The 144,179-nt window shown below is 38.0% G+C and overlaps 7 protein-coding genes across 10 annotated transcripts in view; 3 read left to right on the top strand and 4 right to left on the bottom strand.

Moving 5' to 3' along the window:
• Positions 1-2,137, top strand: part of npat (nuclear protein, ataxia-telangiectasia locus) — a 12,528-nt gene extending 10,391 nt beyond the window's left edge. For all 3 annotated transcript variants that reach the window (XM_067450608.1, XM_067450609.1, XM_067450607.1), the window contains one exon: positions 1,504-2,137. In XM_067450608.1, the coding sequence (XP_067306709.1) occupies positions 1,504-1,584 (81 nt within the window). In that variant the 3' untranslated portion in view covers positions 1,585-2,137. The remainder of the gene's footprint in view (positions 1-1,503) is intronic.
• A 958-nt stretch (positions 2,138-3,095) lies between these two features.
• On the bottom strand, positions 3,096-15,605 carry mmp20a (matrix metallopeptidase 20a (enamelysin)). The gene is made up of 11 exons (XM_067451735.1): positions 15,566-15,605; positions 14,256-14,485; positions 11,473-11,621; positions 11,255-11,386; positions 10,373-10,491; positions 5,280-5,346; positions 5,093-5,204; positions 4,843-4,985; positions 4,445-4,601; positions 3,327-3,430; positions 3,096-3,251 (listed from the first exon to the last, which is right to left on the bottom strand). The coding sequence occupies exons 2-11, from the start codon at positions 14,426-14,428 to the stop codon at positions 3,133-3,135; spliced, it is 1,275 nt and encodes a 424-aa protein (XP_067307836.1). The 5' UTR covers positions 14,429-14,485; positions 15,566-15,605; the 3' UTR covers positions 3,096-3,132.
• Positions 15,606-16,114: 509 nt separating this feature from the next.
• Positions 16,115-19,757, bottom strand: mmp20b (matrix metallopeptidase 20b (enamelysin)). Its single transcript, XM_067451734.1, has 10 exons — positions 19,589-19,757; positions 18,925-19,163; positions 18,699-18,847; positions 18,478-18,603; positions 18,177-18,335; positions 17,882-18,053; positions 16,988-17,121; positions 16,730-16,886; positions 16,546-16,649; positions 16,115-16,467 (listed from the first exon to the last, which is right to left on the bottom strand). Exons 1-10 carry the CDS (start codon positions 19,718-19,720, stop codon positions 16,367-16,369), a joined length of 1,473 nt encoding a protein of 490 aa, XP_067307835.1. The 5' UTR covers positions 19,721-19,757; the 3' UTR covers positions 16,115-16,366.
• A 5,755-nt stretch (positions 19,758-25,512) lies between these two features.
• Positions 25,513-30,911, bottom strand: tp53i13 (tumor protein p53 inducible protein 13). Its single transcript, XM_067450606.1, has 9 exons — positions 30,356-30,911; positions 30,050-30,121; positions 29,903-29,938; positions 29,675-29,733; positions 28,473-28,551; positions 28,247-28,375; positions 27,024-27,230; positions 26,254-26,899; positions 25,513-26,161 (listed from the first exon to the last, which is right to left on the bottom strand). The coding sequence occupies exons 1-9, from the start codon at positions 30,446-30,448 to the stop codon at positions 26,058-26,060; spliced, it is 1,425 nt and encodes a 474-aa protein (XP_067306707.1). The 5' UTR covers positions 30,449-30,911; the 3' UTR covers positions 25,513-26,057.
• A 6,473-nt stretch (positions 30,912-37,384) lies between these two features.
• taok1a (TAO kinase 1a) lies at positions 37,385-65,501 on the bottom strand. Its single transcript, XM_067450605.1, has 20 exons — positions 65,071-65,501; positions 49,602-49,846; positions 49,408-49,479; positions 45,907-46,008; positions 45,724-45,769; positions 45,464-45,560; positions 44,792-44,905; positions 44,411-44,502; positions 44,244-44,337; positions 44,075-44,156; positions 43,056-43,223; positions 42,719-42,937; positions 41,933-42,064; positions 41,542-41,778; positions 41,320-41,448; positions 41,043-41,246; positions 40,672-40,911; positions 39,152-39,364; positions 38,874-39,056; positions 37,385-38,275 (listed from the first exon to the last, which is right to left on the bottom strand). Exons 2-20 carry the CDS (start codon positions 49,731-49,733, stop codon positions 37,757-37,759), a joined length of 3,075 nt encoding a protein of 1,024 aa, XP_067306706.1. The 5' UTR covers positions 49,734-49,846; positions 65,071-65,501; the 3' UTR covers positions 37,385-37,756.
• A 2,939-nt stretch (positions 65,502-68,440) lies between these two features.
• Positions 68,441-85,152, top strand: tsr1 (TSR1 ribosome maturation factor). The gene is made up of 15 exons (XM_067450603.1): positions 68,441-68,616; positions 69,023-69,126; positions 69,214-69,442; positions 69,854-69,988; positions 70,103-70,551; positions 72,020-72,170; positions 72,842-73,029; positions 79,177-79,397; positions 80,815-80,974; positions 81,115-81,225; positions 81,393-81,525; positions 83,079-83,195; positions 83,289-83,429; positions 83,551-83,625; positions 84,547-85,152. Exons 1-15 carry the CDS (start codon positions 68,499-68,501, stop codon positions 84,723-84,725), a joined length of 2,511 nt encoding a protein of 836 aa, XP_067306704.1. The 5' UTR covers positions 68,441-68,498; the 3' UTR covers positions 84,726-85,152.
• A 12,128-nt stretch (positions 85,153-97,280) lies between these two features.
• hic1 (hypermethylated in cancer 1) lies at positions 97,281-111,167 on the top strand. 2 transcript variants are annotated; one of them, XM_067450602.1, is made up of 2 exons: positions 97,281-97,476; positions 104,962-111,167. In XM_067450602.1, exon 2 carries the CDS (start codon positions 104,979-104,981, stop codon positions 107,178-107,180), a length of 2,202 nt encoding a protein of 733 aa, XP_067306703.1. In that variant the 5' UTR covers positions 97,281-97,476; positions 104,962-104,978; the 3' UTR covers positions 107,181-111,167. The 2 variants fall into 2 exon arrangements, with proteins under 2 accessions (XP_067306703.1, XP_067306702.1); XM_067450601.1 differs by lacking the exon at positions 97,281-97,476 and adding an exon at positions 99,451-99,650.
• The last annotated feature ends 33,012 nt before the right edge of the window (positions 111,168-144,179 follow it).

The following is a 144,179-nucleotide window of genomic DNA, read 5'->3' as shown; positions in this document are numbered from 1 at the left end:
GTCTGAAATTGTCATCGTAGGTGCATGTCTACTGTGAGAGACATAATCTAAATAAATAAAAAATCCAGAAATCACAATGTATGATTTTTTTAACTATTTATTTGTATGATACAGCTGCAAATAAGTATTTGAACACCTGAGAAAATAAATGTTAATATTTGGTACAGTAGCCTTTGTTTGCAATTACAAAGGTCAAAAATTTCCTTTAGTTTTTCACCAGGTTTGCGCACACTGCAGGAGGGATTTTGGCCCTTGATATGCTTCTTACAGAACCATTCCTTGGTTATCCTGGCTGTGCTTCGGGTCATTGTCATGTTGGAAGACCCAGACTCAAACCATCTTTAATGCTCTAACTGAGGGAAGGAGGTTGTTCCCCAAAATCTAGCAATGCATGGCACAGGTCATCCTCTCCTTAATACAGTGCAGTTACCCTGTCCCATGTGCAGAAAAACACCCCCAAAGCAGAATGCTACCACCCCCATGCTTCACAGTAGGGATGGCGTTCTTGGGATGGTACTCATCATTCTTCTTCCTCCAAACACGTTTAATGGAATTATGACCAAAAAGTTCTATTTTGGTCTCATCTGATCACATGACGTTCTCACATGACTCCTCTGGATCATCCAAATGGTCATTGGCAAACTTAAGACGGGCCTGGACATGTGCTGTTTTAAGCAGGGGAACCTTCTGTGCCATGCGTGGTTTCATACCATGACGTCTTAGTGTATTACCAGCAGTAACCTTGGAAACGGTGGTCCCAGCTCTTTTCAGGTCATAACCAGCTCCTCCCATGTGGTTTTGGGCTGATTTCTCACCTTTCTTATGATCATTGAGATCCCACAAGGTGAAATCTTGCATGGAGCCCCAGTCTGAGGGAGATTGACAGTTATGTGTAGCTTCTTCCATTTTCTAATGATTGCTCCAACAGTGAACCATTTTTCACCAAGCTGCTTGGCAATTTCCCGTCGCCCTTTCCAGCCTTGTGGAGGTGTTCAATTTAGTCTCTATTGTCTTTGGACTGCTCTTTGGTCTTGGTCTCCAAAATAAATGGAGTGGAGGTGGACATTTTAAAGGCAGACTAACAGGTCTTTGAGGGTCAGAATTCTGGCTGATAGATAGCTGTTCAAATACTTATTTGCAGCTGTATCATACAAATAAATAGTTTAAAAAAATCATATATTGTGATTTCTGTATTTTTTTTTTTTTTTAGATTATGTCTCTCACTGTGGACATGCACCTACAATGACAATTTCAGTGTGTGTGTGTGTGTGAGTGTGTGTGTTTCATTTATATACCTATACCTTTGAGCCATCTGCATTCTGTGTAGAAACCAATAGGCAATAGACAGTACATCAGCTCATTGTATTCCAGCCAGTCAGAGAAGTCTGACTCATTTCTATCTAATTATCTACCTTTAGCATGCGTCATCTGTTATGCTGACATTTTTCGTCTGAATCCAAATCTGAATCTGAATCTGAATCCGAATTCCTTTTTCTTTTTCAGAAACAGAAGAAGCAGCTGGACTCCTTTCCTGATGACTTGGATGTAGACAAATTCCTGTCATCCCTGCACTATGATGAGTAACAAAGCCGAGGACAAGCCATGCTGTTTGCCAGCATTTCAGGGACTTAACAAGCCATGTGTGCTACTGAGAGCGATACAATAGTGTGATCTATTCAGCAGAGTTACCAATTCTAAATAGCTGCTTTCTGTTTTACATCCAGAATGTGAGAGATTGTACAGATATATCATATTAACTCATTTGCATACTTTAAAGATGTCGGTATGCAGGCCCTGACTAATTCAGCACTCTTCAAAACAAAAAAGGAAATAATTTAAGGCAAAACTGTAATTACTGACTATGTATGTGAAAGAGTGTCAGTTCAGTTGTTTTGTTGTAGCAGCTGTTATTTAGTTAATTGTTTTTTGTTGTTGTTTTTTTTACTTTTACTTTAACTGGACCTTTTCCATCAGCTGCACCATGTGATTACATTTCTATGAGCATGATTTCCTTTGTACATCCTCTAGGTGGTATACTTTCGTTACAGTATTGAGAGGGAAGTTAAATGTTATTATTCTGTCCTTTAGATGGTTTATTATTTTATGATGTATTTTAATAAATCACTATTTTATTGAATATGGCATGTCTATTCATTGATTTCTATGTGCTGTTCTGTCCCAACTGCAGCATGTTTATTTGGAGCAGTCTTGACCTCATTGTACACCATTTTTCATTATAATCAAATCAATGATTTCTTAAGAATCATGGGACACTGAATACTTGAGTACATGCAACCTGAATAAGTTACATTTTAAATTGTAGTATTTGACTATTTTTGGTCATAAAAACATTAGAAAGCATACATGATCTAAAATGTTACACAACATGTTTTGGTGAGCCATGAAAATGCATTTATATGAGAAATGTATTGTGGCTTGTATGTAAAATGCGGTCACTAAGAATGAAGTAAGGGCAAGCAAGGTCCTGTTAGAGCTGCAGGCTACAGTAACTCTTTTCCCCAGCTGTTTAACATTCTCCGTACTCATATATGGTCTGAGGCTGTTATTTTGAGAGCTAATCCAAACTATTTAGCTCAACAAGCCATATCAGTTTATATCAGAGACGCCATATCTCAGTCTTTTTAGTGTTTTCTCACGACTTCCAGGCTAGGACTGTATTTTTGTTGTTTGTGGGCCTATGCTTTTTTTGAAGTGTCAAATGTAAAATTTTAATTTAAACTAAAAATTAAACAACATAATACCTCAGACACACCCACAAACCAATGACACAAGTCAAATGAAAATATGATTTTGCTTATATTCTCACATAAACTGAATTTTACTACAATAATAATGATGTTTTATGTTAAAATTTATTTTAAAAGAACTCTGTGTGTGCATTTAATTTAAAAGTAATATAGTCAATTATATATATGTAAGGATTGTTTTGAAAGATACATATATAAAGAAAATATATAATTCAAGAACATTTATTCATTCACTGACAATTCTGACCACATGTCATGATGAAATAACTCTTGATATTGTACAACTAAATGATTTAACATTTGATGTATGAGGCACAGTAGTCCGTCAAACATTCCCTTCCTTTACTTGTGATCATTTGTTTTTCTATTCATTTTTCAACTCTTTGCAGCCAAGCCAAGCATTAGTGTTCATTATGTGCAGCAAATGTCTTTTCTGATGGCTGAAGATAAATGACTTTGATCTGCAGAGGATGTGAATATGGCCTGTTGAGAAAAACATGTATATAATTCCAAGGGAAAATGTTTTACAGAGCAAACTGATGTAAAACAGTCCATTACCACTGAGTTCAAAAGCTGCATCCACTTTCCCAACAATGCTTGGCCAATCCAAATGAATTTTCCTTGGAAATCCAGGATCCATCACACTTTTTTTCTCATCATAACTACAAAACAAGGTTTTGTTCTCTTAAAACTTCACAATTTAAAGTGTCACCCCGAAGATTAGTAGGCAGTGTTGGGGGTTACTCATTACAAGTAACTTTGGTTACGTAATCAGATTACCTTTTCAAGTAATGCATTACTTTTAAAATGTACAACAAAATATTGGCAGCACAGCTGAAAGGTTTGTTTGAGCTGCGCTTTTTGAGCTATGTTTTACAACTGTGCATGCATGAATTGGCATTTCCTTCAGATTATTAGATTATTTCACTGTTGGTGTAAAAGGGTCCTTACAATTGCTTAAAAAGGGTCTTTACATCTGCTACAAAAAAAAAAAAAAATTTGTTATGAAAAAAAAAAAGCCCAGTCCAGGTGAAAAAAGAAACACAAAAGAAATGTAACGGATTACTTAAAAGTAACTAAGTAAAGCACTTAGTTAATTTTTAAGGGAGTAACGCAATTGTGTAATGCATTACTTTCCAAAGTAACTTTCCAAACACTGTTAGTAGGTAATTAGGGATAATCCAAAGCTAGCTATGCATTACGTTAGAAATAATTAAAGCTGCAGTCCGTAACTTTTGCGCTCTTGCGGTTAATAAACAGAACTGCATGTGTCTTGTGGAAGAACATTGCAGCCGAAGCTACTTCTCTCTGTTTATGTCTATGGCGGATCACTCAGGGACTGTGCTCCTCCGCAGTGGTACCTACCAGTCTGGCCTGAAATAGTCCCAATATAAATACTTATTATAAGTGCACCATAATGATTCAGGGTAAGACAAAAACACGGTTTGGAAAATGGATTCATGTTGTACATTCTCATTATATAATTTTTGTAAATCTTGAACACAAAAAAAGTTATGGACAGCAGCTTTAATGATAGGCTGTTAAATTATTAGAAAAGTATGCACCATACACACACTTCTATAAATGTCTAAAATGAGAGATATCTGATTTAGCTCTTTACGATTCCCCAATCAACTGATCATTACATCATGACATTTGAAGAAAAAAAAATGTACCTGAAATAGTAGTCTCCTGTGAAAAAGTAGGTCTTTCCGCTTTCACTGACATGAACAGCAGCGTCTATTTGTTTTACTATTTCTGGAAATCCAAACTCATAGATGGAGCCATAATAGCTCTTTGACACCAGTTTCTGAACCACCCAATATTTAGGACCTAATAAACAGAAGAATAAAAGAAATACAGTTCAAAAGATTGGAGTCAGTAAGATAGTTTTTAATGATTTTAAAAGAAGTATCTTATGCTCACTGCGTTTGGTTATTTAAAAATACAGTACAGACTAATTTTGTGCTATTTCATTACAATTTGAATAACAGTTTTCTATTTTATATATATATATATATATATATATATATATATATATATATATATATATATATATATATATTTTTTTTACCTGTGAACACATAAACCACTCGTTTTGAAGGAATGTCATAGGCTGCATCTACAGGCGAGGTGATGCTTGGTAGAAAAACCCTCTGAGGACCTTCTCTTAGTCTGTTCCAGTATGTCTTCCAGTTTGTTCTCATCCACATGTAACTAGAGACATGTACAAGACCACAATTCAAAAACGTTCATTGAACCTTTTTTTAAAATGAACATTTATCATTCAAATATTAATTTCTCTGAAGGATCAAATGCTTCACCTGTTTTTAAAGAACATGATTTCTTTTCCGAATATTGTCACTGCATCAACAGAAAAGTTTGGGTCACACTTATTGGGGATTTCAATTGTCCTCTGTGGTTTTGTTTTCTTTCCTTTTTAAAAAAGAAACACAAACAAATGACATCATTTCGTTCAATTTACCAACAAAATTTGGTAACGTGACTCACCATACAGAGCCTGAATGCCCAGTGTGTCGTCTCTTGGTAGTTCGTATGTTGCACAGGGTTCGTACACCTTTTCAAAGGTCAAATTCAAGCACTTTTCAAGCACTTTCAAGGTCAATTTTAAAGATTTTTCCAGCACCTAACACCGCTGTAAATTACATACCAATACATTGTCAAAATTATTATTTCGTACACTTTATCATCACATTAAAAAGATAATAATACTATAAACAGCCAAAATCGTGTTTCGTAAAGCAGCAGGATCAGATATTTAACCAAATCACAAGTTTTATTTCTTTTAAATGTATCACTGTCTAAGTAGACTGTGCTTACTATCTAACCTGCCTTTGGGGTAATTGTAAAAACAATTAGCCTAAACAAAATCACTCGACGGGTTCACTTAACTTTCAATTCATTTATTGAACATTTTAAAAATGAAAACATTCGTCTTTGAGGTAGACAGTCAATCACATGTACCTCATTGACCTTTTCTATTTTTAATTAATTTCTTTTTTGTGTGTGTATGTCTATTAAAAGTCTAGGCAATCAAGTATTTCTTCTGAAGAGATCACTTTATATGATAAAGCTTAAAGGCACAATATGTAATGTTTCAGCATTAAAAATGGAAAAGATCACTATATCTATGTTATATATTTTTTAAAGTTGTGTGTTTACATTATCCCGACAGTTCCAATTAACTTCTAAATCCAGAGAAATTAATATTTTAATTCGAAGACACGGACCGTGTCTTTATTTCCGTTATGTCGCCTGTCTTTCACGTCATATCCACGTTTGCGTCTTGCTTCCTGCGGAACTCGGCGGAACCGCCAAACTCAAAGAGGAACACTGACAGTATAAGGGGAACACCCGTATAAAAAAGTCTGTATGATAATGGATCGTGACTACTCTTTGCCTGTACGTTTTGCCAGCTCAAAGCGCAAACGTACGGGTGAGAAAAAATGACCCGAGAAGATTTTGGGACAGTAGAAGAAGCAAGAGACGTGTAAACCTTGGAGAAGCCTTTGAAAGATGGCGAAATCTTCGTGACAAGCTCGGACTGCAGAGAGATATGCTGATCTCGCTTTCGTTTTAATAAACAGGTAATTTAAGTAACCATTCAGCTAACATCATAATCATATAATCATAACATGCTGTATGTTTGCATATTGCATAGTGATCTTGACCACATTGAGACGCGTTTAGCTGAATACGTATACATTTTGTATTGTATCGGCTTTTCAAACAGGCGGATTCTGTGTTTTTGGAGACTGAAACAGAGACTTTTTAAAACTGATTCAAAAGTATATTTCTATCCGTATATTTGGTGACACGATGATGTCATGTGTAAAACGCAGATGGACTAGCTATTATTGGTTTTATATGTAACGTTAGCTGGAGAAAGTAACGTTAGCTTCATAAGGTAATATGCCACTATCTTGGTCAATTAATATAAGGTGACCGTCACTTTTATCATATGTTAATACTTGCTACATATAATATCGATTTAATAATGATCTACTTATTCATATATCTCTGAGTTCCAAAATAAATGTTTATTAGAATGATTGATGAACGTGGGGAGCGACACAGCGCGTGTTCCAATGAACAACGTATTGCTGGTGCTGGTTCTCTCAATTACTATGTTTTATGTTGGTAATGATAAACTAAATTGAAATTTCTTTCCTTATTGAAGAGTTGATATACAGAATGTTCGACAATCGCGGATGCCATGTCAACATATCTATAATTTGAGTAACTCAAATTATGATGCACGGTTAATATGTCAACATAGCCTACCAACTTATAGGTATGTTGACACAGCGACCGCCCGCACAACATTCTGTCTCACACATTAGCTAACGCTACTGATAAGTTTGTTAAGTAACGGTAGCTCGCTGCTATTTCATTAGATTGACATTATATAAAGTGAAAAGCCGTAACTAAACTTAACAATAATAGAGATGTAATATAACAATCAATTACCTTGTCAGTGAACATGTTTTCTGCTGGAAATGCCAGATTCCCTGGTTGACAGTGGCAATAATGACAACAACTCCCATGAGCCCACGTACTTTCCCGACGTCATTAAAGTACGTCTGTTGTTATTATTTTGAATGAGTGACCCCTAGTGGCCAAAAGTTGCATACTGCACGTTTAAGCTTTTTTTTCATAATCATTGATCAATTACCATTACAATTATCTCACAAATATGCTTACAGTGCGTGGTCTACAATGGGGTAATTGTGTTGCAGTAGCTTACATACAGCACAAGAAAGCTTGACTTCAAATGGTAAAAAGAAGAGAAAACAGTAATAAAATAAGAACAAATAAGCAAAAACAATAGCACAAATAAATCAGGTAGGCCTAGGTCTAACTGTATTCAGGTGAGATACTGAATAAAAAAAAAAAAAACAAGTTATTAAATTTAAAATAACATTGGATTTTTATTGTAAAAATTAAATACATATCAATCTGTTAAAGTTACACAAGATAATCAGTAAAGAGCAGCAGGTGATCTTTTGTCTTTTTGTAGTTTGAATAACTGCTGCCCCTTTAAGACCTGACGCGAGTGTGGAATCAAAACACTGTTCCTGCTACTCATTCTTCTGAACCGTTTACGGCTGTATTTACGTTAATACACACCCAGATGAACAGTGTAACATTTTTGTGTGTATTTGACCATTAATTAGCTGGGAAAAGGAGCTATTTTTTATTTTATTTACTTGTATGTTAGAGGTCGGCTTTATAACGGTATGTGCCCACTTCAGATATGAGTGCAAAATCTGCAGGAATTTGTAGAATTATGTGTCTAATCCCGTGCGAAATTCAGACTGATCGAAAAATATATCAATATTTTTGACAGCACTAAGTTACTTGCAGGGGCGTAGCCATCTTTTCAGAAGTGAGGGGGACAGAAATTTTTTTTTTTTTTGGACCAATATAATTTATCGCATCTCTTGCTTTTAATTGGGCAAGATATCAAATACACTGCTGAACAATAACCACTAATTAATATCTATAATATTATTCTCCTATTTTTTGTGCCAATTTTATAATTGGTTTATATACTAGCCTACAAACACTTGTGCATTAACACTCCATAGATTTTATGCAATGTAAAAAAATATATATATATATATATATATATATATATATATATATATATATATATATATATATATATATATATATATATATATACTAATGTAAACCATGCTGTTCTCTGTGTGAATATATAGTAAAGTGTGATTTATTCCTGTGATCAAAGCTGAATTTATCATCATTACTCCAGTCTTCAGTGTCTCATGACCCTTCACTAATCATTCTCATATGAGGATTTGATGATCAACACACATTTATGATTATTATCAGTTGTGCTGCTCATGGTGATGCTTAATTTTTGTGGAAACCATCTAAACATTTGTGGTAAAATTAAAAAAAGAGATAAATTAATACTTTTGTTGATCAGACATGCATTAAATTGATCACAAGTGATATTTTTAATATTACAAAAGATAATAATTTATTTAATGAATGCAAATAAATGCTATCCTTTGAACTTTCTATTCATTAAAGAATCCTGAAAAATAACATGTAGGCTATCATGGTTTCCACAACATTTTTAAGCAGCACAACTGTTTTCAACACAGATAATAATCATAAATGTTTCTTGATTATAAAATCCTCATATGAGAATAATTAGCGAAGGATCATGTGACACTGAAGACTGGAGTAATGATAAATTCAGCTTTGATCACAGGAATAAATTACTATATATTCACATAGGAAAAAAAGCTGTTTTAATTTGTAATAATATTTCAAAATATTAGTGTTTGAACTATTTTTGATTACATAAATGCAGCCTTGGTGAGCAGAAGATACTAAACATTAAAAGCTGCATTATTCATATGATAGCCTATACTTTATTGTCATCAATAGCCTACATTGAGATGGCTTGAAAAACACACATAAAGCATGTATATTGTCGCAATCGTCTGATTGCCGTCGTCACGTTTCATCATCATAACGATTGTTTTCCTTCAGCTGCAGCTCCAGCGTGACTGGATATTACGAATCCACTTTTGGACTTTCCATGAGAGAGAGCGCCCTCATATTTAGATGCGAATAAAATGACAGGTCATGCATAGATTATTTTTTGTCTCTGAATTTAAAGCTTGATGTATTCACATTGGTTTCTATGTAAATACATTTGACTGTAACCTCAAGAAGCGCGCAATCAACCGAGATTAGAGAGAGCTGTTTTTAGCGTCCCTGTTAACTTGCCCGCCCCCGCGCAGGTAACGCCGGTTCGGATCCCGCTCGGTGCGGGTCGACTAGCATCGGTGAGACCCAGTAAAAGTGCGGGGGACGAAAATACATTTTATTAAAAGTGAGGGGGACACGTCCCCCGCGTAATCTACGCCCATGGTTACTTGTATGATCATCTGACACTATTTTTATGCACTGAGCTAATGTTTGTAGGTTTTAATTTGTGGGTATGTTCACTGCCTATTCCACAAATGAACATGCCATAACGGACATGCTAATCTTACATTATCACATTATACATATACTCTGTCACTAATGCGAATTCCTAGCTAGCAGTTAATAGCGCAAGTTAAACAAATAGGCGCTAATGTGTAGGCTACAGTAAACTACTTTAGTTAGCTTACTTGAAAGTCTATGACTTAGCCTACCTTTCATGTGACTCGAAAGAGCAGACTCGCCCATATAGTGAAAAGCTGCATGTATTTTTGCAAACTTTACAGGAGGCACTTCGTGGGGTTTGTGTCCGTTTGATCCAAAATTCGTATTTAGCATCATTCAGCCAACGTTCATTGAAACGACAACATGGGGGCGGAGTCACACGGAAATAGACGGGCAGATCGCGAGCACAGCAGGTTTCAGCTCTCCAACATTTTATTTCTACATTTAATAAACAAACTATTTATTCAGATAGGTATTTGTTGTAAAAGAAATAGTTACAATTTCAAGCATTTTTAAGCACTTTATCCAAAATTCAAGCACTTTTCAAACCTTGAAAACACAACATCAAAATTCAAGCACTTTCAAGGATTTCAAGCACCCGTACGAACCCTGGTTGCAGCATTGATGAATTTGTACTTTGGATACATAAGAGCTGTCGGGTCCCTTGAATGAGACAGACCCAAAGAGTGACCGAGCTCGTGCGCTGCCACCGTGAACAGATTGTATCCTGGAGTGCCATCCACATCAACACAATGAATGATTATTAATTAATTAAGTTTTATAATATTTTTTGTTGTTGTTTTTGTTGTTATTATTATATTTTAAATCAGCCTGTCTGTATGTATGTATATATATATATATATTTTTTTACCATGTATTGATAATATTAATTACACTTATTATAGTCTGAATTTTGTATTTATTGAAAACAATACATTATTATTATTTGTATGTTAAATAATAAATATAATAATAATAATTATACTAATAATTATTATTATTATTAAAAATAATAAATAATACTTAATAAATAATAAAAATATGTAATACATTAATAACTAATTACTATAACCATCATTATTACTATTATTAAATTAAATAAAAATCAGCCTGCATTTTTATTTATTTATTTATAATTTATAACAACAGCAACAACAACAACAACAACAATAATAATAATTATATATAAATACTTAGTTGTCACTATTATCACTATTAAATCAAATAAAAATCAGCCTGTTTTATGTATTATTATTAATGTATAACAATAATAATAAATTTACAACTAAAATAATACTAATATTTACTATTATTAATACTACTACTACTACTACTACTACTAATAATAATAATAATTATTATTATTGTTAAATGTATCATCATTCTGAAATCACCCATGGTGTTGCACTGCTATTGCAACTCTTTACAAATACCCCTATAGCCAATTCAACAGTTGCTTTATGAATGATTCAATGTTTACCGTGCTGTACCTGGTCTGCCTTGTCCCGCCGTCCATATTTCATCATCGTCAAAGTGAACATCTCCTCCAGTGCCCTCTCCAGGCTCAAAAGCATGAGCTAGCACCCCTCCAGGCCCATCAAAAGGGAAGAAATCTCCATGACCTTGATGAATGAAATTGTAGTTTTCAGAAGTTTTTTTTTTTAAGTATAAATGTAAGGGAAATACATTAAATTAGCTTAAAATGTACCTTTAGAGAGAAATGAGAAGGTAATGTCTGCCTTGCCATGATTTACTTGGACAAACTTCAGAGGAGCGGCATCGCTCCATGTTTTTAGAGCCAAACGCAAGGAGTTCTCCACCTCTTCTCGATTAAGGTCCGGGGTATATCTTGCAATCCTGCAGGATTCACATGAGCCACATTTTTACAAAAGACATGCTGCAACCTGAGAGACTTACCAGGAGGAATAACAAACAAAGATTAAAGCTGCGAGCAGCGATGATGGGCCCAAGCCGGTGGCACCGCCACCCCGGTGGCATCAGCTTAACTGTGCACAGCAGGCCAATAGGCATTTAATATGGGGAAAAATAAATAAAGGGACTATGTCAAAGTCATTTGAATTCACCTCATTAACTGCAGCAACTGGTGCTGCTATGACCAGGAACCACAACACTCACATCTCTGAGATCAATTACATTTTATTCATTAATTTTATGTCAGATGATGTCAAATGTCAATTTCAAAATGAGTGCAGAATACTGTCCAAATGCTGAAGTTGTATTATCCTTACACTTCTCTTAAAAATAAATTAAGCCAAATCACAGAGACCGCAACAATGATTTTAATATCAGTGTCAGGTAAGAGTAATATGCGTGTATATAATTTATGGAAGTTTATTATAAACAGCCACTTTTATAAGATCATGGGAAATTTAATTTTTTCATCCATTTGAATTCTATCAATAAATAATTAGTTTAAAGAGGTGTCATACGTGATCTTTGCAAACACAGCACATGACCTTCTTTAAAGCCCATGTTATAGAAAACAATTAAAATTATTAGGATATAATAGGTCACTTTCAATTATGTGCAAATGTATTTTTTGCAGCTCAAAATTTTGTAAGTTCAGAAGACCAGTATTTAATTAAATATATAATATATGTTTTAGTTTTTTACTTATTTTTCACAATAAAGTGATAGATATTTGTGATAGCCTATGATATGAAAGGGTTAAATTATGAAAAAACAAGAGACAAGGTGACACACACACACACACAGAGTGAGAGAGACCCCCTCCAGACACACACACACTCACACACACACACAGAGTGATCCTGAGAAAGAGGGGGGGGGGGGGGGGATAATGTTTTTTTTATATTTATATTTTTTATTAATAATTATTTGTATTACCACAATTATTTAACTAATTATATAAAACAATATTGTCAATGCCCTACAAATAAACTGGTTTTATACATTTATTTTTTTATTCAAACCCAGAATAATATGTTTAATCCTTTAATGCAGGCCAAAGCACAGCATTGAGAGGTAATCTTTTTAGCATGCACACTAACACACACACACACACACACACACACACACACACACACACACACACACACACACACACACACACACACACACACACACACACACACACACACACACACACACACACACACACACACACACACAAACTCATGTCTGGTTCACTATCTTTTTGGGGACGTAATGGTTTTTATGCTGTATAAACCATATATTCTGTCCTCCTACACTGCTCCTACCCTAAACCTACCCATCACACAACTTTCTGCATTTTTACATTTTCAAAAGAACTCATTCTGTTTGATTTATAAGCTTCTGTACCCATTGGGACCTCAGTTTAGATCCCTACAGTGACACGAGTCCTCATGAGTCTGTGTGCATTCAGGTTTAAGTCCCCAACAGGCTAGAAAAACACACACACACAGAGGCAAGTTGTTTTTTGCTTGAAAACTTATACAATATTGCCCTCTACTGGTCATTTAAGGGAGAGTGTCAAAAACACCTAAAAAGATAATTAGACTTTGACACGTTGCCATGACAACAGTATTTCAAGAATCAGGAATCCATTCATATGTCTATATCTGCCATGTTTTGACATTATAATGATGAAGTTTGAACTAAATCGGGTGAAAATAAGATAGGGATTTAAAGCAATTTTGAAAGTGACACACTTCCTGCTGCCAGTTGGTGGCGCTATAACTTTGACTCACAAAAGTCATATCCATGTGATCAGCCTCTTACAACGAACACACAGCTGAAGTTTCATCAAAATTAATTAATGTATACAAAAGTTATAACACACTTCCTGTTTGCCTTTTCTCGCCATAAATTCATCTCTTCGCTACGGCCAAACCGTTTGAGATATCAGAAAGTTGCTCGCAATTTGGCATCCTCAGTGTCTTGACTTCATGCTGACCGAGTTTGGTGCTGATTGGGTGACTCGTCTAGGAGGAGTATCGCAAATTCCAGAGCATGCGTTTTCAAACAAGCCATAATAGCTAACTTCCTGTTGGGCTGACACATAACTTAGAGCACGAAAGTTGTTTGGCCCGATGAGCTCTATATGTGTACCGAGTTTCATACATGTGCGTGCAAGTGTGTTTGATTTATAGACCATGTTTTCAGACCCCACTTTAGGGGGCGCTGTCGAGCCCCCCTGCCACGCCCGGGTACCAGCCTCAGCCCGGCCCTGATGGCCGCAGATTCCGATGTGTGTGCAAAGTTTCAAGAGTTTTCGAGCATGATAAGGGCCCCGAAAGTGCCCGAATAGTCGAAAAAGCTAAATTGTCCTTAGAAGAACAATAGGGCTCTGTGCCCTTTCAGGGCTTGGGCCCTAAAAATCATGAGACTTTTCTTAGCCAATTAGAAGAACCTATTCAAAACCAAGACAAGCTTGGTGTAATCCATTTTTTTTTAAGGAATACTTATTTAAATTTGGAGGATAACACTGTAAATTCACAAAACAAGTATGAGGTAAGTGTGCCGGACCTGTAAGTGATGGTGTTACTCTTCCATTTTGGCCGTCCAGGATACAAGCTGAAGTTCTCCACATCAGGTACCCCACATCTCGCCTCTTTCATCACATGCACAGTTTTCTCATCCAGAAGACCACTTTCCTTCAGGTCAAAGAAATGTTGCATTGCTCTGATCTTCTTCTTCATGAGCTCTTCAAGTCTTTTACTGCGCTTCTTCAGGTGATAGAACTGCTGCAGATATTCCTGTCGATCAGAAAATAGGCTTTAGTCTATACTTCGATGGACCCCCCCCCCCCCCCCCCCACACACACACACACACTATTTACATTACAATTAACAGATAATTATTAACTTAAAAAAGGTTAGTTCACCCAAAAATTAAAATTCTGTCATTAATTACTCTCCCTCTTGTCGTTCCAGAAACGTAAGACCTCCGTTCATCTTCAAAACAAAAATGAAGATATTTTTGTTGAAATCCGATGGCTCAGAATGGCCTCCATTGGCAACAATGACATTTTCTCTCTCTCAAGACACATAAAGGTAAAGACGTTGTTAAAATCTCACTATAGTGGTTCAATAATTTTATGAAGTGACAAGAATAGTTTTGAGTACAAAAACAACAACTTAGTGATGGGCCGATTTCAAAACACTTCTTCCTGAAGCTTCGGAGCTTAATGAATCAGCTTATGGATTCATGATTCGAATCGCGTGTCAAACCATGGTCAAACCGCCAGACTGCTGAAATCACGTGACTTTTGGCGATCCAAACAGCTGATTTTGCGCGGAAAAATTTCCGTGGTGTCATAAAATTATTGTAGAACCACTGCAGTGAGATGGACTTTGTAATGACGTCTTTAGTGCCTTTTATGCCAATATTATGGGTCTTGAGTTGAGAGAAGAAATGACATTGGTGTCAAAAGAGGCCTTGATTTCAACTAAAATATCTTAATTTGTTTTCCGAAGATGAACGAAGGTCTTACGGGTCTGGAACAGCATGAGGGTGAGTAATTAATGACAGAATTTTCATTTTTGGGTGAACTAACCTTTTAATAATTATTAAAATAAATAAAAAGGTAATAATGATTTATTACGATTTTTTTTTTACTAGGGTGAATTTACTGTAACATAACATTGTTATAATTACTGATATTATTATGAAGTATTCACTGAAGGAATTTTATACATTTTGTAACATGATCACCAAATGTATTTTTGAAACAGTAGTAAAATGACCCAAACACTCATGTAATCTGTCTAATAGGAATCAAAAATGCTCAGTGAAGTAAAATATGTTGATATAGAAAGACATAATGCCTGACAAACCTCCGCATGTTGGATGTCCTCTGGGCTGGGGCTCTGAAGAGTCACGCGTGAGGTCCTTACAATGTCTGTACTATTCACCATACAACACACCAACATCCAAGGCCACAACCAGCTCATTTTGTCCATGGCACACTCATGTTCTCGATTTTATGTCTGTGTCTTACACAACTTAAGCATACCTTAAGATAGTTAGTGATCACGTGGAACCTGGGCCCTCAAACAAGAATTCACTGTCAGGCATTTAGTGGCTTTTGTCATCAACAAAATGAGGTCACGTCTAGCTTGTTATCAGAAGTCTTAGTGGGGTTTACGGAAGAGTGAAGAGGATTAGGATTGTGTCATGATTTGTAGAAAATTATTTGATATACTGTTCATTTTGTATATTCTTAAATGTACGTTTTGCATAAAAAGCAAGTACAAGTACTTTATTAAAATCATAAAAACATGCCTATTAGTGTGATTTAGGTTAAATACTTTGGTTTACCTCAAGCATGTAAGTGTAGAACAGCTTTTCTTTAGAAGTAATGATGCAGTCATAAATTTTATTTTTATTATCATTTTGTCAGATGAAAAATACACCACACTCTATTATACCACACTCTGACATATTTAAAATGTTCTAAAGACATTAAACTAGATGCATTATCACATGAAATACAATGCTTATACAATTTAATACAACATAATTAATACCATCTTTACAGGTGAAGTGTCTCTGAGCCAGTTTAGCTGCACTAAACAGGGAAAAGAAGGAATTCTTATTTTTTATTAAAACTATTATTAGTCTCTAATGAATGTGCATTAACATCCAAGCCAGGAAGTTGTTTTATCTGCTCCAATCATTTCCTTTTGTTTGACGTCATATTTGTACACATCTGAGCCAACAAAGAAATGAAGAGAACCTGAAAAAAGTATAGTGATGGATAAAAGTTATACGACAGAAAATACATGTTAGATCAATCAATCAATCTAATACCCACCATCTTTAAAAACTGCTGCACTTATGGGTCCTTTTATTTCTGGGAAATCATCAGAAATGTTACGTGGGCTTGAGTCATTCATAGTCTTGTTGTGTTCATTATACCTTTGAGAAAAACATTTTCACTGTCATTCGTGTTAAAGCTCACATTAGTGATACATTGCTGTTGTATCTCTATAGTTTACCTCCAGTACTGATGTTGGGTGAAGAATAGGGTGTGTACAGATTTGTGAATGTGGACTGCAGCATCTATCTGCTGTACCCATGAAGGGAACCCCAGACTGAGGATGTTTTTCGCTCTGCCTTTTACTTGGGATCCTTTCACGGCCCAGAAAGTTGTACCTGTGTTGAAGGTAGTACTGAGAATTTATGTTGTTTAACATCTTGAAGGCAATACAGAGATGCACAATACAGAGATGCACAATGTCAAGCAATGTCTGTACCATTGAACAGATATGCTGTCGACCGCTGTGGGACCCAATAAGCAGCGTCGATCTGACAATCAATTTTTGGCATGAAATTGCTGATGGGGCCTTCCTTTATATCATTTTGGTTATTGTGTTTGATCCACAAGTACCTAAAATAGTATAAAGAGTTATATTTAATAACCCTATTTAATAAATACCTGTACATGTGATATAAGCAAGTAAATATTCCAAAGAATTTATTCAAGAGCATAAGAACCTTTATATATATATTTTTAAAATGCATCATGCCATCCAAAAATCTTAAGATGTTAGGTGGAGATTGTGAACACTGTGAGAAGTTTAAAAGTCACATATGTGAAATAAAGTTACAATTGTCAGATATAAAGTGACAATTGCCAAAAAATACAAACAACTGTGAGATATAAAGTCATAATTGTGAAATAATATATTCAATCACAATGGTAAGAAATACTTGCAATTGTGAGAAATAGTCACAATTATGAGAAATATAGTCACAATTATGATATATTAAGATAAATAAAGTTGCAATTGTGAAATAGTCACAGATTTAAGAAACAAACACTTAAAGTTGTGAGAAATAGTCACAATTATGAGAAAAAGTCACAATAGAAAAAAATGGCATTTACAAGAAAACCTTAGAACTGTGAGATAGTTGTAATTATAAGAAATAAAGTCGCAATTATAAGAAATAGTCGCAACTGTGAGAAATAAAGACACAATTGCGAGATGTAGTCAGAATTGTAAGGAATACTTGATCTTCACAATCAGTCACAACTTAATTTCATAATTGTTACTTTATTTTTAATTTTATTTATCTCTTTTTTTTTCTTTTTTCTTTTTTTCCCAAATGGATTTTAAGCAGTAGCCAGCATTATGTGATCAACCTACTTGTCCCTGAAGAAGAAAATGGCCTCTCCTACAGTAGTCACGGCATCAAAAGTCAGATCGGGATTACATGTGTCCTTGAATGACACAGGGAAATATGAACCACTGTACCAGGGGTTACTGGGATTGATCCAGCTAAATCTTGAAGATGGAAAGGGCCTTTTGTCCCTTGGCCCTTTTGGGCAGAAAAAAACAGACATATGATCTCTCATATAAATGTGAAAACTGAACAGATCCTCTGTTCCCACAATAATAAAATTTCACAGTTACAGACTTTCAAACATGATTTATGGTTTACCATATAGAGTGTTGATGTTTATGATATCTTCACTGGAGAGCAGATTGTGTGTTTTCCTATGTTTATAAGTTGGATACATCACTGATTCTGGGATTTGTGAGTGTTTTAAACCAAGTGCATGACCAAACTCATGTGTAGCTACTACATATAGGTTAAATCCTGAAGGAAAAAAAGGACAGAAACAAATTAACCATTTTCTTTTTAATGCCAAGGGTAGCCCTATATAATTTGAGTATGTCTATAAAAAGATTAAATAAATAAATAAATACATTAATTAATTAATTAATAAAATGTACATTACCTTTGAACCCAGCTGTCCATGCTTCAGCCTCATCAAAATGAACGTCTCCGCCAATGCCTTCCCCTGGGCCAAAAGCATGGGCCAGTGTTCCGTCTGGACCATCAAATGGGAAGGAGTCGCCATGCTCTAGGTGTTCATTGCAGAATAAATTACATGGCACATGAATAACGCCGAACATCGTCTTCAAATGTAAATATGCATGTAAGTGGATGCTAACTTACCGTTTCCAATGAACTCCACCATGATGTCTGCCTGGTGAGAATATGACCGTAAGAAAGTGAGAGGGCTGACCTTTTCCCATGCATCCAGAGCCGAGGCAATCAGAGCGTCCACTGTATTCACAGGTAAGTCACTGGTGTACCTCCCGACACTGTAAGATTGTACCACTTACATTGCTATACATGGTGGGCAATCAAAATGGAGAGCATATTCAAGATAGCTATTTACCCATAAGTGATGACGTTTTTCTTCCATCTGTTTCCACGTCTGTGACTGTAATCCTCCACATCTGAGACGCCACACCGTGGAGTCCTCATGACAGCGAGGGTTTCTGGGTTCATGGTTCCGGTCCTATTCAGCCCAAAAAAGCTCTGCATATCCTTCAGTTTGGAAGAGAAAGAGGGACGACTCCTCCTCCGGCGGCCCGCAGGATCCGCTTGAAAACTGTAAAAGTGCTGCAGGTATTTCTGCAAGAAAATGCGCAGGAACCACTACAGTGAGTAGCCTATCAACTATTGTATTTTCCCTCTCCCTTTTTATGTTTAATCCACTTCATAGCGTTTGTTTTTAACTTCTGTATGCTTTAAGGTTCAGTTGCAGTATTGGTTTTTCACCAATAGTTTTACTCAAATATCATTCACATTAGATACAAAAAAAAACATGATGAACTTGTATTTCGCTCATATATGTAACGAATGAACAGAAAGCAACTAAAGTATTGAAGTATTCAACAGCCACTAATGAAACATTTCAATGGAAAATAACCACCAATAAAGACACAATATGTCTACTAGAATTGTGGATTGTTCCACTGGAGTTCATTAAGAACAAATAAAATATTAGTACAGTACTAACCCAGCTGTGGGTGCAAAGGTGCAAATGAAGGACTTACTGTTGCCAGGGACAGGTCATTCTGAGCAAGTCTCGTTGGAAGTACCGATCCATCATCTTCAAGTGGTAAAGGTGCTAGGTGATACTTACCAAAAATGCCAAAGGCACAAACCAGACAGAGTAAAACCTGCATCTCTCCTCTGAAGACCACAGAGGCTTCTGAAAATGGCCAGTCCAAAAAGACATTGCAAGTCTTAGCTGATGGGAATGCCTTTTTAACGTATTATTATGACTCAGACAGTGCCAAGACCAGGAAAACCTCAAGCTTAGGGAGTGGTTTGCTCTGGTCACAAGAAAAGAGGGATCCTGTGTAAGATGCGTGAAATTATCAAAAGCATTTACCTCAAACAATTCCTATAGATTTCACATGGGATTGTCTGAGTGGTATCCACCATATTTCCTGCAGTATTCATGGCCAATGAAATGTCTCTTCCATTATCTGCTTCTGGAAAATAGAATAAAAAATAATAATAATTAAAAAAAAAAACCTCTGGAAAATGTTTTTCCCCTCCCCAGAAATAGCACATAAATAGTTTTGTACAGTGGGGTGTTACTTGCAGTATATCTGGTGATCTGCACCATTTGTACATGAATGCACTGTAATTTCCTTTCCTTGCTTTTCCTTCTTGAGAATCTCGCAGAATACTATGTAAGTAGTTGAGTAAATATAATCATTTAAATGTTCTTCTGTTCTTTTTTAAAAGCCAATACAACAGTTTATGCATAAAAACTTTTGATACAATCTTTACAATTTTAAAGATGAAAGTTTTATCTTTTTACACTAATATTTGCTCTTTAACAAAGTGAAACTTTGCTTAGTTATTATACTGTTCATTATTATTATACTTTGCTTAATTACTATACTGTTCATTATTATTATACTTTGCTTAAGTATTATACTGTTCATTGAAACAATGTTCTTGAAATACATCACTGGAATTTGAATGCTTTAGCTTTGAGACCAATCAGAGAGTTAGTATTCAATTTATAGTATTCAATTACTGCGTTTCCAGGCTTATAAAAAGTTATAGTTAAAATTAAATTCCCATATGCAGAAAATGAATGGGATCCTGACTATTGCACTCTATCAAACTGCTCTTCCCTAAAATTGGTGACATTACTTTTATGCTTCTGGCATTTCACCATGAATTCGCTAACTCATTTCATAAAAACACAACTGTTGCCCATTTTTCTATTGCCATTTTAAATATGTTTTTGGCAAGTATCCATAAGCAGAATAATACAGCCAGATATTATGGCAAAATAAATATTTGCCATAAGAACCAGCTGACTATATATTATTTCTTACATATATGCAAGTATTAGTAATGCTTCCATAGCCTTGCAGCCTTTATTTTTCCATTTTCCTTTTAATTTCTATTTCATTTGTTTTAGGAAAATAAAGAAACGCATCTCGTGACATTCTCAGTGTTGGATTCAAGCAAAGCAGACATTGCATAAAACCATCTATAAATGTTTTTTGGTGCTAAAATGGGTAACCTGAATGAGTAGGATGACAGTATTTAAAGAAACGTGTAATTTTAAGTTATAGTCCATGAAATGCCAGCAAAAGAATGTTTGCAGCAGATGTAATTGAGGGATTACTGCCTTTCTGCCATAAAATGCTTAAGAGGCTAATTGTAAAATTGTTTGTGGTGAGGAGAATAAATAAAATAAAATTCCTTCCATGTACAACTGGGCTCGATTTGTGTCATGTGCAGTAAAATGTAAGCGGACTCCAGACAACCCAGGGACTGGAAAACATTGTTCTTTCTCACGTTCATCAAACATAAAGGCAAAAAAAGGGAAAAGAAAGACACATCCTGAAACATGCAACAGCATTTCCCTTTTTGGACACACTGAGCCTCACATGCCTGCCAAGAGCCTTTCCAGGGTGCCTTAAAGCAAGAAGGAAATAGCACATTTAATTTCAATAAGCATCATATTTGAAAAGATCTAACATTATCATTTAGAGAGGGAAATGCAACCTCTTTAGTTTAAGCAAAACATACAGTAAATATACCATCAACAGCTCGCCTAATATGTCTGTGGCGTCTCATTTTCTGCAATGGTTTCACAATACATAGCCGTGAGCAAGTAATCCACAGATTGCATTGCATTCCTTATTTTGCTTTCAGATGACTTCCATTGCACAACTCACAACCACTCACACTCGCAAAAGAGGCAATCATATATGGTTAATTCTTTTGAACAGTAAGAAATTGCATTGTTTTAGGCCCCATAAAGATCTAATATATGAGGGGTGAGGTGGACATACGATGAGTATGTATGGTAAAGATTATAAGTATTTTCAAATGAATGTGATGAATATCATGCAGGATATTGTTCACTTAGGTCCAATATTAGTCAACCACATATGTCATCATAGGATAATGTATTGGCAATGTTATTTTGGAGCTGTTATTTTTGTTTGCTGTTTTTAATAGATAAGTCCCTTCCACATAGTGACTGGATAAGCAAGATTTTGCAAGACTATATCCACATGATGGCCTGGACAATGCCTTTATCCTTCAGTAGGACAACATTGCAATCTCGAATAATGTGACTTCACTGTGTGAAAAAATACCCTCAAAATTATAAACGCAAAACTTTTGCTCCCATTTTTCATAAGCTGAACTCAAAGATCTAAGACTTTTTCTTTGTACACAAAAAGCCTATTTCTCTCAAATATTGTTCATAAATCTGTCTAAATCTGTGTTAGTGAGCACTTCTCCTTTGCCGAGATAATCCATCCACCTCACAGGTGTGGCATATCAAGATGCTGATTAGACAGCATGATTATTGTATCTGGTGTGACCACCATTTGTCTCAATAGTGCAACACATTTCCTTTGCATAGAGTTGATAGGGTTGTTGATTGTGACTTGTGGAATGTTGGTCCACTCCTCTACAATGGCTGTGTGAAGTTGCTGGATATTGGCAGGAACTGGAAACGCTGTCGTATACGCCAACCCAGAGCATCCCAAACATGTTTAATAGGTGACCTGTCCGGTGAGTATGCTGGCCATGCAAGAACTGGGATGTTTTCAGCTTCCAGGAATTGTGTACAAATCCGTGCATTATGCTGCAACATGAGGTGATGGTCGTGGATAAATAGCACAACAATGAGCCTCAGGATCTCGTCACGCCATCTTTGCATTCAAAATGCCATCAATAAAATGCACCCGTGTTTTTTGTCTATAATATACGCCTAGCCATACCATAACCCCACTGCTGCCATGGGCCACTCAATCCACAATGTTGACATCAGCAAACCACTTACCCACACAACACCATAGACGCTGTAGTCCATCTGCCCTGTACAGTGAAAACCAGGATTCATCTGTGAAGAGAACACCTCTCCAAAGAGCCAGATGCCATCAAATGTGAGCATTTGCCCACTCATGTTGGTTACGATGACGGACTGCAGTCGGGTCGGGACCCCAATGAGAATGACGAGCATGAAGCAGATGAGCTTCCCTTAGACGGTTTCTGACAACATGTGCAGAAATTATTTGGTTATGCAAACCGATTGTTGCAGCATCTGTCCGGTTGGCTGTTCTCGGATGATCTTTGAGGTGAAGAGGCTGGAAGTGGAGGTCCTGGGCTGGTGTGGTTACAGGTGGTCTGCAGTTATGAGGCCGGTTGGATCTACTGCCAAATTCTCTGAAATGCCCTTGGAGACAGCTTATAGTAGAGAAATTAACATTAAATTCACGAGCAACAGCTCTGGTGGACAATCCTGCAGATTGCATGCCCTCAAAACCTGTAACATCTGTGGCATTGTGCTGTGATAAAACAGCACACCTTAGAGTGGCCTTTTATTGTGGCCAGCCTAAGGCACACTTGTGCAATAATCATGCTGTCTAATCAGCATCTTGATGTGCCACAACTGTAAGGTGGATGGATTATCTTGGCAAAGGAGAAGTGCTCACTAACACAGATTTGTGAACAATATTTGAGAGAAATAGGTATTTTGTGTACAAAGAAAAAGTCTAAGATCTTTGAGTTCAGCTCATGAAAAATCGGGACAAAAACAAAAGTGTTGCGTTTATAATTTTGCTCAGTGTAATTAAAATATCATATTAGATAATGCTATCACATATTCTTTTATATAAATAACATTTATTTATTTATATAAACGTGCCCTAGAAATAAAAAAAAACATGACTGGTGTGCATCTTGAAACAAAACAATTGACATATTTTAAGATAGGCCAGTGCAAGATGTTTGAGCTAAAACAGCTCAAACATGTATTTTAGTCAAGGACTAGGTATCTGTTTCTTCAGTAGAACTTTAACTTTTTAAGAATTTAAGAATTAAGAAATTTAACTTCAACTGTTGCAGTCGGTCAGTCATAATGCATGTGAATGGGTAACAATTCTATGAGAGTAAAAAAAAAAAAACATGCTTGCCTTAGACAACATGCACAAAAACCGACACATTGATGTCTTAAGACACGAACCGATCGGTTTCTGTGAGAAACCAAACAGTGTTGATGTTCTTTTATTTACCTCATATCCAAACGAATCTCATCTAGTATTCCCATCCATTATTACTTTCGTCTGGTTAGGTCAAACTGGCGCGGTCATAGTTATACAGCTCTGGGAAAAAGTAAGAGACCACTTTATATTGATTTCTTAAAATTTCTGGATTTTTTTTCAGAATTGACCTATATATATAGAATCCTCATTAGTGCCTGTGCGGATCGGCAGAATGAGGAATCTACATAATATATATCTATGATCACCCCAGTTTGACCTTACCAGACGGATGGATGGAAATACTAGATGAGATTCGTCTGGATATGAGGTAATAAAATAGCATAAATACTGTTCGGTTTCTCACAGAAACTGATTGGTTCGTGTCTTAAGACATCAATGTGTCGTCACGAGCAGCAGGGTTTTTGTGCATGTTGTCTAAGCATGTGTGTTTTTTTTACTCTCATAGAGTTGTTACACATTCATATGCATTATGACTGGCAGACTGCAACGGTTGGAATTAAAAAAATCTTAATTTGTGTTTTACTGAAGAAACAAAGATACTATACATTTTGGATGCACTGGGGGTATACAGATAAACATCCCATTTTATTTTTGGGTGAACTATCCCTTTAAGTCAAGTCTTAAGCGTTGTCTGTAAAAAACAGGCGTTAAACTATTCATTGAGTGCCAGTGGAACTGGAGAGGTCTCTACTGCCATCTCCTTGTGTGAAGTAATGTGACACAAAAACCACAGGCATTCTCACCAACAGACAGGGCTACAGAGTAAAAAAACACATCATGTCTTCATCCAAACATATCACAAGAGGCTTCTAACCCAGTTAAAGGGATAGATCACCCAAAAATGTCACTTTTTGGTCATTGTTTATTCACCCCCTGGTTGCAAAGCTGTATACGTTTCTTCTGTGGAACATAAAAGAAGCATTTTTGAGAAATCTCTTGGTCTTTTGGAATGGAAAATGGTCACCAAAACTGTTTGGTTACCAACATTCTTAAAAATGTCTTCCTTTGTGTTCCACAGAAAGAAAGTCAGTCATACAGGTTTGAAACAACATGAGGGTGAGTAAATGATAACAGCATTTTAAAAACATCCCATTAAGACAAACTCTACAAGCAATATCCAAGCAGGAAAAGAATGCTTTAATGTAACCAAAATAGTGTATTGTGAACAATTCATCCATCCATGCATGCATTTCTTTCTTTTTTTACCTCATAATTTTTAATCAGAATGTCATAACTGGACCTTTGGGGGGAAACATCATACATATTTACTTACTTAAGCTGGACAATGTTAAAACTTAAGCCAAAACTCAAGCCAAAACAATCTGCTGCATTAAATTACTATGATCACTGTAAAGCTGCTTTGAAACAATCTGTATTGTAAAAAGTGCTATATAAATTAATGAGACTTGACTTCTCTCTGGTGATGTATGCAGGACTTCTCCAATCTTTTATTTTGCTTAAACCCTGCAAGCTTGTGTTCATCTGCCTCTACTTTTGAGTTCAACGTCCACACCTCAAAATCCAATCAAGCGATGGATAGAACAAGGTCTCTCTTACATTTTTGTTTTTTGATAGTCCGTTACACTCTCTTATCTGTACCTTAATTTCTTCGCACCTTTAAATGAACAAATATGCTATCAACACTAATAGATATCACTATACTCATGATATACAATGTGGAAAAAATATTTCTTTACTAAAAGAATTTACTAATCAAATTACAGAAATAAAGTGATAAACCTTTATCACTTAATTGTGTCACTATATGAAATACCAGAGAAATTGTCTTTTAGAAGTGTGGTCTTGAATGTGTAAACGGACAAGTTCTCTTGAGCTTCAAAACTGATTTCTGAACAAAAATTATTCATATTTACTCTATGAGTACAACATGATGAGTACTACAAGTACCTTCCAGTAGAGTGCAAATAGTGTGTGTAAGATTACTAGTGTTCACTAATCCTCTCAGTTAGTCAGAGTTCTCCTCATTGCTGGAGTGCAGCAGTGCACATTCCTGTCTCCTGCTTCTCCTCTTCCTCCGGCCAATCATCCTAAGCCTTCGGCGGATGATGTCTGGAACGCAAATAACACCTCCGATAAGCCAACATCCAAGTGACCGAATAAATGGCTTGCGCAACATGAAGAACTTGACAGTGTGTACTCACCACCCACGTTCTCATAGTCTTGCTGGTGGTCGTGCCAGTAGAGACTGGTGGAAGATCGACAGTGGCGATAGAGACGCGTATGGAGCACAGACAGGGTGAGAAGCACTAAGAGGAAGCCCAGAGCCCCTGCTGCCCACACGGCCTCATCAGTTCGTGGGATGGGTATTCTCTCTCCCCTCAGCGGCCCTTCTAAATGAGGAGGCATTGAGTCTGAGACTTCACAATGTCCAAGCTCCCTGCATTCAGATCCAGACCTCTGCGCCTTTGTGTCAGTCTTGATGCGATGCCTCTTACCTTCCACTAGAGTATTCTTATGCGTTTTTCTGTCTGTTTGATATTTATTTATTTCAGTCACTTTATTCGGTGGAAATTGCTTCTCTGTGTCTCCAGAATTCACAGAGTCCTTTGCTGAACTGAGAGACTGTGTAACAGTTAGCATTAAGAAGGATGTCACTTCCATTGTATTATTTTGTAGTAATGTGTCTGTACGATTCAGTTTTGCACTCTCTGTGCAGTTAGGTTTGACGTCATATTTCAGTTCCACCTTCTCTGGTGATTGTCTGAGAACATTTCTGATTTTCCTGGTTCTTCTTCTGGTCTGTACCTCAGTGAGACTGAGAGCCTCCATGCAGCAGCGTTTAAGAGACTAGCAATTATAGGAGAAGAAGAGCATAGAAGGTTAACATTAGCATTTCTATTGACATAAAACGACTGCATCATCATACAAATCTTGACTGATATATTTGGTCAATGTAAGTCCATTTCTTTACCTTTAATCTTTCCACTTTGGACATCTCTTGACTGGTGTTCACTGGTTTGTGCACAGGTGCTGATTTTGTCAAATATAGATTGTACTTTGCTCTCTGGCTTGCACTACCTTGACTGATATTGGGGGAAATGGTAAGCAACCAATCACAAACCCCAAGTGTGATGTGGGACATCTCTAATGAGCGACCCCACGAAACCACAGCTAAAGGCTTTGAGAAAGATAACAGACATGAGATATTTGTCAGAAATGGTGCTTTTAAATACATACAAAAAACTGGTAACATTTTATAGCGAGGTTAAATTTGTTTAACACCACCAATTAATGCCTTAGCTACTGTGAACCAATGGATTTACAATAATGATCCTTTTGACACACTTCAAAAAATATTTTTATTCGGCAAGGATGCATTAAACTGATCAAAAGTGACAGTAAATATGTACATTTCAATATATATATATATATATATATATATATATATATATATATATATATATATATATATATATATATATATATATATATATATATATATATATATATATATATATATATATATATATATATATTTTTTTTTTTTCATTTTTAATTTATTTATCAAATATGTTTAAACAAAAAGATTCCATAAATATAAGCAAATATTAAGCAGAACTGTTTATTATTAATAAAAATGATTCTTGAGCACCAAATCAGCATGATCAGAAGGATCATGGGACACTGAAGACTGGAGTAATGATGATGAAAATTCAGCTTTGCCATCACAGGAATAAATTACATTTTAAAATATATTCAAATATATAATAGTTATTTTAAATTGTAATAACATTTCACAATAGAACTGTTTTTACTGTAATTTGATAATATACTGTATCAATCAAATATTTTTAGCCTTTGCGAGCATAAGAGAAAACTGTAACTACCCAAAACGTTTAAACTTTTGAATAGTAATATATTTTAACATTAAAAGTTGTATAAATGAACCTAGTATGTTAAAATGTATAAACAATAATAGATTTATAACTTAACCTAAATGTAAAAATGCTCATTTTTGTAAATGACACAATGCATTAATGTTAATTGGAATTTATTGTGGATTTTTACCAAATGTAACATTTAACATGTTTAACATGTTACTAAATGTAATCGAAATTTGTTTGACGTCAGTCACAGACAAGCTTCCAGTGCTCACACCTGTCACATGAGTTTCTGTTGTGAATGGTGACTCACTCTGTGTTGGCTGAGCCACGGGTGAGGTGTGAGGATGTAATGAGGCAGACACGAGTGAGCCAACACCGCCAGACTCCTGTGAGCTTCTGCTGAGACACACGGGTGATACAGAAACACCAGCGCCCCATTCTGTCAGAAACGACACGTTCAGAGCTCATCTATAAATATACAGTAGCTATAGTAACAGGTTTAGATTTACAGTATGAACACTGTGCTTGTGCATTACTTTGAGGTTGCTTAGCCAGCGCTGAGGGGGGCAGTAGAGGTACTCTCCACTACTGGCTTCAACAGGCCGGTAAGGACCACTGAAAAACAAAACAAAAAAACAACAACTTAAAAACGCACAAATTTAAACTGATGTAAGGCTAGAAGCTTAAACTGCTACTTTGAACCAATAATCAGAACAAAAAGCAGTTGGAAAGATGACGTGCATAATTCATTTATTTTTCTGAATCCAATATAATTTACCACTTATTTTTTTAAGGTAAGTGTCTTTCTTAGAACTGATAGGAAATTATAGGATTTACCTTGAACGCTTAGATAACGAAACTTTCAATCACTTTAGCTTTCAGAACTATCAGTGAAAAATGAAAGATTCCCAAGGTCTTTAAAATCAGGCAAAGTTGTTTATTAAGTTACATGTTTAAATATACAGACATTAGAACGGAACAACGTACTGTATAGAAAAACGTAGCTGTAACAAATAATGCACTGCTGTGCAGAAGAGGATTCTTAAATATCTCTATTAAATTCACCACCTTTCAGTTCAGTTTATAAGCTGTAAGATAAGACCAAACAAGACATTTTAGAACATGCTAGTAGTTAAATAGCATGGAGTTAAAAGCATATATGTCCTGTGAAGCAAATGGTACAGATGTGTCATTGAGGTCACCATCCTGTGGGTGTCCCAACAGCCCTAAATCAGCATAGTGATGAATCCCTTGCACTAGATAGGCATTAGAATACTCTGATGATGGCCATTGTGCCACGTTTAATTCACATGTATATTTTTAAAGGGATTTCTGAAGTAGGGCAGTAAATAGTTCTAGCCATATTCAATCAGCCCTACACTCTTAACACACAACTACACATTCTTTACACATCTGAATAGGTTTGGGAAATATAATCAAATTATGTCATTAATAGGCGACACTAATGTCCGTTCCATGCTTTAAATTGCAATTCTCTGGATTTAAACAGTCTTGGAAACATTTGGGATAATCTAAGCTACACAAATCAACAAAATATATATTATTGTTCTAGGGTTTTTAGGATATTTTCATTAAAAAAAATCGTACATATTGTGCCCTCAAGAGGAATTGGAACTAGAACCGGATCAACCCTTATATTAGAAGTAAAAACAAATAAGGAGTGACAAATAAAGGAAAGTGTGTCTGAGAGTTGAACTGAGAGTGTGTCAAGGCTTACTGGGTGGGTATACGGTCATTGTATGTAATGGGTGTGTCCATACAGATGGAGTCAGCAGCCTGCATGGGACAAAAGTCAAAGATACTTTTATTCAACGGCCTACTTTTTAGATACAATGCACAAACATAGCATTCTCCTATTTTAAATGTATATTACAGAGAAGATTTGGTCATTACAGTGCACAGTGTCATGCGTGTTGTCAACATGATCCATTTGAGATTCATTTACCTTTATAATATGTTTTGTCTCAATATCAGGGATATTCTGAAATAACAAAAAGGAACATCTGTCAGTCATGGTTTAATCATCACTGTGCCTTTGGTAGTGTGAGTGTGTAGTTTATTTTTCCACTGTATATAGTACAACATATTTTACCTTCTGTGACTGTGGCCAGAGCTCTTGACACTCAAGCTCATCAGGTCCTGGTAGGTCTGTGAGTAGATTTGTCTGAAATAATTGTGACAAGAGAATAAGATATTAGTTAACACAGATTGTGCCCAAACGTAGTCTCACAAAACTGGATGAATAATAATTATACAGGGGAAGTTGATATTTCACACTTATCAGGACTGCATGTCACTGCTTGTTGTCACGTCAATTGATTACTATTGTTATTGGTAACTATTTAATAATATCTAACTTGTTGTAGAGTGAATTGAGCAAAAGCCTAATAATGTTTACCTTGCCATTGTCGCAGTGTGTCAGTCTGGAGGGGCAACATCGTGTCACACAGAGACAAATTAATCCAGACAGAAGGATCACTCGACAGCTCATGACTTCATCCGAGTCCAGTTAAATACATTCAGTACGGTAAGGTTTACTGTATCTCTGACACATAATTACAAAACTATGTAGGACTTTGTTAAAGCAAACGTCTTTTTTTAAAAGCGTCTGGTTATCATCCATGCTGAGCTCAAAGATAAAACACACACGTTCACTGTTGGAAAGTTAGTTTTTTTACTTAAAACAACAAGCTTGACCCGTTCGACTACTGACAATGCCATTGCGATTCGTAATCAAGTAGACCAGAAACATTCTGGTTTCTACATCTGAAGTTTCTCTTTTGACAAGTTAAAAATTGTCAAAACGAATCGGATTATAGCGAGTTGTAAACACATCTAACGTACATCTTACACGTCTAATTTTTGTATAATTGTCATTCCAGCCTGAGATCACGTAAACCTTAATAACATGTTTGAAAAGTGATCATGAGAATCTTCTTCACGGGGATACACACATATTTTGTCTACGGTGGCTCACATGGTTCAAAATTCAGTTTCGCCCTTTCGGACTCCTCGACGTCATTTGCCAACTAGCAAGTCTATTATCAGTAAAGAAAAGAAAAAAACATTACATAATGTTGCAAGATATGTTTAATAATAATAATAATAATAATAATAATAAGTATTATTATTATAATTTTAATAAATCAATAAAAGAAAAAAAGATATGCTACCTTTCCCACAAAGTGAGCACATGTAATAAAGTTAATAAAGTATGTGAAACTAAAATTGCTTGGTCAATAAAACCCAATGTAAAGTACTGTTACAAACAGTAAAGTAACAGTAGAATTTATTCATTCATTCATTTACTTATTGGTAATATGGTAATAATATGGTAATATTGGTTAATGTTTTGTTACTGTTAATGCAGCAACTGAATCATACTAAATCAGCTTCTTATTCAAAATATGCATCTGCTTTTCCCTCTGGACACAATGTGGCACTGACATGTTTACATGTATTGTCACCATGATTTCTAGAGCTTTATAATACATTTATTAATAGAGCCTACATTAATAATAAAAGTACCAAAATGATACCAACTGCATTATGACTTGTTCTACATGCTTCATTTCAAAAGGGCTACCACAAACTTGTTCGCATGAATTTAGTTCACCCAAAAAAAATGAAAACATACTAGAAGAAATAATTTAATAAAGTGTTTTTAATTAATTAATTTTTTTAACAAAAGTATTATTGTCTCTTTTTAATGATGCCTTTACTACCTTTCTAGGTCTTGAAAGTGGTAATTGTGTTGCTGTCTATGGCGGGGTAGAGGTAGAGAGCTCTCGGATTTCATCAAAAATATCTTAATCTGTGTTCCGAGGATGAATGAATGCCTTACAGGTTTGGATCGACATTAGAGTGAGTAATTAATGACCGGTTTTCCATTTTTGGGTGAAGTAACCCTTTAGGCATTTTTATTTTTTAAGTTTAAAATGTAAAAAGGGTTTGTTAGACTCTTCAAACTAAATTTTGCTCATTTTACCAATGGGATTAAACTGTCTTGTGCTGTGAAACACAAAATTGTTTTTGAGAACAACATTTTTACCTAAATGAGATTGAGAAAGTTTATGAACTGGAAAAGATTATTTAGGTTAGGTAAAACTAATAAAAATCTGGTGGCCAGGTATAAATGTTGCCATTTCATCTAAGAAGAAAAAGGTTAACTGAAAGCCGAAATGTAATGTAAATATGCAACTTCAAGAAAACATCACGTAGTCCATTTGAAAATGTCTATTTGATATGAGATCTCTGCCCCAGCTTACACACACAAAGCTTCGACGCAACCATCCAACTGCTAGTAATCACAATTCCATTAATGAAATGAAAGACATAATGTTGTACTAAATTTATTTTTATTACACTCTGACCAGTGTTCCTCCATCAACACAACAGTAATTACAGAACAGAAAAAATAGTTCATTTATCCCTAGACTTTTGTTTTCTCTGATTCATGAATACTTTAATACAATTTCAAGCCATTTATTCTGTATTTTTAAACTTTTTGTATAATCTTTTAGACATTCAATAACATGATACACGATCTATACAATTTGATACAGGTTACATATGAGTTATAGTGGTGATGCTGAGCCAGAGGACAATGGGTGCGAGTGAAAACGGCTATAATGACATACTACTTTTAAAACGTATGCAGTATGGTAGTATGCCGTTTCGACCACAGCATTTGAATACTGATGTTCTTTACAAGAAATGTAGCCCTTCCCCGTAGACAACTCTCTATCGCTCCCTGTTTCATTTCTTTGTAGTGTTGGCGATAGGAGTGTTCAGGTCCATCCGAACTGAAATAACCATCACTCTTTCATAGCCTGTCAACAGGAGAATGCAGTAGTGACCGGGCTTGGCAGCTGTGGGATGGCACAGTGTTTGACCAGAGGTTTGAACCTCCATTATTTAGAAAATAAGTTTGCATTTCATTCTAGTATTTCTCATATATCAGTATTACTTACATATCCCCTAAATTCAGTCAGTAGGACAAGTTTAAAACTAGGATAGAATAAAAAATAAAATGTGTAATCTATATCGGTGGCAGGTATGACAAATACAACCACAATTATAAGTAATGGCAACCAATTTCAAACAGCCCTCACCCGAAAGGTATTAAAAAAACGAAATAAAACTGATCATTTGTTGGTTAAAAAATATCAAAATGACCTATGGGAAGAACAAAACTAGAAACATTTGTCTGTATCCTTTTCAAACTCTTTTGTGTGCCTTTTATAGCTCTTATGCTGCACCTTCTGACATTCACACGAATGGAGGGTTCAGAATAAAGGTGGTGAGAATACAAAGGACCCGAAACGTTCCTGTGATTTTCAAATACTAATGGAAACACAAAGTGTGCAGAGGTGACATGTAAACACACACTACTCCCTGAAGTTCAAGCCCCGAGGCTCCTAGTACACGGGCCAATAACCCCTCTTTAAAAGCGCAAGGTACATAGTTTACAATTCTTAATATTTCTCTTTTTAAACTTTGTGTCTATACGCACAGAATCTTGATGGGGAAGGGGAACGTACGTCGCCATCAATTTATTTAATTTCTATGCATTTTAAATCTTTATTTTAAATCAAATATACAATATGAACACTCTCCCCAGACAACGCCTCTGGAGTTTGTTAGGTACACTCTATACTTGCTCTTTCACATTAGAGCCAGATCCATTTGGTAATAAGAGGACTTGGACAGGGGGATATCGAGGAAAGGACACGTCCTGCCGGGAGAGTTTTGTCTTCACCAATGATTGCACAATGGAAATAGAAGGGCGGGAGGTAACATTGTACTCCATCAGAAGTGTTAAAATGTAGGTAAAAAGTTCACAAGGATGAGTCAGTCAACGCGATTCCTGCAGTCAACGTGATGTAAAGCAAACTAACTAGACAAACTCGCTTGGGGGAAGAAAAAGTTAGCTTGAGAAATTCCCCCAAAAAGTGAATTCAGGCATCCATGCATTCAAACGCTGGATCCAGGTGGAGCTGATGGCATGTAAAAAGCAGAGGGGGAGAGTGAGGGCAGGCAGGGGCATCGGCAGCACAGCTCATATCCTCACAATACTAGGGACTGACACCTGCGGTTACGGGCGGCACAGAGGACAGAAAGAGAGCAGGGGAAAGGGTTAAAAGATCCCTGCCTATTTGGGAAGAAATTCTACTCATGGAATTGGCCATCTCGGTCACTTATACCAGCCAACAAATGAGTGAGGAAATGCAAATATCTTTTTTTGGCTGGTAAATCTTTGGGGCAGCTATTGATTTAATAAAATACATGTATTTTGTAGACCAAATCTACCAGTCAAACGTTTGTCTGGACACACCTGACTGAATGCAATACTTTTTAAAAAGAATCTCAGGATGCACCTCATGAGGTTGGCGGAGAAAATTTGGCCATTAACTTTCCTAAAGACCATCTAATTCGAGAGGACAGGATTGATTCTACTAAAAATGGACGAGTCTGCAATTTACAGCAAACCGATTATAAAATCGAGCAAACCACAAAATAAAAACCTCTTCATGAAAGTCTCCGCATGGCACATAAATGTAGGTAAAAGAGAATTATTTTGTAATAAATAAATGTATTGCTATATAATTTTTTCGGTAACACTATAAGGTTTCATTAGTTAACATGAACTAAGAAATACAATACTTCTACAGCATTTATTAATCTTAGTTAAAGGAATTGTATGTAAGAAATGTATTTCAATTAATCATAAAATGGTCCAGATATGTCACTAGACATTAAGAAATCATGTTCATTTCAAATACTTATCACTGACAACAGTAGTCCGGCCAGGATATTGTCATTTAAAAGTTGTTGTTGCAGCCCTCAACTGATGTTGACATGTTGTATTTTGGCCTGAAGCTCCACCCTCCACCTATCTACCAATCAAAACGTCAGCAGTGTTTCAGCATCCGGGTTGCCATATCTGCTCTAATTACCACAGCTGCAGATCTACAAACCTTCCTGCTGGATCCTGCAGCCAATCTGGCAACCTCGAGTCACGGGGGAGAGGGCTCCCCGGCAGTATCAGTTTTGGCCACAATCTTACATACACTTCCTTTAATGTTAATTCGTTTACTTATACATTATTGAAATCAAATGTTGTATTTGCTAACAGTAGTTAATGCAGTGTGAACTAACATGAACAAACAATGAAAACCGGGATTTTTCTTAGCTAACATCAACAAAGATGAATAAATACTGTAACAAATGCATTGATCATTGTTAGTTAATGTTAGTTAATACATTAGCTAAATTTAACAAATGAAACCTTATTGTAAAGTGTTACCATTTTTTTCCTTTTATACATGTGGTGAAAAGCAGTGTGGACATTTCTTGCTACGTTTATTTTTTTTATTACTATTTTGCTAAAACTTTAATATATAAAACATTCTGTTTCTAATTGGGAGCGGTTTGGTTGAAATAATGCTACTCTCCTACAATACCAGTTAATAGTTTGAGGTCTGTAAGATTTTTATTTTTTTCTAAAGAAATTAAGAGCCAGAGGATGTATTTTATTGATAAAAGTGCCAGTAAAGACATTTATAAAGTTATATAAGAATTATATTTCAAATAAATGCTGTACATTTAAACTTTATATTCATCAAAGCAGCTTGAAAAAATTGCATTTTCAGAAAACTGTGTTCAACAATGAAAATAAATGTTTCTTGAGCAATAAATCATCATATTAGAAGGATTTCTGACTGAAGGTTCATGTGTCACTGAAGATTGGAGTAATGTGCTGAAAATTCAGCTTTGCAATCACAGGAATAAATTACTTTTTAAAATATACTAAAACAGTTCACATTCTTACACATTTCACAATACTACTGCTTTGATGAGCATTTATTTTTGACCCCTATGTTTTGAACGGTAGTGTGTATATATACGCTCAATATACTATTATTTAAAATATAGAAATTGGTAATAATAAATAACTGTAGATGTGTCCAAATGTTTGACTGGTAGTGAATGAGGGTGAATCGGTGCTATTTATTGCGGATGTCATGAGACCATTAAGAATGTTTGCCTGCTCCTATTAAGTGTCACATAAAAAAGCCTGCTGTCACAGCCTTCAGAGGAAAAAAATCAAGTCATTCATACTCCTACAGTTCATTACATTCCTAGAGTGCCAAAAAAACAGCATACACCTGTCGAAGGTCAGATTACATTCAAACAGGTTCTACATTGATTTCCTTATGCATTGACAAATCATGACAGTACTGTAGTAAAACCGCCAAAGAATTCACATCTACAACTTCCTTAAAATCACCACATAGACTTTTTGAAAAGATAAACATACTGAACACCCGCCATTACTCACTACAGTTTACGCCTGCATAAATCATTTCCATAGCTTGAGAATGCTTGTAAAAATATTCCTCGAAAACATGACACTACATAAAGTGCTTCTGCTTGGCAGCTATTAAAAGGCACCTCAAAAAGTTTATTAACATAAGTATTTAGCGTTACATTAAGGTGTACAACCAAACAGATTCACACCAACATACACTCCAGTGATCCAGACCTTAAATGGACCTTCATTACATTGGTGGAATATGTTTTTTTGTGTGTGTTTTTTTCAGCTACATGAGAACATTCATCTTGGCATGTCTCTACTTAATATTTAAATAATGAACACAATCAAGGCACTGAACATATATCTGATATCTTTAAGCTGGCATTGCACACCGAAAACATCACATATAACGAATAATCAAGAAAGCACCACATGAGTCTGGACACCTGATCCAGATGAAAGCTGGCTGACTTAATAAAATGTAGGGTGTATCGAAGGCTAAGAAGACTGAAGTCAGGCTGTCTGGCCATAACAAGGTTTCTTAATGCAAGTACATGGAAATATGACTGGATTTGTGCTTGCTTGCACAATTTAAAATCCTAAACTCTGCAAAAGCACACTGCTTGGGCCCCACTGACCTTTACATGACGACTAAACATGACTATAGGTCTGTAAAGTATTATCAAAAAGAAACTAATGAAATGTGTATTTTTTTTCACATTATTTTCTGGAAAAATACAGTACTTGATGTAGGCAAACTCCTAAATCTTCTCAGGAAATCGTCAAACTTAAAAATCAACAGATTCGCCGGCTCTCTTCCTAACACAGACACTACAAATACTGCACACAGTCAATCCATCTTGATTTTAAACCCAATTTTTTTGTCCTAAGAGTATGACAGCAGGCTGACAGCTTAGATTGTATTCTTACATAATCATTTCGAATTTATTTGCAAATATTTTGAATTATGGCCAATGTCTCTTTTCAACATACTTTTGGTTAATGAATCCCCAAATTAAGTGGAGTAAAGCTAAATCAATAAACATTTATTTTATTTATATATATATATATATATATATATTATTCTTAACAATATTATTAATATTATATAATAATCTATATTATTTTCTTTTTCTTCTTTTTCTATCTCTTTATAATATTAGCAAGAAATGAATCTTCATCAAGTGAGCTTTAAATCAGACTAGTGTTTTTGACTCTAGCTCTGCATGGCTGTCAAACAAGCTTCATGCAAAGTTGGAATATCTTTTGACCTGAGTGATATTTACTATAGTTTACATGCATATCTGCATGTAGGGAAAGTGAAATGAGAGAGAGTGAGAGGGAGAATAGGAAGAGACGGAGGTGGGTAGACGAGTACAGTTAGCTCTGTTCTCTGTGCCAGTCTGTAGTGTGGGCCAGTGCGTTCCCCTACCCTGTGTGTGTTTTGTGTGTGCAGGGTTGGCACAAACGCACTGGTGTCTATGTAAAGGACAGGTGCGAACCGTTGGATATCTGAGATGTGATGCTGGTGCTCCTACTCATGCCCTGCTCAGTGCGCCCCGCTGAGGTGGTCCTCCTAAGCGCCTGAGGGCTGTTCCGCATCCCCACACTGCTTTTTGGCATGGCCCCTGGAGGGCCTGAGGCGGAGTGACCCCACGGAGGAAGCCCACCTCCTGGCATGGCTTGGCCCCAGCCCTGCTGGGCCTGTGCTCCTCCCTGACTGGAGTGGTAATGGTGGCTGGCCCCTGAACCAGTGCTGCTGCCCCACTGTGTCCCCTGAGAGCCATCTGAGTGATGCTGATGGGGGATCCAACTGGCCGGGGCCCCAGGGAAGCTGTGGCTGAGGCCCTCAGGAGAGATGTTAGCCAACACCATGTTGCTAAAGCCCAAGCGCATGCTCTCGGAGTCGAAAGCCTCAATCTCTCGGGCCTGGCGCTCCAGCAGGCTACGGATACGCTCAGTGCGCTCGTTCTGCAAGGTAAACATCTCCTCTTCAATCTGTGAGACATAGCAGAAGACGGAGTAAAGTTTAATTATTAATATGGTTTTATATAAAGTTTAATGTAGAGTAGTCCAAACAATTTGGACACTTAAGGCATGATTAAACATGACTAGCAATGCATAAATATCAAATCATTATTGATAAATAATGATAATAATATAATCATAAAATAATAAATTGACAACATTAAATGAATTGTCCAAGTCCACTTTGGGACCACTGGAAAAAATAAAATGAAATAAAAATTGTTTTCTTAACAGTGTCTGTACAAATAGATCATGCAGCACTAGAAATTAAACAATAAAACATTTTCCAGTTTCATTTGGATTTTATTCCATTTCTCCATTCCACAATTGCTGCTGGTTTTGTATTTGTGTTGTATTTTTTTTTTTTTTTTCACGCACCTTGTTGGTTGTGTTGTGAAGTTTCATCAGAATAGCCCCAAAAGACATATATTCTATATTATAGAATTGATTTTACTCAGCTGCATGACCAAATATTTTACAATACTAAAACAAAGCTTTTTGATAAATATATATTTATACATATATATGAAAAAAACTGTGAAAGTGATTGTGTGTTTAAGTGTAGGACCTTGGTCTCCAGCAGGGCCCTCCGGAGAGACACTCTCTGCTCCAGCTCCTTCCTCTCTCGCTCCTGCTGGGCGTCCGTCTGCATCTTGATCTTACTCTGATACGCATTCAAAAGCTCCAACTCTTGCTGCAGCTGCATCCGCAGCACCTGACACTCTGCCTCCTGTGCCTCATCCAGGCGCAACTAAGAGAGAGCGAGATCATCGGTGTTATCTGATCAGGCGTTGATGGTGAAACAGTTTCAACATATTGTTTTTTTAGCTTATGTCTTTTACTCACAGCCTGTGTGGAGAGCATGTTGTTGATGGTGTGGTCGTATTGCTCGGCGAGGATGGCTAGTTTCCTGGTTTGCTCCTCCTTCAGTCTCTTCAGCATGGTCTTGTGTTCGGGTTTCGGCGTGTTCTCCAGCAGGTGATTTCGCAGGGCTTTGTACTGCCGGGTCTGGATCTTACATGTATCCTGGAACTGTTTCTTGATCTGGAGCTCTTTGGACTGTCAGTGAAACAACAAGATGGCAGAAACATCAGTAAACAGAATTAGTTAGAAAATAAATGAAGTAATTAGGGATGTGCAAAATGTTTCTTCAGGGGTGTTCAAAAAGGATGCATTCATGTGTTCAAAAATAGCTGGACTGAAGACAAAAGAATGAAATGGAATGCAGCGGTCCTCACTAATTAACTAGTTGGTTGGTGGATAGTAAGCTAATCAGGTAACACTTTATTTTAAGGTGTGGTAGTTACGTAGTGATTTATTTGAACGTTTTAGATCAACTATTAAAGTTGGGATTTTTTTTCTAATGAAAGAGTGTATTTCTTATATTTGTAATTTTAAAATGAACTAACTTTGATGCTGGCTTAAGAAAGCCTTCAAACTCTGGTCGCCCTGTGCAAAGCTATGGCAAATGTCATATCATAACAGCTCACTTGCGTTTGCGCGCTGTCTAAAACTAGGTTCGACAATCTGTCACAGAAAAAACAGCTTGCGAGCAGCTTGAAGTGCGATCTTTTCCCAATTGGTGTAAAATTACTTGAATGTTCAAACTGGCAAGCCTTTAAACCAGGGATGGGCAAACTCCTGGGGGACCACTGCCCTGCAGAGTTTAGTTCCAACCCTTATCAAACACACCTGAACCAGCTAATAAATCTCTTCAGGATTACTAGAAAGCTACAGACAGGTGAGTTTTATCAGGGGTTAAAGTTAAATGCTGCAGGGCAGTGGCCTTTAAACATACAATTGACAAACTTTTGTGAGGACGTAAGCAAAAGTGATCAAGCTTTGGGGTTTGTGCGCTTGTCTGTTTGTGCTGACTCGGAGACAGGCAAAGTCACATGACAACATTTGTGCAGTAGTATGTTTTTAATGGGAAAGTATTAACGGGATTAAAAAACGGAATAACCAACAAGGAAAATATTCATCATTTAGAGGTTTTGAATTTCGGTTTCGATTAGTTTAATCGTCCTGCTCAACCTAAATATTACTAGTACTTATTTGAGTAAGTACAATGTAATAATGTCACCATAAGATAGCAGACTAGTCAAAAATACATACAATAAATATGGGGAAATGGAAATAAATTCTAAAAAATATTCAACCTTACTAATCAACTAGTCGATTGTTGGACAACTAGCTAGCAGATTATTTTACACAAAATGAATAAGGGGAAAATAACTTTGAAACTAGTCGATCCATCCATAGATGCAATCAGCTGGGTCAAATTGTTAATGATCTAACTAATCTTTTTTTAATTATTTAATCAGTTCGGCTGCCATCCCATGACTGAAAAACTAGAGTGATTTTACCTTGAGACTCTTAGGCTGCTGTCGGACCTCCATGACGTGTTTGCGTCTGAGCTCCCTCTCCCTGCGCTTGTTGTACTCTAGCTGGTTTGTGAGCTCGGTTTGGTGCTGCAGGCGGATCTGCTCTGCACGCATCTTCTGGATAGTGCTCAGGTGCCTGAATTCCAGCTCCTGCATGGACTCATGGTGTCGGAGCAGCATGGCATGTTCCAGATCCTTCTGCGTCTGACGTTTGTTCAACTCCTGAGAACAGTTAAATGTCAGACTGATTTATGTCGCAAATTTCTGGCTCAGTTAAAAGCCCAAAACTTGAGACGTAAGGACAATTCAGATTTGTGAGTTTATATGTACATACAAACTCCCTGTCTGCTAACCTCTCTCATTAGATCTTGCTCCACATTGTGACGTGCGATGAGAATGCGCCGTTTGAACCTGCGACACTCAAGCTCCAGATACTGCCGCTGTCGGCGGAGTAGGTTGGCTTCCTCCTCTGCCTGGAAGTGCTGGAAGTTCTCCTTCTTCTTGGACAGCCACTCCTGCTTCTCCTTCTTTGGTGTGGACTGGTTCTCATTCAGCTCCTGCAATGAAAAATTGCAATAAATGGGAATGTGTAACAGAATTTATAGAGGCTGTCCAGAGTGGCTTCCTGACCTCTTTGAGCTGTTCCTTGCGCAGTTTATACTCGCGTTTCTGAGACTCCAGAAAGCTGTTAAGCTCCTTCTTCTGCTGGCTCTGAATGTGCTGCAGAAACTTCTTTTCGTCGTTGGTAAAAGTCTTGGACTGGTAGGGAGAATAATGCATTATAAACAGACCATCCATTCTGACTGTTCAATGTCTTTAACCTTAAATCTTTTGTATGAAATGTTTCAGTACATCTTTCTCCAACGTGCATTGGTGCTTCTTGATGAGTTTGTCCATCTCGGCAGCAAAGCTGTTCCTCTGATTCTCCAGTTCTTTGTCTAGCTTGAGTCTGTGCTCGTCCATCTCGCCCTTCAGCTTGTTCTCGAGGGCCAGAAGGTGTTTCTGGTGCTGTCTGCGCATACGTTTGTAGCCAGACATCTGCTCGCGCACCTCAGAGTCCTGCTCGTGCTCTTGAATCTGACGCGTCACCTAGAACACACAATGACAAGCACTTGACCAGCAGAACAGAAAGTAGCTTTTATACCTTAAGTGCTGTAGAATCAGTTAACTATTAAACTTGAAGTGATTGGAGAGAACACAGACTCTCTGACTCTGTTCTTGGGTGGTAATCTGTCTCTCTCACCAGGGAGGCTGTACGGATGGTGGCAAAGTGCTCTCGATTCCGGTACTGACGCCGTGGTGTCTGTGCTGGGGGAGACTGGGGCTCCGTGGGCTGTTTCTGAGCCTCTGTTTCTTCCTGGTAGCTTTCTTCCTCCTTCAAAAACATTAAGCATATTATTACCAAACAGGCCATGCGTATATGTTCGATGTGCTTTGGATTTCAAAGACAAACAACAGTTGCAAAGGTCTAACCACTTAAACTTACAGTTTAGTTTCCTGCATTAATACTTCAAGCATTTTAGTAACTTTGACTAATAAAACTTTCACTTAACTAATAATTTGATTAATCACATCCAAAGTATACATGTAATTAAGGACTATTTGCATGTATATAATGTGTGTGTGTGTGTGTGTATATATATATATATATATATATATATATATATATATATATATATATATATATATATATATATATATATATATATATATATATATATATATATATATTTAAAAAATTGGTCTTAAATACATGCATAGACAAACACAAATGTGTGTAGGTGATCAGAATTTCTGTCCATCCAAAAGTACTGTTTTTGTTTTCACACAAGTGAAAAAGGCAGTACCTAGTAAACACAAATTTAGTTGACTGTAAAAACACAAATGGTGTCAGCCAATCAGATTAGAGCTGGACAGATCGAGAAAGTGTATAAATTTGAAGTAATGGTGACTGACTGATGCATTTAATACAAAACAAGTCTGCAAAGAGAATAAATGTGAATGTAAATAGTGGACGTGCTGCACGAACCGGTTTGACATGAATCATGGAACTGTTGGGTATGATGGTTTGGTCTTTCTCCATCAGTAGGTCCACCTCACTCTTGTTGTCATCGGTGGCGTCTGTGGCATCAGGCAGGCTGTTAACTGAGCTGCTCTGTGAACTCGCGCTGATAGACATGCTAGGGATGGACTGGTTACTGCCCACACTGTTCACTGTGCCTGTGCGGCCAGCACTGTGCTCCACTTCCTACAACACATTAAATAAACAGAAACATCTCTTCATTACAAATATCCTGAAAGTGTTGAGGCAATGCATGTCTATAGACCTGAACAATAACTGTTACAATGCTGTTACAATAACTGACCTCCTCGTCGTCTGGGACCTCTGCCGCAGGGCCATTGTGGGCCTCCTGGAAGAGGATCTTTTTCATCTTGCGGTACTGCAGGTTGTCCAGCTCTCTCACAGCATCTTTGGTGCGCAGGATCAGGTCAATAAGCACTGACTCTGGCCGCTCGCGCTGGACAAATGCATGCTACACACAAGGTTATGATGATCAAAATAATGCTTTAAAAGAACCTGAGTGAGAATTTTTACTTTTAAATATTAGCAATTGACAGGTAAATGAACACATTTAACACACTTTGTAAATTCTCCTAATTTTGTTAACTAGATGGCTAGCATAGATGTAAACTACTGTTCAAAGGTTTAATGTCACTAAGATCTTTTTTTCAAGAAATTAATAATTTGACAAACAAACATCAATGTTTTCGACATTTGATATTGATAAGAAATGTTGCTTGAGCACCAAATCAGAATATTAGAATGATTTCTGAAGGATCGTGTGACACTGAAGACTGGATAAATAAATTACAGTTGAAAACTGTGTTCAAATAGAAAACAGTAGTTATTTTACATTGTAATCATATTTCACATTATTGCTGTATTTTTATCAAATAAATACAGCCTTAGTAAGCATAAGAGACTAGTTTTTTTAATTTTAGTTTTTTAAGAGATTATTTTTTAATATTAATCTGGGCTATGTTTTCCAAAAGCATTGTAAGCCTAAATTGATTGTAGAGACCATTGGTGGCAAGTGTTCTACACCGGTCAACTTAGGATTACGAGAAAAGCAGCCCTGAACTACTAGTTTGACCAGGCCAGCAAAAACTCTCTCTCTGTTTTCTTTTCCTTGTGTCACAGATGCGGAAAATCAGAGCATTAAGAATAACACTAAACAGCTAAAGTCATCAGAGGGCAGTGAAGAAAAAAAAGATCACATTAAAATAAATTAATTCTGACAGCGTCCCTGTACGGAAGTATCTTCTGGAAGAACTCACTGAACTCCATACTTCTGTTTGAACAGAAGTTCTGTTTGTAACTTACTTTTAGCAGTTCTTCAGAGTTGGGCCTGTCCTGGGGCAACTTCTGTAAGCATGAGTCCACAAAGTTTCTAAAGTAGTCCGTCCTGGAAAAAGAAAGAGCAGGATATTTCTCAATAACATAGCATTTATCTAGTGTTCATTAGCTTCCTCAACTCAAAGCTCTCACTCACCATTCAATGGATTGAAGGGATGGACTCTCATTCTGCGCGATATGGTATAAGGCACTCATTGCATTCATGTTGAAGAGAGGAGGTTTCCTTTCAGCTAGAGGAGAAAAAGACTATTAGAAATTATTAGAAAAAAATAAGTCTATATGAATCATATCATTTTATCTCACCTAATTCAATACAGGTTATTCCTAGAGACCAGATGTCAACCTTTCCATCATACTGACCCTCATCCATGGCCAGGATTACCTCTGGGGCCATCCTGAGATGGAAGCAAATATTGGAGAAAAACCGAAGATTTCAGTGTTATACAATATAAACAAACTAAAATAATATATTTTAATAGTTGCTGTACCTAGGCAGAATCTAAAAACAACAAAAACTTTTAAACAGAACTTTCAAAGCTTATAATCTCATTAACTCTGCAAACATTTAGGCTCTCCAGGCACGAACTGCAGACTTGCCTATGATTGATTCTTTTATATAGTTTGATGAGGTCTATGAAGTTCATAACTGTTGAAACTCTAAGAAATTAAAAATGTGCAACTCACCAATAAGGAGTCCCTACAAATGAATTAGCAGGCGAAGCGATAGAAGCAGAACCGAAATCTGCCAGCTTCACCTGTCCAGGCTCTGTGAGCAGGATGTTCCCAGCCTTGATATCCCTGTCAGACAGCAGGGCAAAAGGGTGAACGTACAAATATGAACATCACACTGCCCTGATTTAAGTCAACATTCAAAAGATGGCGATACATTATGTTTATCAACAGATTCAAATATAAGCAAGGCATGTTAGCCCGCAAATATCAATTTGATTGGATTAGACTGATGAACAAAATAAATTCTGACAAAAAAACAGTTCTAAAATAAACACTTTTGTCAATGGATAATACACATTTTATTTAAATATATTCACACACACACAATACTAATTTTGGAATAATAAAGTTTTTGAACATCTCTTTTGCTCTGTATTTATTTAATCATTATTGCAGTTTAAATTAACTGTTTTCTATTTCAATATATATTATATATATAAATTAATGAACATGGAATATTATATACATCCCTGGAAAAAAGAGACCAAAAATGAGACCACTTAACATGAATTTCTGAATGTTAAGTGGCCTCTTCATTTTTTCTAGAGCTGTATATGTGTGCATGTGTTTTAAATGTATAAAGCCAGATTAGGTACTACAAACTCCTCTAAACTTAGAACTCACCTGTGAATCATGTTGTGGGAGTGGAGGTACGCCAACCCCTGCAAAGCACCGTGAGTAATCGCTGCTATCTCCATCTCTTGTAAAGGTTTTTTGTGTACTGTAAGTAAAATAAATCTGGTTTATAGAGGTCTCTCTGGAGATAAACAAATACTTCCATAAATAAATGTATATTTTGCTTGTAAATGGAGGATGTATATAGAGGCCACATATCTTTGCGGCTAATCAGCGCATTAAGCAAGCATTAAAACATCCAAGCTTACCCTCGAGAAGATCTGAGGCGGAACCCAGACAGTACTCCATCACCAGCTAGAGAGACAGACACATTTCACAATGTATCCCACAAACATAAAGAACTAATTTAATTACATCATATGCAGAACTATCCCTGACATGGACTGTTGACAGAAAGCCACGTGAGCTGCTAGCAGGGTCAGATTTCTTACCCATGCTGTGTGCTCTCGCAGGTAGCATCCTTTGTATTCTATGCTGTTTGGATGCTTTATCCTCTGAAGGAATTTCACCTCCTTTATTATATCCTGCCATTTCTGGAAAAAAGATGAGAGTAGATTTAAAAGCAATCAGTGATGAATTAATACATGTGAAATACATGATGCGATATACAGTTGTTATGCAAGAAAAACTCCTTTCTGGGTAAGCAGGAGCAATCAAAATATTTTACCCTGCTTAGGAGCACAGGTTAAAAAGACATGATTTGTCATCAAAAAAGAATTTTAAAAATAGGTATTTCTGGTCTTTTTTTGAAAGATTGAAGTCAGATAATCGGTGAATGGATCATTTTCTTTTTGTTTCCTGGCTAGAAGAATGCTCCTCTGTCTATAAGGGAGCTTTCACACTTGGTTCGATTGCCTGGACAACTTGAGTTTGATTGCTCCCCCCTCCCCCACCGGACTGTGTTCATATTATATTATTTGCACCGGGGTTCGTTTGCGTCATCAAAGCAGCAGCTGTTTACCCGATTGCTTAGTAGCGAGCGTGAAGGCGGCGAAATGCATAGCGTTGCTCTAGTGACTTTTTTATTTTTGTTTTTGAACCATTGGTTTTGTTACCAAAGCTTCATGTAATGGCACTTGTGTCTATCAGGCGGCAACCTCCCGCAATCTCTCTTGAAGCCAATACGGAAGTAATGTAAACTGCAATTCCTCAAATGGCCATTAGGGACAGGCCCCAGAAAGGAGCAGAATCTAATTGAGCCCCATGTTAAAATTCCCAGCTTTACAGCAGAAAAAAAACATGTTTACAGCCTGGTACAAATTGTGGTTTTGGCCTATATGGCTAATTTTGACCTTCATGACAACTGTGAGGGGGGTGATTTTTTTACAGGTGGATAGCCATATATCCGCTGTCTGTTAGTCATTGCGTCACCTAAGCTTCGCCTACATCTCTCCTTTTTGCCCATTTTTTGTTATCTGAGCGTGACACGCGATGACTCGCTCACAAGATGGCAACGCCCAGCTCGCCCCTACTTTAAGCTTCAGAACGGCTTATCAGAATCCTATGGGTGACGTCACGGACACTACGTCCATATTGTTTTACAGTCTATGGTATCTATCTGTCGCAAATGCACTGCAAAGGCTTTATAGAACGTTAAAGGCGAGCAGAAATGAGATCTACAGCTCTCTGCTTACAGTATGTCAGTCAGTGACGCCCGTCAGGTAAATGAGTGAAACACACACAAAAAAACACACATTTTTATCAAATCATACGTCATTAATAGCGGTTCACTTCCGTGATTTAGTACGATTGCGTTCACATCAGCAGCGAACCGCAGACTACACACACACACACACACACACACACACATATACAGGTCCTTCTAAAAAAATTAGCATATTGTGATAAAGTTCATTATTTTCCATAATGTAATGATAAAAATTAAACTTTCATATATTTTAGATTCATTGCACACCAGCTGAAATATTTCAGGTCTTTTTATTGTTTTAATACTGATGATTTTGGCATACAGCTCATGAAAACCCAAAATTCTCAAAAAATGTGCATTTCATGAATAGGTTCTCTAAACGAGCTATTAACCTAATCATCTGAATCAACTAATTAACTCTAAACACCTGCAAAAGATTCCTGAGACTTTTAAAAACTCCCAGCCTGGTTCATTACTCAAAACCGCAATCATGGGTAAGACTGCCGACCTGACCCTGTCCAGAAGGCCATCATTGACACCCTCAAGCAAGAGGGTAAGACACAGAAAGACATTTCTGAACGAATAGGCTGTTCCCAGAGTGCTGTATCAAGGCACCTCAGTGGGAAGTCTGTGGGAAGGACAAAGTGTGGCAAAAAACGCTGCACAACGAGAAGAGGTGACCGGACCCTGAGGAAGATTGTGGAGAAGGACCAATTCCAGACCTTGGGGGACCTGCGGAAGCAGTGGACTGAGTCTGGAGTAGAAACATCCAGAGCCACCGTGCACAGGCGTGTGCAGGAAATGGGTTACAGGTGCCGCATTCCTCAGGTCAAGCCACTTTTGGGCTACAGAGAAGCAGCACTGGACTGTTGCTCAGTGGTCCAAAGTACTTTTTTCGGATGAAAGCAAATTTTGCATGTCATTCGGAAATCAAGGTGCCAGAGTCTGGAGGAAGACTGGGGAGAAGGAAATGCCAAAATGCCTGAAGTCCAGTGTCAAGTACCCACAGTCACTGATGGTCTGGGGTGCCATGTCAGCTGCTGGTGTTGGTCCACTGTGTTTTATCAAGGGCAGGGTCAATGCAGGCTATCAGGAGATTTTGGAGCACTTCATGCTTCCATCTGCTGAAAAGCTTTATGGAGATGAAGATTTTGTTTTTCAGCACGACCTGGCACCTGCTCACAGTGCCAAAACCACTGGTAAATGGTTTACTGACCATGGTATTACTGTGCTCAATTGGTCAGCCAACTCTCCTGACCTGAACCCCATAGAGAATCTGTGGGATATTGTGAAGAGAAAGTTGAGAGACGCAAGACCCAACACTCAGGATGAGCTTAAAGCCGCTATCGAAGCATCCTGGGCCTCCATAACACCTCAGCAGTGCCACAGGCTGATCGCCTCCACGCCACGCCGCATTGAAGCAGTCATTTCTGCAAAAGGATTCCCGACCAAGTATTGAGTGCATAACTGAACATAATTATTTGAATGTTGACTTTTTTTGTAATAAAAACAATTTTCTTTTATTGGTCGGATTAAATATGCAATTTTTTTGAGATAGGAATTTTGGGTTTTCATGAGCTGTATGCCAAAATCATCAGTATTAAAACAATAAAAGACCTGAAATATTTCAGTTGGTGTGCAATGAATCTAAAATATATGAAAGTTTAATTCGTATCATTACATTATGGAAAATAATGAATTTTATCACAATATGCAAATTTTTTGAGAAGGACCTGTATACATAAAATATAAATGATATATATATATATAATTTTTTTATTTTTTACATATTGCCCGTTTTACATTTGAGCCCCTGCCCCTGAAAAAGTCTCTGCATGTCCCTGGTTACAGCCCTCCACAGTGTTATTGTAGTATTATATACTATTTAAGTATTTGTTGAATATTTTGAATTGTATTTGAGTATAAATTGAGTATACATAATAATTTTTTATGTGCTTTTGTCATTTTATTAATTCTATTTATCTTTTTCAGTTTTAATCATTTTAGTTTAATCAAAGTTTTTCCATTTTATATTTATTTTTTATTTCAACTTTCTTATAATAAACAAAAATACGTTTTAGTTAACAATAACAACATTGTTATATTTTAACAGTTCTACAGGTGAATAGAAAAAAAACTATGCATCAGAGCTCTGATTAAATAATGACTCATGGGATATGCATAGGCTACAGTCTGGAGCTTCACATGCGTAATCATGAGTAATATCTCAACTCAGAACTCTTAAGCACTCAGAATGTGCTTAACATGAAAAAATAGGACTCACCTCATTGGACTGTTTTCCACTATAGGACATTTTCTTGATGGCCACCACCTCTGAGGTCCGCACATCCCGTGCCTGTAAAAATAAATGAACACAAATTCAGTAGATGTACAATTGTGACTTCAATGCTTCCTCGCAACCTAAAATAAACTACCAGAGTTTAAAAGCCATTTTCTTGGGAGTAGAAAAGTACTCACAAAGTATACAGCACCGAAGCTGCCATGACCGATCTCCCTCAGGTCTGAGAAGAGTTTTTCGGGGTCTTCTTTAAAAAAGAGATCTGCGATGTCGGGGTCTTTCAGACTCCCCGCGCGAACAGCGTTGGGCATGCTGGGAGGGGGCGGGGCCAAGGCCGCAGCAGCCAGTCACTATCTGGGTCTGCGACACGACAGCCCCCACTGATGGCTCATCTGCAAGACAGTGGCCTCATATGGACCAAAACCTGAGAGAGAGAGAGAGAGAGAGAGAGAGAGAGAGAGAGAGAGAGAGAGAGAGAGAGAGAGAGAGAGAGAGAGAGAGAGAGAGAGAGAGAGAGAGAGAGAGAGAGAGAGAAAGAGAGAGAGAGAGAGAGAAATATTATTTTAATATTAAACATATGCAGAATATTACTGAAAATTCTAGGATAATTTTAAAAAAAAATACTAAATCCCATATTTTCAATGGTGATGTCTGGGCTGCACTGTATAGGTATATGACAACACTCCTGTGCTAAGAGGTATGTATTAACAGAAAAGGGATATAATAAAAAAAAAATCTGTTCATTAGGCAACTCTAAGAAAAACTGTGCTCAAACTGCAGTTTGCAGCAAAATACCCCAGGCTGGTTTGCGCATTACAGTAGATGTGGTCACTGAGCTTAAAAGTGAGTTCCTTTTGTCAGGCTAAGAGAGGGAGAGAGGAAGTGTGCAGGAGACAACCAAGAGCTGCAGTCATAACACCAGTGGCCCTCCCATTCTTACAAACACAGATTTTGGGCCCGTTTCCACGACACTGTTTTTCGTATGCGTATTAGCTGTTCATTTACACGACAATGCAGGTTTGGGGGCCTGACAATGCAAACCTTTGAAAAGAGGTTTCAAATTGCACGTTATCCTATCCGGTTGTTAAGTCTGATTAAAACGGTCCGTGATGTCATGTGCATGCGTATTACGTAATCAGTCAATAGGGACATAGTATTTCTTCACAAAGTAACATCACCACTAACTATTGGCCTGGCATGTACAATAGTTTATAGTTTTTTTACGGATCCACGCGAACGCGGATCATTTTGACAGTGCTGTTGCCTAGTACCCAGAGAGTCAAACTCCTGAATGACCCACAGCCCTCAGCTTCCTCTTCCAGCCTCCTGCACTATTTAAATTCATTCTGACCACATAATATCAAGCCATCCTTACACAGCTGACCAGTCAATCATTTTCATTTTCAGTTCAAAATGTGTTTTAACGATTCAAAATCAGTTTATTTGTCACCACTCAAATCCCACTCCACAAGTCTCTACAAGGCACCTTTTATGCATATTATATATATATATATATATATATATATATATATATATATATATATATATATATATATATATATATATATATATATATATATATATATATATTAGAATTAATTTATAAAATAATGCGACGTGCTAATTCATATACAGTAGGGCTGTGCAATATATCAAAACTATCTAAATATCACAAATGTACATATCGCAATGGCACACGTTGACGTATTTAGCAGAGCATAGACTGGGCACACACGACTGTGACTTGCTTGATGTTAAAAAGAGTTTCTCAATGTAATAACTAAACAACTCCTTGCAGTCTTGCACTGTCTGCGAAACGTGCGCACAAGCGCACCTGTGATCCCTTTAGTTCTGTTTCGTGCCATGTTACACACTCAAACTGTCAATACACACATTTATGTCAAAACGGCTGTCTTGATGAGTATTCATGTAAACCCAGTGGGTTATGCTTTAAGTGAACGATATCAGTTGGGGAAAGAAACCGAATGCGTGTCAATAGGATCCGTGAATCAGCTATTAAGGTGACAGGCGGCTAAACAAACAAACAACAAACAAACAAGAAAATCACTCAGTGCTCTTGGCTGAATAACCTTTGTAGCTTTATTATGTATCAGTGCATATTTAATTCATATGAAGTCTACTGTTTTTACTTTTTAAAATTTGTTAAATAACAAACACACACACACACAGACACACACACAGACACACACACACACACACACACACACAATATCGCATTATTTAACAAGGTATATCAAATCGCATTATTCTTCTATATCGCACAGCCCAACTGTTTTCAACAATAAGGAATGTTTCTTGGGCACCAGATCAGCATATTAGAATAATTTCTGAAGGATCATGTGACACTGAAGACTGAAGTAATGATGCTGAAAATTGTCTGATAGAGATAATCATGATTTATATAACATAGACAGAGACAGAAATATCCAGCTTCATCTGATGCAGGTGGAGTGGTTTACTGGCGAGAGAGGCTGTTGTTAATAATCGGAGTGTCAGAGCAGTCAAGCACACTCCGGCCAAAACTCAGCTTCCAGCACCGGCTCCCATCTAAAGCCCAGCAACAACCAGCACATCAGTTTCCATGGCAACAGCAGCTCTTAGCCAATGGCCAAGAAGCTGCAAACTACCCTCTCAGAACACCCTCTCGAATGATGTTTATCTGCTTACGTGCATGACTGACTAACTGACAGAGCGATATAATGAGAGACATCATGACACCTGGTTCACAGCTGCACGCATCTGAACTGAATCATTCCAGATAGACGCACCTTATAATCTTTCTGTTGAGAATTTCTTCAGCTCCGCTGCGTCACGGTTACTAACATCCGTCACTATTCCAAATGCAAACCCCGGGAGTTATGCATAACTATGTCACCTTGTCCATGATTAGCCAGACTTCTGGACTGACACGCAGGATGGAGTGAACAGCTAAAATACATAAAACATAGACTTCACATTGTCAGTCCAAATGCGATTATTTGTGATCTGATTAAAATCTGTTCTAAATGATTGACTGTCCACCAGTGGCGGAGCCAGAATTTCTTCATAGAGGTGGCTGGGTAGGGGCCAGCAACCAGTCTGAGGTGTAACAGAAATCTTCATTATTTTAACATAGAAATTTGTTTGTCTATAATGTACTAGACTGTTTTGGCGCCTACAACACAACTGAATAGTTAATTTGTACTTAATTAGGGGCAAAGCACAGAAGGTTTGTATTGTATAAGTTGGCTTTCCTATAATTATTATTATTCCGCTCCTGAGTCTATGGCAAGCCACAGAACCGCTTGCGGGAAAGTTATGAAATTTGGCACACTGATAACCCAGAAACAAAATAAGGGCTAGAAATAAAATAAGGGTTAGGCCAAAAGTGGCCAGGGACAGTTCCCCCCAAAAAAGGAAAACCTGATCTCATTATTATTTACTCACCCTCATCATGTTGTTCTAACCAAGACTTTACTTTTTCTTTGAAAGTAAAATAAGATATTTTGAAGAATGTTTAAACATGTTTTTGTCCATAAAATTAAAGTCAGCGGGGTCCAAAACAACATTAGCTGTTTCCATCCACCGAATTATATGCACATTTTGGGATACTGCATAAAAAAGGAAACCAAGATGTGCATGAATTCTAAAAATGCACAATAAAAACACATGTGCTCAATCGAGGCAGATACTCTTGAGCATAAACTACAATAGAAACACTATGATTTAATAAATCCCTTGATGCACAACAACAACCTCATGTGACTTTGCCTCAAAAGTGACTGTGATAACTAACCGGACTAATTAGTGGACCAATTTCATTGCACATCATCTCAAATGTTGGTGTGATCATTCTGAAATGCCTGAACCATCAGAATGATTTTGTATAATGACCACCCAGAAGTGTCTCACATGATTGCATTCATAAACACCACGCTCGAACACAAGATAACAAGACATTGTTTATTGCATTTCATCTGTGCACAAGATGCAAATAATTTATGATATAAGAATATATATAATTTCTCAGGAAGTGATAAAGCGCTGCTTTATTCGCAAAAGCTTTATATGATATTCCAATTTTGCGCCCAAACTTCACATAAAAATAGCTACAGATTCAAAAAACACAGACATATTTTAAAATACCATCTTTTTGTCTTCTTTTTAGTACAGCTGACTGATATATCAGCCGAAATTTGGCTTTTTTAAATATCGGCATTGGCCTATAATGTTTTTCTGTTTGCCCGATGTGGTGGAAGTGGGAGTGTGGGACTTTTATTTTTTGATGGCATGCCGAGCTTTATTTTGATAGTGTTGCCTGAGCACACAGCACTTCCATTCACCTTCATTAGTTATGTCCTGCATCCCAATTTGCATACTATCCATACTATATTCGAAAATAGAATTAGTATGTCCCAAATCGTAGTATGTTGAAAAGAGTATTCCAAAAATACCCGGATTGTCTACTATTTCCGGTCAGAATTTGAAGTGCGGATCGACGCACGCTGACTCTAACGGCTGATATTGCCCACAACCCATTGCGAGTTGGACGAGAATTCGATTAGAACTACAAATGCGGATAAAAAGTGTTAAAAAACTACAAACATGGAATAAATAGATAGAACTTGTCTTTATTTGAAAAAAATAAGATTCCTAGTGCACACAAACTTATTAGATTAGCCTTCAGAGCTAATCATTGGTTACGATGTTTACTTCCTTTTATTAATATTTTTTACAACAATTTCTTGATTCGTGAAAAAATCCTGTAATATGATTACAAAATCAAGAAGTTGCAATCTAAAGCAAGCCTGTTTAATTTAGAGATTTATTTTCAATTCATTTACAAATAATTTATTTATAATTTATTAACTATATAAAGGCTTTATATTGGCCATTAGATTGCCCTCTAAGATATCGGACACTAGTCACTTAAAGGAAATAATTATACATTTTTTTATGATTACATGATCCTGGGTGACACATCCTCAGGAAACAGAACATGAGGATGAGTAAATGATGACAGAAATTTGTGCAGTGTCCCTTTAAGATAGTTATGTTGATAACAGCAAACAATGTTATAATTCATCTATACACTCTCATTAATAACCATGTTGTCATAGTTGTGAAAACAGCCTGCATTCCCACTGTGTGCTTTATTAGTAAACACCATCAAACTATAGCCACATAATGACCTCATTCTAAAATAGTGCCTGCTTTGTTGCTGGAGCTCATTGGGTTCTGGCCGCCGCTCCCCCCTCAGAGAGATGCTCAGATGATCGGCTACACAGACACAATGCTCAGAGCTCAGGGCTGATGTCTCAGTCACAAGACCGGCCTGAGTGCTGGCCTCCCACCACACCAGCTGCCTCACACTCTCTCTGCCCACACACACACACACACACCAATCAACCCACTCAGCTCACACCATCCCGTTCACCTTTACAAAGCATGAGCAGTATAGGTGCAGAGCTGACAGATACACCAACTATATCTGAAAATGCTCAGAGTCTGTGGGCCAAATCACGAAGGGTTTCAGGCATTTTGAAGGGTTGAATTTATATAAATATATAAATATATGACATGATGGATCCATGCTCTAATTCTGTTTACTCTACCATCTGAATGTCTTAACAGAAATCGAGACTCATCAGACCAGGCAACATTTTTCCAGTCTTCAACTGTCCAATTTTGGTGAGCTTGTGCAAATTGTAGCCTCTTTTTCCTATTTTGAGTGGAGGTGAATGGTACCCGGTGGGGTCTTCTGCTGTTGTAGCCTATCCGCCTCAAGGTTGTGTGTGTTGTGGCTTCACAAATGCTTTGCTGTATACCTCCTATCAAGCAAGCTTCCCTCAGCATCTAAAGCTGAAGAAATGGGCAATTACAACTGTATTCCTGCAAGCAGTAAGTAGTGATTTATCCACTTATTGACTGTTTAAACAATTTCTAATTTAATTGAAAATTTCTTAGAGACGGCATTGTCTAGATAACACAAGATACGAGTACAGTAACAATAGGAAACTCCAAGTACCATACAAAACTAAATAGTGTGTCTAATGACAAAGGTTACTATTATTTTGTATTACAAAATACAACCGTAGATACGCATGTCATTCTACTTTAGTTTCTTACAGATCGCTCACTCAATCCGTCTCGCTAACGTCACCTTCTCCACCATAAAAGTTAAAAGATAGTCATTCGACAAGGCTTCTATTCATTTTGTAAAAAATATATATTTATATTTTTGAGAATTGCAGTATGATGTTTTTGCATGCTTGTATTTCAGAGTACATCACAGTTACTGTGTAGCCTACATTGTGACTAACGTTATATAAACATGCAATATCGTTGACGAAAAAAGACGAGTCTAAAATGTAGTTTAAAAAACCAAAACCAAAACCAGTGTTTTTTTTTCACATTTTGTCGGGGGGAAAAGAAGAGCGTTTGAGTGTTCGTGTTTGCTGTCTCCAGATTTCAGTCATTTAAATCACCCAATCTGAGCTTTTCTGTGAAAAGAACACGTATAATTTCCGGTGTTTTACCTAAACGTGCAATCTGGCAACCATATTCACGCAAGCGCTCTCTCTCACACACGCGCGGATGATCTGAAAACACCAATAAACAAGTAAGCTGCATTTTTATCAATCTCCATTTGAGATTTTCTGCTTAAAGTGTCATTCAGTCGGTCTGTGTTGTATCAGGACGGTCAGGACTCACAGTCCGCTTCTCTGAACAACTGAACTTGTGTGAGGTGCTGAAATAAGCTAATCAGAGCAGAGCTCAACATTAAATTATTGGGTAAAGAAAATATATATATGCTGCATTTATTTAATTAAAAATGCAGTAAAAAACGTAATACAGTGAAATATTATTCTGATGTACATAGGGCTGGGCGATATGACGAAATATATCGTCTGGACGATAGAAAATGTCTATCGTTTTATATAAGGCTCTATCGCTTACGCCACGATAAGGCGTTTATGGCAGAATTTTACGTCAAGATGCACCTCACGCCACGGCTTGCCCATGCACGCTGCAATACATAAACAAACATGAAGGAAGACGGTAGTAGACGCGGTTCAGACCAGGGTAATTCTCAGAGTAATTATGCCAGAATAGTGGCATAAGCGCTCAAAACAAACTTCAGACACAGACGCTGCAACGGGCTTTTACGCGTGGCACACCATATAGCCATATATTGAAATATTTTAATGGCAGGTGTAGGGATGGCGAAAACTAAACATTTTCTTGACCGACCACCGAGCCTCATTAGCCGGTTGAAACCGGTTAACCGATTAGTTTAAAATATGCTGCGCTATTTGAAATAACACCCACGAGCCACGCTCCCTCTGTCTCTCTCTCGCTCTCACACACCAGGGATGGAAATTAACTTTTTTGTCCACCGGCCACTGTGGCTGGTGGATTTCAAAATCTACCAGCCACTCAACGTTTTTACCAGCCACTTTCTTGTTTATAACCAACAATGTGTAACTGCACGTGAAAATTAATACTACAAGCTCTACAATACTTAAGCTGTTTATTTAATCTCAAATCTCAATGAAATACTGACATTTTTTCACTCTTATACACACACAAACCATGAACTGATATACATTTCATTAAATGAGTAGGGCTCTATGTTCTCTCTCTTTTTTTTTTTTTACCTGGATGTGGCATTTGGATGATTCTTTTATGGCTTCCAGTTTTAGGTTTTTAGTACCAACAATGAAACTACTAGTTTTGGCATCTCCTGAAGCGTGTTGACGACATACCGAGCAGAACATTGTCAGTAGGGATGCATCGAAATAAAAATTCTTGGCTGAAACCGAAGCACTAAAAGAAATTATGCCAATTATCCATTGCATTTATGGCTAATGCTATGACTGAGTAACTTTACTAAAAATCAAGGCATTGCAATTGCATTAATTAATATTAAAGTTTCAAATAATAAATCAATTACAAATTATGCAAATATTTATTTAGCACATTGCAACATCAAACAGTATAAAATAAAATTCAAAGTAAAATGTTTAACTTGATCTCACTCATGTGTACATTAAATAATAATGTACAGGTCTACTAGCCTACAGAAATGTAATAAAGTAATCAAATGTAAAATAACTGCATATTTAACTGTTTAAATGAAAGATTATTCCTTATTAAACTTACAAAAGCTATTCAATCAAGAGCAGTGAGTGATGTCCTTATCGTTTGTTTGACATTAAACATAGCAGTAAAGGCTACTGCCCCTTTAAGACCTAATAGAGGGATATGCGTCATCTTTCACGACTGTATAAAGTTCACTTAAGGCATATTCAGACTATGTCTGCTAGAATACTCATCAAGATGAACATGTTGGCATACTTTTTGTGTGAGTTTGTCCGTTTAAGCACAAGACTTGAAAGAGAACTCAATATTTGCGCGCTGTGAGACGGGTGCGCGCTTCCGGATGACAGTGACGGATCTTCTCTCAGTGCGCGCGAGTTATTATGGTTATTGGTTATTATTCGCGTCTTCTGGCACTACATCCGGGTAATGACGGCGAAAACGACTGGTCATATTCGGACATACATAGTGCGGCCGCACTCGCATTCACTGAACACAGTTTATAAAGAGGGGAAACAGTATGCTATTTTTATTTACCCGCCACGGTGGCCGGTAGGTGAAGCGAGTTTACCCGCCACAACGCAAAATCACCCGCATTTGGCTGGTGGCGGGTGCTAATTTCCATCCCTGTCACACACACACACGCGCTGCCGCCTCCCTTCCACTCACGTCACTTTTTTAAAATCCCCCACAGCGCGAAACACGAGTCCCGCAAACGCGCCACAGAGGAGCTTGTTTGTAATCAGAGGACAAATGGCTCCTTAGTTTCGAAATGGTATAGGTACAAGGTGAGCGCATTGTAAATAAAGGCGTTTGTCCAGCGTTAGAAGCTCATTTGAATCATTGCCGCGGCTCATTTAAGAAAATGACCGCTCCGAAGAGACGCCGCTTTAGTTCGAGGTAGTGCTAACAATAATAAAGAAAGACGATCAACACCTTATGTGTTACCACTGAAATGAAGATGTAATATATTTCCAAATGTAAGCCCATCTTAAGCGAAATGCAAGCTTCATACTGTCATCTGCCCTGGCTCTAACCTCGAGTGTTTACTTTTTGCAAACCTTGTGAGCGCGCAAACCCAAACGCTGTGACCTCGCGCCAAATGTTTTTATTGGTTTATTAAGTACAAACAGGCGAGTTATGAAAAATTGAGTGCGAGGGATATGTTCAATCACACAAAAAGATTTTGGAATGAGACGGCCAACTGTAGCGTTTAGTCCACTGTCTATAATAGCCTAATTTAGAGATCACTTTTTTATTTATTTTAACCAACAACTTTGATCGGTTAACGTTGATACGGTCAGCCATCGGTCAAACGTTCATCGGTAAACAACCCTAGGCAGGTGTTAACTTTACCAACAGTCTTGCTTTAAAAAAAGGTTCTAAATAAAATAAAAATGTAGTCCATACTACCTTTATTTGTTTTGTATATCATTTCAAACTGCATTTCCACATTGCAATTTTGTATAGACTATTCATAAACTGAATTAACAGAAAAATTGCTATATCGTTATGTATATCGTTATCGGGATATCAAATGAGCTATATCGGGATATGAAATTTTGGCCATATCGCCCAGCCCTAGATGTACATCATCTGTTCGCTACGTGAATAGTAAAGTGTCATTTATTTCTGTTATCAAAGCTGAATTTACATTTACATTTACATTTATGCATTTGGCAGACACTTTTATCCAAAGCGACTTACATTGCATTCAAGGTACACATTTTACATTATTGTCAGTTGTTGCTCTCCCTGGGAATCGAACCCATGACCTTGGCGTTGCTAGCGCCACGCTCTACTGGTTGAGCTATAGGAAAGAGCGTAGAGCGTAGAATTTATCATCATTTCTCCAGTTTTCAGTGTCAATAATCATTCTCATATAAGGATTTAATGCTCAACATACATTAATGATTATTACAGTGTTGAAAACAGTTTTGCTGCTCATGGTGCTGCTTCATTTTTGAGGAAACCACCATACCATTCAAACATTTGTGGTAAAATTAAAAAAGAGAGAAATGAATACTTTTGTTGATCAGACATAGGCTACATTAAATTGATCACAAGTGATATTTTTAATATTACAAAAGATAATAATTTATTTAATAAATGCTGTCCATTGAACTTTCTCATCAAAGAATCCTGAAAAATAAAATGTATCATGGTTTCCACAACATTTTTAAACTGTTTTCAACACAGATAATAATAAAAATAGTTTCTTGATTATGAAATCCTCATATGAGAGTGATTAGTGAAGGATCATGTGACACTGAAGACTGGAGTAATGAGGATAAATTCAGCTTTATCACAGGAATAAATTACACTTTACTATATTCACATAGAAAAGGGCTGTTTTCATTTGTAATGGTATTTCACAATATTACTGTTTTAACTGTATTTTTGATTAAATAAATGCAGCTTTGTAGAGCAGAAGATAAACATTTAAAAAGCTGTCAGTTAGCACTGCATTATTCATATGATATAGGCCTACTTTATTGTCAATAAATAGGCTACATTGAGATGGCTTGAAAAACACTCATAAAGCATATATTGCCACAATCGTCTGATTGTCATCATCACGTCTCAGCTCATAACGATTGTTTTCCTTCAGCTGCAGCTCCAGCGTGACAACGTTTCTACGAATCTGCTTTTGGACTTTCTGTGAGAGCGCCCTCCTCATATTTAGATACGAATAAAATGACAGGTCATGCATAGATAATTTTTTGTCTCTGAATTTAATTCTTGATGTATTCACGTTGGTTTCTATAAATATGTTATAAATATATTATGTATAAATACACTTGCCCCCTGTCCATCATGGCCTCCTAATAATCTCCATATCCTGACTGGCTTCATCACTCGGTCTCCTCTCCACCATAAGCTGGTGTGTGGTGAGCGTTCTGGCGCAATATGGCTGCCGTCGCATCATCCAGGTGGATGCTGCACATTGGTGGTGTTTGAGGAGATTCCCCCCTTCTATGTAAAGCGCTTTGAGTGCCTTGAAAAGCGCTATATAAATCGAACACATTATTATTATTATTATTACTTGCCAATGACCTCAAGAAGCGCGCAATCAACCGAGGTAGAGAAAGCTGTCTTTAGCATCTGTTAACTTGCCCGCCCTCGCGCAGGTAACGCTGTTTCGAATCCCGCTCGGAGCGGGTCGACTAGGATCGGGGAGCACCAGTAAATGTGTGGGGGATGAAAATACACTTTATTAAAGTGTTATTACTTTATTCATTGACTTAATATTTCAAGAGTGCGCACCCGCACGTGTATACGGTTCACTCCTATATCCAACGATCTGGCGGGCCAAGTAAAAAAACAAATAATATTACAATCAATCCCGGGTGGATGAGAGATAAATCATTGTGTCTGTTTGATAAATACGTTCTGTGAATCATTCCGGTTGCTGCTTTCAAAACAATCTCTCAAGTGAACTGACAGACAAGCAGAAACTCATTATATATGTAAATCTTATCCAATCCTAGCCCTGGGCGTTTACTTCCAAGTCTTCAGTGCGTCACACCCATCAGAACCAAGCATTCAGTAGAGAGACTCAAAACCAGTGTGGAAAATAGCCTTACTTATTCATTATGATGTTTTTAAATGTAAAAACCATGCAAACGTCATAAGTAGACCTCAGACAACAGTATCATTTTTTTTTAAAGCCAGTTCATGACACCTTTAACATGGAACATGGGGGCCCATCAGAACTGCCTATGTATAGGGCCCGTGATCTTGTGCTACACCCTGTCAGTAAACATACCGTTTATGATCACATGATCCTGGGTGGCACATCCTCAGGATTCATTTTTTATTTGAGATTTTTTTTTAAAAGCCTAACATGTTTTATATGTAAATATGCTTAGAATTATTTAATTTTAATATATATTTTAAAATGTTCCTGTGATGACAAAGCTGAATTCTCAGCATTATTACTCCAGTCCTCGGTGACGTTTACATGCTCCCTTATAATGTGATTACAATATTGCAATTAAACCTTACCTCATGTAAACGCAATACTTTGATCAAAGTAATACAATTAAGCTCATAATCGTAGTACATAGTCGCATTAAACTAGGTGACATATGCCCATATTTAATCACAATAAACAGGGATGTAAATGCCTTGATCTCATTATTACCATTCTGACCAAAGTGTGCAGGTGCAAAGACGTACATGGATTCCGTGTGTTGTTCACACAACTTCATGAATGAACTTCGTGACATTATTCAGAGGATTTCTCTATTCCAAATCAATAAACTCTGCCGACACAACTAGCTGCGCAGTCTCCGCTCTGTATCTTCATCAGATGGCGTGAAGAACACGACGGCAGTGGCAAACCCCACATTGCGACGTTCATCACTGCACCGAATAATATCCAGTAAGCTACGTCCATAAAACTGTATTATGAATTTGATGCGAGTAGATTAAAACAATGGCTGGTAACATGCATAGGCTGTATCTGAGTGTGGTATAACCATACTTATTAGCGAATAATCAGAATAATGAAAATGGCATGTAAACTGGAATGCTCATGTCATGTGAACATCTTACTGTGATTAGGACGGTAGGCTACTCTGATTATTATAAATATGGTAAATGGTAAATGGACTGCATTTATATAGCACTTTTAACAGACACTATGGCCATCCAAAGCGCTTTACATCTTGCCTCGCATTCACCCATTCATACACCGACGGCGGAGTAAGCCATGCAAGGCACCATCCAGGTCGTCAGGAGCAGTTGGGGTTTGGTGTCTTGCTCATGGACACTTCGACACTTGGTCAGGTGCAACCGGGGATCGAACCACCAACCTTCCAGTTTGTAGACAATCTACATGGTAGTGTGGCATAGCTGGTGCACAATAATGTAAATGTAGTCATTGTCACATGGTGCTTCAGAATATGAATATGCTGATTTCTGCTCAAGAAACATTTCTTATTAATCAATGTTAAAAACAGATTTGCTGCTTATATTTTTGTGGCCACCAAGATAGATTTTTAGGATACTTTGATGAATAGACAGTTCAAAAGAACAGCATTTATTTGAAACAGCATTTATTTCGCAACCCAATAAAAGTCTTTACTGTCACTTCATCTTTGCTGAATAACACATTTTTAAACTCTTACTGACCCCAAACTTTTGAATACTAGGCCCTATATTCATATTTTTAACATGTAAATGTTATTTTAAATGAATGCTTGTTCATTCCATTTTATTCCTACTTCCTTAAATTAACATTCAAATGACTATTCAGTAATGCATCCTATTTGAAATTTCTCAATTCAAATGAATTGACATGGAATTTAAGAAATTAAGAAATTAGCTGCCAGATGCTTAGCATGTGACACAGATTGTAAGGGCAGGACTTTGAAAGACAGAACGAGATGACACCCCATCATGCCATTCAACAGACACAGAAGGAATGTGGCAGGACAGGACGACACAACAGGAGGGCAGGAACTGCCCACATGATGTCGTTTTCTTTCACTCACTGTTACTCTATTTCCTGTTCACTCAGCTCATGTGCTAATGGCACTTCAAATCTCCCATCAACCATTTCAGTGCTAATCAGCTCTTTAAGTCAACATCAACATTCTTCACCCCTTCACTCATTTCCTTCGGACTTTATCTCCTTTTCCAATGAACTGACAGGTTTAAACAAAACTCAAAGTTAATGCAAAGCTGAGCCACACAAATGGAGAAATGCTGAGTTGCTATTCAGGAATGTGTGAAAAGCTGAAAAACAGAACTGCAACTTGGGTCTGCTACCGCAAAGATGCGAAATACAAGGAAATAGCTCTATTTGTCTAAAAAACAAGCCTGTTCATGCATAAAATTATCAAAAATGTCCTTTCAGGGAATTTACACTGTAGATATTACTATGACTGTCCTACACCTATATCCCTGTCTCTGAAGATACCATTTGGTTAGGACTAGCCTGAAAGAATCCATCAGGATATCAAACAACTTACCCATATCTCTCATAAAACCTTTAAATTCAGATGAGGAGGAATGTCTAGGAAACTCCTGTCCACTCACTGCGCCAGACAAACAGCAGCACAACTCTGAGTCTGACCCAGTCCTTTCTTCGCCACAGGCAGAGCTTTAGAGATGGTGTCCTGTGCCGGCGGTGCACTGCTGGGTATTTATAAACACTGAGTATGACCTTGCGAGTGATTAGGCCCAGTGTCCAAAGCTGTACCTGTGGAGATCATTTCATTTGGAAATAGTATGGGCACTATTTATTTAGTAGACCATTCTAGATGCTATGTATTTTATATTATTGTTCTTTCCAAGCAATAAAACATTTTCTAAGTCAACGTATAATTAACATCTAGTAACAAACTAAATTGTAATTTTCAAGACATTTGTGAACAAGCCCTTGATGCTTCTTAGGGATACATCTGGCCTGTTTTTTTTTTTTTTTTTTTTTTTTTACAATAAACTAAAAATATGTAAAAATGTCTTGTAAGTATGCCATCCTACAAGATAGAGAAATGTATGGAAATAATTGAAACTGATACACCAAGCTTGTGTTAGTCACTTGATGACATCAATGATAATCAGAAGTCTGATATCAGATGGATGTGGGAGTGGAGACCCTGAGGGCTAGTGTAACGGATGCTGTGCGGAGAGAGGACAGAGGCCCAGATTTAAGAGGCAGCAATGAGGTCAGAGAAAGACAATCATGGTGGAGAAAGCAGCCAGTGTCTCTCAACAACAGAGGCACTATTCAGCCTCTTATTCACATACCACCAGTTTGCATGTTTATGAGCAATGCAAAGTCATAAACAAATGCAGCAGAGCTTCATTGCGTTTCAATCAGAGCTGCCATTCCCACTGTGACAGGGCAAACCCAGCATACAAGCATCGATACAGGTAGCAGAAGCAATGGTAATGTCTAAGAGCCATTTATGAACCACCAGATCTATAACAATAAAGCCAGCATCCTATTGACAGATAGCAATCATGGAAACTTAAAAATGTAAACAGTAGGTCCATCCATCATTATCATTCAGTCTGTACATCTCAACTGTACAAATACATCTAATTAAACGGCTGTTTACACAGATACATCAGCAAAGTCTACAAACACGGCAGATTGTCAACTGCACGTTCATTTTACATTAACAGCATGGTTAAGTATTTCAGATCACAATAAATCAATCATCACATCTTAATACATACGGCATACATGATCATAATGGACAGAATAGACAAGCTCTTGAGGTGACATCCAGATCACACATCCCAGAACTAAAATCCCGACATACCACATGCATTTCTATATGGTGAATATGCAGATGACCTGTTAACAGCTTCATCACCTGCAGCCAAACTTCTACAGACAAACCCATGACTTGGGTGGAAACTAATAAACTTTGATCAAAACAGTTGCGTTTTAATGTTATTTCACTGGAATCGGTTACAGAAAACGAATAGAGGTTAAACTAACACCTCATGTTGTGTTGAAAAGCAGGACTTGTTAATTTTGACATTAACTTAAGTTAGCAGAAGAGCTAACAGCTCACTTACCCTCCCAACAGGCCAGGATGAGCAGCCAGCCCGAGAAAACTCCTCCGACCACAACAACAACAAACCCAGTAGACAGAAACACGCCTACCGACCCCAAATCAGTCCCCAAAAACTTATCACTCGCTGTCAAGCATGAGTGTCCGCTGGAGAAACTCCTCCAGCCTGGAGCTGGTTAACGGTGGCCCAGCAGCTCTTCACTCTCTCGGGCTACTGCTGCTAAAGATGGCGTCCGAGACAGATCCACTCCCTGACGGCTTAAAAACAGAGATAAACACGGTCCTTTTACAGACCGACGACGAGACTACTTCCCAGATTCGGTGCGAAATGCTCGAGGCTGTTGTTTTTTGAACCAGTGTGTTCGGGCTGTAGGGTGATGATCATGTTGTGATGGTGGCTGTGATTTTTTCTCTCTCTGCCCTCCTCTAGTGATGTCCGATTCGCGAACGAATCATTCTTTCGTAACGAATCATTTTTGACTCGCTCGAGCCAATTCGTAAGGTGTTTGAAATCTTTCCGTGGTGCGAATTACTGTATTGTTCTCTAAAAAGTTTATTTTTTCTAAATTAATTTCCAATAGCAGGTCTAAAAGTAGGTTACATATTCTTTATGTACAGTAGCCTAGTACGCTTTTATATCGTTTTCAACTTCAAGGAACGCGTATAGCTCTATCCATACAGGTTTTTCTACTGTGTGCTCATAAGCAAAAGTCCCTTATATGTGGAGGTAGACTAATCAAGGCAAGGCAAGTTTATTTGTATAGTACATTTCATACCCAATGGTAATTCAAAGTGCTTTAAATTAATTCAAATAGTAGTAACATATGCATGAGAAATAACAATACCATGTGTATGAATTTATTTAAAAAACAAAACAAACAAGGATAATTAAAACAGTTGTAAATATATTTAAACATAATAAAATAAAATGGTCAGATACACAATGTCTGAAATAAAAATAAAACATTCTTCAGTTTACAGTCTCCATACATGTACCATCTTAATTAGAACACACCTAATTTCTTTCTCAAACACGTTCATAACATCCATTTCAATCACTATTCTCTGATTTTTACTCAATCACAGCAGTAGCCTACGTCGCTCGTACGTTTTGACTAGTCAAGCAAAACCTAATACAAAACATAGTGATAAACAGTTGTATTTTCCTAAAATATATTTAGTAATATCGTGAGTAGGCTATTTCCAGAGCGCTTTGGAGTGACGATTTTAACGATTCTATGAATCGGGTTTTAAACCGAAGCGAACCGATTCGCTAAAAAGATTCGGATCAATGCTGCCCTCATCCTTTCGTCTTGGTTCCTGGAACGCCAGTTCCGCCCTCCCAATGTGGGAAACTCCCACCGGCCCCAAGAGACGGAGCATTAAATCCCTATAATAAACAGCTATACACATGAACATGTCCTTTATCAACATTTAAGACTTTGTTTGCTTGGGCTGCCAAAATCATTGAGGAATAAGCTCTGTCATGGACTTCCTCCTTATTTTCCTAGAGAAGTATTAAGATTTCCCACCCTGATCCATTATGATGTTAATTGCAGCATGGCAGTTCTGGAGAGGTAAACACAGATGAAATCAGAGGAAATTTTAATGAAACATGATTGCTGCAAACAAGCAGCTGAGTAAATGGCAGCAATACAATTTCAGCATTATGATAATATTTGTTGGAATTGTTTGAGTGATGCATTTTAAAAAGTGTATCTCATAAAGTTATCAGTTTAACACATGGGAGCATTTTGGAAATGTTTTGAAGATTATAATTTTGATACTATGCTGTGATGAGGACTTCTCAAAGAGATGTAAATGATTATGATGATTTTTTTCTGGTGTGTCTGAAATGTGAAAACCCACCAGCACTCACACAGATGGACTTGAAGATAACTAGGACAAGCAAAGAACAACTCATAAAAATGTAAGGGATTACTGTTTCCTCTGATGTAATCCGAGCTACACTCTATAATGAGAATACATTTTACCAGTTTAAGCAAAAAAAAAGAAAGAAAGAAAATGTACAGAGCTGTAGGCTTTCTTGGTATTGTTCAGTAGCCTATTGGTAATCATCACTGTTATGGATCAGTAAGAGGTTAAAGTTGATCCCTGGGCAAAATTATTACAGTGATGTCAACAAGCCTGCACGCAACCAATTGGTAAACAGAGCAGAGAACTAGAGCTCTGGGTTGGTTCTGAAGCAGCCATATCTCTCAGCCAATGAGAGCGCAGGATGCTGTCACTGTATCCAGGCGAACAGAGGGTTTTGAGATGTATGGAGCCTGTTTTATGAATGGGATTTAAAGAGCCATGCATTGTCCTGTTGGCGAGATACTGTGGTGTGTTATAATAAGTGTAAAAACAACAAAGAAATTCTCTAGGGACTAAATGATTTAGTTGACCACTATTAATATGGCTAAATACACTTTGAATTCTTGGTGTTCATCAAATGTTTAGATATCTAAAATAGCTTTTTGTGTGTGTGCTGGGAATGATTTACGATTTCCTTTGTAGGCCTATAATCTATTTGTTTTAATGGACTAGGACTTTGAATGGGGGACACATTTGTTTGTTTTCTTATTTTATATTTTTTTATGACAATATAAAATAATAAAACTCACACGCATGATTTAGAAATGAAATTGATCAAGAAAATATATGCTCTGTCCTGCATAGATGGTAATGAGAAATTAATATGTGCTTTATCTTTTCACCCAGGATTTCATGAGAAAAACAGAGAATGAACCCATCAAGTCTTTTTTTAAAAAATGTATATTTACAGAGTTTTATGCCTTTAATTGAGGTCAGCTGGAACAAGAAAAAAAGAAGAAAAAAACAGGATGGGATCAAGACATGATGCTGGATGCAAAACAGCATGTGAAAGCTCAGATAGCTTGCAGATATATTTAATGGTGTAAATATGGTGTGCATTTATGTGTGTTTACTGTAACAAATAAAAAGCTAATCCATATCATGGACATACATAAATATACATATACAACATATCATGTAAATGATATAGTCATAACAGACAAAAATTAGCAACATTACGCGTATTGTCATAACAGTGCAACTTTTTTTTACTGTTCATATATTTCGTATTAACGTATAGCCTATTTTGAGGAGTAACCAAACATTAGATGGGCCCCATTGATTTCGATAGTATGGGAGAAAGCAGAAGAAGAAGAAATCCGCAGAAGAAAGAAATTCAAACAGTTTTGGAACAACTTTTCGTTTTTTTCCACAGATTTTCATTTTTGTGTAAAGTAGCCCTTTAACAGACAATGTATCCACGGTAGGATAATTCAGCTGAACAACAGTAGGTGGCACTCGGGCACTTTTTTACTCAGTGGCGATTTCTGCAGAAGGAAAGCTAGGCGCGTGGATATGACGTCAATAAAGTTTACATGTGCGGCATGACAGAAAATGGCTGCAGGAGATGAACAGCAGCAGGCACACAGACCTGGAGCTTATAAACAGAAAAACAAACACCACAAGCATGGAAAACACCGAACTAAAGGCGAGATCGGGCGGGAGAACAAGGGTATGTCTGATGGATTTATTTACAAATATATACGCGATAACCGTCACGTGGGCAGTGCTTGTCTGAGTGGACACGTGTTTAAATGTCCGAGCAGGTATCTCTCTAAATATGAGAGAGAGAGAGGTAATATACTTCTATATTAGAAGGCCTACGTTTAATAACTTAAGTCAACCTCAGATGCGTGTTAGTCTGAGTTGGTTTAAGATGGTCTCCCAACCTAAAAGCACCAACGCTCCTTTAAAACCACCCTGACCTGGCTGAGAGACCAGCAAACCATCTTAGTCATTGATACTATTCTAATTGTGTTGATCAGTTCTTTGTTATAATCTTTTTGTTATAAATTTGTTATAACCATGCAGTGTATTTTTAAGACTGTAAACTTGACACCTTGCATCAATCAAATTAGGTAGAGTTGCCGTCATGGCTCTCACCAAGAAACAGAGAAAAGTGATAAAGAAAATGGACCGCAGAAACAAAGCCAACCAGCTGCGCCGCAACAAAAAAGACTCGGTAATGTGACTTCATTAGAGTTCTACTTGGTTTACAGATTGACCATTCGTTGAAGAACTAATCTCTTTGGGTTGTTGATGGTGACAGGTGCTGACGGAGAAAAGAAAGCTGGGCAGCAGGGACGGACCCCCTCATCTGGTGGCAGTGATAGCCCTTCACGCAGCAGTGGATGCTGGCGCTGTCACCAATATATTGAGAGGTGAAGGAGTTGGTGGCGTGGTGCATGAGGATCAAGGAGTCACTGGGGCTAAGAACAGTTTTGGTCTTGTTCTACCCCGCTTTAAACAGAGATTCACTTTCTACACGCCAGATGCAGGTAACACTAAGCAAAGGAGCATATGCTTATCAAGCACGTTTGAATTTAATTTCTAACTTCTGACACTACAGTGGTCACATAAGATTCGTACACCAAGTAAGATTTTTTTAGATGTTTTTAAAACATCTTAGTAACACTTTATTTTAAGATGATGAAGTTACACCTTACCACATGTCTTAACAATAGTTATAACAATATATTATGTATAATTATAAGTAACTAAGTACATGTAGTTAATTAATATTACCCAGTACATATTTGAGGTACAATGTAACCTTAAAGTGTAACCAAAGTCTCTTATTCTATGGATAAAAAAAAAGCATATTATTTTCTTATCAAAGGAAATTACCGTCATTTCAAGTGTAATTTCTATTAAATGTCTTTAAAAATTCATGTTTTTTCTCTCTTCAGTGGATATGCATTCACTCCTGGATGTGGCGAAGATTGCAGACAGTTTGGTGTTTGTGTTAGAGTCGAATGAAGGTTGGGACAGCTATGGAGAATACTGCCTGTCCTGCCTCTTTGCCCAGGGGTTGCCAAGTCATGGTGAGATATAACTGATTGCTTCCAGTAATACAGTTTATAATTTATTCTGTACAAATTTGATGGAAGTGACACAATTGACACATCATAATCAATTCTACTTCCTCTGCCCTACAGCACTGGTGTGTCAGGGAGTGGCTGATCTAGCGGTGAAGAAACGCACTGAGTCTCGAAGGGCACTCTCTCGTTTGGTAGAGTCTCATTTCCCAGAAGCGCGTCTCTTCCCTGTGGACGGCGAGCAGGATGCCACGCTATTGCTGAGGCACCTCTCGGCACAGAAACAGAGGCGGCTGGGCTTCCGGTCTCGCCGCTCATACCTGCTGGCTCAGAGAGCCACATATATACCGAACAACAGCCAGAATGGGACAGGGGGCCCAGCCACAGGGTTAGGAACCCTCTGTGTGTCAGGATATATTCGAGGTTGTCCTCTGCAAGTCAACAGGCTTGTGCACATCACAGGTCATGGAGACTTTCAGCTCAGCCAGATCGATGCTCCTGCAGACCCTCTACCCTTAGTGACAGCAGCCCCTCGCCCAGCAAAGCCAGGACGAGACGTAGAGATGATGGTTAGGAGGATAAGTTGCTGTTAACTTTTGAAAACTGCATTTGTTTTTTGCTGTCGTAGAGAATTTGTGCGGTTCATTAATTAATTAATTCATAATTAGAAGTTCCACACCTTATTGTTAGGGGTTAAAGGAGTACTTCAGCGCTGGGAAGATGAATCTGTATTTAAACTGAGTCATTAATGTAATAGAAATGTGAAGTTCAGTTAGAGAATAGACACTACAATTAAAAACTGAACGTGTCTGTTCACATAGCACAAACTTTCATAGGAATTAATTTGAGAAGTTAAAACACTTACATTGCTCCACCGGCCGCCATTTACAGGAATGCCTGAGACTGCAGCTGCGAGCTGAGCTGTGAGGGCGATCTCCCATTCCCCATGCGGGGATTGAAAACGTGGAAATATCGCCCTCTGCTGGCTTTAGTCTTTAGCCTCTGGCCAAAAATTCAGAAATAAAATGCATAAATCTCTTGTCTCATGGGAATATGAGGGGGAGCACAATCATTTGAATATACTCCAGGGTTTCTACTGATACAAAGCCATATGCTAATCACTGAAGTAAACCTTTAACAGCTTATGACCCAGGACCAATAGTGAATAAATGAAGACCAAGAGTCAGGAGTGTAATTAATTAAAAGAAAAATGTACTTAAGAATAGTTTGCAGTTTCCAAAGCAGAAGTCAGCTTCAAGTCTCACAAGGAGTTCGTAACGCTTTACAATAAGGTCCCATTAATAATGCATTAACTAACACTGAGCAATACATTTGTTTCAGTATTTTGTTAATTTTTATTCCTGTTAGTTAAAAGTTTTTTTGTTAGTTTGTTAAAGTTTTGTTAGTCAGCTAAATTTTGTTAGCTGAAGTCCATTAAATACTGCAAGACAGCTTTATTATAATCATGTAGTAAATGTTAAAATTAATTCATTTTTGAAAGTATTTTTCTTTGTTAGTTCATTTTAGTTAATATATCAATAATGTTAGCAAGTGGAACATTATTGTTTAGTGATACCATTATTACTAAAGGATTAATGATCAGGATTTAAAAATATATATTTTATTGACAATTTCTACCTGATGAAATATTTTAGAGCTTGGCATTAGTATTGTATTCATTATAAAAATGCCTGTGACATTTTAAGATTGTATTATTTTACATGACTTGTCCAGGTCTAGAAATCACACATTTAAAATGACATTCAAAAGTTTGCTGAGGCCCCCTAGTGGGCTCCGTCCCCCTGGTTGAGAACCACTGAATAAAACCCCACAGTGAAAACTTGTTGGTCCAAAAACCTGGTCCTAGTAACTGTTTTAAAACTCAGTTGTGTTCGGATTGGCTATGGCTTTATGCCAATATGTAGCATTTTCATTTTCTTTATGGATGAACTAATTAATTAACTCTGGAGTGTTGTCACACCTGATTTATTTATCATCTGTGATGTTTATTAAGATTCTTATATCTATGTCCTGTAGGATGGTGGTGATGGAGATATGAATGAGGACATTCGGGTGTTGATGAAAGCAGACCCTGAGAAGAGAGAGAGCCTGCAGGCGGAGGCAGATGTGGATCCCATGGATGGGGAACAGACGTGGCCCACAGAAGCAGAGCTGGAGGAGGCAGAAGGTACTGTATTACCATGAGCTCTTGAGCCCTGTTCACACCAGAGTAAATATTGAAATAACATCAACTATAAACATTACATGAAAATGAGAATAGATGCATTGGTATCTAGCTGAAATATGTTGAAATGCTAATATTACCAACTTGAGATAACCTCCCCCACTGAAACTGAAATAAAAATAAATGTAAAAAACGTACTTGCTTGCTTTCATCACTTTTGCTCTTATTCTCGTACTCTTTTTCGTTTGCCAAGTTGAACAGCCAAGACAAGTTTTTTCACCAATGGCTCGACGCGGATTCCAACATGTTAAATTGGTCGGAAAAAAAAACAGACCGTGTCCGACTAGAGCAAACGGTGCAGAACACCTAAAAAACGAAGTTGGTTGACGCTCAATAACTTTTCATCTCGTTCATATGACAATGCATTATGCACTGCTGCAACTCTCATACAAACACTTTCTCCTCCAGAATATTTCTATTGAACTCAATAACAAAAAATGGATTGTCAAAACAGAATAAAATCTGTTTTTTTTTAGTAGCCATGCATCTAATTTATGATCAGTTTTAAAATTTGTATCCAGATGCGCAGGAATTCCTACTAGTGACCTAAATAGGTCAGTGGGATTCTCTCTATGGACAATATGGATATTGATAAAATGTGTATTTTTGTTCAGAGGGCAGAAAGAACAGGAGAGTGATGAAGGTACCAAAGGGGACTTCTGACTATCAGGCCACATGGATCACTGATAATGCCGAAGAGGATGATGGTGTTGTTGACAGCTGTGAGGATGAGGATGATGATGATGATGATGATGAAGATGGGATGATGGAAGATGAAATGGACGGTGATAATGATTCTCAGGTGAGTGTTTATTATTTTGACACAAGCAGTCACAAGTTTGATGAAGCCTTTCCTTTAGAGGAAAAACAAAACAATTACAGCCGTCTCTGCCATAACCAAATAACTCCAAACAGGAAACTATTAGTCTGCCAAAATAAATCACACGGGAGCTGTGAATGAGGACTAATATAGATGAGAGATGTGAATATTTTTTTTCTCCCTCCCCCTACCTATTTTACATATTTCTGTATTTTCCACCCTCAGGGTCCCCGCGGGGTCTTAAAAAGTCTTACATTTCAAAATCTTAATATAAGGCATTTAAAAGTCTTAAATTCATGGAAGCATGATGTTCTAGGTCTTAAATAATGTTAAGCAGGTCTTAATTTTCCTACATCCATGTAATGCTACCTCTAATGCTCATTGTAATGCTCCCGCAGCGTAGGGTTGTGCCGATAGACGATAGTATCGTGTATCGACGATAGGCAGAGAGATCGCCGAAAGCTGAAGCTGTTGGCGATTTCAAGGCGATATTTGGCTCGCTCCCCATGAATATAATAAATGAAAAAAAATCATTATTAAATGAAAATATTATGATCATAGTTATTATTATTATTATTATCATCATCATTACATTAATTGTACTTATTCTGCTTAGCCTTACTATTCACATCAACATCAAAGCGCGTGGTGTTGCACTCATAGGCTACGTGCCGCATATATACTGCGAGTGCAACACCACGCGCTTTTAAAATGTAAAAATGAGTTGCTCTTCAGTGAAAAAAATGTTTTTTTAAAAACGAAAAAACTACATAGTTTCAGAATTTAATTGCAAGGTGATCAACCTAGCCCTATATTCACAAATTCACATAAGCCACGGCGAAAACGGCATCATCATCATCAGGCTAAAGCATTTTTTTTTCATAAATGTACATTTATTTTATACTTATAATAATACAATAACAAATTGCTATAATATAATTATAGGCTATAGCCTATACATTTGAACAGAGCAATCAGTCAAAAAGTAAAAGCAGCTTTATTTCAAACGACTTAACGACGGAACAACAATGAACAAAAAATATTGCACTGGCCGTTAAGCTAAGATTTCTTGTTAAAGTGCAGTGAAATAGGCTACTTAAATGTCAGCAGACAATGTATTTTCTAATAATGTGTTTTAGCCCTTGCCCGATGGGCTACAGAAATAAATAGTCCATTAAAATAGACAGGCTGCGACACCAGGTTGACGGTAGCCTAAAAATAATAAATAACGAAATAGGCTTTAATAAATAAAAAAACACAATGAAAGAACTCAAATAAAACGGCAAAACAATTAAATCACCTCAAATGTATAGGCTACTCGAATGAACTTATTGCTAAAACAAACACAAGGCCAGAAACAATTAAGACAACAATTATTGTTATGCAATTCAGTTATCTATTCCCAAAAATGTTTTGTATAAAGAAAACCAGCTGGTTTGAGAAGGTTGCGGTGGGGAGTATGTTGCCCGCTGCACTGAACACGCGTTCCGATGGAGCCCGTTTCACACACACGCCCGTTTCACACACACTCCGTCTGCAGTGCGTGTGCGGTGCGTATTTTTTTCCGTACCCATGTTAACGGATGACAGCTGTCACACTGCACGCGGGTGCTGTCCGTCAGTCCGTTCCAGGAGCGGTGCGTCTGCAGCCGTGCACGGATCGTTTTCGTACCGAGGCTATTTTTTGCTGCGCTGCGTTGCTGCATTAAAACGACAGAACATTGTTCGCATTAAAATAAACAGGTAGGCTATTGACGCGAAAATCTAGTAATTTAACCACAGATGCGTATAACTTAAAATAGCCTATAGGCCTACTCTTGTTTCAAAGTCAACACATGGCTTTTTTTCTCAAGTTAAGCAAGGAAACGAGACTGCAGGATTTCCTTTAAAAGGTTTAAAAACGAAAGAAAAGACGAGAGTCGGCTGTTTTTGAATAGCCTATTGTAAGTTTCTAATTTAAAATGTTTGTGATTTAGGCTATAACCTATGTTTAAATGTTTTGCCACTTGTGTGAGCTAAATCTAAATATGAATAAATTAATTGAATAAAATGCTGTTTATGTAGGCTAGTGACGAGCCATGTTCAGTAAAAACTTTTGGATTTTAAATAAAAAATAATGAATAAATGCTGTGTTTGTGGTATGCAACAGCGGACCAGTTGCACACGGATTGCTTCACGGATGAACCTAAATAATACAAACACAACACATCTGGTTAACTAGAAGAGCATCATTTCGATTGTTAAATAAGAGGCGATCTGGCGCTCGTTGCCGCTGTTTTCAGTGCTGCAGATTTCTCTCGTGGCTCGTGCATGTGCAGAGCACTTTAATCTTACTTTTGTATTCGTTCCGGTAAAATCACGAAACAAAATGCACAAAAACTGTCCCTGCTCTTCATGTACAATCAATGATGATATTCGGTTTTAATGAGAAAAAAATACGAGGATTTAAAGTGTGCAAATCTATGCCTTTATTCACGTGAAAAATCTGGACACTAACGCTATATTGTGTTTAGATGCATCCCCTTACAATACGCCATAAAGTGTGTATCATATGCACACAAAAAACTGCGTAGCCTACCATTTGTAATTCCACGAGATTGCACACTCGTACTATACGCATTTTCGTGAGACTGTCCCACCCACTTTTTAAAACAAAGTTATGCCACTGAATGCTCCACCCCGACGCGATAAGATCGCGTATCGGCGATCTCACAGGCTGACGATATGACGATTGTTTGTAGTTCTTTCTTTCGCTAGTCCAACTATTGTTCGCTGTATTACAACTACAAATGAGGCCAACATGCATTTTATATTGCAGCCAATCAGCTTTCGTGTTATTGGCACGAGTCTCTTTCTGATCGTACCCCACAGACGCATAAAACGGATTTTATTCAGCTGACAGTTGCTCCAGTTCTGCGATCGCGAATCTTTCTCATCATCTTACATAATGACCAAATAAAAGTATGATAGCACTAAAAAGAGTTAATAAAAGTGATGTAAACCACGAACTGCGATGTCAGACTGTGTGTTTGCTGCCTGTCAGCGCTCGAGCTAGAGTACATAATATATATTTCTAGGCTCATTACACTTGAACGATCAAATACACACACTATTATGCATATGTCCATAACCTAACTTGAGTAAAAAAGTTTGGGACGTGTCAGTAAGTACTGGATCTCTGCATTAGATGAACAGCAGGTGGTAAGATGCTGAACTGTTTCTTTTCAGCAGTTGAAACCAAGTTTTCAAAGTGAAAGCCAACAAATATAGCTCTTGTCTGTGTGTAAATGTTACACAAACAACAACACAAACAGGGAAAACGGCACTTACACGTACAGCACTATTTGTAGATATGTATCTGTTGTATTACTTTGTTTTGTCCTTTTGTCATTTGTTTATAAGTATATGTTTTATTACTGACCATTTGTTTGATTAGCCTATTTAATTACTTTACACCTTTTTACTTATACTAAAGAGCACATTGCTGTGGTTTACTTTTAAGATTTTGGTCATATTTCCAACCCAAAGCAATCGTGTTATTAAAGATAGATAGCACACTACTGGACCAGCCTCTTTTTTGTAATACCAAACAAGAATCATGCTTTTTTTTTATTGCCATGTGTGACTATTGTGCATCTAACATAATAATATGGTTAATGTGGAATCCTAATTATTAAAAGAAAATAATTTTGATCTTTAAAAAAAATCTAACGTGTATAATCCTGGTGGGATTGAGCTATGAATAAGTGCAAGTTTACTAACACTTTGTTTAATTTAAATAATTTAATTTGCTTTTCAAGTAATTTAGTGATTCTGCATTTTCTTTGTATGTTTTGTTTATTGCGCAATATAGGTCTTAAATTTTATTCATAATGGTCTTTAAAAAAGTCTTAAATTTGACTTGGGGAAACCTGCAGATACCCTGAGACATGACATGACGATCAGATACCCTGACCCTGAGACATATGACATGGGTGAATTACATACAGGGATGTAAACAACGCGCTTTTCACGCCTCCCTGCTTGGTCATGGGATTTTGAGTGACTTGTGTGAATCGTGCAGATCCGACAAGTTTTTTAAGAGGTGGAGGGCCTGTCTGATTATAATTTTACCAAGAGTAATTCTGGATTGCCTCCACCAAACATAAGAGCTAAGTAAATCAGAACACTGCGCACCAAAACAGTACAGTACAGTATGGGTGCAAGCGTGAACCTCCGGTGTTTCTTCTTGCTGTGTATCTTTTATTGTCTGTGGCAGTGTCATTGCGTGGTTCGCCCAGCTTAATTTGTGGCTCGCATGGCAGTAAATAATACGGTGAAATGATCTTGCAGTCAGTACATTAATACAAACAAGCAGGGCTATAACATAACCCATTAAAAATTCAAAGTGCCTGCTCTATTACAAATAATTTATATTTTATAAATGTATTTTTAAATACCCAAAACAGCGGCGTTTGTGGGTTACGTGCCAGCATCATGAGCAGACAGCGTGGCAGAATCCAGCTTGAAAAATATATAACAGAATTATGCCAATGTCATTTTGTCGAGTATTCACATATTAAATAACGTCTTAAACGAACTTAGAGTTGTGAGGAAAAAAGGGCACGTGAGACAGCGCATCAGTTCTGCAGCGGCAGATCTTAAAGCGACAGCAGCCATTAATGTTAATCACTCACTGCTCTTTACTAAAGAACTTTTTTGTAGCTTTAATAAGGATTAATCTAAATTTAATTAATAATGTATGCATTTGCAGACTGTTTGATAGCTTTGTTCAATTTCTGTAGCCTATTTTCTACCTGTGAGACAGGAAGGACACAGGTAAAAAATGACAGGTTTATGAGAGGATTCTTTTAAGTTGAAGTTTAAAGCCTAATAAATGTTTAAAAAAGCTTTCAGTTAAACTGTAATGTTGAATGGCTATAATCAATATTTAAAATCGGTAGCCAGCCTTCATTCATATTCATAGAAATACGCCATTAAACAAATATTTCAAATATACTGTCTTTGTTTTTTCTACATTAATTTGGTTATTTACTGTAAAATGATTGCATCATAAAATATAATAAAAACATAACACTTGTTTTTAATTGTGATTAATCCTAATTAATCTCAGAAAAATGTGTGATTAATCCAAATATTTAAATCGATTGACAGCACTAAAAGATAGTTGACATTAAAAATATATTATGCATGCATACCCACTATCTCTCTGCCTTTTGAATTTATTGCATTGCATATTGTATGTTCAGGGATGACAGATTGATAAGCAGATATGCTACTGGATGTAACTTCTTACACTTTGCTTAAAGTGTCTGTCATATTGATTTTGCCCTACCTGTGGGGCTCTCCTGAAAAAAATAGCAAAACTGGTCTATGGTATCTGCCACTGCAACACATTTTAGGAGTGGGAATGTTTATCTTTATCAGGTTTTGTTTTTGTTTATCTGTTATGGCCAAAGTGTGTTAAACCCAAGTATAGCTGAGTGCCCGATAATGATTGAAGGTCTAAATAAAGTCAGAAGATGTAGGGTGGGCACAGTGCGGGCGGAACAGTGTATACGTGACTGCGCTGTGTGGCGGAGAGGCACTGTTTGTTTTCTCAACGTCTGCTGCTTGGCCTTAGTGCCAGGCATCTCGACGCAACAATAGTGTTTGGAGAGGGTGTCCCGAGAGAAGCCTTCTGTCTTCCTGCTCTTTGGACAGAACTTCCTGTCGAGACTTGCGGTGGGGGTGGCCATTTATTTATACCAGCTGGGCTTGAAAGAACAAGGGGAAGCTTGACATGTATGGAAGTTCTGGTCCATTTATTTTCTTTAATCATAATTAGCATGTGTTTGATGTCTTGGGGCGCACCAAAGGAGACTTTTCAATGCAAGATGTTAACAATAGGGAAGTGGTACTACAGATGATTACAGAGATTATTTTTATTACTGCACCTGCGATTGTTCTGCAGGTTGACCCCACAGGGGGGGTTAATGCACCCCAGTGGTATGTCTTGTCTTTTTCCCTATCTCAGCCACTATGCTGTCTGTTTAGTGGACTTCAAAGAAATTGCCTGTTTTGTTTGGGTTTGCTAGACTCTATGGATGTATGTGAGAAATGTTTTTACATGCAACTCTTCCTCTCTAAGGATGCTGAATCTGAATGCGTATCTGAAGAAGATGATGACGATGGGGAAGAAGAGGAGGAGGAAATCAGTTCCTCCGGACGCACTGGAGCCGATCAGAAGTATGACGAATGCATTGACGAGGCTGAGGAGGGAGAGGGGCTGAGGAGATACCGAGAGGCACGTGCCAATGAGATGTTTCCCGATGAAGTCGACACTCCCCTAGACGTCTCAGCCAAGACACGGTAAGAACCAGGGGTAACCCTAGTTTAGGGTCCAAATCTTAGTATTAAATATTTGCTTATTAGCATGCAAATTACTAGGATATTGATTGTTTTATATATATATATATATATATATATATATATATATATATATATATATATATATATATATATATATATATATATATATATATATATATATATAATTTTTTTATTTGATTGTACTTATATACTTGTGTATATATATTAATTATATTTATATAATTTATATTTAATTATATTAATGCCTTATTCTTAATGACCATATTCTACAGCCCTTAAACCTACCCAATACCTAAACTTAACAACTACCTTACTAACTGTTAATAAGTAGTAATTAGGAGTTTGAGGCAAAAGTTGTAATTAAAAGTTAGTCCATAGTGAGAATTGGACCCTAATCCAAAGTGTGACCGAACCAGGAGACAACAACGTATCTGTCCATGTTAGATTTGAAAGGCATAGGTCACCCAAAATGTTTAGTCTCAATTTACTTGCCATCATGTTGCTCCAACCCCTGCATTTTTTGTAATTTATTAAGTTATGGCCAGTATAAAATTTTAGTACTATATAATGTCATTTTCAGTTCTACAAGTGAATTTATTCACTTATAAACATTATACATTATAAAGTATGAACTATAGTAGGACAATATGGGTATTCATTTTGATATCCGCTAAAGATTATGTTTAACAGTTGAAGTGTTATTAGTTTTTTTTAAAGATTGCCGTCATCAAACACTTAAAAGTTGTAAATTTGTAACTTTAAAGTATGAATATAAATGTTGCAAACTGTTAATATTAACATGGTTGATGTGATAAATAAAAAAAACAATCTCTTATATAGGCTGATAATTTATATGGTAAAAGAGACAATATAAAGGTCTTAGCTTTACATTGCGGTTTAAAAGTATGGAGTCCGAAAGACTTTTTAAACGCTTTTGAAAGAAGCGTTTTTCCTTTGATCAAAAATGCAGTAATGAAATATTGTCATATTGTGAAATATCATTAAAATTTTTAAATAAGAGCGTTTAATTTTAATATAATGTGAATTAAAATGTATTCCTGTGAAGCTGAGTTTTCAGCATCATTACTTCAGCCTTCAGTGTCACATGATCCTTCAGAAATCATTCTGATATGCTGATTTGCTGCTCAAGACTTAAAACGGTTGTTCTGCTTAATATTTTTGTGAAAATGGTAATACACTTCAGGATTATTTAATGAATATGAAGTTTAAAAGAACAGCATTTATTTATTGTTTTACTGTCACTATTGATCAATTTAATGCATCTTTGCTGAATAAAAGTATGAATTATTTAATTTTTTTTTTAAAGAAATGTGGCCAACACTAGACTTTTGAACAGAAATGTACACAAGGTTTCTACTCTGTTCTGCATGTTCAGGTTCCAGAGGTACAGAGGCCTGAAAAGTTTCCGTTCCTCCCCATGGGACCCCCTGGAAAACTTGCCTCCCAACTACTCACGCATCTACCAATTCCAGAACTTTGAGCGCATGCGTCGCCGAATATTAGCAGATGCTGCTAGCGAGGAGGAAGGAGCGATGGTTTGTATGGAGGAGGGGAGGGTGTGAAAGGGGTGTTGGCTAGAGTTATCACCGATATCTTGGTTTGATTCCAGAAATGTTGATGTTTCACAGTTTACCCAAGAAATTTGTTTTGAAATGTCCGTCTTTTATTCCTGCAGGTAGGCTGGTATGTGACTCTTCATATTGTGGACGTTCCTCCCTCAGTAATGGAGAGCTTTCTGACTGGAAAACCATTAGTTCTGGTGTCCCTGCTACCACATGAACAGAAGGTACTTACAGCTTAGAAGATTCTCAAACATTTTAAGTGGTTAGCATAAAATTTCACATTTTGTGTAAAGTTGTTGTAGTGATGCTTGAGTTTTGAAGTGCACTGGTAGAGCTCAGTTTAAATGCACTTTCACAAATAATTACAGTCAGTATTGAAATGTTTTCGCAGATGTCAGTGATGCATATGGTTGTGCGGCAGCACCCGAGCAACAAAGAACCCATCAAGTCTAAAGAAGAGCTGGTGTTTCAGTGCGGTTTCAGGCGCTTCAGAGCTTCGGCCATCTTCTCACAGCACACTTCTGGTAATAACAGCCTATAGAGAGCATCATGTTTCTCAGGATTTCTGGGTTAGTTCACCCAAAAATGAAAATTGTTATCTCACCCTCATGGCGTTCGACAACCGTAAGACCTCAGTTCTGAAGTTGATCTTCAGACACAAATGAAGATATTTTTGTTGAAATCTGATGGCTCAAAAAGGCCTTCATTGGTCACAATGTCATTTCCTCTCTCAAGACCCATAAAAGGCACTAAATATCTCGTTACAGAGTCCATCTCACTACTAGGGCTATCACTTTTTATTTGATATTCGAATATGCATTCAAACACGACGCAAAATATCTAAAGTAAAACAATATCAAACTATATATAAACTATCCGTTTTTTAAAGTGCCTTGTAGCGCATTTTTTTTACAGTCTATAGGTGTGTTTACATGGAGCACAGTAATCGGTTTAAAATCAGGCTATAATTGTTGATGAGAGAGGAACGTTCATTTTTCTGAGGGGTAAACGTTTGGCCTGGCTAAACTCTCTCATCTTGACAGCGTTTTTCCCAGGCACTTCAACTGCGCCTGACAGAAGAATACATTTTTTTTTCTGAGATGATTATTACACTTTACAATGAATAAATAAATAGCTTTTAAAAAACCGTTTTAGTCCTGGTGGTCGTTGAGAGTTGGTATGGCATCCGTGAACACATTCCAGCTGCTGGAGAGGACAGCGTCTGATGCAGCAGAAACTGTGGGCATGTCACATGTCATGGTTTGTGTGTGTAAAAGAGAGAAAGAGAAAATGTCAGTATTTCATTGAGACTTGAGATGAAATAAACTGCTTAAGTATTGTAGAGCGTGTAGTTTTAATTTTCACATGCAGTTACACATTGTCGGTTAAAAAGAAGAAAGTGGCTGGTAAAAACATTGAGTGGCTGGTATAGATTTTGATCAGCCCCTCAATGTTAGCAAAAAAGTTAATTTCCATCCCTGGCATGCGCTGTTTACGGGTGATGTCATGTATTTTGCGAAATGGGTGGTTAGGTGATGTGTTGCCCTCCATACATCGCAAAGCAGATAGGCAATATAAACGATACAAAATTGGCCTACCATAGAGATTTTAATTCTACATTCTACTACAACTGTTTATTAAGTTAAAGGTTTGTTGCCGATTAGAGAAGTGTGATGAGGTCTTAAAATATTTTAAGACGGTCTTAAAAAACGTCTTAAAAAGGTATTGAACTTAACTTCAGGATTCCTGCATATACCCTGTGATGGGCTTATTTTTTTTGAAACAAAGCTTCAAATCGTTATGAATCAGTGTATCGATTCATGATTCGGATCGCCAAAGTCACATGATTTCAGCAGTTTGGCGTTTTGACACGCGATCCGAATCATGAATCGATACACTGAATCATTAAGCTCCAATTCTTTAGGAAGCTTTGTTTTTATTTTTTTATACGTATCTAATTTTTGGGTCAGCAATCCATTTCAACAAAGTTGTTTTGTCTGTCCACATGATTTATCTGATGAATAAATCTCATTAAATGCAATTAATGATATTAAATCTGCCTCCTCTTTGTCTTCAGCTGATAAACACAAATTGGAGCGTTTCCTGCGTCCTGATGCTCCTACAGTGATGTCTGTCTATGCCCCCATTACCTTCCCCACAGCTGGTGTCCTGGTCTTCAAACAGAGAGACAATGGTGGGGAGAATCAGACATAACATTTGATTCAAAAATAACTGCCTTCATCAGTACAGCGTGTGGTTTAGCGTTTTTGTTTTACTTTTACCACAGGTATGCAGGACCTGGTGGCCACAGGTAGTCTTTTGAGCTGTGATCCTCGGCGTGTGGTTTTGAAGAGAATCGTGCTAAGTGGACATCCTTTCAAAATAAACCGGCGCTCTGCTGTGGTCCGTTACATGTTCTTCAACAGAGGTGAGAATGGAGGCGTTAGTCATTTCATCTGTTTACCTTCAGATGTGTGTGTGGTGTTAAATGAGTCATTCTGTTGAGATCTAATATTTGAGTCAAACATTAAAGCATTTCTTTTTTGCAGATGATATTTTGTGGTTTAAGCCAGTAGAACTACGTACAAAATGGGGACGAAGAGGACACATCAAGGAAGCTTTAGGTAAAAAAACAAGCACACACAAAAAATAATCTCAGCTGTGGAGAGAACCCATTTAGGCCCGGTTTTACAGACAGGCCTTATATTAAGACAGGATTAAGCCTTAATTAGTCTTTAGTTCATTTAGGACTTTAAAGTAGTTTTTATAAACATGCCTTTAGAAAAAACATTACTGATGTGCATCTTGAGACAAACAGTGGCAGTGACATATTTTAAGATATACTAATGCAAATTGCTTTCAGTTAAACTAGTTTTAATCTGGGACTAGTTCAAGCCTTGTCTGTGAACCCGGGGGTTAATGAACTTTAATATTTACAGAATTCACTAGCATTTTAAATTAAACATAACTCAAAATATAGATTTTTCACCAATTAGATCCCAAAATATTTATAATACTTATTAATGTTATAATGATCAATTCTAATAGATTTTATCAATAAAATAATTAATATTATAATACACAATATTATCATAATTAATAATAGTAATACATTGTTTGAATATATTTATATAACACTTATTTCATTATTCATTTAATTACTTTGTAAAATATTAAGCATTTAATTAAACTTAATATTAATAAGGATAAAAACAACACTAATAACTACATTATTATTTTGTATGTTTAAACTTAATAATAATATTCATAAACATTCACAATGCATATTTTATTGTTGAATGATTCTTTAGTTATTTTCAGCAAAACAATTATAACTGATTTAAATTCTCAGTTTGGAATATTGGATATTTATACAAAAGCAATAAATATTGTTCAGTAATAAATTTGGTAGAAAGAATATTTGTAGATTAATTTTTTTACTGGGATGAAAATATATAGAAATGATTTTAACAAAATGGCTAACAAAAGTATTGTTGGGAATGTTGGGAACCCTGAGTATTTTATTTCTTTGTGTGCTTTTGCAGGTACTCACGGTCACATGAAGTGTGTATTTGACAATCAGCTGCGCTCTCAGGACACAGTGCTGATGAATCTGTATAAGAGGGTGTATCCTCGCTGGACTTACGACCCCCATGTTCCCGCCCCTCTGCCCTGGGTCAAGAGAGAGGAGCCGCCAGCATTCTGTGACATTGACATGGACTAGAGGCAGGAAGTTATGAACTGAAAGCAATGGAACCATAACATGACACTGACTGCTTGTCACAGCAGCTTAGATATTGATTTTGGACAATTCAATGTCTATATATAATTGATGTGCTTATTTGAGTGTTCTTGAATCATTTCCCATAAAGTTGTTAAAGTTCCTCAGTGACCACTAGATGGCAAACATGTACTTAAGTGAAGAACTCCACAGAGTAAGAGTTTTGAGTCTGGGATGTTTTTAACCAATGTCAGTACAAACATAATGGCATTGGTTATTTACAGTCTCAGGTTGACATATTAACCCATGAAATAATTTCTCAAACACAACATTTTTTTGTTAACCAGTAAATGCATCCTTGGCAATGTTAAAGAGGAGCATGGAAATAAAAAAAAGTGTGAACTGAACTAAATTCCTGCCTAAACCCAAAGCGAGAGTGTCTTGTGTTTTTATGAGGGAGGCAGTGACAACCCGCATCTAAACTCTCATTGTAAATACTGTCATTGCAGTATTTTATTTCTTATCATTTAGCTCAAACCAAACCTCATGCTGGAATATTATCTCCCTCAAGTATGTCCTAAACAACAACTGCAGGCCTTGCTGTCCTCTGGCTGCCATCGTTCAGAATCGCTGGCAACGGTGAGGGATGATTATCGCTGGTGAACGAATGCATAGCGGCCATAATTTACGCTGCGATGCTGCCATATGCAAATGACACTGAGGTTCTATGGGCCTTTATGGCACAGATGGAGTGTGTATGTGTGCTGTCTGCACTGTTATTCTCCTTCATTCCTACAGACACTTCCACCACTCCCTCTCCCTGGTGGTTCCCTGACCTGAAGCCCCCTTTTCACCACCATCTACACTCTCTCACACAGGGAGCGTGACCCTCCGTTGTTTTCTTGCCGGATCCCCAAATGTTTTACTGTTCTCTTTCTCTACCCCCTCCCCTCGCTCTTTTGCTCTTCTGAGAAACAATGATTTATGAATTGTAATATTTATCATAAAACAGTGCTCTTGCATGCTTGCAGCTACATGATTCATCCCCGGGTTCTGTTGGGACCACACCACAGACGCATGCCAATATGTCTGGGAAAAGAGAAGGTGAAGCTTTGGGCTCAAAAAACACAACGTGATCCAAGAAACTGGGTATCAAAAGTTCAATATGTACATTTTTATCCTGTGCTGTGAATTTGATTATGGTGGAAAAAGTCAAATAATGATAAAACAATCGCACTAGGGTAATACTTCTTTATTGCCTAGGGGTGCACTCGAAGCACTGGACGGTTAAGCTGAGGCACTCCATTTATTTTCTCGTTCATTTTTTAAGCCATAGTGCACCGGGGGCATTGAGCGGGGATGTGTTAAACACATCTTGTTTAAAGCTGAATGGGGTGTGGTATGCCTGGCCAAATGTTCATGATCTAGAGGGGAAATCTAATCCTCCCACACTGGAGATTGTCCTTAAAGAAATATTCAGGGTTCAATACAAGTTAAGCTCAATCGACAGCATTTGTGGCGTAATGTTGATTAGCAGTAAAATAAATTTTGACTTGCCCCTTGTTTTCTTGTAAAATAAAATGCAAAAATCTGAACTACGGTGAGACACTTACAATAGAAGTCAATAGGGCCAATCTGTGAATGTTAAAATACTCACAGTTTAAAAAAAAGAGCCACATGCTTTGGTATAACATGATTTTTGAAGTGAAAATTAAATTACAAACTTTTCTGTGTAAAGAAAAGTTATCCTGTCTTAAACCTACGTAAGAAAACCCTCTGTTTCTGCATCGAAATCCACCAAAGATCGTCTCACTGTAACCTTGATATAAAAGAAAAGCGATGCTTATGATTTAATAAAAGCAGTTGTATTAATAATTCTTCTGTTAACTTGAGCTGTAAAATTGTTCTGGTTAATTCAAAGATAATTTTAGGGGTTCATATGGCAAGTAATTCATCCACCAAAAATTGGCCCCACTTCCATTGTAAGTTCCTCGCTGTCACAGAAATGTGATGCTTACGATTTTATTAAAGCACATCAATTCTGTTCAATCTTGAGCTGTAAAATTGTTCTTGCTATTTTTAAGGTCATTTTAGGGTTTTTGTTGTGTTATCATGTCAACGAAGTTGTAAAATTGTAGCTAGGAAGTTTAAAGAAAAGTTTAGAAAGGGTTTTTTCAACACCAAAATCATATTGTTTATGTTCGGAGGCTTTACTTACTAAACTAAGTATATTAATGTTTACAAATTGCCCCCATTCACTCCCATTCACTTCCATTGTAAACAAAGGAAAACAAAGGAAATGTCAAAAATAATTTATGGTAATCAGCTTTATGCCACAAATACTGTGAACTGAATTTCCCTTGCATTGACCCTTATATATTCCTCTAAAAACATGCATGGAATGTGATTGTCGAGTTTTTCCTCCACTTGAGTCCCACCGCGTATACCAGAAACATCCGCTTGGGATTAACGTGGAAATGTTGAATTGTGTCTTGGCTGATCGAAAGCAAAATGTTTGTGACAGTGAGGGACAAACTACATGGAGGTATACTGGACAGCGCTCATATGAGCATGTGATTGGTTTCAACCACAGTTAGAAAGAGTTAATGCTGGTGGCTTGGGGCCGCTTGGACCAGGAATGTCCTGTGGTTCCCAGTTCACTGCCACCACACACAGCTGGATCCCACTGAAGACATAATGGGTAAAAGATATTTCCAGTGGAAGAGGAGAGAGAGTAAAAAAGGAGAGAGAGATGGATTGCAGGGGAGGAAGAGATAAGAGGAGAACCACTGAGTGTTTAAATTGAATGTAAAACAGAGATTGTGCAGGAGTATAATTTAAGTGCCGCTCAGTTGGGAAAACAAGAATAAGCAAATATGTTTGAGAGTAGGAGGGGGGGGGGGATGGAGGGGTGTGAGAAGGAGATGGAGAGCAAGAGTGGCTGGCGTTTATGGATAGCAGATGTGGCGCTGTGGGATTTTGGCAGGGGCCAATGGTGCCTGAGTCCTGCACTGGCTGGGTGGCACCAGGGTGAGAGCGAGGTCAGCGCACCGCAGCACACAGCCCATAAAGCACCGCAAGAGAGACACACACACACACACACAGAGGGCCGCAAGCCTGGGACGGCAATACGGCAGAACATGCAATAGCTTCAGATAACTCATCTGCTAGCTATGAAGTCATGATCTATCCACTCACATGTAAGATTTTAAATCAATAGCATATTCACGTCATTTTTGTCACTAGCCAAACAATATTGCATCCTACTACTATCTGCTGCAGTCAGAACTTTGTTCTTGAGCACTATATTATAGTATATATATATATATATATATATATATATATATATATATATATATATATATATATATATATATATATATATATATATATATATATATATATAATGCAGGTATCTAGCACAAATAAAATCTGATGTTATGAAAGCATTTCTTTTGCAGAGACATCTAAAAATAGGCCAAGTTTAATGTGTAATTAGAAATGTTAGAAAATAGCCTTATGGTCTGTTTTAAAAAATATTTTTATAATGTCTTTTAAATATCACATTAATTTACCAAAGCTAAAATGTTCAATTCAAACATTTCGCTTTCTGTTTTTAGTTAGCAGCATGCTAACAGTTAGCCCAATCTAGCCTTTTAAAATGACATGGCCTGTCACAGATCTCAAACATGAAAACTACTAGGCTTAGCTCTTTTAATTAACTAGAACAAGATATCATAACACGCTATTTTTCCAATCGTTGAAGAAGGGGGGGATAGGATCTTGCATAATACCAAAGGTTTCGAATAAAACAACTTTTTCCCGTAATAGCAAAAGCTGATTTTTCAACATCATTACTGTTTTCAGTGTCACATGATCCTTCATAAATCATTCTAAAATGCTTATTTAGTGCTTAAGAAACATTTATTATCAATGTTGTAAACAGTACTGCTTAATATTTTGTGGAAACCCTTTTACATTGTTTCAGGGTTCAAAAGAACAGCATTTATTTGAAATAGATTTTTTTTTTTTTTTAGCATTACAAATGTCTTTACGGTTGCAGATGTAAGAAATGCACTACTATTACACTTTGTATTCTACTTTTATTTATTATTAGGCACCCTTTTCTTGCCACATCTAATTGTCTCCACGTTAACCTCTCAAAATTCCTCAGTAAAATCAAACATCCTGTCATTTTCTGTGCACTCGCTCTCTCTTTATCTCTTTCTGTCTCTCTCGCTGTCTTGTTCCCCCTTCCTCTCCCCTTACCCTGGTCCTGACTCCCTGGTTCCTGGGGCCTGGCCAAGGCGTGTGTCCCTGAAGGAGCCAGTGAGGAGATGGAGAGAGGGGGCAGAGCAGGGGCTTAGAGACAGGCTCCAAAACCACAGCTGCGGCAGCCCTGCCTCGCCTTCCTCTCTCCTGTCCTTTCTCTCTCACTTCACTTGAGTTTGTGAGGAGCTGGCCTGGCACACGCCCCAGCTCTGCCATTAATCAGAGGAGAGGGGTAGTGTGTGTGTTTGTGCTGATAGAGAACTGGCTGGAACGGGGGTGGTATGGAGACCAGGACCTCCCAACAAAGCAGTGGAGTTCACCCAGCGAGCGAACAGGGGAGGGAGTCTGACAGACAAAAAGCCTGGTGCGCAGATCGTGACTCTTCTGCAAGAGAGACGGAGATGAGATAGACGAGGAGAAGTTGGATGCGTTTAGGTGAGGCGTGAGGGAGTGCAAGGGAATAGGCTAGCGGAAATGGACCTGGGGTCCGTTTAGGAGGAAGAGAAGAGATCCAAGATTCTGTCTATCATTGCATATAAACATGGAAAATCTCATGGTTCAATGCAAACAGCTGTAGAATGTGCACTTTTGTCTCATTAAGGCAACTCAGTGAAAAGAGTTGGCCACAGTGCATTACGCTCATTGTTAATGTATATCCCAGATACCAGGCCTGAACCGCTGCCCAAGGTCTCGGTGCATTACTGTACCACACAAATCAAAGCTGCTATACAGAATGAAATTAAATACAGTTCTAGTCAAACGTTTGAACGCACCTGACTGGGTTCATGTCCCCCATGAAACTTTTCCTCTAAAGGCTTATCCTTGCTTATATTTTTGTAAATAATTGTTAAGCGCTTATGCTCAAATATCTTTGCTTAACTAAAACTGTAGCTATATATATATACAAATATAAGAGTTGGAATGGATAATGTGGGGAAAAAGCAGCCAACAAGTGCTAAGCATATACGGAAACTACTATTTAAAATGATCCCATGATGCACCTCATGAAGTTAGTGAAGAGAATGAATGGAATGTGCAGAGTAAAAATTTGGTATTATTATTATTATTATTAAGACCGAACTGCACATTCCATTCATTCTCATAACTTTTTTTAAACAGTAGTTTCCATGTATGCAGAGCATTTATTGGCTTTATTGGCTAAAATTGATATAATAATAATAATAATAATAATAATAATAATAATAAATAATAAAGTTTATTTAATTAAGATAAATAGTCCGTGTTGGATACAAGTGTTGAGTAATATATATGTATTTATTTAAAAATCCGATTCCAAAAAAGTTGGGACACTGTACAAATTGTGAAAAAATAATTTGCAAATCCCATAAACTTATATTTTTTTTCACAATAGAATATAGATAACATCAAAAGTTGAAAGACATTTTGAAATGTAATGCCAATATTGACTAATTTTGGTGATTGGTCACATTCCAAAAATCCCTAAAGTTGCTAAATTTTAGGAATATGAATGTTGTACCATTCTTGTCTAATACAGTTGCTCAACTGTCTTAGGTCTTCTTTGTCGCATCTTCCTCTTTATGATGCGGGAAATGTTTTCTATGGGTGATAGGGGATTCATCGCCATACAGTGGTGAACATGGCCTTGTCTCAACTTTTTTAAGATGTGTTGATGCATTGAAATTTAAAATCAACTTATTTCCCCCCTAAAATGATACAAGTTCTCAGGCAAAACATTTGATATTTCATCTATGCTGTATTCTGAATAAAATATTGAAATTTGAAACTTTCACATCATTGCATTCTGTTTTTATTCACAATTTGTAAAGTCCCAACTTTTTTGGAATCGGTTTGTATTTATATTTTTTTAAATTAAAATTATAGCTTCCATTATATTTTATGAAGGGTGGCTACTTAAATAGTAGCTAAATAGTAGCTTTGCTGAATAATATAATAGTAGACAATAGTAGCTTTAGTCATAATAAAGAATCTGCAGGTTTGTCCAAACTTTTGATTGGTATGTTTAAACTACCTTGTACCCTATGGGTCTATCCAACAGGAAAAAGGCTGGAGGCAGATTCACCCCAACTGAGAGTGCAGCATTAGGAACGGATTTATATATAATGCCTTTTTGATTGGACATGATAGGTGCCCTAGTTGTTGTGCAAGACTGATTGTACCTCAGAGAGCATTTTGCGCATATTAGATTGGACAATGTTAAAATGTGACTGGTAAATGAGGGCAGATATTCTCTATTACAGTACGGGGACAGGTCCCTAAAGGAAAACAGTTCACACAAAGTCCACAAGACCCTCCCCCCACCACCTCCATTTTCCCCCTGATTATCCAGGTGGGAGTGAAATATAAAAAACCAAAAAAACCCAAAGCACTTCCAACCTGCTCCCCCCCAACCCCACTGGGCCTCCCTGCATGCCTGTCTGCTGACATCACCAGTCCGATCTTTCTCTCTCTCCTCTGCTCTATCCTTCCCTTTAGCTCGGCTTCCTGCCCCCATGATGTCACATGCCATATGGTTTTCAGCGAGAATCAAGCCGGAAAAGAGATTTAGTTGGAAGAGAGGAGAGAAAAGGAGGAGGTTTGGTGTAGTGCGCGCGTAGGCCACAGCAAACAAAAGACTGATCTTCCCCTGTGTGTGTGTGTGTGTGTGTGTGTCTGGAGTGGCTCTGAGGGGCTAATGAGGAGAGTTTAGAGAGCAGAGACCACTGAGCGGCCAGCCATGTGCTCCACAGATGGATAATTTGCTTAAACACCAAGACGACTAGTGACCACTGGTGCCAACATGTTGCTTGCAGCCCTCGGGGCAGGGTGGCACAGTGACCCTGGTCTCACTGACTCACAGACCACTGAATCGGGTTCCACTGTGTCTACACCACTGTGTCCAGAAGCCAGTAGAACCTATTATAATCAGTGATGCTGTCTACACTAGACATGGAAAGCCCCGACAGTAAACTATTCTATTTCTGACTACGGTGATACCATTCTGTTTATTATAGGCATCTGCCGCTTTTAATATTTGTCACACAAACTATTACTATAACTTCGATAAACACTTAGTCTTAAAATAGAATAGTAGAGTTCACTCCACAACTATGGCAATAACATCACAGGGGAACATATCCTTGGGATTACTTTCAGAGCAATGAACAGTGTTTTTTCCAGCAGATTAAAAATAAAAACATTGACAACCAATCAGAATCCATCCTGCTTTGACGAGATTGAGAATTTAAAGCAACAGATGACAGAACTGCAGTAAACAGAAAATTATCGTATTGGCGTATATATATGTATTTGTTATAGTTACCTTTGGTTGTTGCTGTGAACGGGCTCAACCGCTGTACAATAGTTTGTGCTGGAAAGTTAGAATGACATCTGGTAACAATAGACACGCTCTGCGAAGGTATTTTGAGGAAGTCGCACCATTGGCCCTCACAGGCTCCAAAAAGAGCGTTTGGTTTGTGCAAGTGGTGCACATGCCTTTCCCTCCAACGCAATCTTTTGAATCACAACATGCCCAGTTCAAACCCACACTTACATTATCCCAATCAATCACAACAGCTTCTCATTTAGCTTTCATCTCCAGAAAACCGGCAACACTGCCAGTGGAGGACGCATCCGCGTGTCAGCCAGGATGCACACAAAAGGCAGAGGATGCAAATGACCTGTCTTTGCGTGCCTATCTACTAAAGCTGTCTCGCAGCATCTCATTAGAGTGAATTAGGAGAGGGTGTGCGTAAATGTTGGGCCTACCACACAATTTCTGGTGAGATGTTGGTTCTCAGGGGTGTGTCTGGCATAAGGGCCCGGTGATCTTGCATGTGGTCAATTGAGCGGTTGTACCCACAAAGATAGAAACAGTGCTCATCACGCTGCCATAGAGAGAACACTCTGGTTGGGTGTCTGGCCAAGGGTGCAAGGCAACAAACAGCTAAACCGCTAAATAGCTGTTCCCATGGTGCATTATTCTCAAGGACACGTTATGGAGCGGGCGATAGGCCAGTGCCACGGGGCCTCAGACGAACACAGGGTCTCAAACTGAGAGAAACCTAGAAGTATGCCTTAACAAATGTAAAATTGAACACATTATTGCAGCTTAGATATCGGATAGCGGTACATTGTTGTGCATTTAGCCATGTGTTATACAAATAAAGTATTTGCTATTTTTTTATTTGGCCATTATGAGAAAATTGACTCTTACAAAATATCTATGTATGTATTTATTTATTTATAAAAACATATATTTATATTTGTAAATTATTTATAATTATGTATGTATTTTTCAATTGTTATAATGCTTTATGATTATTTATTATTTACCTTTATTAATTAATTAATAAATACATTTATTTATTTTATTTTTATGTATATGGTGTTTATTGTACACTCAAATAAAAAATATTCAGACACCAAATAGGATTTTTTAGCAGTGGGTGCAGGACGGTATAGTTCATTAATGTAAGTGAGGATAGCAAAATAAAGTAAAATCTTCATACAGTGGACTACCAGTAAAAGTGATATAAATGTATTTAGACACTTTGTTGTGCAAAAGTGCCAAACAAAGTGTCTTATTTGCTTGTTTTGTCTTGTTGCTGAACATTTCTTTAATTGCTAATGCAACCGTTTACACCACAGACTTAACAATATGAAGCATTGCTTGGTCATTGGTTAACCTAAATTGGTATTATCTAATTGTGTACTTAAATTTAATAGCTGACAGCTGATTGGTTGACTGTAATTGTGAGTTTTATTTTATTAACATTTTCTAAACTATAGCAAATAAACCGTGATAATGTGACAAAAATGTTGAAAATGTCTGAAGACATTTTGGTTCGATTGTATATTATGGTTTATATTGTTACATTGTATATTACTATTTATTTATTTAAGAGGTTTTTGTGTTATTTGTTACGTGTAAAAATTGTAACAATAGCAGCGACGTAGATCTGGGATTTGCAGGACTGTAATTTGCCCTTGCTTTAACTGTACGTCTTAAGTTGGAAAACAACAATGTTATAGTAAATTGAGTGGAATGCTATTAGTCATTCCCTATGCATACTTAAACTTGATGCCTCGGTCCCAAGTCAGGCATTCCTCAGAATATTCTCAGCTTTGACAGAGAAGTGCAGTCTCACAGACCCGCTTACAGACCAATATCACTCCTGCACACGGCCAATAAAGTTTAACATGCAGCACATAAACATCCCACTTGTTAAAACAAAATTTGTTCAGCTCTCTTGCACACTTTCCATCTCTTACACACACAATCCTGTCACACTTTTTCACACATACACATTTCTGACACACACGTGCACATACAAATAAACAATAGTAGGTGTGTTATTTAGGAGGTGACGGCTGATTGTTAAGTGTCAGAGGTTGGGCAATTGTGCTCTGCGATCCAGTGGCAGGCCTGGTTAATGTTTAAGCACAGCTTTCATTCACTTAATCACTGTAAACACCAGTGAGTAGGAGGTATTCACCTGTTGTTGACTCATTAGGAATTCACATCAGGCCCCAATAGACGTGAAAGTGTGTCTTTGCTAGCTAGCATCTATCTGTGATGCTGAGATAAAGTCTTGCAATTCACTTCCTCTCGGTCGACCAGAGAGATTGGTTGGTGATCTGTTTCCAAATGAACCAAAAAAAAAAGAACTTCTACTATTGCTAGTTGCACTTAAATCATTCTTGTTCACATTACTTAAAAAACTCCTGTAACTACATGAACTTAAATAGTAGAGTTGTTTCTACTAAAAATGAGTATTGACAGTTTTATTTAATAAGAGTTTGTTTGGTCAACTTAAAATTGCTGAGTAAAACGAACAAACTGGGCAGTGGATCTGTAGTTCCTGGCATGCTTTGCAAGGGACTGCATTAAGAGAGTAAAATAGTGTTATTTTATGTTTTTCAGTAAAGGGAAAAATGTTGTAAGTTTATATTAGTATTTAATGTTCAGTTATGTTGGACATTTGATTTTCTGTAATTTTGTTGTTACCATTATGCAGAAAAGTGGTGCCTGAGTTTAGGCTGTGGGCACTCACAATTTGGTTTTGCTTGTTAGTTAATAGTTTTTCACTTACATTTGTAGAGCAAATAGTTCATTCAATAAGGTAAATTAAATCAATAAATGTGCTCACCTACATCATTTTTTAAAATAAATTTAACATAACATTATTAAGTAAATGGCACATATAAATATTATATAAAGGTGACTGAAAGGAATTCAAATGGTTTGTATTTACTCTAAAAAACTTTTGTTCAACTAAATTGTTATTTGTAAAAATTACTCAATATACTTTGCATAGAACTACTTGATGCTGCTTTTTTCAACAAGTCATTTTTTGAGTATTCAAAATATAAATTTTGCTTGTGCGCACAAAGATCCTCATTCATGAAACACAAGCTGAACAAATTAGTGTGTAAATCATACATAAAATCTTTTTTACATGAATTGAATATGACAATTTATGTAAGAATAGTTCGAAAATTTGTTTTGCGAGAATGGGTTGTGAATGAGGCCCAATGTGTCCTCAAGAAAGTGAAAGAGCTGACTTTGGCAAATCTAATGAGATAGTAAACAAACAATAAACACAATAGAGCCAAATGACTTTGGTTTCACATGAGTCAAGGTCAGTGAGTCACGGGGGTCAAATTCGGCAATTAAATTTAACAACTGAGCTATTTCGAGCAACTAATTCCCATTGTTTCTCTCCGACATATGGGCAGTGAATTTTATACCACACCGTGACATTAAAAGTAAACAGAAAAACATCCAGGTGCTGTTTATACCCTGATCTGTCCTTTGTCTAGTTTTGCCTAAAATCTGAGGTTATCATAAGTTCATCAAGAGAAACTGGAAGTGAAAAACAATACATTCACCTCAGTAAAGCCAGACTGCTACGACTTTGACCATTCTAATTAAAAAGCAGCATCTTGATCTGCAGTAATTTCAGGAGAGAGACCAGGAAACAGATGTCAGTCAGCTGTTAGAGTAATTCAAGGCCTTGGGGGGCAGGTTGCAACATGAAAAGGCTTCTGCCAGCTGAGTGCCCGACGAAAAACCACTTTCATCTCAGCACTCGACAACAAACGAGAGACGCCACAAAGTGATAGCAAAAATAATGACAAAACATGACACCATGGGAATCTCTGTCTTAAATTCACTAGGCTGACAGCGTATAGTTGTCATGTTTCTTACAAGGAAATACTAATGACTGGTAAAATTGTGATTAGTAAGATTATGCATGAATGAATACATAATGCCCAAAAGAAAGAAAGAAAGAAAGAAAGAAAGAAAGAAAGAAAGAAAGAAAGAAAGAAAGAAAGAAAGAAAGAAAAAAAGAAAGAAAGAAAGAAAGAAAGAAAGAAAGAAAGAAAGAAAGAGAAAGAAAGAAAGAAAGAAAAATAATGCTACAAAATCCTCCCTTCAAAAAACAAGAACATAGGAAATTAATCTTATGTAAATTATTATATGTGGTTACAATAATCAGTAACAAAAACAGAAATTCTGATGCATAGCAAATTTAAACATTTATAAAACTAATCAGAGTTAAATGATGGCGAACGTGATTTCCCCAAGTGCAACAAGGCCTGGATCTTTGTTGATCCTGGAACAACATTTAAATCAACCAATCAGATTTGAGGGACAAGTTTACAGTTTATGTCACGTTTAGGCATACTACCAAGGTTAGTGCTTCCACTCCCTCAGATATTAGGCATGAATTATGTAGGTTTAGGGATGGGGATAGGGTTAGTACTAGCCTACATTTTCGGACAGGAATAATGTTCTAATATCGACACAATATGTTGATCTACGTCTTGGCAAAATCACGGTGACCCAGCATATTTTAACATATGCCCATAGGCTACAACTTGGTAGGCTATGATGACACTGTTTTCTTTTTCTTTTATTTAGGTGTGCTTTACAGCTCCATTCTATTCTGTTTATATTATTGATCATTATTTTCCTGTTTATCAATGTAAAGCTTAACTCCTCTAAATAAATAAAGGTGGCGTGACACTTCACAATACTGCTGCTTTGCTATAGGGTACCAGATATTTTATTTTGTATTCTACGACGATTGATTACATCCATCTTAAAACATTACAACGTGCTTATGTTAGTTTAGAAATGTATGTCACATTATTTCCATTTTATGATTAATGCATTCCGCAGTCTCGTGCGCTCTGCCTTCAGCTCTAATATTATGAGCCGTTAGGTGTCGCTGCGCGCGCAGCCTGCCTTGATTCTGGAGACGAACGCCAATCAGAGTCCATCCAGATTCTCAAGTGTCCGATCCATTCTAACACGAGGAGAGGGAGAGAGAAGGGGAGAAGGGTAAAGGACAAGGGACAACACGGAAGAAGCTTGAAACACCGGGAAAAGTTTACGTTTTAAAGAGGAATTTGGACGAGTGGTATCTTTGGACAGGGGGAATCCCGTAAGGGGAAAATCAAGATCGGCAAGAGCATCAGACATGAATCCGAGGTGAGTTTATGTTAATGCATGTATCTTGTGAGTTACCTGCGGCGCGTTCAGGTGTGCTTAGTGAGCGCGTGCCAACATACTTACCTGATAGATTATGATAACTAGCGCTCGTGCATGCAGGCGTGTCTGGACAGCAGGGGATCTAATTTATTGGACTTTTTTTTAATCGATTTTTTTTTAAATAGTCCACTGCTTAGTAGCAATGCACCTGAAAATAGACAAAACATCTTACAATGTTTTCATCCAAAAACTTGACAATAAACAAAACACTCGGATCAACTTGCCACCAACTAGAATACTATCACATATTACCTACCTACGGCTACAACAAATTTCATCCCGTCTCGATATCTTTCAGAAAACTGATCAAAGTCTTAAAAATAAAGGTTGTTAAATAGTTCAGGAAGGAGTTCAATCAGGAGCCCTCACCATATGGAGAAACATTTTTAACTGTGTATGGTTATATTGTATCAAGATTCAAAAGGTCTTTGATGTCACATTATGGGTTCTTAAGATCAGTGTTTTTTTAAGCACCAGTACATAGATGGTTGTCTAAAGAACTAGAGAATAACATAAAAAGGTTCTGATGATATCTAACTGAAAATCATTAATTCTAATTAACCTTTAATAAACCTCTAATAAAAATGTTATTGTTACGAGTGTGCAATAAACTAAGATCTGTCAATAGGCCATGGCATCTATTACACTCAGACCTGCTAATAAAAAGAATGATCTTACTTGAGCCTTAATTTTCAGAATAAACAGTTAGCCTAAATAAATGAAGATGACACATATTTATTATTGAAACTAACAATATTTCCAGTGCAGTAGTTACATCACAGGACTACATTCATTTTGTCAGCATGTTGGGTGATGCAGTCTATACATAATTCCTGCAGCTTTTCGGTCTAAATATTTTGAGATCAAATAAATGACGGTATAAAAATGTGTCAATGAGTTAAGACTTATGAATTTTCATTACCAATGAATTAGCTTACAAATAATCAAACAAGTATTTTTTCCAGATAACAATTATAGACTAGTGCCAAGGGCATCTAATTGTTTTTGCCTAAAAGTTCCGTACAAAAAAACGACTAACACTTTATTTTAAGGTGACGTAGTTACACATTACTACATGTACTTACTATAGTAATAACAGTACATTATGCATAATTAAAAGTAACTAACTCTAAACCAAACCCCAACTCTAGTTCATAGTTAATTAATATTACTTAGTACTTATTTGAGTAAATAAAATGTAACTACATCACCTTAAATTTAAGTGTAACCAAAAGTCCAAAGGCAGTGCCAAGGTTCCCTGATATAAGCTTACCATGGTATTTACATTTAGCTCAAGGTTCTTCCAAGAATGCCATGTTACAGCCATGGTACTATAAAAAAAACTGGTGGTAGTTTTATAAGTTTTGTGCAACTGTTTTAAATTTTAAAATGTAAATAAGAAAAAAAAATATTTGTGTGTAAACAGTAGCCTACAGACAGGGGTGTGTAAACTCAGTATTTATTTTCCTGAAAAACATCATCACGAACTCAATACAGAAGTTATGGCAACCATTATCCGTGTTTAAGTAGTTCACAGTCACAATAACAGCTCAAAAACGTAAAAAATATAGTGTGATATACGATAAAACGCCTGTCTCTTTAAGACGAAGCCTCGATGTGTTGAGAAGTTCAAGTTGGGGTCACTCTAAGTTCCTGCCCTCGATTTTACCTTTTAGTTTTATTGTAGACTGACATCACACGAGGCGCTAAAACACTCACACTGCCCAGAAGCCTATTATCATCTCCAGTCGCATTATTACATCCATGCAAAAATAGCCAAGGAAATTACAAAACATACAAAAAAACGAGGAAAACTGATGCAGGAGTACGAACGTATTTTTATAGGAGGAGTGAGTGAGTGAGTAAGAGAGAGGGTGAGAGAGTAAGAGAGAGAGAGAGAGGGAGGAGGGACAGAGAGCAAGAGGGAGGGTGAACAACATGAAATTCATTGCAATTAATAATAAAAAAGAGTTGGCAGTCGTGCTCGGAAAACTGGCATGGTTTTTGGGAGGCTGGCAGTTCAAAGTTGAAACGTCAGAAATGACTCCAAAAGACTGTTGAGATGATCATTAAGGGAGACTTAGATCGGATGGCAGAAGAGATCGGGCATCCAGGTAACGTTCAATGCTCTTTACATTTTAACTACAGCCTCTTCATCAACACTTTATTCTAGTTAGACACAATATTATTCCGAGCAACTGTTTAATCATATTTAAATTGCCAGTCCTTTTGCAGTTAGATGTAATTTTTTTATTTTATTTATAAAAAAGACTCGATTGTTTGTCTTTCGGTTTTTGATATTGCACATTGTAGTAGGCTATTATATTAACTCCACGATTATTTTCAACATGCAAATACTTTTTTTTGGAGAGATCAAAAGTTTTTAAATACTTAGAAAACGTTAATGTTTTCACTTGTTGCGTTGAGAACGCGAACAAGGGAATTGATTATAAAGTAGCCTATAAGTTTATAATCGCATTTTGAACCCAGAAGTGTTGTCAGTATAGTGATCGGTGATTGGCGGTGTTGTCATCACAGTGACGGGGCTCTCAGATCATCCTTAATTGAGAATTCATGGTGTTTCACATGCGAGTGATTTGACTTTAAAGAGAATGATTCGATTTTAAAGACAGCTACACGATGCCTTGCAAATGCACTCTGAACGCAAAGGAGCAATTTAAATCCAGATTTAGATCGTTGGTGTGTGTCACAAAATTATTTCAGATTAGATTATCTGTTTTGACTGAACAACATTGCCGCACGTTTATAGTAATGCAAGGTTCAAAATATCTAAAAAGTGAGATAATTTATACAGTTTATGCTTTACACTTTTTAAAAATACATTAACCTAATCATATAGGCTATGTAAAAATAAGAAATAATTTTATGGCACAATTTGTATTGTTTATAATACCCTAATAGTTAATTTTCTCTCACTTTAATTTACAATTAAAAGTGTAACATGGTCATAGAGACACTGTGAGCAAATTCAGATATAGCCTACTTTTTATTATCAACTTCTCTATACACTCTATCAAAGAGATTCGTAGACTACAGAACATAAAACAGATATAGATTATGTGATATGTGGCTAGAATATTTCCATCTCATCCCTGACCATGGAGGCCACATATAGGGGATGGTGAGCAATCCTCCCAGTAGTATTTATGAATGAATATCCAGAGCTGCGTGTGCTGATGGAGCGCGCGAGAGAATATGATCGCATTAAGACAAGCTGGAATCTGTAACGCATGATCTGCTCTTTTCCAAGCTCTTACCTTCAAAATATATGCAAAAAGGTCGATAAATCTCAGGTGTTTCGCTGTAAACCACTTAAACAGGTACTATCCAAGACAAACACTCGCTTCTTGGTGCCAAGAGGTTTTGCGCATGGGTTTGCCTTCCATTCACAAAACGATCGTGAAACCTTACAACTTAAAAAAAAAAAAAAACTATTTTAAAACAATTAAAACTGACATCAGTTAAAAACTAATTTAAAACAATGTTATTATCTTTTCATTTCTTGACTGGTGTAACTGAATTTTATAGGCATTATTATTATTATTATTATTATTATTATTATTATTATTATTATGTAATTTGACTGTGTTTATGTGCCATTTCATTTCCTAAAAAACAAAACAAACAAAATGCAGGCCTATGGACATTTCTCGTGTTTCCCGTGTTTACAACGTCTAATAGGCTACGCCACTTAAGCAATTTCGAAAGTTATGCTTTATGACTGATTGACTGTTTGCTCCTTAAAGGCACATTAGACTCAGTCTACGGGATAAATCTCCAAGGGAGGACGCTTTTGCGGTAAAAAAAAAAGAGGAAAAAAAAGATGACAGACCGAGGGCGGAGAGAGAGAGAGAGAGAGAGAGAGAGAGAGAGAGAGAGAGAGAGAGAGAGAGAGAGAGAGAGAGAGAGAGAGAGAGAGAGAGAGAGAGAGAGAGGAAGTCTTAAGAACACGAGCAGACCCCTGCCTCGCCCCTAAACCAGCAAAATGACAACAGAGACAAAACACAGGGCTAATGAATACCAAAGCACCTAAAATACGAGCCACGCACTGTCTTTAATCCAGGCTGTACCATACCAAATATAGCAAATAGACCAAGCTGTCGCATGCACTGCACACCCAAACAAGTGACATTTTATTAAGCATCGATATAGCGTTTGTATAGGCTATTCAATTTAGTTATCCTTTTAACTGTATTTATTCAGTAACATGTTTTTTTTTGTTCTATTATCTAAGGTTTTCTAAAAGTTAAAAAAAACAACACTTTTTTTGAAAAAGAATTAAAGCTAATTTAAAAGAGACAAAATTCACAGATGCATAAAACGCGTAATGTAACTGTTGGATATGCTTGACAGGAAGTGTTTACGCGTGAAGTTTTAAAACACGATTGCGTCTTTCATCACTTCCCTTTTAATCTTAACACGCTGGTCGTGTGATAGAATTATTGTTTTATTCCTTATGTTGTTGTCTGAATACTTAGAGCTTATTTTCTTTCTTTCTTTATATCTTATAAAACTTTCAGGTGAAGGCGTAACCACATTCCTTTCCATTTCTGCAAAAGAAAGTCTGTCCCGTTTATTTCTATATTGTTTAGGCTACATTTTCCTTCTATTTTGTCATCATCTTGTGCTTAATATAAGTTGTTAAAAGCAGGACAGTACGGCAGGAATCGCTATAAATCATGCGCTCATATCTGCTGCTTTCTCAAACTCCCACAGCTAATGGAAAGACCATGAGCCAAAAATGGCCATTCACCTTAAAATACACCTGTCCGTGATGAGTCGTGTCCGTGGGCAGCAGGGGAGGAGATGAGTTCCACAACGTTAGTGCTTTTATTAAGACAGGCGCAGAAGATAGATGCGGACTGAGAGGAAATGTTGCGGGTTGTGTTTGAGGTGCTTCATTGTTAAGGTAACTTTGCCTGCAACAGGCATGGTGTCATTTCATCTCTTTGTTTCTGTGCGTTAGTTAAAGTGTATTGACAAAGTGACAAAATATGCAATTATAATCGTTTAAAAACGACACTAAATGACGCGCGTTTAGAAATTAAATGGAACACATGATTTATTATCAGGAAAATTGCATTGAACTCAAGAGTGTTCAGGCTGACATAAAGGAGGAAGGCACAGGTGCACTGCAGACCGAAAACAATCAGCTGCCGGCATTATTTCGACAAATGTTGAAAAATCATTTAAAACGATGACTTTTGATTTTAAGCGTCACCTAAATCTGTGCTGTTTTTTTTTCTCCCCCTAAACAGATGCGTGAACGTTTTTTTGGCAGCGGCCTAAATGAATAGTTTTGACTTAAAAATGTAGGCTACATAGATGCTTATTGTTTTATAAATATGTGTATACAGTATATATATATATATATATATATATATATATATATATATATATATATATATATATATATATATATATAATTTTTAATAGACGAACTTCAATTCTCTCCATGAATAGTTTCTCTGCCTCTCATTGTCTAGTTTTACCGGAGCACCCAGAATGACAAGCGCGTCTGTGTGCATCTGTACCCCCCCCCCTTTTTTTTTTTGCATTTAAGTATAGGTCTACATTTGAACAGTTTAGTTGGTGCTAGCCTGGTAACCTTGGGTGACAGTTTGAGCTCTTTCCGTTAAGATCGGAAAAAACTGGCTACTCATTTCTGGCTACACACACACACACACACGCACGCACGCACGCACGCAGGCACATTATTTAATTTTTTTTTTTTATAGGGACTCTCCATAGGCCTAATGATTTTTATACTGTACTAACTGTATTTTTCTATCATCTAACCTACCCATCACGGAAAACCTTCTGCATTTTTGGAATTTGGAACAGTTTATGTTTTTAAGCCATTTGGTTTACTTCTTTTACCCAAGTCATTATACACATTTGTGTCCTCATTAACCGCACATACCTGTACACACACACACACACACACACACACACACACACACACACACACACACACACACACACACACACACACACACACACACACACACACACACACACACACACACACACACACACACACACACACACACACACACACACACACACACACACACACACACACACACACACACACACACACAAATTACATTTCTGAATTGGTTGTTGGAGACGAATAACCAGAAAATTACTGACGGGAATGTCTTTAAAAAGTCGAATCCCTGAAAGTCGTTGAATAATTCACACAGTGTGTATAAAACGGATTTTCGGGCAACTGTTTGGTTAAGTATTATTCATGCTAGGAGATGTGGTTGAATTTACAGGGTAGATGTGCACTGGATTTAAGGGCTAATTAAATGGAAGCTTATGCCTACAAACTACAGTATTCATCTAAGAGGATTATTGTATACAATGAAATAAACAATGAGAGGAGGAACTGATGTTGTGATGACTGTATTTATTTAGCTTCTCGTTTCCCATCAGTGAAACCAGCCCCTGAGGGACCCTCCGTTTTATCTCATATACAGACTATCCTTATGCAGCAGGGTTTAAACAATAAACATTACAAATTTAACAGAAAATATTATGTTTGCATGTCAGGAATTGTTGCGTTGAGCTTAGAATTTAAACTTGCCATTATTGGTTAAAATGTCTATGTATTAACTTGTAGGAGGAATCCTCTGACAAATGATCTTTTGAAAATGGTTTGATTTAAGTCACACTTCTATTCGGTATACTACAGCAGATTGTCCTGTCGTGAATTTGCTGCATTTTTTGTCCCTGCTGGTTTATGCCTGCTGTTCATCACACTTGCAAAACCTTCAGTCTGACTTTGTTTAAAACTCCACACACCACCTCTGGAATTCTTTATCAGGAAGACAGCAATATGAAAACATGTTTATACTGGCATTTGTCCTCTGTCTTTTTTCTTTCTTTTTTTGTTAACTGCACTTCACTGTAAGTTTTAAACATGTGGGTTTGTATCTTGATAATGACAAAACCATTGCAGTTTCAGTCGGTCAGCTATAGCTCACTTTTATGGAGTTCTTCTGATGCTTGTTGTATTAAAGGAAACACAAAATTGTTTGCCCTCAATTCCCTACCTGAAAGTCTACAAAGATATCAAAGGGTAAATAAAGAACCATACTCAAGCTCAAGAAAATGAACACAAGCTTAAGTGTTCTTTTTTATATCTTCAAGTGCTGCCAGTCAAGTTTTACAAGGCAGTCCAACACAAACAGATGTGTCAGTAATGTGTGTTATTTTTCAGAAGACAGCTATTAAAAGAAAAGAAAAGGGGAATAGGCATTGCTGCTTATACCACAATACTCAAATAAGACACATTTAGCAGCATTTGAATAAGGATCTAAATCTGGAAGCTTATATTTGTTTGTAACACATTTATGGCTTCTACTTAATTGTTGCATTTCTCTTCTGTTTTAGGTATTGGTCTGAAGTCAATGCTGGATGCCATGGAAGTCCCAAGTCATGCTAGGCACCTCCTCCTGCAATTGAACACACAACGAACCAAAGGCTTCTTATGTGATGTCATCATTGTGGTGCAGAATGCACTGTTCCGTGCTCACAAGAACATCCTGGCAGCCAGTAGCCTCTACCTTAAGTCTCTTGTTGTTCATGACAACCTCATCAATCTGGACCATGAGATGGTCAGTCCAGGTGTGTTTCGAGTCATTCTTGACTATATCTACACAGGACGCTTAAGTGAAGGTGATCCCACCTCCCCAACTGAGCCAAATATAGGTGCAGTGCTGGCGGCTGCAAGTTACCTGCAACTGCTGGATCTGGTGACTCTATGCAAGAAGAAGCTGAAGAGGAATGGGAAGTACCATTTACGTCCTAACCCTGGGTTTTTACCTTACAAGTTAGGCTCCAGTGGCATGGGTGGAGGACGGTTTAGAATATCTACCCCTGTCATCCACTCCTGCCACCCCGGAGGAGTAGTGAGCACCCCTCGACCTACACCATTAGAGGACCTGCCCCCCCTCCCACTGGCCTCCCATGCCGGAGAGCTTTATGCACCAGCTCCCACCCAGGGTCCACCACCATACCCCCCAGCAAAGGCATCCCTTTCACCACAGTCAGGCCTGCGCTTGCCCCCTACAGACAGGAACTGCCCATCTGTCTATGGCCTTGACCTATCCAAGAAAAGCCCAACATCCCAATCCCAGCATCCTTCTGGTCATCCCCACTTGATCTCCTCACTTCACCCAGAAGAGGAGCCTGAGGGAGAGCTAGACAGAAGCACCAGCCCCCTGCTAAGTCCTAACGATAGCTCCAGAAAACTGGACAGGTCTCTTACCCCACACCCCTTCCCCCTAACCAATCATCCACTTGCACCCCATCTTCCCCACCTGCACCGTCCTCAGGGCCAAGAACCTTACCCCTGCCCTCCCAGCCCAGAACCCATGGAGGACTCCAGAGAACAAGGTCGAGATGGGTCCAGCATCTATCGGTGGGTGAAGAATGAGCCTTCCAACCCAGAGGATGAAGATGAGGAGGACGAAGAGGATGACAGTGGAGGAATGGGTGAGCAGGATAAAGAGAGACACCACCAGCACATGAACCACCATAAGAACAGTGAGGAAAAGCTGAACATGAGTGAGCGGGGCTATGACAGGGGGACCTGTGATGATGGCGAGGATGAGAATGGGACCGGCAGCGAGGAGACGGGGAGCAGTGAGGGTCGTCCATCGCCCCCTGTTCCAGGTGGAAGATATCACATGCCTTATGAGCCAGAGAGTTTCGGAGATAACTTGTACGTGTGCATCCCTTGCGACAAAGGCTTCCCCAGCTCAGAGCAGCTTAATGCCCATGTGGAAACGCATAATGAGGAAGAGCTAAACAATGGGAGTGAGCTGGACAACAACAACAGCAGCAGCAAACCCACCAATGCTCATGGACCTACAAGCTTGAACAGCTCTAGTGGCCTTCACAGCCCCTTCCTAGACAGCAAATCGGTGCAAAACCTCCATTCCATTGGACTTGGGGAAATCATACGACCATATCGCTGTTCTTCCTGTGACAAGTCTTATAAAGATCCCGCCACTCTCAGGCAACATGAGAAAACCCACTGGCTTACACGCCCATACCCCTGTAGCATCTGTGGCAAGAAGTTCACCCAACGTGGTACCATGACACGCCACATGCGCAGCCATTTGGGCTTAAAACCCTTCGCCTGTGATGCCTGCGGCATGCGCTTTACTCGGCAGTACCGTCTGACGGAGCACATGCGGATCCACTCAGGAGAGAAGCCCTACGAGTGCCAGGTGTGCGGGGGCAAGTTTGCACAGCAGCGCAACCTCATCAGTCACATGAAGATGCACAGCAGTGGAGCAGCTGGTGGAGGACTGACTCCTGACGGCAAGCTGAAGATGGACTTCTCAGAGGGGATTTATCCCCTGAGCAAGTACACAGCTGAGCATTTGGGTCTAAAGCAGGAGAAAACCTCAGACCTTATTGCAGCTTCTCAGCATCTACTGGCTGACGCCAAGGCCATGGAGAGCCTCTACCCACTGTCAAAGTTGGCTGTGGAGCACCTCGGCCTCACCCACAACAAGATGGACATCCTGAACCCATCTTTGCCCACTTCCCAGCAGCTCTCGGCAGAGTCCCGCACCATTGACCGCTACTCTCCCAGCTAGAGGGGGAACCACTAACTATACTTTCTAAAGAGACATCACTGTATACCATTCACAGTATTCAACTCTCACCTCATCTTCATATGAACGTGCACCTCAAAGAGTGGAGGCCAGAATGTGTTGGCCTTAAAAATGCACAAAACTGTTTAATTCTGAACGTGCCTTTCTTTGCAGATTTTTCAGTACGTGCATTTCTTAAAATTACTTTCCTAAAAGGAGGAAACTGCTTTATTTATAATCTGTTTTGACCGTTGGACACTCAGACAATGCAGTATTTATACAAAAAAACAACTTCTTTTTTGTTCAATCACCGAGCCAAACAACCAATTGAAAACCAAAAAGAGATTGTTTTTATTTATTTTTATTTTCCTTTTTTTATGATGGAAAAGCCAAAGACAAAATGTCAAATGTTACAGAAGAGAGTTGCAATCGTACCCTAAACCTGTGTATTGAGTATTATTGGTGTATATAGAATGAAAAAGCACATATGAACAATATTCAGGGCTTCTGTCCAGAATGGAGAAAGAAATCTGGACAAAAGAAAAAGCCAAATCTTTGGGATTTTATAGTCATTGGAGGACTTTTTATAGACAATTTTCGGAGTACTGGATCACCTGTATCTGATTTTCCAGCTTTGTGAATGGCCCAGTTTTTTCCATACTAAAGGGAGCAACTAACTGAAGAGTGTGTTTGTTCCAGGACTTAGGTAAAGTGATCTAAGCTTTTCTCTGCATTGATGTAGTTATCCCCTTCAGCGTGGAATGAGAGTTCACAGAGAGTGCCATTTCATTTTTTTGTGACCTTCAGGTGTATGGTCTCGAGCTATATAGTGTCTTTGTTCCCTTCCCTTTCCTCAAACGCCAAGTGCCTTTAGCTTATTGAAAAAGTAGCAAGTACTGCCCTGTGATCTCACAACTGGAATATCTTTGTGCATATTCCGATCATGATATAACAATCCGAGTCCACGTGTTTCGGTCCATCTGGTGCGACAGACTAAGCATGGGTGGGGCCTTTGAAAAGTCCATATGCTTCGGTTGCATTGCAGTCGACCCCTTTGAAAGATTCTTTGCATGACTAGATGTTTAATGGTCACAACGAAGGCACTTTTGTGTATATAAACAGTGACATTTTGTAAGTGATTGATTCAGCAACACCTTTAAGACCTTTCCTTATGTGAAATGTTTGAGAGGGCCTCCTCACCCCTATTACAGTGCAGTTAATTTCAGACTAATGTGACGGCTTTAACCCCGTGGTGCCTCACGCACACACGTAGAGCCGTTAATGTGACAACCATCTGAACATGAGGAGCAGGGCGCTCTCTCTCTGATACTGTGAGCGCAGACAGCAGCAGCTGGTCCACTCAGGGTAAGCCCTGTGAAATCTCAGATTTTCGAAGACTATCCACGCTTGTCCGTCCTACTAATGTTAGATTTTATGCCAGTTGACCAGGCCCTGTGATCTGAACATTCACCCTAATCCCCCAGCTACCGCACTAACATATCATAAGCTACACTTACAACGATCAATCCTTCATTTCTTTCAAGCAACATGAAACACAGTAGCCCGTTAGGGTTGCTTCCTTTATGTCTTACAATTCATCTGCTTTGCCTCCAAATAAATCGTTTTACAGTGGATGTAAATGTACTAATGAGATACGGCACCCGCTGTTTTTTATTCCAAAGACCATGCTGACATTTTTGTCTTTTCCTCTGCCAGACCTTAAGTGAAATTTTTTTGTTAACCACTAGTTACAATTACAACCTCAGTTGGTGAATGTGAAAACTTAAACCACAAATGCACTGTGAAAGAACTAGTGAATCTTAAAGCTTTAGAGCTTAGTGAATATTGAACATGTAATTTGGGACAAATTACCTGGGCTTTACTCTGTAGAATGTCAGCTATTCAAAGTGTCTCTTTTCTGTTTTTTGTTTTCTGTTGATATTTTGGTCAGATTGAACTCTCTTAATCAAAGCAAAATGACATTGGTGCTTACCTCAGGACTGAGCCTATCATAGTGTGGGTGACAATGCTTTAGCAATAGTTTAACACAAAAACACAAAGATAATTTCTGTCTGTGTCTCATATATTAAAATCCAAGCACACTTTCTGAAGGGATCTTATTGTTTTTAAACATGTGGTTATTTCACAATGCTAAAATGTGTCCTTTTCCCCTTTGAAATGATAATTTGATTTTTTTTCCTTCTGATTAGCCTATGCAACTGTCTACTATTTTTACATTACACAATGAAATGGTAAATGACTTAATGACCATAAAAGGCAAATTTGTAAATTAAAAATGATTTCTTGATAAGAATTCTGTGTTTCTCTGTACACTTGAAGGCACTTAGAGTTAAACAGCACAGTTTGAAACTCACACATGCACTAAAAGAAATGCCAGACAGCAAGTCCGATTACTGTTAACGTTATGCTGTATAAGAAATGTTGTGTGTTTATCAATAATTCGCCGCAATGATAAACACTTTTGGCCGGGTTGGTAAGGAGGGAAGCATAGTTTCTGAAGTTGATTGACCAATTTGTTCTGGGCGGGCCTGCAGAAACTTTAGCTGACCTTTTTGCCGAGAGGCAGGATTAGACTCCCAGTGAGGTTTTGTATACATGTACTATTAAACCACACGCATGAAACCAGCTTGTTTGGGGCGAGACAGATGCTGAAATTTCCCAACACGCTTAAGTGGACAGCCGAGATCCAGAAATTCCTCTCAACTTAATTTTGCAAAACACATGAAAACAGTCTGGGCACAGAGGTTTGTTTGTATCCAAACGAAAGGCAGAGCGTAAACGGAATACAAATCTTCTGACTCGAGGCACAGAACAATATTACAGCTATCATAACAGTTAAAACTTTGACCGCAGACATATTAATACTCGCCGAGGAGATGTGACAGTCCGTTTGAAGTGGATTTCAGTGGTGGGAAAATAAATCTCACACTCCCCTTCTCCACCATTCATTAGCTCGCTCTCATCGAAAATCTATCGCTCTCTCTTTCCTGCTCTCCGACAGACAAAACAAGAGAAAAAAAGAAGAAATTTTCCACTTTGGTTCCAAAAAGTGTAGAGAAAAGAAAGCAAAATATTAAGTGCCTCTGCATTCAGGAGGCTACTACCCTGGTCCTTGACGGATCTGGGAATATAGAGGTGTGTGTGAGTCCAGGTCAGGGTGCAGGCGAGATGTTTGGTTGTGTTTTTGCAAATCTGCACACGAAAAGTGCTTCTGTTAATGGAGCGGTTACAAAGGCATAAAGTTGAGCTGGGGAAGTGAACTTTTGACTCTGTAGTAGCAGTGAGCAGGATGTTTGGTGTGGTTCTGCTCAAAAGCAGATAGGCAGATGATGATAGAGAGAGACATAGAAAGCAAACGAGGGTGAGAGAGAACAGAGCAGGTTTGGCGAGTGTGGACTGCAGCCATTGTCTATCTATGGAAAAGTAGACTGAAAACCTCCATCCTTGATTTGTGTTCCTCAAAGATGTTTCTAAAAATTTCCCGTAAAAGTTTTATAGCATTTGTGGCATAGCGCTGATTACTACAAAAATGCATTTAGACTTGTCACTTCTGTAAAAGAGCAAAAATATGGTTATAGTTAGGCACTTAAAATACAACTGAATAGGGCCATTTCGCAAACATTAAATTACTCACCGTTTCAAAAGTAATGCACATGATTTTAATGTGAAATATGCTTGCTAACTTTGCTTGTACACTGTAAAAAAATTGTGGTGGTTTTTGTTGGTTTAACTTAAAAAAGTAAGTAACCTGGTTGCCTTAAAATTTTGAGTTTATTGAAATTAAAAATTTGAGTTGATACAATGAAGGAAATTAGTTTAATAAATAGAAACTCAAAATATTTTTGTATCTGAACGACATAAAAAATGTGATAAATAATGAAAATAGCACAGTTTGGCATGTTTCACTGTCATCAGAAATAACACACACATTATTACCCAATATGCTTACAAAATCTTTTAATAATATTTTAATAAAGGTTGTCGAATCTCAAAAAATGTTCATTGTATTAACTCAAAATTTTAATTTCAATGAACTCAAAATTTTAAGGCAACCAGGTAACTTTTTTTCTAATTTTTTTTTACAGTGTATGAAGTTTTGAACCTTTGTGTCCACGACAACATTTTATATTACAAAATGATCAGCTTTACAGCTCAAATACAATGTAAACCCTAATGCTCAAAATAATTAATTGATTTGAGTAGGCTAATTTTAAATTAAACAAATTAGTTTTAGAGTATAAAGAGTTTTCTTTTAACAAAACTGGCACTTTTTAAGTAATCTGAATAGTTTCATTGTTTTGAGTTTTATGAAATTATTTATTTTAATTTATATTTACTTAAATTTAACTGAAACTTGGTTGGGATTTCTATTTCCCAGCATGATTTCCCATGGCACTTGAAAGGGAGAGGATGGTAAAATTAAGTGTTATCCATTTTTGTGTGTGTGTTTGAGCAAGATTAATGTTAAATTGGAGATTTAGTAGTGTATAAAGTTTAGCTATGCTAATTTAAAAGAGTTTCTGTTGGGGTTGAATGTCACCATGGTGACAAGTGGAGAATTAGCTTAATTTGAGAACAGGTATGTGGAAAAGTCTGCAGCACCAAGACTGCAGGATAGCCTACTCAATCAATAATTGCTATACCCTGCAAATACTATCAAAGCATTATTATAATTAGTTCAAATTGATTGAATTAGCTAGTTAAACATAACCTAAAATATTTAAGGTGATATTACATGATAATTTTAAGTGAAATGTATACGTTTTGAATTCGATTACTTAAATATTTCAATTTAAGAGAAATTAAAAATGCACGAGTACAAAATAAAAATCTGCTATTAGTGCTTAATTTTTTTACTTAAAAATGTTGATGTAACAAGTACAAGTTTTAACAGAAGAATTTAAGTGCTTTTATAAAATCAAGATTCAAATTGCTGAATCCTTCAGAAAGCTGCCCCATTTACTTCTACTGCGTATTAAATCACAGAAACCTAGATTTTTGCACTTTTTAATATTTTGAACGAAAGGCGACCAATTGAGATGGTTAATCAACAAATGCTATATAGACCCTTTTCACATTTCTGAGTTTCGAAGAGCGGAAGTCGTCATTTTTGGGTTAAATTTTACAGTGGTGAATGAGAGATTACATTTTTTTTGTGTCTCCATTTTCTCAATTATAGCAAAAGAAAACGCAACAATAGTGATTTCATAACTTTCAAAAAGAGGGGAAAAATAGAGTGAGATAAATAACGGCAGTGAAAAGAGAGAAATATGTTAATTTTACCATCACTCCCATAGCTGCTATTAGAAACACCCTCACAGCAGCGGTAACTTGTTTTTTGTAATTTGATGCAAAAGTAAAATAATACAAAACTATTAGGGTTATAAATGAACATACAATTAAAAATGAAAATACATAAAACCGTTGCAGGATTTACAATATTGACACCGTAAAATGTGTCATCACAGTCTGTGAAAAGGGTCCATTGCCTTGAATAATCATTTGATAATCTTCTCTTCCTTTAAAATTGAATGGAGGCGGTTTTTGGCATCTTCGAGTCATTAACCCTCTGGTCACCCTGCTTGTCCTCATCACAGGCCATGGCGAAGAGAAACAAAACTTGAGATATGGAGTAAAAAATGTGGAACAATATACTCTGAGTCTGACCATGCTTCATAGATGTGTCCAAAGGAAATATTCCTCTCAGTTTCAGGAAACCCCACTCAGTCAGAGCTGAAAACCAAAGCTGGTCGTAAAGTAGAAAAGGAACCAATATACTCTTAGAATGTTTAAATAGCGAAATCTAAAGCTTATAGTAGTCAGAAGTTTCTATTGTAGGTTCATCACGAGTATGATGCAAATATGCCACTAACGTCCTTCCTGAATTTAAAGCTTTTGTGCATGAGAGATAATCTAGAACAGTTTGACGCACAATTCTTAATAGCCTTGCTCACTTCCTTCATACGGCTGGTACTCTGTTTCTGTACATTTGGCAGTTTTTGCCCAATCTAGATTTAACATAAATTGTTGATCTTGACTCATATACAGCAGTCTGCAGTGAGTCATGTTGTGGGATGTCTTGGTGTCAGTGGAGTGGCCCTCAGTGCACCTGTCCATCTGTCCATCTCATTGTCAATGTCTAGAAGAAAGAATAGTTGAATAGGGAGTGAGGGTGCTTTGACGCATTCATCTGTTTCACATCATCATTTTTGTGGCTTGATATTTGAATCATGACTTCAGTCACTCTTATCTTTCTCAGTGGTCTTCTCATTCGTGCCACTCCTTCTTCCTCCCACTCAATCTCCTCCCTTCATTCTCTACGCACACTTTCCCAAAATGATTGAGCTGCTGTTCTCCCACTCCTATAGCCTGACCCATGATGCTCAGCTCTTGCCCACACCTCTGATGAAGAGGCGCCCAGCTGTTTTTCACGCTGAAGAAGACAGTTGTCTAAATGTTTATGTGAATAACTACCTTCTCTTCAAACCCCGATCGAGTTCCCGACTGAACTTAAAGTCATGTGTTAATATCTTCCACTAGACAATGTAAACTATGTAAACTGCGGGGGCCATTGTCTCTGACTAAATACCTATAAATATATCCCAGAGACACAAATTAAAGAGGAACTTGGTGATTAAGGAAACTTGACTGTATGAAAGGGAAATGAACATACTAATGCCGCACTTGCCAGTAAGGCCAACATTAACGTTTAGGGTTGCACAACTTTGGCATGTCACACAGATGTTCTTGCCTCCCACTGAATCTGTGGAAATCTCAAAATGGCATGCTTTTAAAAAAAGAAAGGTTCGTAATTTGTATTTATAGTTTGTTACAGAACCATATATGGGTCAATTACGTTTGGGGTCTGGAATCTATTGATATTTAAGTATATATATATATATATATATATATATATGGGTGACAAATTACAGACAATGACAATTAATTTTGAGTTATATATATATATATTACTTTGACTTCAATATTACTTTAATTATTACTTTTATGTATAGCGCCTTTAAAAGTTGCTTTCATAAACCCATGGTGAAGCTAATGCTTTTATTAAATAAACATTTTAATTCTTAATTTTAATATATTTTTTAGAGATGTGTACACACAAATGTATTCAAAGTGCAATACTTTTTTGGATAGATAAACCACTTTATATTTTTGGACTTGATTTGTAAAATATTTTTTCTTTTCATTATCTTTTCAGTCATCATTATTTATCATTGACCCATATACTAAAAAAAACTATTTAGGCTGAAATGGTTCTTAATGTTGGTTCTTACAGGCATTTTCCATAAGGCTAGAGTAATGTTCATTGCAGGTCGTTTTCTGTCAGTCCTTTGGGACTGATTTTACTAAACAAATCTGTCTTGTGTTCTTGACCTTATAATGGGTCATTAAACAGCAAGCCAAGAAACATTTTTGAGAGTGTCAAGTTACGTTTTGGTTGTTTTCTCAGAGTGTATATAGTGATGCCGGATCACATTTCTATTGCGAAGCTTATGCTCTGACTATCAGGATACTTTCACCAGCCCCTAAAATTATCACCTCATCTCAGTGTGACAGGAACAGGCTGTCTTTGTGCTGGCAGTGCGGTACCGCAGCTACCAGTGTCTCCTTCTCCATGTTTAGATTGGAGCGCAGGCACAGCTGAAACTCTGGCAGCCGAGACCCGAATCAGTGAAAGTCCAGGCCACACAGTCCCGAGCTCTGTTTGTATTTATCATCCTCGATTAGACATGCTTAAAAATTCTGTACAGCCTAACCAAACATGTAAACAACAGAAAACGTCAGCAAAAGGACTGCCTGATAGGACCGTGCCGCTGTAATCATGCATGACCACACACACTTGCAGCTGGATGGCAGACGGCCCTGTCACTGCTCTCCAGATTAGGTCAGACTTAATTAGGCTGCCCTGCTCCTTTTGGAGTGTCGCTTTGAGTTTAAAAAGCCATTACTAAACACAGCCAGTGTTACTGGCGGGACAGAGCAAGAAAGAGAGCATCCAGAACATCTCTGATATGGCTTCAAGGTTCACACACATACAGAGGCTTGCATGTAGTGTGATGAGGACTAAAAAAGGGGGTGAGGTTGTGATAAAGGGCAGAAAAAAGGGCTAATACATTAACCAGACACCAACTGAAGACCTAAAACACTTGTAGGCATTTAGAAGTACAAAAAACTGTGTGAAACAGTGAAAAAGAGGAAAAGGCACACACTCAACTCAACCACCCAGCTCACTGTGAATGTTCCCATTACTCTCCAGCCAAGTAATACACCAGCATGTCTGTTTTGATACCACTGATCACCATTACTTCTTGTTCTGAACTTGTTTCAAATATAATACAATTTAATATGCCACTTTCAAGTGCCTTGCAAGATTTACGTGACCAAAAAAAGGCAATAAAAACACATTTGAGCAGCATTTTTTTAAGTTGCGTTGTCGATAGTTTTCTTTTTTTTTTCCTTTTCCTTTTTTCCGCCAACAAAATGCTTTTACTGAAATGAATGTATTTATTGCATGTCAAATGTTTTATAAGATTTGTGTATAAAATTAATTTGTGGGGTAATAAAATTGTGTTCTTTAGTTACAAAATCTTAATGGATGACTTTGATTAGGCTTTTAATTGTTTTAAAAGCCATTGTGAAAATGTCATTTTTTTCCATTTATTATCTGAATCAACTTGGCAATAAAATAACTTTCACTGAAATACCATATTGATTTGTGTGTATGTTTCTTATCTATCAATCTACCTACCTATCCATCCATCCATCCATCCACCCACCCATCCATCCATCCATCCATCCATCCATCCATCCATCCATCCATCCATCCACCCACCCATCCATCCATCCATCCATCCAACCAACCAACCCACCAACCAACCATTTATGATGAGAAAATAGTGCAAAAATAAAACAACACAAATTAAACAAAATATGACATTAAAAGGTGTATAAATCATTAGTTTTTCTATCTTGGTCCATTTGCTGCATGCATTCACACCGGCTAAGCCGCCCTAAGGACAGCTCTGATTGAACACTTTGAACACATTATTGTGGTGCATTATGGGATGAGTGCACTTGATAATGTTCACTATGTTTTCGGCAACATTGTGTTGCTGGTCACTCAACACACTTTTAACAAAACCAGATCATGCTTGTGGTCTCTCTCATTTTGAACAACTCATTTTATACATCTTTTAGTATGGTTTATATAACCAGGACAATTTGACAACGTTAAGTGTAACTGAGACTTACATTTACATTTGATTTATAAAACTGATTGTGAGGACTTTGCATCCTCGTTTCATAACACCACTGATATAGATTGATATACTGTTTCATTATATTATCAGCCAAAATACAGTTCTGGTAATGTTCATTTGGGTCATCAGGCTGTATTAGTACTGGCGGTGAATGATTTGAGCTGAGCGTGAAGGCAGGTCAGATACTCCCATCTGGACTTGAGTGCAGCTAACCAGCTTTATTAGTTCAGAAGACAGACAGGAGAAATTCTGAATGAATCTCATAACTTACAAAAGATCCACATTCTTCATAACAATTACTCTGTCAGCAGGAGTTGAGGCAGAATCTGAAAACACCTTGAAACCAACAACCTCTTAATCGCACAGACAAACACTTGATCATCTCTCGATTAACATTTCGACAGCGCTGGAGAAAATATTTCCTGGAAATATCAGCAACATAATCACATCCAGGACCCTGCCACGTGTGGCTTATTGAGATGCAGGGGAAAAAAATAACAGAGTCCAATTTTGAGATCGGTAATGAAGTCACAAAAAGTTTATAAAAACAAGTAGGGGCAGACAGGAGGAGAGGTTCCAGGAGTTTCAACGGAATAAATGTAACTCTTCAGAACTGTGAACTGGGACTCCATCTGTTACAAGTCTGCAGCCAAGACCCTGAACTTTAAGAGCTTCGACGTGTTAAGGCAAATTACAGTGAGCCCTGAGTTTTACACTGATGAATTCAATTGCATATTTAAAAGACCTCATCACCTTTGAAAAAGGCTAATATCATTTATGTGACTGACAAAAACATACATTAAAAACAGATGTGTTTCTGAATTTAGCAGCAGTCACTATCTATCTATCTATCTATCTATCTATCTATCTATCTATCTATCTATCTATCTATCTATCTATCTATCTATCTATCTATCTATCTATCTATCTATCTATCTATCTATCTATCTATCTACCTATCTATCTATCTATCTACCTACCTACCTACCTACCTACCTACCTACCTACCCACCCACCCACCAACCTACCTACCTACCCACCCACCCACCCACCAACCTACCTACCTACCTACCTAGATACCTACCTACCTACCTACCTAGATACCTACCTACCTACCTACCTACCTACCTACCTAGATACCTACCTACCTGCCTGCCTGCCTGCCTACCTGCCTACCTACCTACCTACCTACCTACCTACCTACCCACCTACCCACCCACCTACCCACCCACCTACCCACCCACCTACCGAACCTACCTACCCACCTACCCGCCTCCCTACCCGCCTCCCTGCCCGCCTGCCTGCCCGCCTGCCTGCCCGCCTGCCTGCCCGCCTGCCTGCCCGCCTGCCTGCCCGCCCGCCCGCCCGCCCGCCCGCCCGCCCGCCCGCCCGCCCGCCCGCCCGCCCGCCCGCCCGCCCGACCAAAAACACGTCCCCACAACAAGGATTTTGGATATTGGATAAGAGGATCCTGCTGGGGATTACATTCCGTTTCCCCACATTCTTTACTCATTTTTAACAAGGCGTGAGTGAGAGCGTGTGGGTCTAATAAAATGCAGATAGTGCCACTCCGCAGATCCGAGTGCCCACGCAGGCTGGATTCTCTGGCATAATGCCCTTGCCTCCTGCCGCTGGGTGTCATCGCAGCTCAAATGCCAGAGGTCTGAAGTATCTGGTGTCGTGTAATGCGTGGTGCCCCATGCCCATGTCAGATAATGTCATAGGGCACAGTGTTCTGGCATGTTTACATCAATATGGCTGAACTTAGAAAGTGCATTAACCTGCAGTAAACAAACCCTAACAGCATATCCACATGCCTTTAAAATAAAATAAAAAATAATAAAAATAATAATAGAAGAGCTCTATATTCATAATGCACGTCAACAACTCTTTAATCTACAACTTTCTATCTTGGATGAAAACAAACATCCCTGATACTTTCAATTTAAAACATGCATCTGCAGTCTTTGTGTTCTCTTAGTCCATTGGAGGAAACGTCCAGGGACTTGTGGCGGATGAGGGTAAAGGGCACAGGGGCGTATTGTGCTGATGGAATCTCATCTCTCACAGCAAGAAACTGGGCTGAATAAACTCTGCCAACACAGCATGCTTTACAAAACAGCTGAAAGATGCTGGCAGACAGAGACAGGGTGTGCACATCACACTTTCCATAAACATGGCTTAACTTAAACTCTCCTTTAGAAAATGTGAACCGTCAGCCTCAGGAGCTCAATCTAAATATTACCTACTCACTTATAATTTACATGATATTGTTATGATTTTATTTTATATGATATTTGTTGTTATTTTTTTCGCAACCATGATCCACTAAACATTAAAAGCGTAAAACAGGTATCAATATAATACAAAAAAATAAAAATAGTTTGGCAGAAAATGTTTTTTTTATAGCTAATAATAACCTTATATTTGCCATAAAGAAATGTATTTATTTTCTTACAATAAACTAGGGTTGAGCTTGACAAATTTAGTCAATGATATAATGAATAAAAACTGAATTGAAAAATTGTAAAACAGAATCGTCGTCTCACCATGTTGTAGAAAGACAAATGTGGGGTAAAAAAAATGAAATGTGCTCAATCTGCCCCTGCATTGCCTGATTTTCAAAAGTACTTATTATACATGTGTATGCGCTCTGCCCTTACTTGTTCAGAATCAAAGTGGAAAAAGCTGAAACATTAAAGGTGAAATATGGCATTACTCTCATTGGTCCATCTAGCAAAATGCTAACACACTTATAAAACACACACTAATAGAAAAATGTAAAATCTTGATCTCAACATTTTCAGCTTCAAAAATTCCCTCTCTGCCCAGTCCTGCTTTTCTCACTGTGCTTTTCCTCCCCATGAAGTGGGAAATTCTGCTCTCCATGTTTTCATTTGAAAAAAAAAAAAAAAAAAAAAAACGTCACACACTCTGATTGTAATTTATTATCAGTGCTTTTTACAGCAGACTTTCTCTTAGCCAGGCTGTCATGCATCAGTCACCTATGCCATGATGAGGAACGTTTAAAATGAGAAGTAATAAAAAGTAGGTAACGGTCTTAATGATGACCGTATGATGACATTTTATCCCTTTAAGGGTGTGTTCACACTTGCCGTGTTTGGTTTGATTAAACAAACCCTGGTGCGATTGCTAGTGCGGTTCATTTGAATAAGGATGCTTTCACATCTGTAGTTCGGTTCAGTTGGTCCGGACCAAGGGCTATTTTTTTTTTATATCATCTATATTTTATTATTTTTATATTTTTTTTATATTATTTATATTTTATTTTATTTTTTTAATTTAATTAAATTTATTTTCATTTTTAGCTGTTTTGGTTCCTGTTCACAACACTGATTGCTCTGGTCCGAATCTGTTGATAAGTTGGAGAAACAAAAAACCCAAATGCAGTCACGTGACAACCTACACATCTCTCGTTGACCAGATGTGTCCAGGAAAATCCAGCAGACACCATGCCGCTTTTGTAAGCTATACTATATGGAGAGACGGCTGCATGGTCAGATTGACATCTGGCAAGTCACTTCAGGAGAAGCTGTGCATTTTTTTTTTCTAGACTGTGACACATCTTATGTGAAATGCTTGTTTGATCCGCTTTTGGTGGGCAGCGCTTTAGTGCGATTGTTGCATTCATACCTGCCCAAACGAACCGCATCAAGGGGGACAACAAACTCTAGTACGATTCAACCGAACTAAATGAGGCATAAGTGTTGAACGATGCCATCCGAACCTTGGTGCGCACTAAACACTGCAAAAAAAAGAGGCTTTTGCAGTACTTTTGCAGTACAAGTTTGAACTTTTGCAGTACAATTGACTTGGATGTTTAAGTTATTTCAACTTAAATTATGTTAAACTGACTTTACAAAATGAGTTACAACTTGTATAACTAATAAAAAAAGTTTAACATTTCCTAACTTATTTTGATGAGTTAAAACAATGTAAAAACATATGTTGTCATAACTTATTGAACATATGATTTTTTACAGTGAACAAGTAGACTGAGAGGAGACCGCTGGAAAGATGGGTCTCAGTCCACTTCTAAACAAACTGGTGCGGTTCAAATGAAATATGAATGCAAAACGGACCAAAGACAATGAATAAAAATGGAACGTCAAAAGATGCAACCCTAAAAAGGGAAAAATACTCAAGCATACCTGTTTTTGTTTCTCATAGTCACCACGATGTTGCCCTGCAAAAAATAATAATAGAAGAATAAAATTGTGCAATAAAAAAGGTAAAAGCTAACAAAAGTAATGAAGAAAAATACGTTTAGGTAGCCTAGAAATCTAGACGCACCCCAGCAGCAGAAAATCTAATCTGCCGCGAGTGTCATCTAGCAACTCTCAATGCACTTCTGAGCTGTAAATGCCAAACTCTGGTCGAACCAATCACATCATGCTCCTGGCTGATTGATTGTTCCTGGCTGATTGATTGTTCCTGATCGATTGCTCCTGTCTGTCTGCCTGCTGCTGCTGCCACCACAGTGTTTGTAGCTCTGTATAGCTGTGTTTGAATCTCTATTTGATATATTTTCTTTGTAATTTACACTGCTAAATATAACTTACTCATCACCATATAGTGTTTAATATAGCCTATCAATTTAAATTTGACATTACTAGCTTTTAATCTAAATCACTACCACACGTTAGCTTTTCGCTAGCCTGGTAGCTTTCCATCCCAGCATCCAGGTCTCCTGTTTTCTGAGTTCTATAGACAACTGTGGTGAGTTGGATTACTAAAAAGACTCCATCAGACAACTGTGGTAAGTTTTGGATTCATCAACAAATACGGTAAGCCATGTCTTCTTCTCCTGTCATTGTCAGTTGCACTGCATGCTACATGTTTAGCATATCTATCTCCGTTGGCGAACAGGGCTTCACATGTGATAAATGTAAGGAATTAATCAGGCTGACGGAGAAGATTTCAGATTTAGAGACACGCATCCAAGCTTTATGTGAGAGTAGTGAGAATGTAACAGCTTTAGATACTGCTTTGGATGCGACTAGCTTAGTGAACACTCATTGTTTGGTTCCGGCTGAGCCCGCGCAGCAGGGCTGGGTGACGATGAGAAAGCATAGTCGCGGATCAAAAAACCGCTCTTCCGTTCCGATTAGAACATCAAACAGGTTCTCCCCACTCAGTGACGCACCCACTGAGGATCCTGTTGAAAGTGCCCTAGTTATTGGCGATTCTATTACACGGAATGTGAAAATAGAGACACCAGCCACCATAGTCACATGTTTACCGGGAGCCAGAGCGCCTGACATCAAAGCAAATTTAAAAGTGCTGGCTAAAGCTAATCGTAAATTCTCTAAGATTATTATTCACGTTGGCACTAATGATGTTCGACTTCGCCAGTCGGAGATCACCAAAATTAACATTAAAGAGGTGTGTAAACTCGCAAGTACGATGTCAAAAGCCGTATATTTCTCTGGACCTCTCCCCGCGAAAAGGAGTGATGAAATAGTTAGCAGATTATCATCACTCAATGGCTGGTTGTCTAAGTGGTGTCTGCAAAATAACATAGGGTTCATAGACAATTGGAAAAGTTTTTGGGGCAGACCTGACCTGTTGAAGATGGACGGCATTCATCCCTCCTGGGCCGGTGCTGCTCTTCTCTCTAGTAATTTGGCACATAGTCTTAGAGCTAAACCTTGACTCACTGGGGCCCAGGTCAGGAAGCAGACAAACTGGCTAAACCAACCGTCTGCTAGCTGTCTCACGTCACCAAAGTCAGCTAAATCCCAGCACATAGAGACTCTTTCACCTAGATATTATCACATAGAGACTGTGTCTGTTCCCCGAATTAGTAAATACAAAAAGCCATCAAAACCATTCAACAGTAAAAATTTAATTGATGTCCAACAAATAAACAACAGATATAATACGGATGAACAATTGATAAAGCTTGGGTTGCTGAATATTCGATCCCTTTCGCCAAAAACGCTTGTTGTCAATGATATGATTATAGATCATAACTTAGATGTGCTGTGTTTGACAGAAACCTGGCTAAAACCTGATGATTACATTACTTTAAATGAGTGCACCCCCCGAGATTATTGTTACAAACATGAGCCACGTCTGAAAGGTAAAGGGGGAGGTGTGGCTGTAATTTATAATAATATTTTCAGTATTACTCAGAAGTCTAGTTTCAAATATAATTCCTTTGAAGTTTTGGTGCTTTATGTAACGCTGTGTAGTGTAAATGATAAATCCCTTCTGACATTTGTGTTGGCTACTGTATACAGGCCACCAGGGCACAATACAGACTTTATCAAAGAATTTGCTGGTTTTGTATCAGAGTTAGTATTAGCTGTAGATAAAGTACTAATTGTTGGGGATTTTAATATCCACGTAGACAATGAAAAAGACGCATTGGGATTGGCATTTAGAGACATTCTAAACTCTATTGGAGTTAGACAACACGTATCAGGACCCACTCATCGCCTTAATCATACTTTAGATCTAATAATGTCACATGGAATAAATGTTGATACTGTTAAAATTCTGCAGCAGAGCGATGACATCTCAGATCATTACCTAATATCATGTATACTTAATTTACCTAAGGCTGCAAAGCCATCCCCTCGCTTCAAATATGGCAGGACGATAACCGCTGCGACTAAAGATTGCTTTGTACATAATCTTCCTCATCAGTTCCATCTCCTCAGCATTACAGATAGCCAAGAGGAACTTGATGCTGCAACCGAAACTATTGACTCTCTCTTTACTAGCACTTTAGACATAGTTGCTCCCCGGCGCTTAAAGAAGATTAAAGCAAATAATTCAACGCCGTGGTACAACGAGCACACTCGGGCCCTTAAAACAGCAGCCAGAAAAATGGAGCGCAGCTGGAAGAAAACAAAACTAGAGGTTTTTCGCAATTTGTGGAAAGAGAGCATGATTGCATACAGAAAGGCCATAAAAACTGCTAGATCTGCTTATTTCTCATCTCTTTTAGAAGAAAACAAACACAACCCTAAGTATTTATTCGATACAGTGGCTAAATTATCAAAAAATAAAGCTTCAGCTTCTGATGTTTGTAAACAACACAGCAGTAATGACTTTATGAACTTCTTTACTAGTAAGATTGATAATATTAGGAATAAAATTATAACCATGCAGCCGTCAATTACAGTATCACTTCAGACAGAGCACTGCAGGGTCACTGAGGAAAAATTACACTCATTCACTGCTATAGGAGGAGAAGAACTGGCTAAACTTGTAAAATCATCAAAATCAACAACATGTATGCTTGACCCTATACCGACTAGGCTATTAAAAGAGATACTTCCAGAGGTCATAGATCCTCTGCTTAATATCATTAATTCATCTTTGACATTAGGATATGTACCGAAAACTTTTAAGTTGGCTATAATTAAACCACTTATTAAAAAAAACACAACTTGATCCTAAAGAATTAGTCAATTACAGGCCAATCTCGAATCTACCGTTTCTATCAAAAATACTAGAAAAGGCCGTGTCTTCACAATTATGTTCTTTTTTAGAAAGAAATGGTATATGTGAGGATTTCCAGTCAGGATTTAGACCGTATCATAGCACTGAGACTGCTCTAATTAGAGTTACAAATGATTTACTCTTATCATCTGATCGTGGTTGTATCTCTCTATTAGTGTTACTCGATCTTAGCGCTGCATTTGATACTATCGATCACAATATTCTTCTGAATAGAATCGAAAATCATGTTGGCGTTAGTGGAACTGCTTTGGCATGGTTTAAATCGTACTTATCTGACCGTTATCAGTTTGTAGCAGTAAATGAAGAGATGTCACACCGATCACAAGTTCAGTATGGGGTACCGCAAGGCTCAGTGTTAGGACCGCTGCTCTTCACCCTGTATATGCTACCACTGGGAGATATCATTAGGAAACATGGCGTTAGTTTTCATTGTTATGCTGACGATACTCAGCTCTATATTTCCTCACGCCCGGATGAAACCTACCAATTCACAAGATTAACAGAATGCATAGCTGATATAAAAAATTGGATGAATAGTAATTTTCTGCAACTTAATTCAGATAAAACTGAATTTTTAATTATTGGACAGAAAAGCTCCACAAGTAGTAACCGAGAATACTGTCTAACACTTGATGAGTGCTCTGTCAAGCCCTCGTCGTCAGTGAGGAACCTGGGTGTGCTCTTTGATACCAATCTTTCATTTGAAAGCCACGTTTCTAGCATCTGTAAAACCGCATTCTATCATCTTAAAAATATATCTAAATTACGGCACATGCTTTCAATGCAAAATGCTGAACAGTTAGTACATGCGTTCATGAGCTCAAGGCTAGATTATTGTAATGCTCTACTGGGTGGTTGCCCTGCTCGCTTAATAAACAAACTCCAGCTAGTCCAAAATGCAGCAGCTCGAGTTCTTACTAGAACCAGGAAGTATGATCATATTAGTCCAGTTCTGTCAACACTGCACTGGCTCCCTATTAAACATCGCATACATTTTAAAATCTTGCTTATTACTTACAAAGCACTAAATAGTTTAGCTCCCCGGTACTTAAGCGAGCTCTTAACGCATTATACCCCATCACGTCGATTGCGGTCTCAAAACTCTGGCCAGTTGATAATACCTAGAATATCTAAATCAACTGCAGGCGGTCGATCATTTTCCTATTTAGCTCCTAAATTGTGGAATAGTCTTCCTAGCATTGTTCGGGAAGCAGACACACTCTGTCAGTTTAAATCTAGACTAAAAACACATCTCTTTACTATGGCATACACATAGAACATTTTTAACTTTCATTATTCAATTCAATTGACTGATTGTTAGGCTGCATTAACTAGGTCAGCCGGAACCGGGAACACTTCCCATAACACCTGATGTACTCGTTACATCATAAAAAGAGTGACATCTACGCTAATGTTAGTCTCTCTGTTTATCCCGAGGTTTATCCCGGATCTGGGCCCTGTCCGGATCGGATGGTGGACCTGCCTGGACATGACCAACGCATCCTGGAGTGTCTGCTGAGCCGTGTCAAATGGTGTCTCCTCCGAATTTGCCTCACTGGCACGACATGCTCAAAACCCGTCTTCGGCGCAATAATTCCGATCTTTCATGTATTCATACTCTTGTGTAATTGACGCCCCATCCTAAATAAATCTGTCTCTTCCGTGATACCCTGAAAATTTTGAATAATCCGATCTAATATGATTTCCGACCTGTAAGGTTGCCAGAATAATAATCTTACACGGTGTGTTAATAGGCCAGAGGAGAACTGGCACCCCGACTGAGTCTGGTTTCTCCCAAGGTTTATTTTTCTCCATCATGCCCCGATGGAGTTTTGGTTCCTTGCCACTGTCGCCTTTGGCTTGGCTTGCTCAGTTGGGGACACTAAAAATATGATTAAAGTTATTCAACTTATTATACAAATAAAATATATGAATTAGGTCTTATTTAATTCTATAAACTATAATACTGATCTGCCAACATTGTCGCTATATGATAAATTAAAATAAGCTGATAACATCACTGTTTTCTCCAGTACGGCTGTACAGCCAAATCTAATTTTGTCGCAATATTACCCTGTTTTGACACTGTGAAGCTGCTTTGACACAATCGTGATTGTAAAAGCGCTATATAAATAAAGTTGATTGATTGATTGATTGATGTATAGAGTCAGTGGGTGGGGCTTAACATAGTGACGGCAGAGTTGTGCTTGCGTGTTACTAGTAAACACAGAAACTGGCGAACAGCTGTCTTTCAAATCGGCTTTGACCGCGACTCAGGAAGACTTGGAGTTAAGCTTTTCTCTGAGAAAAGAACGGCACTGAAGTCATACTTAAAAAGGAGTTTTGCCGACCGGATACAGCGAATGTTTAATCTCTCAACGCGCTCCGCTTCAAGTTGTTCTGGTTGGTTGTAGCACTATCCTATTGTGTGCACGCCGTGCAGAGGGAGTTTAAAAGACAACCGTTTATCCCTCCCCTCAGATTGAGCAGTCAATGGTGAGTTTCCAGACCAAACATCTTGATGTGGGTCTGGCTTGTCAGGCTAACGTTTAGGTGTATTGACTTAATTTTTTTGTAAATGTGTATGTTTTGCATGTTTCATTTGACTTCTGAGTAAACAGAATTGATGAAAACAGAATGATGCACATGTAAGATGCACATGTAACGGAGACAAGCTAGTAGTTGCTGTGCGAGTAAACCTCACTCCTCTGACCTCAAGAGATGCTCTAGCGACTGACGTAAGGGGATGCAGCCTTTAGCCTCCTTGTTAGAGCATCAGACTCGCATGCTGGCGGGCCGGGGTTCGAGTCCCAGTCCGAACAGAAGGGGTTACACACAGTATAATGGAATAAAGAACAAACAAGATCTAGAGATGATTTACTTCCGTCTAGTGCTTGTTCACATAGAAAACAACAGGAAAGCAGCAAATGCAAAAATGCATTCTGTATTAATGGCCCCTTATGTTGTTTGATTGCTTAAAAGCTGTTGGCTTTGTGAAGTAATGTCTATGGCATCTTTAGCCGGCATGTACATCAAAACGGCAGAATGCTCGCGACTTTTATGACCAATGTAAATTGTGAGACTAGAATGAATATTTCAACTTAAAAAACATAGAACAATTGATATAAAACGTTATTGTGCATTAGCTATTCAAATAGGCTACACCTTAAAAAGTGTAGGTTCTAAACAAGCAACAGGTTTGCATCTGCACAGTGGGCTAAATACATACAGCATGTGCCACACACACCAGTGTGTGCAATCTATGTTTTTTTTTTTTATATAAGAGCAAAGGGTGTGTGTGTGTGTGAACGTGTGAGGGTGTAAACTTTCAGTGCCACTTCCTGTCTTATGATTGACACACATCTGTGGGTACCTACCCAAATAGAACCACCCATCCTGTGACATTTCCAGAGGAGTCGTGTCAAAACAAGCGAGAGAGATTGGCGTTTTTAAAGACGTACACAAGAAAACACCTTCATGCTTCTATGCAAACACGTTTACCTGCATTTGTTTTCACACATGATTAAAGTTTCATAAAGTTACCGTAGAAGAGAGAATAGTGAATAAGTAATGCTGTAGCACTGAGATGGTGAAAAAGAGAATTATGATCAAGCGCTTGAGGTCTAAGCTGCAGTGTAGTTTGTACAAGTTCAGACTGTGGTGTACTGAGGGGCCTGAGGCCAGTAAACACAGGGGAGCCCCTGCTTCGGAGTACACAGACACACACACACACACACACACACACACACACACACACACACACACAGACACAGACACAGACACAGACACACACACACACACACACACACACACACACACACACACACACACACACACACACACACACACACACACACACATACACACACACACACACACACACACACACACCTCTTCTGCCATACTGCTCATACCTGGAGGGGAGTGAGACTACCAATGCGCTATTGACCAGATTGAGTGAATGCGTTTCAGAATGTACGATCATTTACATCTTAACCATAAAGAATAAGCGATATATAGAATACTGGAATATTGGTAAGCCTTCGCTACTGTTAGATCAGGTGAGTTTGGGTCCGAACGGGACTCAGACAGTGAGAAAGTATGGAGTTACTGAGGGGTCAGCTCCACTATCACTTTCAGTGTATCTGTGCTGGAAGGGTGTTGGTGTATCTACAAAAAAATGTGCGAAAGCTCTCGACTTGGGTGTTACATCTTTAGGCAACATAGTCACACACTTTTAACACACACACATCCTTTCACCACATTACAAGGGCATCTAGATTAAAGCAGAATGTTGACTTTAAAAATAAATAAAAAATTATACGAGGGTTATAGGGGCTCTTTTGCAAGAAGAAAAAAGTCTGTTTTCAAGTTTTATGTCCAAGAGATCTGATCATGACCTTGATTAACTTTATGTTAAGGCTAAGTATGTGTATGATTTTTTTTTTTTTTTTTTTTTTTTTACAATCTACTTATTGTTAAAAGATAATATTAATAAAATGCCATTGATAAAATAAATATATTGAAAGTTCTTAGGAAAAATCGCAACATTCCAAATTTAACATAAAAAAAACTAATAAAAATAAAAATAATAATAATAATTCATGTTTTCAGCTTATTGAAAAGTTGAAGCATCACATGTGTATGATCACATTAATCTCCATTTGTGAGATCTTGAGATTTATGCTATCTTACCGAGATCTGACAGGACGGGTGTGGTGCTTAAAACTCATGGAGGAGTGCAAAGTTCGATAACAGCATATTTGTGCCGTAAATTTCTATTATATTAGTAATTCTGGGACATGTTCGTGGGTAAAGTGATCACAGACTTCAAGAACATGCGTCTCTTTGAACATGTATCAAAAAAGGAGGACAGGGAGTGGAGAAGAGATGGGGAGTGCATGTGTGTGGTGGAAATGGAGATTAGCTCTCACATTAGTAATACTAACTGCCCTGTGTTTGGAGAATGGTAAACACTCTGAGAGCAGATGACCGAGTTCCCTGCAGATAAACACAGAGCATGACTGCACAGACTACAGGGAAGATGTGAACTAGTCTTTCTTTCTTTCTTTCGTTGATAAAGACAGTAAAGAAATGAGAGTAAATTATATTGGGAAAAAAAAAGAGAATGGAGCGAAACTGAGGCCAAAAATTCTGCATGAGCACCGGGTGTAATCATGGCTCTAGCATATTATTCTAGTAGTTTTGTTGATTTCATGAAATATAACCAAAACAAAATTGAACCCAAACCTAATGAAAACAGAAAAACAAAAGAAAAGAAAAATGAGTATATGTAGTATGTCCACAAGTAGAACAAAGAAGTGAGAGAGAACATTTGTGAGAATGAAAGAGATGTAATTGTTTTAATGTAATTGTGAGTAAAATAATTTATATATATTTTACTCGCAGTTACATTCAGTTATGTGTTTGACAGGCAGCTGAAGGTGACAATTGTTCATTCAGGCCAAGATATCTAAAAGAAAAGCTTTGAGATGAGAGACAGGTAGAGCTGTGGAACTTTAAGACCGTCCCAGTGAGGTTTTGTAAAGCATGAAAATTACTTTCTGTATGTATAATTATTGTCTTATGCAGACATTAAGATACACAACTTATCCACACATTTGTATATACTTGTGGACATACTGTGTTAATATATTTGAAAGTCTTATACATGACCTGGGATTTAGTCAATGATTAACTGTAGCCTATATAGACCTTTTCTGCCCCCCCCCCCCCCAAAAAAACACACACACACAACAACAACAACAACAACAACAACAACAACAACAACAACAACAAATGGATTATATTGTTGGAGCAAAATATATGCATTTTTCCAAATCCATCAGATCTGTTAAACTAATACACTGGGATATATCTTGTTCACTTTTTTCTCTTGAACCCAAGAGAAAAGTTGCAATCTCATGCATTCATCGCCCTTCACAGGCTGTGTGAATGACTTTGCCAGCTATGGCTTGATCCTTTCTTTCTCTTTCATTCTCACCAATGTTCTCTCTCGCTTCTCTGTTCCCAAGATCACATGTCTGTCTTTTGATCCATGCAACTCAGGAAAAACAACACAACAAAGTAATTCTAGATTCAGCGCTTCAGAAGCATGTTAAAGTGACATGACTTAATCTCTCTCTCTCTGAGCGCATGGCTCATTAACATTAAGTGTCTATGTGTCAGAGTTTGGCTGAGAGACGAATAAGAGAGTGATGCAGATAAGAAGACAGAGGATGGTGACAAGCAAAGTGACAGGATTCTTCATTCGGTAAGGATGAGAAATGTGATTTGGAGTGTGGAATACTAGTTGCATTATATATATATATATATATATATATATATATATATATATATATATATATATATATATATATATATATATATATATATATATATATATATATATATATATATATATATATATATTCTTAACTACATTTAAATAAAATAAATGTATTATATACAATCTATATACAATAAGTATACAGAATATGAATATAAAGGAATATTCTGGGGTAAATCTGGGGTCTATAGTCAATTACTATAGAAAACAGTTTCGTCCCTCAAATACTTAAAATGGTCATGGTTGTTTCAAATGTATAACATTTGTTTTTACTTTATTTTCAGTAGTAATCAAAAGAAGGCCAAAGACTGGGGTCTAATCTAGAATATTTCTTTCTTCCTCGTACTCTTATTTGGTGATGTGAAATACCTAACCAGTGTTTAGGGACGAGACAGTATATTAGTGTGCCTATTACATCTGCATCTGCCTGTGTGTGTGTGTGTGTGTGTGTGTGTGTGTGTGTGTGTGTGTGTGCATGCTCATCTCCCGCCTCTCTGCCCCAGATTACTGGCAACAGCCCCAATGTCTGTGCTAAAAGTCACGTCGCGAAGAGAGAGAGAGAGAGAGATGTGGAGAAAGAGGGGGAGGTTGAAAGAGGAGGCGTGAGAGGGCACGGGGAGCAAGACACAGGAAGTGGAGAAAGATGAAGAGACCAGAGACAATGAGATGTACAAGGGTGCTGAGGCAGAGGAAAGGAGAAAAGGAAATGCAAGCAGAGAAGAGAGAGAAGAACAGAGGAGAGAGGGAGAGGAGGAACGTGGGAAGAGCAGGAGGGTCCAGGGCGTGTGTGTGTGTGTGTGTGTGTGTGTGTGTATGTGTGTGTGCGTCTGGCACTCGCAGGCGGAGAGATAGCTTGGGTCAGGCTGGCCGGACGTGTGTGTTTGTGTTTGGCTGAAGAGGGATGTGAAACCAAGAAAGCCTTCGCTGGCTAAGCTGAGAGTTGGAATGCAGCCATCGGTGAGATGGACATGAACACAAAAATTATAACGGTCAAGAACGTCTCCCTCAGAAGCAAACAGATGTGGCGTAAAGTATCAGAGCGACCGGCAAACATCGTAGTGTGGGGTACAAACATGACGCTGGAATGATAACAGCTGACTGTTTTCGAGCGAGATGCAGGAAAGTCAAAAAGCTCAAGGTTACAGCTGAATCCCAAAACAGGATGGGCCCTGCTTAAGTTTAGCCTGCTATCTAGGGGGCTCTTGAGTAGCGATGCCCTCTGTTTGGCACCAGGAAGTAAACAGACGTCTGTCTTGAAAACTGAGGGGGTTGATGTGACTCATCCATGACCAAAACACACACAGTATATACTATATACATATATCTGCCTGTTTGCTGTTTTATATATAATGTTTGTTTTACGCAAACATCTAATCAGCCAGTCCAATAGCACCAATTTAACAATGCATTTATGCATGTAGACATGGTCAAGATGATCTTCTGAAGTTCAAATTGAGCATCAGAATGGGGAAGAAAAATGATTTGAGTGACTTTGAACATGGCTGTCCGTGTCAGACAGGCTTGGTCTGAGTATTTGAGAAACTGCTTATCTATCGGGATTTTTACAATCATCTCTAGGGTTTACAGAGAACGGTCTGAAGAAGAGAAAATATCCAGCGAGCAGCAGTTCATTGGGTGAAAATGTCTTGTTGATGCCAAAGGTCAGAGGAAAATGCCCAGACTGGTTCGAGCTAATAGAAAGGCAACAGTAACTCAAATAACCAACCAAGGTCTGCAGAAGAGAATCTCTGAAAGCACAACATGTTGAACCTTGAAGCATATGGGCTACAGCATCAGATGACACACCACTCCTATCAGCTATAAGAACAGAAAACTGAGGTTACACTTTGCACAGGCTCACCATTGGACTATAGAAGATTGGACAATAGAAGACTGGAAAAATGTTGCCTGGTCTGATGCGTCTAGATTTCTACTGCAACATTCAGACGGTAGGGTCAAAATTTGGCCTAAACAACACGAAAGTGCATCCTGCCTTGTGTCAATGGTTCAGGCTGCTGGTGGTGTAATGGTGTGGGTGATTTTTCTTGATACACTTTGAGTCTCTTAGTACCAACTGAGCATTGTTTAAACACTACCTGAGTGTTGTTGCTGACCATGTTCATCTCTTTATGGCCAGTGTAAACATCATCTGAAGCAGGATAACACAACGTCATGAAACTCAAATCATCTCAAACTGGTTTCTTGAAAATGTCAATGAGTTCACTACACTCAAATCCAGTACAACTCCTTTGGAATGTGGTGGAATTTGCATCATGGATGTGCAGCTTCTAAATCTGCAGCAACTGTGATGCTATCATGTCAATATTGACCAAACTTTCTGAGGAATGTTTCTAGCACCTTGTTAAATCTATGCCATGAAGAAGTGTGTCCAACCCCATACAAACTATTTTTAGTAATATATATATATATATATATACACACACACACACACACTTTTAGGGAGCTTGATGAGAGTGATTCCTACATGACCTATTTATAAAAAAATCCATTACGCTGAACAACGTACATGTGGCCCAATACAGGTCACCACTTCCTGCAGGCTGTTGATGGCACATCACGACAACATTTGCTTTCCGAAAACGTCAACCTTTCCTCACGGACCCCCGCCGTCTGAGAATTCCTACACTCAGAGAGTCACTTCCTGTCCCCGTAATTCAGTGCGCAGTGTCCTCGTGGCCAGAGAAGCGCTGCAGTCCCCTTCCTTACTGCACTCTAGAGAGGCCATCGCTCGAGGAACAGGGAGAAGGGCCATTATGGAAGGGGACACGGGTGTGTTACATGATGAAGGTGTTGCTCCACATTGTTTCCAGTCTGAAAGGCAGGACTGTCACACCCAGGTTGAGGAGGAGCTCTAGATGAGACTAAATTTAGAAAGAAAATACCAAACATTCTTATGAGGACTTGTGTTTGTTCCTGTGATTATAGATACATGAATGCTATAATATGATATTGCATAACACACTACAGTTCAGAAGTTTGGGGTCAGCAGGTTTTTTTTTAAATAATAAATTGGTAAGGTGTTAGTTGGTAGTGTCCAATTGGTAAATTGATTACATTAAAGACATTTTATAATGTCACAAGACTTCTATTTCAGATAAATGTTGTACTTTTGACCTGTCTATTCATCAAAGAAAGTAAAGAAAATGTATAACCATTTCCACAGAAAATTATGTCATCAATGACTCACTCGCATGTCGTTCTAAACCCATAAGACTTCATCTTCGAAATGCAAATTAAGATATTTTAAATGAAATCAGAGATTTCTGTCCGTTGACAGTCCATTCAACACTTTGTCACTTCAAAAAGTTCATAAAGAGATTGTAAAACAAATCCATGTGAATTGAGTGGTTTAGTCCACATTTTCTAAAAAGACTTGGTCGCTTTATATGATGAAAAGATTGAATTTAGGCTTTTATTCACATATAAACATTAAAAAGCAGCACAACTGTTTTTATTATTGATAATAAGAAATATTTCTTGAGTACCAAACCAGCATATTATGGGTCCTGCACACTGTGTGATTTTACAAAATCCTTTGCGAATGTTGCTTGTCAGACTGTACGAACATGATCGCCGCTGTAAGCCATGTCACACTGTAAGATCTCGGTTGTCATTAATGTCAGACTGTACGATAGTCAAGACGCGCTAAAAATGTTTTATATCATCAATGAATGACACGCTCGGTGACTGTGAGCTGCATTACACGCGGGACTGAAATGGTGGCTACAAAGAAATCTCTAGTTCTAGTTTTGGTCATAGTATGTCTTGAAAAGCCGAGATATTTGCCTGTCGTCGTTGAAGTCACACTGCAGGATTGTGTGCCAAATCTTCTGACACTGCCACAATTTTGTCTGAGGTAAAATTTTATCGCAGCGGTCATTAATAATCGGCTGCCGGTAAACATGTCAAACTAACGATCAAAGACGTCAGATTTTAGCCTGATCAGAGGAATCTTTTAGGATTTGCCAAATTTGCTTCAGATGGCCAAATCGTGGGCACAATCGCAGTGTGCACAAAAATCGCATCTTATTCTGAAGGATCATGTGACACTGGAGCCTGGAGTACCTACAGGTGCTGTTTAAAATACATTCAAATATAAAACAGCTACTTTAAATTGTAATCAGGGTTATTATCATTACCTAAAACTAAAACCAACATTAAATAAACATTAACCATTATAAAATTAAATATTAAATTATAAATTAAATAAACAAATACTTAATCAAAATAAATACGGACAGATTAAAAAAAAGATAAAATTCAAACTATTAACATGAACTACAAGAGAATATTAATGATAATTAAATAACAATGTATTTTACTGTATTACTGATCAAATAAATGCAGCCTTGCATAAGAAACATTTTGTTTTAATTGTACGCACAAACTTTTGAACGAAAGAAGGAAAGTCCTACAGATTTGGAACAACATGAGGGTGGGTAAATAATGACAGAATTTCCATTGTGGGTGAACAACTATCCCTTTAACACAGCATATGTCAGAAACAAAATGTAGCATTTACTATGCATTGTAAGTTCAAGTGGAAAGTTCCGGCAACAGTGAGAGCACGACCAGGCTGGCAGTGCAAGGGTTAAGTCCTCCAGCACTAGGCCACAATGTCTTGGCCGTTTCCTGTGGGCTGCCCAACCCTGACCTGCTGGCCCAGGCCCGGCTGCACTCACACGTAGACAGTTGACCCATGCATCCTGTCAGACAGTGACACCCCCGCGACTCCTCACAAACTTACATAAAAACATACGCATTAAGTGTCTCCATGAGTTTCCTTGATATAGACAGCTCCCTGCATGGGATAATATTGGACTCATCTGATCCGAGGCTAGGGGGAGTATTACACTAATAGCATCAACCATCCGCTCGCACACCAGGTCAACAAGAAGTCCTTTACCTCATTCGATCGTCTATGCCTCTCTATTTGGGTCTGGACAGGCGGAGTGGCGCACTTGCTCCTGTACATCCATGGCCATCTGTGTGTGAGCCCAAACGGAAGGTGTCAGGAAGCGAGGCCAAAGTCCAGAGGCCAGAACAATGAAGGTGCACCATTCTATTTTACTGCACAGGACTGACTGTTACCATTTTCCTCTCGAAAGAATGTACATGTGTGTCTGTGTGTGTGCGCCAGTCTGGTTTGTCCATCAAGCCTGTGCCGCTGTGTCCCTGTGTTTCCCGGCGGCACGGTGTGCATCGTACGTGTCGAAAGTTGCATCTCGCATGTTGCGTGTGGCGGGACCTGTCGCATTTCCGGCCTTAGCTTGTACTCTGATGTCATGCTCTGTGGGGGGTTTGGGCAAAATGCCGTGGGGGGCGGACACTAGATGTAATGCAATCAAGCTCATTACAGCTGGATTATACTGTAAGAAGGGGGTGCATTTGAAGACAGAACTTTTCCTTTCCCCCTCATAAAATAGGGTTTAGACAGGTCTGTCTGTCTGTCTGTCCGTCCATCCATCCATCCATCCATCCACCCACCCACCTACCTACCTACCTACCTACCTAGTATTATGCCTCCATGTCATTAAGTGCAAGGCATGTTTAAGTCTCTGAATCCACTGGCGTGTTTACTGGCTTCACATATTAACACTCCTGTTAAAGCAGCAAGGGGTAGCTTTTGGCTAGCAACCATAACAGAGGGGATACCCTCATCTGATGTGCCACATTTGGGCTTTTAGACAACTAAAACATGACTTAATATACACCAAACTATGGCTAATGGCTGAAGTGGCAAATCGCCACTTCGAAGTATTACTCAAAAAAGACATAAACATTTCACAAACACCTCTTTTACCAAAGCATTTGGACTAGGCTTGTTAGTTCACTCTTTTTCTGTGTGCTAATAAAACCCTCCACTTTTCACGTCTGCAACCCATGTGAGTCGTTCATTTAAAGGTTTACTGTAGCGGGCCGCTCCCTTTGATGAATCGGCCCTGATAATATGTTGCAATTACCAGACCAGGACCAACCTGTGTGAATAAAACATGTCAAGTGTAAATCTAGCTCCGTGTTCTAGATGACACCCGGCCCTGGAGTCGCCCCGTGTGTAATTAGAACCAAATGCTGGGGTGTGCGAGTGGATGCTTGAGTGTTTGCACTCGCCCTCTCTTCTCCATCTCTAATCAGAGAGCCCCTCCAGGATGGAGTGAGAGCTCAGGGGGAGTTCATAAATCAGGACCGGCCTGGAAAGACCTGCACAGGCAAGCAGGAACAACTGTATGGATACGACTATGCCAAGTCTGCATTCACTGGGATAGGACATGTTTCAGTCCACTGAGATCATGAGATCAGACTTGATTGCACTGACTATTCAGAGAAGGCACAATCTAGTGTCATTGATCCTCTTATTTGGAACCGTCCAGAGATGAATTGGAAGCCACGGTGACACCTTTTCATTCCTTGTCCACCTTTCACTTAAAGACCCTGGGAACAGAGTCAAACATTCACTTGACATCTCGCCATCTTCCACTCTCTCGCAACGATTCTCTTTTTTGCTCCATTCTCTCTGGAGCCCCTTTCTGTTTCAGGCCCTCATCCCCTGTTGGACCTTGCCTCTCCTTCTCTCCCACATCTGGACAGGCAGCTGGGGCTGGCCGGGTTTCAGCGCTGGGGGTGGGGGTGGCCGATTGGAGCAAGAGGGTGGGGGAAAGCTATTCATTGCAAAGCCCAGGGCACTGTAAAAAAGGGGATAGCTTACAAAAAATAAAGGATTTCACACATACACAAACGCAGTGTACAGCCAAAAGTGTGAGAAGTACAAAAAAAAAAGTTAAACCACATCTCTTCTGTCTCTCTCAGTCTATCTATCAAAGTGTCTCCCCACACACTAATAAAGTGCATTAAAGAGGGCAGAAAGGAAGTAAGGGAATGAGAAAAAGGGAAAGTGTCTGTAAATCTATCTATCTACAATGCATCTTTCGTATAAAGATGCATTGTTTTATAATGTCCCTATATAAATAAGCTCATAAACAAATCAAATTCAGATTTGATATTGCAATCCGGCACAGTGTTTGCTACCTGAATTTAAATTCAGGAATTCAATTAGAATTTAAAAGGCATTATCATTCAGTTGGCGCACAAGCCTAATTTCCACATCTTAAATGCATCTATTTAACTGAGCGCTTCTTTAGCGCTCCGCAGAGGAAGACATTGACCGACAGCGTGGGGAAGAAAAATACGAACGTGGAGTAGGTTGGAATAACATACTTCACAGTCTCACGGTCATTGTTTTACATCCTAAGAGGTATGCTTTATCACCCTTCCTTCTATATGTGTGCTTGCATTAATGATGCATGCCCTCTTCTTTACTTTGGAGCTGTTAAGATGATTGCCTTGACGCCACAGTTATAAGTGAGTCCAAGTCATTGTGTGGGAAAGTGCAGGATGTGTGAACTGGCTATAAGTTGCACCTCCCTGTTGTGCCAGGATGACGGTAAATAGGTCTTTTGTTTCAATTAGCGCTCTGTGGTCCACTTTCTCCATTCTGACTAAAGGTCATGACCTCTGCGGAGTTCACACAGGGACAACCTGATCAGACCTCGTCATGGCCAGCAGACCTGGAGCGGCTGGGGAGTCTGCATGAATGTGGAAAAGATTTCTCTCACAATTTTGCTTTTGTGAAACAGCTAGATAGCCCACAACAGAGAGCGGTGAATCCTGCAGGGTGAGTTCACTGCACTGGGGAGGAAGACTGTAAAACAGGCCCAGGAAGTCAGAGAGGGAAGTGAGCCAGTCAGAGACAAGGGTGTGTGAGAGTATGGCTAAGTTCGGAATGGCATACTATATCATTATTACTGAATATACTGTATACTGCATACTATTCTTCAAAAAAAGTAAATGAGTAGCAGCATTAAGCCTAAAGTATACTTTGTTCTTTACGTGCATGCTAGGTTATGCATACATCATCCAACGTAAATTTCATCAGCAGTACAATAAACACTGCTGTACACACTCTGAAGAACGGTTTTGTATGTACAAAAGACTTCTGGAGATAAATAGATAAGAAACTGGACATGGATTTCTAGTACTGTGTCTGTGTTACGCTATCAAAAGTTGCATATCTTGAAAGGCTATGTGTTTGACTGCATGCATACCCTAAGCATTCACGTCTTCATTAAATCGAAATTTGATGACTTTGCTAGCAGGTCAATTAACCGAAATGCATCCCGAGATTATTCAGACATAGGGCCCTATCATACACCCTGCGCAATGCGACGGCAAGTTTAACGCAAGTGTTTTTCGCAAGTTTTTCAGCCCAATGCAGTTATTTTTACATCCAGTGACACGTTGTTTAAATAGCAAACTTGCGCCCATCTGTTTGCCCATGGGCGTGCTGGTCTCAAAATGAGGTGTGTTCAGGCACATTGTTGGCACATTGCTACTTTGGGGCAACTGAAAATAAATAAATTCAGTACTGCAGTATTTTTTGTGTTATTTAAAGGGTGCGTTAGTAATATAGGCGGGTGCACAGCCCGCATACACTCTGGTATTACACACACAGGGATGCGCAGCAGCACACACACATTTTTAAATATTAAAAATAAAAGAATCCTCTCTGGAGAAGCGTTCAGTCTTTCCGCTTGCAAATTCCGCCATGGCGCACAACTGGCTTTGAAAGGGAATGGGAGATGAGACTATGATTGGTTTATTGCATGTTATGCCCATAGACTGTAAAAAAAAATATGGATGTAGTGTCCGTGACATCACCCATAGGATTCTGAAGAGCAGTTTTGAAGTGTAAAGTAGGGTCGAGCTGGCCGTTGCCATCTTGGCAGCACGTCATTGTGCGTCAATCCCGGATAACTGACAATGGGCAAAGAGGCGGGATGTGGGCAGAGCTGAGGTGACGCAATGACTAACAGACAGCGGATAAACGGCTATCCACCTGTCACTCAAAAGTGGCCACCTCCTTAATTATGCAGAACTTTAAGGCTTTATATAATGTAAATGAATGAGTTATAAAATAATTCCCCCCCCCCCCCTTCACAGTTGTCATGAAGGGTAAACTTAGCTGTATAGACCAAAATAATTTTTTTTACTAGTCTATAAACATGTTTTTTTCTGCTGTAAAGTTGGGCATTTTAACATGGGGCTCACTGAGATTCTGCTCCCTTCTGGAGCCTGTCCCTGGTGGCCAGTCGAGGAATTGCAGTTTAAATTACTTCCGTATTGGCTTCAACAGAAACTGGGGAAGGTTGCTGCTTAGTTACGCCCAAAACACACCCATGAATCATTAAGAGACTAGGTACAACCCTTTTGGACCATGTGCCTGGAGCGCTGACGTTAAACTAGCAAAAGTGGATTCGGACACAAGTGCATCTGCGCTATGCGCTTCATAGGGTTTTTGTGATTGACAGCAGTATTTACTTACAGGTGTGAGCCTCGAAATGTCCCATTCTTACAGTCTATATGAACGTGCAATGGGAGTCAAGCCTGAATTTTCTTATCATTAACTATAGCGATAGTGAAAAAGAATTATCAATGTGAGGAGTATGCAGTTATGATCTTTAAATGGTTAGTTTGCCTTTAAATTTAGTGTAAAAACGTTACAGCATTTAGATCAATAATTTGATCAAATAATATAAAAAAGACTAAAAATCTTTCCATCTATTTAATTATTTCCATCTTATGTACAATGCATTGTGTGATGTTTAATGTGCACTGTTACACTGCAAATTTATGCAAATGTGGTAGGTAATTCACTGCTAACCAATTTCCTGCATACTTTACTCAGTCAGTGTACAGTACACCACATTCTGCATTGATAGTAAGACGAGTATGCTAGCATGTTTTTCCGAACATAGCATATGTTTCTGTGTAACCCGGGGAGATTGAGAGTGGGTGTGTGCGTGTTTGTGTATAAAGGAGAGGCAGAGAGTGTGCTGTTCGCAGGGCTTGGGAAGGTGAACCCAGGCTTCTCTCAGTACAGGAAGCCCTTGATTAGCGCTAACGAGAATTGCAGGCCGTATTAATGCAACCACACACCTCTCTTTACCTCCTGCCATCTGCAGCACCACCGCTCTCTGCCAGACACCATAAGCCCACGCAACAGTCACACAAGTGCACACACACACACACACACACACACACACACACACACACACACACACACACACACACACACACACACACACACATGTTTGTTTTTGTGAATTGTGGGGACATTCCATAGGCGTAATGGGTTTTATACTGTACAAACCATATTGTCTATCCCCTTACACTGCCCCTATCCCTAAACCTACCCATCACAGGAAACATTCTGCATTTTTACTTTTTCAAAAAAACTCCTCCTGTATGATTTATAAGCATTTTGAAAAGTGGGGACGTGGGGTAATGTCCTGATATGTCACCATTTTCTGTAATACCTGTGTCATACACATGTTATTATACACATTTTTGTCCTGATATGTCACAAAAACAAGCACACACACACACACACACACACACACACACACACACACACACACACACACACACACACACACACACACACACACACACACTTCACATTCACCCTAAACATGCACATTCCCACTGTCCGTCCCACAATAAACTGAAACAAATGACAATACACACTCAGGTATACTGCCGACACTTTTTAAAAAATTTTAGAACAAAAGATTCAGGGTCAAACCCACAAAACCCTTTGCATTATGGGCCATATGTGATGTCGCCCACCATAGATGAGGTGCCTAACACCATTTGCATTGAGAATAGCCGGATGGGGATCAAAGTATGCGAGAAGATGGTGCAATGGAAAAGATGTAGATGGAGAAAAGGTCTGTGACACACACACACACACACACACACACACACACACACACACACACACACACACACACACACACACACACACACACACACACACACACACACACACACACATTATTAACTATTCCTGCAGATGGTAGAGAGGGGTGTTCTCACACACTGAGACATGGATACCCTCACATATTCTCCTCACTCTCCCACCCACACATCAACATGTGTTTCACATTCAGATAGGCCATGTGGAAATCTCCAGCCACCACTCTCTCTCACACACACTTACACACACACCTACACACATGTATGTTAATAAAGGATGGCGTGTCAGCTCAGAAGAGATGTTTATAAAGTGGATGTCCAGTGCTCTGCCACACACAACTGTAGGGCACATTATTGTAATGACGGAAACAGAAGTGCATGCAGTCTAAATCTGAAGGGACTAATCAGGTGAGCTTGAAGTGTATCCGAGTAATCTTACAGGCAACCTTTTACTGCTTTATCACTTTTTTGTCACTCTTACTTTCAGTTTATGGCCCTTTTGCCATTTTAATAGAAAGCACAGCGGAAATTGGACTAGACTGCACTAATATTTATTGTGATTGCACAATTTAATTTTATTAAATAATATAATTTCATAATAAAGTTATTTTAATTATCTATCTTACATTATTTTCTAATAATATCTAAAGGACTAACAATTAGGAATGTACTCATTTTAAAATTCTGGTCTACCATAAGCTGATAATTATTTTAGATTATCAGAATTAAAATTCTATTATACTTTTGTCTAAATAAAATAAAAATAAAACTAAACTAAAAAAATAACAAATACTACAAATGAAATATAATGTACAGTATGAAAATGAATATTTATTTTGAGATTTGTTGAAGAATACATTTTTTGCTAAATTTGTGTTTTTAAAAAGAGACTGATAACGCTTTATCAATAAGATTTAATTTGTTAACATTAGTTACTGAACTAATGAACTAACCAAGAGCAATACATTTGTTACTGTATTTGTTAAACTTTATTAAATGTTAGTTAATACAAATACAGCTGTTCATTGTTTGTTCATGACAGTTCACACTGCATTAACTAATAAATATATACCGATCAGGCATAACATTATTCCTAATATTGCATTTGTTCCCCTTTTGCTGCCAAAACAGCCTTGACCTATCAAGGCATGGATTCCAAAGGTGCGCTGTGGTATCTGGCACCAAGATGTTAGCAGCGGATCCTTTAAGTCCTGTTAGTTGCAAGGTGGGGCCTCCATGGAACTTGTTTGTTTCCCAGGTAAGCGCACACACCCGGCCGTCCACGTGATGTAAAAGAAAACGGGATTCATCAGACCAGGCCACCTTCTTCAATTGCTCCGTCCCCATGGTCCAGTTCAGCTGCTGACGTGCCCAATGTTGGTGCTTTCGGCGGGTGGACGGGGTCAGCAAAGGCACCCTGACTGGTCTGCGGCTATGCAACCCCATACGCAACAAACTGCGATGCGCTTGGCCAGCCTTTGCTCCCCACGTACATCAATGAGCCTCGGCCGCCCATGACCCGGTTACCGGTTCATCAATGTTCCTTCCTTGGACCACATTTAAAATATACTGACCACTGCCGACCGGGAACACCCCGCAAGACCTGCAGTTTTGGAGATGCTCTGACCCAGTCATCTAGCCATCACAATTTGGCCCTTTGTCCTTAAGCTTGCCCATTTTTCCTGCTAATGTAGTCCTAATGTAGTTATCAGATGTTAACTAATGAAACCTTGTAAAGTATTACTGATAAACCTGAGTTAGATGGATATCTAATATTGCCAATAACTTTAATAAAAAAAAATAAAAAAAACTCTAAAATTGGTTGAAAACTGATATAGTACAGATATATTGCGCATCCCCAAAAATATTCCATTGCTTTATTTTAATCAATGGATAACTCTCTAAACTGAGTTTTAAAATAAATATAAAAATAGAAACCTGATCAAATTTATCTGTGCATAAGTTATCGGCCAGTGTTATTCCGATGAAAATTGTAGTTTTTTAAAATACCTTGTACTTACAGTAACTTATTCCGTCTCAGTCTCTTTTCGACTGACGAGCCCTCTTATTTTCCTCATTGAGACCACTTTTCACAAAGCGAGTCAATTCCGACTAATAAAATATAGTTCGACCATATATTTTCTTCATTGAATATCTTGTTTCACTTAGATATATGACATTACATAAGTAAAAGGGTCGTGAAAGCTGTTTCATGTTAATTTTAAGGGCCTCACGGTGGAACTGACTTAGTGACTGATGTAGCTATTTGGTTCTTGTCGTGCTGTCTAACATCAAAAAACATTTTCATCCAAAAGTCTTCAGTTCAGCATCAGCCGACAATCTCCCCACATCTTGAACAGCTCTGGCATACATGTCTCTATCATTGACAGACTGGACGTGCAAATGTGCTAGTATTATGGGAAATAGAGAGTGTAAACGTGTGTTTACTTATCTGTCTCTATGTGTGGTCAGTGCAAACGTGTGTCTGATTTAGAATGAGGTCACATGTCTGAGTAAATGAGCGGCTGTTTTCCTATGCGTGTTGTACATAATGCATGACAGGCAGTGCGAAGGCCTTGTAGTGTGTATGGGCAGTACGAGTGGACAGTGGGCAGACAGCGGTGTGTGTGTGTGTTTGTGAGAGCCCCTGAGGGGGGCAGACTGAAAGAATGAGCTGTGAGTAATCTGACAGGAGATGAGATGAGGAAACACATGGCATGGAGAGCATTATATCTCTAATTACATAAGAAGAGAGAAAAAAACAGACTGAGTGGAGAGTGAGAGACAATAATAGAGGGGGTCTCACTCTGGTTTATCCAGATGGATAGCTATGAGGACTAGACAGAGTTCTGATGTCACCCCCTGTTTTCCCGGCCTGCCCAAAAACTCCTGCACTTCCTGTCCCCAGTGCAGTGATGTCACATGCAGGACAGCTGGGGATGTCACATCCCCCCCTTCTCTCGCTCTTCCATTCTTCAATCAGTTCAATTCCTCTGAGGCCAGAGACTGTTACAGAAGCAC

Source organism: Pseudorasbora parva, chromosome 8, assembly GCF_024679245.1.
Source record: "Pseudorasbora parva isolate DD20220531a chromosome 8, ASM2467924v1, whole genome shotgun sequence".
NCBI lineage: Eukaryota > Metazoa > Chordata > Actinopteri > Cypriniformes > Gobionidae > Pseudorasbora > Pseudorasbora parva.
Note: the sequence above shows the minus strand (reverse complement) of the source record. Positions and strands in the feature narration are given on the sequence as shown.

What these genes read in the sequence shown, in the direction of transcription:
- mmp20a (XM_067451735.1), bottom strand. Translation starts at nt 14,428, where the DNA reads ATGAAGAAGAAGATCAGAGCAATGCAACATTTCTTTGACCTGAAGGAA. An exon ending in GGCGGGACAAGGCAGACCAG is followed by an intron (nt 10,492 to 11,254) that starts GTACAGCACGGT and finishes ATGGCACTCCAG; the next exon opens with GATACAATCTGTTCACGGTG. An exon ending in AGTGGTTTATGTGTTCACAG is followed by an intron (nt 4,602 to 4,842) that starts GTAAAAAAAATA and finishes TCTGTTTATTAG; the next exon opens with GTCCTAAATATTGGGTGGTT.
- mmp20b (XM_067451734.1), bottom strand. Translation starts at nt 19,720, where the DNA reads ATGCAGGTTTTACTCTGTCTGGTTTGTGCCTTTGGCATTTTTGGTAAG. An exon ending in AAAAACGTCATCACTTATGG is followed by an intron (nt 18,848 to 18,924) that starts GTAAATAGCTAT and finishes ACAATCTTACAG; the next exon opens with TGTCGGGAGGTACACCAGTG. An exon ending in ATGGACAGCTGGGTTCAAAG is followed by an intron (nt 18,336 to 18,477) that starts GTAATGTACATT and finishes TTTTTCCTTCAG; the next exon opens with GATTTAACCTATATGTAGTA.
- tp53i13 (XM_067450606.1), bottom strand. Translation starts at nt 30,448, where the DNA reads ATGAGCTGTCGAGTGATCCTTCTGTCTGGATTAATTTGTCTCTGTGTG. An exon ending in CACACTGCGACAATGGCAAG is followed by an intron (nt 30,122 to 30,355) that starts GTAAACATTATT and finishes CAATTATTTCAG; the next exon opens with ACAAATCTACTCACAGACCT. An exon ending in GCTGGCTAAGCAACCTCAAA is followed by an intron (nt 28,376 to 28,472) that starts GTAATGCACAAG and finishes CGTTTCTGACAG; the next exon opens with AATGGGGCGCTGGTGTTTCT.
- taok1a (XM_067450605.1), bottom strand. Translation starts at nt 49,733, where the DNA reads ATGCCCAACGCTGTTCGCGCGGGGAGTCTGAAAGACCCCGACATCGCA. An exon ending in AGCAAGATCTAATGAGAGAG is followed by an intron (nt 40,912 to 41,042) that starts GTTAGCAGACAG and finishes AACTGTTCTCAG; the next exon opens with GAGTTGAACAAACGTCAGAC. An exon ending in ACATGCTCTCCACACAGGCT is followed by an intron (nt 39,057 to 39,151) that starts GTGAGTAAAAGA and finishes GCTCTCTCTTAG; the next exon opens with TTGCGCCTGGATGAGGCACA.
- tsr1 (XM_067450603.1), top strand. Translation starts at nt 68,499, where the DNA reads ATGGCTGCAGGAGATGAACAGCAGCAGGCACACAGACCTGGAGCTTAT. An exon ending in GCCGCAACAAAAAAGACTCG is followed by an intron (nt 69,127 to 69,213) that starts GTAATGTGACTT and finishes TGATGGTGACAG; the next exon opens with GTGCTGACGGAGAAAAGAAA. An exon ending in GACGTCTCAGCCAAGACACG is followed by an intron (nt 79,398 to 80,814) that starts GTAAGAACCAGG and finishes CTGCATGTTCAG; the next exon opens with GTTCCAGAGGTACAGAGGCC.
- hic1 (XM_067450601.1), top strand. Translation starts at nt 99,599, where the DNA reads ATGATCATTAAGGGAGACTTAGATCGGATGGCAGAAGAGATCGGGCAT. An exon ending in AGAAGAGATCGGGCATCCAG is followed by an intron (nt 99,651 to 104,961) that starts GTAACGTTCAAT and finishes CTTCTGTTTTAG; the next exon opens with GTATTGGTCTGAAGTCAATG.